The following is a 107,280-nucleotide window of genomic DNA, read 5'->3' on the forward strand; positions in this document are numbered from 1 at the left end:
CCACACACCCCACACACACCACACACACCACACACCCCACACACACCACAGTACACATCCCACACACCACACACACACCACACACACCACACACCACACACACACCACACACACCACACACCACACACACCGCACACACCACACACCCCACACACACCACACACACTACACACACCACACACACCACACACACCACACACACCACAGTACACACCCCACACACACCGCACCAGAGCGAGAGGCTCGCGATTGGAAGGGTGTGAGTTCAGCTCCTCTCTGTCGGTCGAGAATGGGATGGACTCAGCCCATCATCCCCTCTCCCCGCCCAGACGCAATCACATAAGTGCCACGTTTGTGGTGTTAGTCAACCGTGGTTGTCCTGTGTACAGACTCGGCCCCGCCATAGGAACGTGAAATTCCCACCACTTGTCTCAGCGGGCCTGTAAACGGCACGGCCCGGCGCACTCCGAGCCGCGTCCGCTGTGCCCACTATCCCCCCCCGCCCCCCCTCAATCTCTCTGTGTGCTTCTTCCCAGGAAACCGCTCGACTTCGGAATAATTCACTTCCATCATCCGTGTCTCCCACCCCCCAACGCCCCCAACACAATCGCGTATCGTGTCAATAACAACCACCTCGTGCACTACAGGGGACGCGTTACACGCCTTGCCTCCTACAACTGTGCGTGCACGCTGAACTTTATTTCGCACCGTACGTAGCCAGCCGTGCTCATCGGAGGTGCCGTGGGGAGGACAACAACGTTGATGACAGTGCTGATTGTTGCCGGCCTCTGGGCCTGCGCTCAGCAACTATGAAATGAACCCCGATATTGTTTGTTCAACTTCCTCGGCGAGTGACGATCTCGCCCGAGGCGAGCGCTCTCGTGGACACGCACGAGCGCGGGCGGTGCGCACGCACGCCCGCGGCTCCCTGTGTGTCCTGCCGAGATTCACCGTCGCTATCATCATCATCGTCATGTGGAGTTGACGATGCTGGTCACGTAGAAGGATCTGAGGTCACTCCCCGGGGTCCCCGCCTCGTAGGGAGGTCTTGTCCCACCTCTGGGACCACCGCCACCCCTCGCGAGGGTTCGATCTCTCACTGGAACCAACTCCACTCGGGTCCCCTCCCGCCGGTGGGGGGGGGGCTGCGGGGGGGGGGGCTGCTCTCACCGCGGCGATGTTCAGCAGCTCGTCCATGTCCACGCACGAGTTGTTGCGCAAGAACACGGCCAAATGCTGCTGCACCAAGTCTCGGGACCGCACCTCCTCGGGCGCCTCGACGGCCGCGAACACCGCGACCCCCACGAGCAGGAAGCCCACGTAGCCCAGGACGAGCAGCCCCGTGCACACGAGGCCCCGGGGCCGACGGCGCGCCGCCTCCACTCTGTCGCGGACACCCTCTCGGGCCCTGGAGCGCACCCGGCGGGCTCCTTCTCGCAGCTGCTTTGTGCGTTCAGAGGTCATCTCGCTGTGTGTGTGTGTGTTTGTGTCCCGCCGTGTGGCTCCGTCGCGACCCTGAGCCCGAATTAATGCGGCGGGTGCGGCTCCATCTCGTGAGCCCTCCCCACGCGAGCGTCACGCAGCGAGGTGGGGCCCCCACAGAGTCCGCCCCGAGCCCCGGAGACCACGGCGGTCTGAACGAGACTCCCAATCACGGGGCCAAGATGCCAGGTCGTGCCAAATCCCTCCCATGACTCTGGCAATAATTTCTGGGAGATCTCTCCGTTTGGCTTCTACCATCGCCGTCTTCCAGGATCTTTTCCCAGGTCCCCTCTTTCTCTCCACAACAAACCCATCTGTGGACCCACCCTGGGGGTCCGGGTCTCTGGGGGGTCCGGTCCCTGTAATATGTCGCCGTGAGAAGCCACGATCGCCACGTGCCCGCAACCTCGGCTGCAAGCGCCGCGTCGTCAGCGATGCTGCCATTTATCTGTGCATTAAAGGTGCAATGAGGATCTCAAGGCTCGTTTTAAAGAGGGTGCTGCTTCATTGGGATGGTTAGTCATGAACTCTGGAGAGAGCCCGGATAGAACCCAGCGCCGCGGGCAAACGAGGTGACGCTCAAAGATCGGCACGCGTGGATTCAACAATTCAGTGCTCTCCTGCCATATCCCGGCAGCCACCTGTCCGCTCAGGCCCACATCACGTGGCATTCCCAGACAACGTCCCATCCAAGTGCTAACCAGGTGAAACATCTGCTTAGCTTGCGGCAAAGAAGATTTGACCAGTGCTAGAACCCAGAGCTAAACTCGGTTTACGAACCAGCGACGCAGCGAGAGACTGCTGACGTGGCAATCTGTGCCCGCTCGAGAATGCCCCTCCCCCCCACACTTATGGAACTGATGCCCCCCCCCCCCCCAAGGTACATGTGAAACCTCAACCCCGACCCCCCGTACAGGCAGTTGTTGCGCCACCGCACGGGCGTTAATTGGCTGTCTATAGCGCGGCGTGGCCGTGAAATGCTCAGCTGCAGACAGCAGAGGGAGACAGAGCTGTAGAAAGCAGAGGGGGACAGAGCTGTAGACAGCAGAGGGAGACAGAGCTACAGACAGCAGAGGGAGACAGAGCTGTAGACAGCAGAGAGAGACAGAGCTGTAGACAGCAGAGGGAGACAGAGCTGTAGACAGCAGAGAGAGACAGAGCTGTAGACAGCAGAGGGAGACAGAGCTGTAGACAGCAGAGAGAGACAGAGCTGTAGACAGCAGAGGGAGGCAGAGCTGCACAGAGCTGTAGACAACAGAGGGAGACAGAGCTGTAGACAGCAGAGGGAGACAGAGCTGTAGACAGCAGAGGGAGACAGAGCTACAGACAGCAGAGGGAGACAGAGCTGTAGACAGCAGAGGGAGACAGAGCTACAGACAGCAGAGGGAGACAGAGCTGCAGACAGCAGAGGGATACAGAGCTGTAGACAGCAGAGGGAGACAGAGCTACAGACAGCAGAGGGAGACAGAGCTGTAGACAGCAGAGGGAGACAGAGCTACAGACAGCAGAGGGAGACAGAGCTGTAGACAGCAGAGGGAGACAGAGCTACAGACAGCAAAGGGAGACAGAGCTGTAGACAGCAGAGAGAGACAGAGCTGTAGACAGCAGAGGGAGACAGAGCTAAAGACAGCAGAGGGAGACAGAGCTGTAGACAGCAGAGGGAGACAGAGCTACAGACAGCAGAGGGAGACAGAGCTGTAGACAGCAGAGAGAGACAGAGCTACAGACAGCAGAGGGAGACAGAGCTACAGACAGCAGAGGGAGACAGAGCTACAGACAGCAGAGGGAGACAGAGCTGTAGACAGCAGAGGGAGACAGAGCTGCAGACAGCAGAGGGAGACAGAGCTGTAGACAGCAGAGAGAGACAGAGCTACAGACAGCAGAGGGAGACAGAGCTACAGACAGCAGAGGGAGACAGAGCTGTAGACAGCAGAGGGAGACAGAGCTGTAGACAGCAGAGGGAGACAGAGCTAAAGACAGCAGAGGGAGACAGAGCTGTAGACAGCAGAGGGAGACAGAGCTGTAGACAGCAGAGGGAGACAGAGCTACAGACAGCGGAGGGAGACAGAGCTGTAGACAGCAGAGGGAGACAGAGCTGTAGACAGCAGAGGGAGACAGAGCTACAGACAGCAGAGGGAGACAGAGCTGTAGACAGCAGAGAGAGACAGAGCTGTAGACAGCAGAGGGAGACAGAGCTGTAGACAGCAGAGGGAGACAGAGCTACAGACAGCAGAGGGAGACAGAGCTACAGACAGCAGAGGGAGACAGAGCTGTAGACAGCAGATGGAGACAGAGCTACAGACAGCAGAGGGAGACAGAGCTACAGACAGCAGAGGGAGACAGAGCTACAGACAGCAGATGGAGACAGAGCTACAGACAGCAGAGGGAGACAGAGCTACAGACAGCAGAGGGAGACAGAGCTACAGACAGCAGAGGGAGACAGAGCTACAGACAGCAGAGGGAGACAGAGCTACAGACAGCAGAGGGAGACAGAGCTACAGACAGCAGAGGGAGACAGAGCTACAGACAGCAGAGGGAGACAGAGCTACAGACAGCAGATGGAGACAGAGCTACAGACAGCAGAGGGAGACAGAGCTGTAGACAGCAGATGGAGACAGAGCTACAGACAGCAGATGGAGACAGAGCTGTAGACAGCAGATGGAGACAGAGCTACAGACAGCAGATGGAGACAGAGCTGTAGACAGCAGATGGAGACAGAGCTACAGACAGCAGATGGAGACAGAGCTGTAGACAGCAGAGGGAGACAGAGCTACAGACAGCAGAGGGAGACAGAGCTGTAGACAGCAGAGGGAGACAGAGCTGTAGACAGCAGAGGGAGACAGAGCTACAGCCAGCAGAGGGAGACAGAGCTGTAGACAGCAGAGGGAGACAGAGCTACAGACAGCAGATGGAGACAGAGCTGTAGACAGCAGATGGAGACAGAGCTACAGACAGCAGATGGAGACAGAGCTGTAGACAGCAGAGGGAGACAGAGCTACAGACAGCAGAGGGAGACAGAGCTGTAGACAGCAGATGGAGACAGAGCTACAGACAGCAGATGGAGACAGAGCTACAGACAGCAGAGAGAGACAGAGCTACAGACAGCAGAGGGAGACAGAGCTGTAGACAGCAGAGGGAGACAGAGCTACAGACAGCAGATGGAGACAGAGCTACAGACAGCAGATGGAGACAGAGCTGTAGACAGCAGAGGGAGACAGAGCTACAGACAGCAGAGGGAGACAGAGCTACAGACAGCAGAGGGAGACAGAGCTACAGACAGCAGATGGAGACAGAGCTACAGACAGCAGAGGGAGACAGAGCTACAGACAGCAGAGAGAGACAGAGCTACAGACAGCAGATGGAGACAAAGCTACAGACAGCAGATGGAGACAGAGCTGTAGACAGCAGAGGGAGACAGAGCTACAGACAGCAGATGGAGACAGAGCTACAGACAGCAGATGGAGACAGAGCTGTAGACAGCAGAGGGAGACAGAGCTGTAGACAGCAGAGGGAGACAGAGCTGTAGACAGCAGAGGGAGACAGAGCTACAGACAGCAGATGGAGACAAAGCTACAGACAGCAGATGGAGACAGAGCTGTAGACAGCAGAGGGAGACAGAGCTACAGACAGCAGATGGAGACAGAGCTACAGACAGCAGATGGAGACAGAGCTGTAGACAGCAGAGGAAGACAGAGCTGTAGACAGCAGAGGGAGACAGAGCTGTAGACAGCAGATGGAGACAGAGCTACAGACAGCAGATGGAGACAGAGCTACAGACAGCAGATGGAGACAGAGCTGTAGACAGCAGAGGGAGACAGAGCTGTAGACAGCAGAGGGAGACAGAGCTGCAGACAGCAGAGGGAGACAGAGCTACAGACAGCAGATGGAGACAGAGCTACAGACAGCAGATGGAGACAGAGCTACAGACAGCAGAGGGAGACAGAGCTGTAGACAGCAGAGGGAGACAGAGCTGCAGACAGCAGAGGGAGACAGAGCTACAGACAGCAGATGGAGACAGAGCTACAGACAGCAGATGGAGACAGAGCTACAGACAGCAGAGAGAGACAGAGCTACAGACAGCAGATGGAGACAGAGCTACAGACAGCAGAGGGAGACTGAGCTGTAGACAGCAGAGGGAGACAGAGCTACAGACAGCAGATGGAGACAGAGCTACAGACAGCAGAGGAAGACAGAGCTGCAGACAGCAGAGGGAGACAGAGCTACAGACAGCAGATGGAGACAGAGCTACAGACAGCAGATGGAGACAGAGCTACAGACAGCAGAGGGAGACAGAGCTACAGACAGCAGAGAGAGACAGAGCTACAGACAGCAGATGGAGACAGAGCTACAGACAGCAGAGGGAGACTGAGCTGTAGACAGCAGAGGGAGACAGAGCTACAGACAGCAGATGGAGACAGAGCTACAGACAGCAGATGGAGACAGAGCTACAGACAGCAGAGGGAGACTAAGCTGTAGACAGCAGAGGGAGACAGAGCTACAGACAGCAGAGGGAGACAGAGCTGTAGACAGCAGATGGAGACAGAGCTACAGACAGCAGATGGAGACAGAGCTACAGACAGCAGAGGGAGACTGAGCTGTAGACAGCAGAGGGAGACAGAGCTACAGACAGCAGATGGAGACAGAGCTACAGACAGCAGATGGAGACAGAGCTACAGACAGCAGAGGGAGACAGAGCTGCAGACAGCAGAGGGAGACAGAGCTACAGACAGCAGATGGAGACAGAGCTACAGACAGCAGATGGAGACAGAGCTACAGACAGCAGAGGGAGACAGAGCTACAGACAGCAGAGAGAGACAGAGCTACAGACAGCAGATGGAGACAGAGCTACAGACAGCAGAGGGAGACAGAGCTACAGACAGCAGAGAGAGACAGAGCTACAGACAGCAGATGGAGACAGAGCTACAGACAGCAGAGGGAGACAGAGCTACAGACAGCAGAGAGAGACAGAGCTACAGACAGCAGAGGGAGACAGAGCTACAGACAGCAGAGGGAGACAGAGCTACATACAGCATATGGAGACAGAGCTACAGACAGCAGAGAGAGAGACAGAGCTACAGACAGCAGATGGAGACAGAGCTACAGACAGCAGAGGGAGACAGAGCTACAGACAGCAGATGGAGACAGAGCTACAGACAGCAGAGGGAGACAGAGCTACAGACAGCAGAGAGAGACAGAGCTACAGACAGCAGAGAGAGACAGAGCTGTAGACAGCAGAGGGAGACAGAGCTACAGACAGCAGATGGAGACAGAGCTACAGACAGCAGAGGGAGACAGATCTGTAGACAGCAGAGGGAGACAGAGCTACAGACAGCAGATGGAGACAGAGCTACAGACAGCAGAGAGAGACAGAGCTGTAGACAGCAGAGGGAGACAGAGCTGTAGACAACAGAGAGAGACAGAGCTACAGACAGCAGAGGGAGACAGAGCTACAGACAGCAGGGAGAGACAGAGCTACAGACAGCAGAGAGAGACAGAGCTGTAGACAGCAGAGGGAGACAGAGCTGTAGACAACAGAGAGAGACAGAGCTACAGACAGCAGAGGGAGACAGAGCTACAGACAGCAGAGGGAGACAGAGCTACAGACAGCAGAGGGAGACAGAGCTGTAGACAGCAGAGGGAGACAGAGCTGTAGACAGCAGAGGGAGACAGAGCTGTAGACAGCAGAGGGAGACAGAGCTGTAGACAGCAGAGGGAGACAGAGCTACAGATAGCAGAGGGAGACAGAGCTGTAGACAGCAGAGAGAGAGACAGAGCTACAGACAGCAGAGGGAGACAGAGCTGTAGACAGCAGAGAGAGACAGAGCTGTAGACAGCAGAGGGAGACAGAGCTGTAGACAGCAGAGGGAGACAGAGCTGTAGACAGCAGAGGGAGACAGAGCTTCAGACAGCAGAGGGAGACAGAGCTACAGACAGCAGAGGGAGACAGAGCTGTAGACAGCAGAGGGAGACAGAGCTGTAGCAGCAGAGGGAGACAGAGCTACAGACAGCAGAGGGAGACAGAGCTGTAGACAGCAGAGAGAGAGACAGAGCTACAGACAGCAGAGGGAGACAGAGCTACAGACAGCAGAGGGAGACAGAGCTGTAGACAGCAGAGGGAGACAGAGCTGTAGACAGCAGAGGGAGACAGAGCTGTAGACAGCAGAGGGAGACAGAGCTGTAGCAGCAGAGGGAGACAGAGCTACAGACAGCAGAGGGAGACAGAGCTGTAGACAGCAGAGAGAGACAGAGCTGTAGACAGCAGAGAGAGACAGAGCTACAGACATCAGAGGGAGACAGAGCTGTAGCAGCAGAGGGAGACAGAGCTGTAGACAGCAGAGAGAGACAGCTGTAGACAGCAGAGGGAGACAGAGCTGTAGACAGCAGAGGGAGACAGAGCTGTAGACAGCAGAGGGAGACAGAGCTACAGACAGCAGAGGGAGACAGAGCTGTAGACAGCAGAGGGAGACAGAGCTGTAGACAGCAGAGGGAGACAGAGCTGTAGACAGCAGAGGGAGACAGAGCTACAGACAGCAGAGGGAGACAGAGCTGAAGACAGCAGAGGGAGACAGAGCTGTAGACAGCAGAGAGAGACAGAGCTACAGACAGCAGAGGGAGACAGAGCTGTAGCAGCAGAGGGAGACAGAGCTGTAGACAGCAGAGGGAGACAGAGCTGTAGACAGCAGAGAGAGACAGAGCTACAGACAGAAGAGGGAGACAGAGCTACAGACAGCAGAGGGAGACAGAGCTGTAGACAGCAGAGGGAGACAGAGCTACAGACAGAAGAGGGAGACAGAGCTACAGACAGCAGAGAGAGACAGAGCTGTACACAGCAAAGGGAGACAGAGCTACAGACAGAAGAGGGAGACAGAGCTACAGACAGCAGAGGGAGACAGAGCTGTAGACAGCAGAGGGAGACAGAGCTGTAGACAGCAGAGGGAGACAGAGCTACAGACAGCAGAGGGAGACAGAGCTACAGACAGAAGAGGGAGACAGAGCTACAGACAGAAGAGGGAGACAGAGCTACAGACAGCAGAGGGAGACAGAGCTGTAGACAGCAGATGGAGACAGAGCTGTAGACAGCAGAGGGAGACAGAGATACAGACAGCGGAGGGAGACAGAGCTGTAGACAGCAGAGAGAGACAGAGCTACAGACAGCAGAGGGAGACAGAGCTGTAGACAGCAGAGGGAGACAGAGCTACAGACAGCAGAGAGAGACAGAGCTACAGACAGCAGAGGGAGACAGAGCTGTAGACAGCAGAGGGAGACAGAGCTACAGACAGCAGAGGGAGACAGAGCTACAGACAGCAGAGGGAGACAGAGCTGTAGACAGCAGAGGGAGACAGAGCTACAGACAGCAGAGGGAGACAGAGCTACAGACAGCAGAGGGAGACAGAGCTGTAGACAGCAGAGGGAGACAGAGCTGTAGACAGCAGAGGGAGACAGAGCTACAGACAGCAGAGGGAGACAGAGCTGTAGACAGCAGAGGGAGACAGAGCAACAGACAGCAGAGAGAGACAGAGCTGTAGACAGCAGAGGGAGACAGAGCTGTAGACAGCAGAGGGAGACAGAGATACAGACAGCAGAGAGAGACAGAGCTGTAGACAGCAGAGGGAGACAGAGCTGTAGACAGCAGAGGGAGACAGAGCTACGGACAGCAGAGGGAGACAGAGCTGTAGACAGCAGAGGGAGACAGAGCTGTAGACAGCAGAGGGAGACAGAGCTGTAGACAGCAGAGGGAGACAGAGCTACAGACAGCAGAGAGAGACAGAGCTGTAGACAGCAGAGGGAGACAGAGCTGTAGACAGCAGAGGGAGACAGAGCTGTAGACAGCAGAGGGAGACAGAGCTGTAGACAGCAGAGAGAGACAGAGCTGTAGACAGCAGAGGGAGACAGAGCTACAGACAGCAGAGGGAGACAGAGCTGTAGACAGCAGAGGGAGACAGAGCTGTAGACAGCAGAGGGAGACAGAGCTGTAGACAGCAGAGAGAGAGAGACAGAGCTACAGACAGCAGAGGGAGACAGAGCTGTAGACAGCAGAGGGAGACAGAGCTGTAGACAGCAGAGGGAGACAAAGCTGTAGACAGCAGAGAGAGACAGAGCTGTAGACAACAGAGAGAGACAGAGCTGTAGACAGCCGAGGGAGACAGAGCTGTAGACAGCAGAGGGAGACAGAGCTGTAGACAGCAGAGGGAGACAGAGCTGTAGACAGCAGAGGGAGACAGAGCTGTAGACAGCAGAGGGAGACAGAGCTGTAGACAGCAGAGAGAGACAGAGCTGTAGACAGCAGAGAGAGACAGAGCTACAGACAGCAGAGGGAGACAGAGCTGTAGACAGCAGAGGGAGACAGAGCTGTAGACAGCAGAGGGAGACAGAGCTACAGACAGCAGAGGGAGACAGAGCTGTAGACAGCAGGGGGAGACAGAGCTACAGACAGCAGTGGGAGACAGAGCTACAGACAGCAGAGGGAGACAGAGCTACAGACAGCAGAGGGAGACAAAGCTGTAGACAGCAGAGGGAGACAGAGCTGTAGACAGCAGAGGGAGACAGAGCTGTAGACAGCAGAGGGAGACAGAGCTGTAGACAGCAGAGAGAGACAGAGCTGTAGACAGCAGAGGGAGACAGAGCTGTAGACAGCAGAGGGAGACAGAGCTGTAGACAGCAGAGGGAGACAGAGCTGTAGACAGCAGAGGGAGACAGAGCTGTAGACAGCAGAGGGAGACAGAGCTGTAGACAGCAGAGAGACAGAGCTGTAGACAGCAGAGAGAGACAGAGCTGTAGACAGCAGAGGGAGACAGAGCTGTAGACAGCAGAGGGAGACAGAGCTGTAGACAGCAGAGGGAGACAGAGCTGTAGACAGCAGAGGGAGACAGAGCTACAGACAGCAGAGGGAGACAGAGCTGTAGACAGCAGAGAGAGACAGAGCTGTAGACAGCAGAGAGAGACAGAGCTGTAGACAGCAGAGGGAGACAGAGCTGTAGACAGCAGAGGGAGACAGAGCTGTAGACAGCAGAGGGAGACAGAGCTGTAGACAGCAGAGAGAGACAGAGCTGTAGACAGCAGAGAGAGACAGAGCTACAGACAGCAGAGGGAGACAGAGCTGTAGACAGCAGAGGGAGACATAGCTACAGACAGCAGAGGGAGACAGAGCTGTAGACAGCAGAGAGAGACAGAGCTGTAGACAGCAGAGAGAGACAGAGCTACAGACAGAAGAGGGAGACAGAGCTACAGACAGCAGAGGGAGACAGAGCTGTAGACAGCAGAGAGAGACAGAGCTGTAGACAGCAGAGAGAGACAGAGCTACAGACAGCAGAGGGAGACAGAGCTGTAGACAGCAGAGGGAGACAGAGCTGTAGACAGCAGAGAGAGACAGAGCTACAGACAGCAAAGGGAGACAGAGCTACAGACAGCAGAGGGAGACAGAGCTGTAGACAGCAGAGAGAGACAGAGCTACAGACAGCAAAGGGAGACAGAGCTGTAGACAGCAGAGGGAGACAGAGCTGCAGACAGCAGAGGGAGACAGAGCTGTAGACAGCAGAGAGAGACAGAGCTACAGACAGCAGAGGGAGACAGAGCTACAGACAGCAGAGGGAGACAGAGCTGTAGACAGCAGAGGGAGACAGAGCTGTAGACAGCAGAGGGAGACAGAGCTGTAGACAGCAGAGGGAGACAGAGCTACAGACAGCGGAGGGAGACAGAGCTGTAGACAGCAGAGGGAGACAGAGCTGTAGACAGCAGAGGGAGACAGAGCTACAGACAGCAGAGGGAGACAGAGCTGTAGACAGCAGAGAGAGACAGAGCTGTAGACAACAGAGGGAGACAGAGCTGTAGACAGCAGAGAGAGACAGAGCTGTAGACAACAGAGAGAGACAGAGCTGTAGACAGCAGAGGGAGACAGAGCTGTAGACAGCCGAGGGAGACAGAGCTGTAGACAGCAGAGGGAGACAGAGCTGTAGACAGCAGGGGGAGACAGAGCTACAGACAGCAGAGGGAGACAGAGCTGTAGACAGCAGAGGGAGACAGAGCTGTAGACAGCAGAGGGAGACAGAGCTGTAGACAGCAGAGGGAGACAGAGCTGTAGACAGCAGAGAGAGACAGAGCTGTAGACAGCAGAGGGAGACAGAGCTGTAGACAGCAGAGGGAGACAGAGCTGTAGACAGCAGAGGGAGACAGAGCTGTAGACAGCAGAGAGACAGAGCTGTAGACAGCAGAGAGAGACAGAGCTGTAGACAGCAGAGGGAGACAGAGCTGTAGACAGCAGAGGGAGACAGAGCTGTAGACAGCAGAGGGAGACAGAGCTACAGACAGCAGAGGGAGACAGAGCTGTAGACAGCAGAGAGAGACAGAGCTGTAGACTGCAGAGAGAGACAGAGCTGTAGACAGCAGAGGGAGACAGAGCTGTAGACAGCAGAGGGAGACAGAGCTGTAGACAGCAGAGGGAGACAGAGCTGTAGACATCAGAGAGAGACAGAGCTGTAGACAGCAGAGAGAGACAGAGCTACAGACAGCAGAGGGAGACAGAGCTGTAGACAGCAGAGGGAGACAGAGCTACAGACAGCAGAGGGAGACAGAGCTGTAGACAGCAGAGAGAGACAGAGCTGTAGACAGCAGAGAGAGACAGAGCTACAGACAGAAGAGGGAGACAGAGCTACAGACAGCAGAGGGAGACAGAGCTGTAGACAGCAGAGAGAGACAGAGCTGTAGACAGCAGAGAGAGACAGAGCTACAGACAGCAGAGGGAGACAGAGCTGTAGACAGCAGAGGGAGACAGAGCTGTAGACAGCAGAGAGAGACAGAGCTACAGACAGCAAAGGGAGACAGAGCTACAGACAGCAGAGGGAGACAGAGCTGTAGACAGCAGAGGGAGACAGAGCTGTAGACAGCAGACAGAGACAGAGCTACAGACAGCAGAGGGAGACAGAGCTGTAGATAGCAGAAGGAGACAGAGCTGTAGACAGCAGACAGAGACAGAGCTGTAGACAGCAGAGGGAGACAGAGCTGTAGACAGCAGACAGAGACAGAGCTGTAGATAGCAGAGGGAGACAGAGCTGTAGACAGCAGACAGAGACAGAGCTGTAGACAGCAGAGGGAGATAGAGCTGTAGACAGCAGACAGAGACAGAGCTGTAGATAGCAGAAGGAGACAGAGCTGTAGACAGCAGACAGAGACAGAGCTGTAGACAGCAGAGGGAGACAGAGCTACAGACAGCAGAGGGAGACAGAGCTACAGACAGCAGAGGGAGACAGAGCTGTAGACAGCAGAGGGAGACAGAGCTACAGACAGCAGAGGGAGACAGAGCTGCAGACAGCAGAGGGAGACAGAGCTGTAGACAGCAGAGGGAGACAGATCTGTAGACAGCAGAGAGAGGCAGAGCTGTAGACAGCAGAGGGAGACAGAGCTGTAGACAGCAGAGGGAGACAGAGCTGTAGACAGCAGGGGGAGACAGATCTGTAGACAGCAGAGGGACACAGAGCTGTAGACAGCAGAGGGAGACAGAGCTACAGACAGCAGAGGGAGACAGAGCTGTAGACAGCAGAGGGAGACAGAGCTGTAGACAGCAGAGGGAGACAGAGCTACAGACAGCAGAGGGAGACAGAGCTACAGACAGCAGAGGGAGACAGAGCTGTAGACAGCAGAGGGAGACAGAGCTACAGACAGCAGAGGGAGACAGAGCTACAGACAGCAGAGGGAGACAGAGCTACAGACAGCAGAGGGAGACAGAGCTACAGACAGCAGAGAGAGACAGAGCTGTAGACAGCAGAGAGAGACAGAGCTGTAGACAGCAGAGGGAGACAGAGCTGTAGACAACCGAGGGAGACAAAGCTGTAGACAGCAGAGGGAGACAGAGCTACAGACAGCAGAGGGAGACAGATCTGTAGACAGCAGAGGGAGACAGAGCTGTAGACAGCAGAGGGAGACAGAGCTACAGACAGCAGAGGGAGACAGAGCTACAGACAGCAGAGGGAGACAGAGCTGTAGACAGCAGAGGGAGACAGAGCTGTAGACAGCAGAGAGAGACAGAGCTGTAGACAGCAGAGAGAGACAGAGCTGTAGACAGCAGAGGGAGACAGAGCTGTAGACAGCAGAGGGATACAGAGCTGTAGACAGCAGAGGAAGACAGAGCTACAGACAGCAGAGGGAGACAGAGCTGTAGACAGCAGAGGGAGACAGAGCTACAGACAGCAGAGGGAGACAGAGCTACAGACAGCAGAGGGAGACAGAGCTACAGACAGCAGAGGGAGACAGAGCTACAGACAGCAGAGGGAGACAGAGCTACAGACAGCAGAGGGAGACAGAGCTACAGACAGCAGAGAAAGACAGAGCTGTAGACAGCAGAGGGAGACAGAGCTGTAGACAGCAGAGGGAGACAGAGCTACAGACAGCAGAGGGAGACAGAGCTACAGACAGCAGAGGGAGACAGAGCTGTAGACAGCAGAGGGAGACAGAGCTGTAGACAGCAGAGGGAGACAGAGCTACAGACAGCAGAAGGAGACAGAGCTACAGACAGCAGAGGGAGACAGAGCTACAGACAGCAGAGAGAGACAGAGCTGTAGACAGCAGAGGGAGACAGAGCTGTAGACAGCAGAGGGAGACAGAGCTGTAGACAGCAGAGAGACAGAGCTGTAGACAGCAGAGAGAGACAGAGCTGTAGACAGCAGAGGGAGACAGAGCTACAGACAGCAGAGAGAGACAGAGCTGTAGACAGCAGAGGGAGACAGAGCTGTAGACAGCAGAGGGAGACAGAGCTGTAGACAGCAGAGACAGACAGAGCTGTAGACAGCAGAGAGAGACAGAGCTGTAGACAGCAGAGGGAGACAGAGCTGTAGACAGCCGAGGGAGACAGAGCTGTAGACAGCAGAGGGAGACAGAGCTGTAGACAGCAGAGGGAGACAGAGCTGTAGACAGCAGAGAGAGACAGAGCTGTAGACAGCAGAGAGAGACAGAGCTGTAGACAGCAGAGGGAGACAGAGCTACAGACAGCAGAGGGAGACAGAGCTACAGACAGCAGAGGGAGACAGAGCTGTAGACAGCAGAGGGAGACAGAGCTGTAGACAGCAGAGGGAGACAGAGCTACAGACAGCAGAGAGAGACAGAGCTGTAGACAGCAGAGGGAGACAGAGCTACAGACAGCAGAGGGAGACAGAGCTACAGACAGCAGAGGGAGACAGAGCTACAGACAGCAGAGGGAGACAGAGCTGTAGACAGCAGAGGGAGACAGAGCTGTAGACAGCAAAGGGAGACAGAGCTGCAGACAGCAGAGGGAGACAGCTGTAGACAGCAGAGGGAGACAGAGCTGTAGACAGCAGAGAGAGACAGAGCTGTAGACAGCAGAGAGAGACAGAGCTGTAGACAGCAGAGGGAGACAGAGCTGTAGACAGCAGAGGGATACAGAGCTGTAGACAGCAGAGGGAGACAGAGCTACAGACAGAAGAGGGAGACAGAGCTGTAGACAGCAGAGGGAGACAGAGCTGTAGACAGCAGAGGGAGACAGAGCTACAGACAGCAGAGGGAGACAGAGCTGTAGACAGCAGAGGGAGACAGAGCTACAGACAGAAGAGGGAGACAGAGCTACAGACAGAAGAGGGAGACAGAGCTACAGACAGAAGAGGGAGACAGAGCTACAGACAGCAGAGGGAGACAGAGCTACAGACAGCAGAGGGAGACAGAGCTGTAGACAGCAGAGGGAGACAGAGCTACAGACAGAAGAGGGAGACAGAGCTACAGACAGAAGAGGGAGACAGAGCTACAGACAGAAGAGGGAGACAGAGCTACAGACAGAAGAGGGAGACAGAGCTGTAGACAGCAGAGGGAGACAGAGCTGTAGACAGCAGAGGGAGACAGAGCTACAGACAGCAGAGGGAGACAGAGCTGTAGACAGCAGAGGGAGACAGAGCTGCAGACAGCAGAGGGAGACAGAGCTACAGACAGCAGAGGGAGACAGAGCTACAGACAGCAGAGGGAGACAGAGCTACAGACAGCAGAGAGAGACAGAGCTGTAGACAGCAGAGGGAGACAGAGCTACAGACAGCAGAGAGAGGCAGAGCTGTAGACAGCAGAGGGAGACAGAGCTACAGACAGCAGAGGGAGACAGAGCTACAGACAGCAGATGGAGACAGAGCTACAGACAGCAGAGGGAGACAGAGCTGTAGACAGCAGAGGGAGACAGAGCTGTAGACAGCAGAGGGAGACAGAGCTGTAGACAGCAGAGGGAGACAGAGCTACAGACAGCAGAGAGAGACAGAGCTGTAGACAGCAGAGGGAGACAGAGCTACAGACAGCAGAGAGAGACAGAGCTGTAGACAGCAGAGGGAGACAGAGCTGTAGACAGCAGAGGGAGACAGAGCTACAGACAGCAGAGAGAGACAGAGCTGTAGACAGCAGAGGGAGACAGAGCTGTAGACATCAGAGGGAGACAGAGCTACAGACAGCAGAGAGAGACAGAGCTGTAGACAGCAGAGGGAGACAGAGCTGTAGACAGCAGAGGGAGACAGAGCTACAGACAGCAGAGAGAGACAGAGCTGTAGACAGCAGATGGAGCCATAGCTGTAGACAGCAGAGGGAGACAGAGCTACAGACAGCAGAGGGAGACAGAGCTGTAGACAGCAGAGGGAGACAGAGCTACAGACAGCAGAGAGAGACAGAGCTGTAGACAGCAGAGGGAGACAGAGCTGTAGACAGCAGAGGGAGACAGAGCTACAGACAACAGAGGGAGACAGAGCTGTAGACAGCAGAGGGAGACAGAGCTGTAGACAGCAGAGGGAGACAGAGCTACAGACAGCAGAGAGAGACAGAGCTGTAGACAGCAGAGGGAGACAGAGCTACAGACAGCAGAGAGAGACAGAGCTACAGACAGCAGAGAGAGACAGAGCTGTAGTCAGCAGATGGAGACAGAGCTGTAGTCAGCAGATGGAGACAGAGCTACAGACAGCAGAGGGAGACAGAGCTGTAGACAGCAGAGGGAGACAGAGCTACAGACAGCAGAGGGAGACAGAGCTGCAGACAGCAGAGGGAGACAGAGCTGTAGACAGCAGAGAGAGACAGAGCTGCAGACAGCAGAGGGAGACAGAGTTGTAGACAGCAGAGGGAGACAGAGCTACAGACAGCAGAGGGAGACAGAGCTACAGACAGCAGAGGGAGACAGAGCTACAGACAGCAGAGAGAGACAGAGCTGTAGACAGCAGAGGGAGACAGAGCTACAGACAGCAGAGGGAGACAAAGCTACAGACAGCAGAGGGAGACAGAGCTGTAGACAGCAGAGGGAGACAGAGCTACAGACAGCAGAGAGAGACAGAGCTGTAGACAGCAGAGGGAGACAGAGCTGTAGACAGCAGAGGGAGACAGAGCTACAGACAGCAAAGAGAGACAGAGCTGTAGACAGCAGAGGGAGACAGAGCTGTAGACAGCAGAGGGAGACAGAGCTACAGACAGCAGAGAGAGACAGAGCTGTAGACAGCAGAGGGAGACAGAGCTGTAGACAGCAGAGGGAGACAGAGCTACAGACAGCAGAGAGAGACAGAGCTGTAGACAGCAGAGGGAGACAGAGCTGTAGACAGCAGAGGGAGACAGAGCTACAGACAGCAGATAGAGACAGAGCTGTAGACAGCAGATGGAGACAGAGCTGTAGACAGCGGAGGGAGACAGAGCTACAGACAGCAGAGAGAGACAGAGCTGTAGACAGCAGAGGGAGACAGAGCTACAGACAGCAGAGGGAGACAGAGCTACAGACAGCAGAGGGAGACAGAGCTGTAGACAGCAGAGGGAGACAGAGCTGTAGACAGCAGAGGGAGACAGAGCTGTAGACAGCAGAGAGAGACAGAGCTGTAGACAGCAGAGGGAGACAGAGCTGTAGACAGCAGATGGAGACAGAGCTGTAGACAGCAGAGGGAGACAGAGCTGTAGACAGCAGAGGGAGACAAAGCTGTAGACAGCAGAGGGAGACAGAGCTGTAGACAGCAGAGAGAGACAGAGCTGTAGACAGCAGAGGGAGACAGAGCTACAGACAGCAGAGCGAGACAGAGCTGTAGACAGCAGAGAGAGACAGAGCTACAGACAGCAGAGGGAGACAGAGCTGTAGACAGCAGAGGGAGACAGAGCTACAGACATGAGAGGGAGACAGAGCTGTAGACAGCAGAGAGAGACAGAGCTGTAGACAGCAGAGGGAGACAGAGCTGTAGACAGCAGATGGAGACAGAGCTGTAGACAGCAGAGGGAGACAGAGCTGTAGACAGCAGAGGGAGACAAAGCTGTAGACAGCAGAGGGAGACAGAGCTGTAGACAGCAGAGAGAGACAGAGCTGTAGACAGCAGAGGGAGACAGAGCTACAGACAGCAGAGCGAGACAGAGCTGTAGACAGCAGAGAGAGACAGAGCTACAGACAGCAGAGGGAGACAGAGCTGTAGACAGCAGAGGGAGACAGAGCTGTAGACAGCAGAGGGAGACAAAGCTGTAGACAGCAGAGGGAGACAGAGCTGTAGACAGCAGAGAGAGACAGAGCTGTAGACAGCAGAGGGAGACAGAGCTACAGACAGCAGAGCGAGACAGAGCTGTAGACAGCAGAGAGAGACAGAGCTACAGACAGCAGAGGGAGACAGAGCTGTAGACAGCAGAGGGAGACAGAGCTACAGACATGAGAGGGAGACAGAGCTGTAGACAGCAGAGAGAGACAGAGCTGTAGACAGCAGAGGGAGACAGAGCTGTAGACAGCAGATGGAGACAGAGCTGTAGACAGCAGAGGGAGACAGAGCTGTAGACAGCAGAGGGAGACAAAGCTGTAGACAGCAGAGGGAGACAGAGCTGTAGACAGCAGAGAGAGACAGAGCTGTAGACAGCAGAGGGAGACAGAGCTACAGACAGCAGAGCGAGACAGAGCTGTAGACAGCAGAGAGAGACAGAGCTGTAGACAGCAGAGGGAGACAGAGCTACAGACAGCAGAGCGAGACAGAGCTACAGACAGCAGAGGGAGACAGAGCTGTAGACAGCAGAGGGAGACAGAGCTGTAGACAGCAGAGGGAGACAGAGCTACAGACAACAGAGGGAGACAGAGCTGTAGACAGCAGAGGGAGACAGAGCTGTAGACAGCAGAGGGAGACAGAGCTACAGACAGCAGAGAGAGACATAGCTGTAGACAGCAGAGGGAGACAGAGCTACAGACAGCAGAGAGAGACAGAGCTACAGACAGCAGAGAGAGACAGAGCTGTAGTCAGCAGATGGAGACAGAGCTACAGACAGCAGAGGGAGACAGAGCTGTAGACAGCAGAGGGAGACAGAGCTACAGACAGCAGAGGGAGACAGAGCTGCAGACAGCAGAGGGAGACAGAGCTGTAGACAGCAGAGAGAGACAGAGCTGCAGACAGCAGAGGGAGACAGAGTTGTAGACAGCAGAGGGAGACAGAGCTACAGACAGCAGAGGGAGACAGAGCTACAGACAGCAGAGGGAGACAGAGCTACAGACAGCAGAGAGAGACAGAGCTGTAGACAGCAGAGGGAGACAGAGCTACAGACAGCAGAGGGAGACAGAGCTACAGACAGCAGAGGGAGACAGAGCTGTAGACAGCAGAGGGAGACAGAGCTACAGACAGCAGAGAGAGACAGAGCTGTAGACAGCAGAGGGAGACAGAGCTGTAGACAGCAGAGGGAGACAGAGCTACAGACAGCAAAGAGAGACAGAGCTGTAGACAGCAGAGGGAGACAGAGCTGTAGACAGCAGAGGGAGACAGAGCTACAGACAGCAGAGAGAGACAGAGCTGTAGACAGCAGAGGGAGACAGAGCTGTAGACAGCAGAGGGAGACAGAGCTACAGACAGCAGAGAGAGACAGAGCTGTAGACAGCAGAGGGAGACAGAGCTGTAGACAGCAGAGGGAGACAGAGCTACAGACAGCAGATAGAGACAGAGCTGTAGACAGCAGATGGAGACAGAGCTGTAGACAGCGGAGGGAGACAGAGCTACAGACAGCAGAGAGAGACAGAGCTGTAGACAGCAGAGGGAGACAGAGCTACAGACAGCAGAGGGAGACAGAGCTACAGACAGCAGAGGGAGACAGAGCTGTAGACAGCAGAGGGAGACAGAGCTGTAGACAGCAGAGGGAGACAGAGCTGTAGACAGCAGAGAGAGACAGAGCTGTAGACAGCAGAGGGAGACAGAGCTGTAGACAGCAGATGGAGACAGAGCTGTAGACAGCAGAGGGAGACAGAGCTGTAGACAGCAGAGGGAGACAAAGCTGTAGACAGCAGAGGGAGACAGAGCTGTAGACAGCAGAGAGAGACAGAGCTGTAGACAGCAGAGGGAGACAGAGCTACAGACAGCAGAGCGAGACAGAGCTGTAGACAGCAGAGAGAGACAGAGCTACAGACAGCAGAGGGAGACAGAGCTGTAGACAGCAGAGGGAGACAGAGCTACAGACATGAGAGGGAGACAGAGCTGTAGACAGCAGAGAGAGACAGAGCTGTAGACAGCAGAGGGAGACAGAGCTGTAGACAGCAGATGGAGACAGAGCTGTAGACAGCAGAGGGAGACAGAGCTGTAGACAGCAGAGGGAGACAAAGCTGTAGACAGCAGAGGGAGACAGAGCTGTAGACAGCAGAGAGAGACAGAGCTGTAGACAGCAGAGGGAGACAGAGCTACAGACAGCAGAGCGAGACAGAGCTGTAGACAGCAGAGAGAGACAGAGCTACAGACAGCAGAGGGAGACAGAGCTACAGACATGAGAGGGAGACAGAGCTGTAGACAGCAGAGGGAGACAGAGCTGTAGACAGCAGAGGGAGACAGAGCTACAGACAGCAGATGGAGACAGAGCTACAGACAGCAGAGGGAGACAGAGCTGTAGACAGCAGAGGGATACAGAGCTACAGACAGCAGAGGGAGACAGAGCTGTAGACAGCAGAGAGAGACAGAGCTGTAGACAGCAGAGAGAGACAAAGCTACAGACAGCAGAGGGAGACAGAGCTGTAGACAGCAGAGGGAGACAGAGCTACAGACAGAAGAGGGAGACAGAGCTGAAGACAGCAGAGGGAGACAGAGCTGTAGACAACAGAGGGAGACAGAGCTGTAGACAGCAAAGGGAGACAGAGCTACAGACAGAAGAGGGAGACAGAGCTGAAGACAGCAGAGGGAGACAGAGCTGTAGACAGCAGAGGGAGACAGAGCTGTAGACAGCAGAGAGAGACAGAGCTGTAGCAGCAGAGTGAGACAGAGCTACAGACAGAAGAGGGAGACAGAGCTGAAGACAGCAGAGGGAGACAGAGCTACAGACAGAAGAGGGAGACAGAGCTACAGACAGCAGAGGGAGACAGAGCTACATACAGCAGAGAGAGACAGAGCTGTAGACAGCAGAGAGAGACAGAGCTACAGACAGCAGAGGGAGACAGAGCTACAGACAGCAGAGGGAGACAGAGCTGTAGACAGCAGAGAGAGACAGAGCTACAGACAGCAGATGGAGACAGAGCTACAGACAGCAGAGAGAGACAGAGCTGTAGACAGCAGAGGGAGACAGAGCTGTAGACAGCAGAGGGAGACAGAGCTACAGACAGCAGAGGGAGACAGAGCTGTAGACAGCAGAGGGAGACAGAGCTGTAGACAGCAGAGGGAGACAGAGCTACAGACAGCAGAGGGAGACAGAGCTACAGACAGCAGAGGGAGACAGAGCTGTAGACAGCAGAGGGAGACAGAGCTACAGACAGCAGAGGGAGACAGAGCTACAGACAGCAGAGGGAGACAGAGCTGTAGACAGCAGAGGGAGACAGAGCTGTAGACAGCAGAGGGAGACAGAGCTACAGACAGCAGAGGGAGACAGAGCTACAGACTGCAGAGGGAGACAGAGCTGTAGACAGCAGAGGGAGACAGAGCTACAGACAGCAGAGGGAGACAGAGCTTCAGACAGCAGAGGGAGACAGAGCTGTAGACAGCAGAGGGAGACAGAGCTACAGACAGCAGAGGGAGACAGAGCTACAGACAGCAGAGGGAGACAGAGCTGTAGACAGCAGAGGGAGACAGCTGTAGACAGCAGAGGGAGACAGAGCTACAGACAGCAGAGGGAGACAGAGCTACAGACAGCAGAGGGAGACAGAGCTGTAGACAGCAGAGGGAGACAGAGCTGTAGACAGCAGAGGGAGACAGAGCTGTAGACAGCAGAGAGAGACAGAGCTGTAGACAGCAGAGGGAGACAGAGCTACAGACAGCAGAGGGAGACAGAGCTACAGACAGCAGAGGGAGACAGAGCTGTAGACAGCAGAGGGAGACAAAGCTGTAGACAGCAGAGGGAGACAGAGCTGTAGACAGCAGAGAGAGACAGAGCTGTAGACAGCAGGGGGAGACAGAGCTACAGACAGCAGAGCGAGACAGAGCTGTAGACAGCAGAGAGAGACAGAGCTACAGACAGCAGAGGGAGACAGAGCTGTAGACAGCAGAGGGAGACAGAGCTACAGACATCAGAGGGAGACAGAGCTGTAGACAGCAGAGGGAGACAGAGCTGTAGACAGCAGAGGGAGACAGAGCTACAGACAGCAGATGGAGACAGAGCTACAGACAGCAGAGGGAGACAGAGCTGTAGACAGCAGAGGGATACAGAGCTACAGACAGCAGAGGGAGACAGAGCTGTAGACAGCAGAGAGAGACAGAGCTGTAGACAGCAGAGAGAGACAAAGCTACAGACAGCAGAGGGAGACAGAGCTGTAGACAGCAGAGGGAGACAGAGCTACAGACAGAAGAGGGAGACAGAGCTGAAGACAGCAGAGGGAGACAGAGCTGTAGACAACAGAGGGAGACAGAGCTGTAGACAGCAAAGGGAGACAGAGCTACAGACAGAAGAGGGAGACAGAGCTGAAGACAACAGAGGGAGACAGAGCTGTAGACAGCAGAGGGAGACAGAGCTGTAGACAGCAGAGTGAGACAGAACTACAGACAGAAGAGGGAGACAGAGCTGAAGACAGCAGAGGGAGACAGAGCTACAGACAGAAGAGGGAGACAGAGCTGAAGACAGCAGAGGGAGACAGAGCTACAGACAGAAGAGGGAGACAGAGCTACAGACAGCAGAGGGAGACAGAGCTACATACAGCAGAGAGAGACAGAGCTGTAGACAGCAGAGAGAGACAGAGCTGTAGACAGCAGAGGGAGACAGAGCTACAGACAGCAGAGGGAGACAGAGCTGTAGACAGCAGAGGGAGACAGAGCTACAGACAGCAGAGAGAGACAGAGCTGTAGACAGCAGAGAGAGACAGAGCTGTAGACAGCAGAGGGAGACAGAGCTACAGACAGCAGAGGGAGACAGAGCTGTAGACAGCAGAGAGAGACAGAGCTACAGACAGCAGATGGAGACAGAGCTACAGACAGCAGAGGGAGACAGAGCCGCGGCGGCGACGAGGCAGGCGGAGCCCGACTTGAGCGGACGACAGTCTGCGAGTCTGTGTGTGTGTACACGCGTGTGTGTGTACACGCGTGTGTGTGTACACGCGTGTGTGTGTACACGCGCGTGTGTGTACACGCCCGTGTGTGTGTACGCGCGTGTGAGTGTGTACACGCGTGTGTGTGTACACGCGTGTGTGTGTGTATACGCGTGTGTGTGTGTACACGCGTGTGTGTGTACACGCGCGAGCGTGTGTGTACGCGCGTGTGAGTGTGTGTACACGCGTGTGTGTACACGCGTGTGTGTGTACACGCGCGAGCGTGTGTGTACGCGCGTGTGAGTGTGTGTACACGCGTGTGTGTACACGCGTGTGTGTGTACACGCGCGTGTGTGTACACGCCCGTGTGTGTGTACGCGCGTGTGAGTGTGTGTACACGCGCGTGTGTGTACACGCGCGTGCGTGTGTAGACGCGTGTGTGTGTGTGTACACACGCACGCGCGTGTGAGTGTGGTGTACACGCGTGAGTGTGTGTGTGTACACGCGCGCGCGTGTGTACCATGTACGTGGGGAGCGGTGGTGCAGTGGTTAGCCCACTGCGTGAACGATTATTTGAACCAGTCCATTGGTCTCCCCCTAGGTCGACTTAGCCTCAAGTTAGTACCTGGTGCGGTGTGTAAACATCGCCACTAGGGAAAACGAAGGCAGCCGCCCGTGGTGCTGGCCACCCACCCCTCGTGTGCAGGTCGTCGCTAACAGCACGTGTGTGTGTGTGTACCATGTCCATGGGGAGCGGTGGTGCAGTGGTTAGCGCACTGCGCGACGAACGCAGCAATCCGAATTCGATGCTCGCTCACCGCCAACATCAATGAAGAATATTTGCACCGGTCCTGAACCTCACCTAGGTAGACTCAGCCTTAAAGTAACACTTGGAACAGTGTGAAAACATGAACACTGGGAAGACAAAGGCGGCCGGGCGTGGTTCTGGCCACACTGCCCCCTCGTGTGCCATTCCAGCCTTAATAGGTTCCCGCTAACAGCAGTCTATATAGGTTAGATATGGGGAATATTTGTTTTTGTAAGTTAGTCCCTGTCTCAGTGTGTGTGTGGCTGGCTGTCTGTATCCGTCAATCTCTGGGTGTCCTTATCTGCCAGGCCTATGCGCCTCTGTGAGTCGGTGCATGACTATCTTTGTGTGTGCAGTGTGGGGTCTGTCTGTGGGAATCTGTGCATCCGTGTGTTTGTGTGAGCCTGTGTGGTGTCTGCATCTGTGAATGTCTGTGTGTTTATCTCTGTCCGCGTCCCATTGTCTGTCCAATCGGTGAGCTCCTCCGGCAGGCAAGGCTGCGTTGGCTGGGTCACGTAGCCCGCATGCCCAGCCACCGCATGCCCAGGTAGCTTCTGTTTTGCCGGATCGAGGGGGCTAAACGGGAGCGGCACGGGTTGGAGAAGAAATTGAGTGATGTGGTACAGGAGGACGTGGAGCTGAGTGGACTTGCCGATGACTGGTACCAGCGGTGTCAAGATCGGCCTCTGTGGAGGAGGCTCGTGAAGGACGCTACTGGGCAGTTGGAGGCAGTCGCCCTCCAACAACAACGGAGGGCGGAGGAGCGACGCTCACAACAACGAGCGGAGCGCCGGGTGGCTAAAGCACAGCAAGTTGGCACAGTAGGGGGCACAGGTGGTGCATCAGCCAGTCATCTCAGTCATCTCGGTCATCTCGGTCAGTCGACCTGTGGCACCTGGGTCTGCCCCGTGACCTCCTGCCAGCGGGCGTTCGACACTTCACGTGGCCTCAGGGTGCACATGGCCTGGCACAAGCGTCGTGGTGACGTCACCGCCACTTAGTGGCGAATGGCGGTTGTTGTTGTGTGGCTGTGTGTGTGTGTGGCTGTGTGTGTGTGTGGCTGTGTGTGTGTGTGGCTGTGTGTGTGTGTGGCTGTCTGTGTGTGTGGCTGTGTGTGTGGCTGTGTGTGTGGCTGTGTGTGTGGCTGTGTGTGTGTGTGGCTGTGTGTGGGTAGCGGTAGTGTAGCGGTTAGCGCGCTGCGCTACAAACCTGGCGACCAGGGTTCGATTCCCGCTCACGGCCAACATCATGTGCCGGCCTTTATTTATAGGTGCTCGCTAACAGCACTTGACCCTACAGCCTGTTAAGGCTATACGGGGGATCTTTGTCTGTGTCTGTATCTTTCAGTCTCAGGACTGCAGCTCGGAATGCTGTTCCGCCTTCCTGTTCCCCTTCCACAGCCCCCCCCCACCCCCTCCCCCATGTCCCTGCCCCCTCCCTGCCGCCTGCGCGTCGCCAACTCCACTTCGCTCCGAGGCGGCGACGCAGCCTCCGCTCCTCTCTCTGCAGGTGAGGCCTAAAACTCGCTCACCTGTCCCCCTCGCTCACCTGTCCCCCTCGCTCACCTGTCCCCCTCGCTCACCTGTCCCCCTCGCTCACCTGTGCTCCTTGCTCACCTGTCCCCCTCTCTCACCTGTCCCCCTCTCTCACCTGTCCCCCTCGCTCACCTGTCCCCCCTCCCTCCAGTACAGGTGAGGCCTAAACCCTATTACCTGTCCATCTTGCTCACCTGCCTCCTGTCTTACCAATACAGGTGAGGCCTCACCTACCTTACCTGCCTCCTCGCTCACCAGTACAGGTGAGACCTCTACACCCTCACCCGTGCTGGTGTGTGTGACCCGTGCTGGTGTGTGTGACCCGTGCTGGTGTGTGTGACCCGTGCTGGTGTGTATCACCCGTGCTGGGGAGTGTGACCCGTGCTGGTGTGTGTCACCCGTGCTGGTGTGTGGCCCGTGCTGGTGTGTGTGACCCGTGCTGGTGTGTGTGACCCGTGCTGGTGTATCACCCGTGCTGGTGTGTGTCACCCGTACTGGTGTGTATCACCCGTGCTGGTGTGTATCACCCGTGCTGGGGAGTGTGACCCGTGCTGGTGTGTGTGGCCCGTGCTGGTGTGTGTGACCCGTGCTGGTGTGTGTGACCCGTGCTGGTGTGTGTGACCCGTGCTGGTGTGTGTGACCCGTGCTGGTGTGTGACCCGTGCTGGTGTGTATCACCCGTGCTGGTGTGTATCACCCGTGCTGGTGTATCACCCGTGCTGGTGTGTGTCACCCGTGCTGGTGTGTGTGGCCCGTGCTGGTGTGTATCACCCGTGCTGGTGTGTGTGACCCGTGCTGGTGTGTGTGACCCGTGCTGGTGTGTGTGACCCGTGCTGGTGTGTGTGACCCGTGCTGGTGTGTGTGACCCGTGCTGGTGTGTGTGACCCGTGCTGGTGTATCACCCGTGCTGGTGTGTGTCACCCGTGCTGGTGTGTGTGGCCCGTGCTGGTGTGTATCACCCGTGCTGGTGTGTGTGACCCGTGCTGGTGTGTGTCACCCGTGCTGGTGTGTGTGGCCCGTGCTGGTGTGTGTGACCCGTGCTGGTGTGTGTGACCCGTGCTGGTGTGTGTGACCCGTGCTGGTGTGTGTGACCCGTGCTGGTGTATCACCCGTGCTGGTGTGTGTCACCCGTGCTGGTGTGTGTGGCCCGTGCTGGTGTGTATCACCCGTGCTGGTGTGTGTGACCCGTGCTGGTGTGTGTGACCCGTGCTGGTGTGTGTGACCCGTGCTGGTGTGTGTGACCCGTGCTGGTGTGTGTGACCCGTGCTGGTGTGTGTGACCCGTGCTGGTGTGTGTGACCCGTGCTGGTGTGTGTGACCCGTGCTGGTGTGTGTGACCCGTGCTGGTGTGTGTGACCCGTGCTGGTGTGTGTGACCCGTGCTGGTGTGTGTGACCCGTGCTGGTGTGTGTGACCCGTGCTGGTGTGTGTGACCCGTGCTGGTGTGTCACCCTGAACGGTCTCTGGACGTGCGTCGCATGGGATGGATTATAGGTGTGGTCACTGCTTTGGTCAAACGTGTTGGTCACGGGTGTGGCGATAGGTGTGGTTAATGATGTGATCACTGTCACCACGGTTTATCCAACTTTCCACTCGCACCACGCTCTCACACGCAACAAGTGGCAGTGACGTCACCACAGCGTTTGTGTCAATCTCGGTGCACCTTGAGGCTCGCTCAAAGGTCACGGGACGGGTGCAGGCGTTACAGGTCGACTGACTGAGATGACGGGCAGATGCACCTTCTGCGCTCCCTACTGTGCCACCTTGTTGCGTTTTAGTCGCCCGGAGCTCCGCTCGTTGTTGTGAGCGTTGCTCCTCTGCCCTCCGTTGTTGTTGTGAGGGCGACTGCCTCCAACTGCCCAGCAGCGCCCTTTAGGAACCTCCTCTTCCACAGAGGCCGATCTTGACACCGCTGGTACCAGTCATCGGCAAGTTCACTCAGCTCCACATCCTCCTGTACCACATCACTCCATCTCTTCTCTAGCCCGTGCCGCGTCCGTTTAGCCCCCTCGATCCGGCCAAACAGAAGCTGCTTGGGTAAGCGGTGGCTGGGCATGCGAGCTACATGACCCAGCCAACGCAGCCTCGCCTACCGGAGGAGCTCTCCGCTGTGACTGTGTCCAGGTCTTTCAAGGATGTTTGAGCTCCCCACGCAACCAGTCTGGTTACAGACAGGATGGATAGTAGGCAAGCCCGTCTGAATGTTTACCCCGGCGCAGATATTCCTTCAAATGGGTCCACGTTTCGCAAGCATCGAGAAGGGAGGGCTTAGTAGTGACCGAGAAAACCCGAAGCTTCGTGTAGAGTGATATAAACCCAGGTAGCTTCCACACAGCGTCACGCAGCTGATGACAATATAATGCCGCTCGACTAATCCGACGTAAAACCTCTGCTGCCAAACCTGGTTATGACACTGCACAGGAATTCGTACCTTATTCATTCAGAGACTAAAATCCACCGTATAGCCTTCATAGACTCTTGGGACAAGTGCTGTTTGCGATAACCTGTTAAGGGCGTCACGGAACCTTTGTTTACACTCCTTGAAGGACTACGCGACCGCTGAGGATTCCCCGAAGTTTGCGCGGGTCGCTGTTGGCTCGAGTTGAGGGTGTGCGAGTTAACACGTGTGTGTGTGGGACGTGTGTGTGACACGGGGAGACACGTGTGTGTGTGTGGGACACGGGGAGACACGTGTGTGTGTGGAAGGGGACACGGGGAGACACGTGTGTGTGTGTGTGGGACACGGGGAGACACGTGTGTGTGTGTGTGGGACACGGGGAGACACGTGTGTGTGTGTGGAAGAGGACACGGGGAGACACGTGTGTGTGTGTGTGGGACACGTGTGTGTGTGTGGGACGTGTGTGTGGGACGTGTGTGTGACACGGGGAGACACGTGTGTGTGTGTGTGACACGGGGAGACACGTGTGTGTGTGTGCGACACGGGGAGACACGTGTGTGTGTGGAAGGGGACACGGGGAGACACGTGTGTGTGTGTGTGTGGGACGTGTGTGTGACACGGGGAGACACGTGTGTGTGTGGGACACGGGGAGACACGTGTGTGTGTAGAAGGGGACACGGGGAGACACGTGTTTGTGTGTGTGGAGGGGGACACGGAGAGACACGTGTGTTTTTGTGTGGAGCGGGACACGGGGAGACACGTGTGTGTGTGTGTGTGGAGGGGGACACGGGGAGACACGTGTGCGTGTGGAGGGGGACACGGGGAGACACGTGTGTTTGTGTGGAGGGAGACACGGGGAGACACGTGTGTGTGTGTGTTTGTGTGGAGGGAGACACGTGTGTTTTTGTGGAGGGGGACACGGGGAGACACGTGTGTTTGTGTGTGGAGGGGGACACGGGGAGACACGTGTGTGTGTGTGTGTGGAGGGGGACACGGGGAGACACGTGTGTTTTTGTGGAGGGAGACACGGGGAGACACGTGTGTTTGTGTGTGGAGGGGGACACGGGGAGACACGTGTGTGTGTGTGTGTGTGTGGAGGGGGACACGGGGAGACACGTGTGTGTGGAGGGGGACACGGGGAGACACGTGTGTGTGTGTGGAGGGGGACACGGGGAGACACGTGTGTTTTTGTGGAGGGAGACACGGGACCGGATTTTCTCGTTCCTCAGCTACGACTGTACACGACCAGGCGCCCTGAGGCCCGACAGAAGGCGCACACACTCACCTACACACACACTCACCTACACACACTCACCTACACACACTCACCTACACACACTCACCTACACACACTCACCTACACACACACACCTACACACACACACCTACACACACACACACTCACCTACACACACTCACCTACACACACACACCTACACACACTCACCTACACACACTCACCTACACACACACTCACCTACACACACTCACCTACACACACTCACCTACACACACACTCACCTACACACACACTCACCTACACACACACTCACCTACACACACTCACCTACACACACTCACCTACACACACACTCACCTACACACACTCACCTACACACACTCACCTACACACACTCACCTACACACACTCACCTACACACACACACCTACACACACACACATTCACCTACACACACACACACACTCACCTACACACACTCACCTACACACACTCACCTACACACACTCACCTACACACACTCACCTACACACACACTCACATACACACACACTCACCTACACACACACTCACCTACACACACTCACCTACACACACACTCACCTACACACATTCACCTACACACACACTCACCTACACACACTCACCTACAAACACTCACCTACACACACTCACCTACACACACACTCACCTACACACACTCACCTACACACTCACCTACACACACTGACCTACACACACACTCACCTACACACACTCACCTACACACACACTCACCTACACACACACTCACCTACACACACATTCACCTACACACACACTCACCTACACACACACTCACCTACACACACTCACCTACACACACTCACCTACACACACACTCACCTACATACACACACTCACCTACACACACACTCACCTACACACACTCACCTACACACACACTCACACTCACCTACACACACACTCACCTACACACACACTCACACTCACCTACACACACTCACCTACACACACACTCACCTACACACACACACTCACCTACACACACACACTCACCTACACACACACTCACCTACACACACACTCACCTACACACACACTCACCTACACACACACACTCACCTACACACACACTCACCTACACTCACACTCGCCTACACTCACGCTCAACTACACCCAAACTCACCTACACCCACACTCACCTACACTCACACTCAGCTACACTCACACTCACCTACACTCACACTCGCCTACACACACCTACACACAAAGATCCCCCGTATAGCCTTAACAGACTGTAGGGGCAAGTGCTGTTAGCGAGCACCTACGTAGGCTGGAACGGCACACGAGGGGGTGGGTGGCCAACACCACGCCCGGCCGCCTTTGTCTCCTCAGTGGCGATGTTTACACACCGCACCAGGTACTCATTTGAGGCTGAGTCGACCTAGGGGAGGCCCGTGACCGGTTCAGATGATCGTGACTGGTGTTGGCCATGAGCGGGAATCAAACTCGGGTCTCTGCCGGGTTCGTAGTGCAGCGTCGCGTGAACCGCTGCAAACCCCTCTTCACTCACTCGTGTAAACGCACAGGCACAGGTGTCTCAATCCACTGCTGGATGAGGGCCTCCCCACGCCTTGCAGGTCGTGGGTGTTACATGATCATACTTCACCACGCTGGTCAATGCTAGTTGGTGAAGGCGCGGGGTTGGAGTGATAGTGCAATGTTGCAAGCGTGGATGTTCCGCGAGCAACGCAATCTCGCAGCGCCATGGCGAGCGGCGTGTTCGTGGTGGTTGCCGATCCAGGCAAGATTCTTGCGCGAGACGATGTCGAGGTCGCCTCCTGGCCGCGACGAGAGGACTCCAGCGCAGGGGGAGGAGAGGTTTCGTGTCAGGTTTTTTTTGCTGTTCCTCCTCCGTTGAATGAGCGCGAGGACTCCAGCGGTCCGCTGTTGCATCCACGCTCCGTGCTTTGGGTCGCATGGCCACAAGCCAGGGCACTGTGCAGGCGCGACCCGCTTGGCTGCCGGGATGTGAGGGGGACCTGGGCACGACTTGCCCAGCCGCGTGCAATATCTGACGTTCAAAATGCGAATGACGGCAGGCGGCGGGGGGGGGGGGCGAGATCCGCAGTGCCGCGGGGAAGAACGCACACCCACTCGGGAGAGAGCATCACGTCCGCCCGAGAATCATCATCACACGTGGTCTCTCCACTGCTGGATGAAGGCCCTCCCCAAGCCGGCCGCCGTAATCTTCCGCTTGGCAGTGGCTTGCGATTAGACTCACGCCAGCGCACTCCGTCGCGCTGAGTGGCGAGTGTTGTTAGCGAGCGCCTCTCAAGGTCGGAACTGCACACGAAATGGGTGGTTGTGACCAGGATCACGCCCGGCCGCTTTTGTCTCCCCAGCGACGCGGCCGAGCGGTAGAGCCGTTGGCCACTTCTTGTTGCAGAGGTTCGCAGCTGGAATCCAACGGCCGCCGCGTGTATTGCTGCTGCGGCGGCGTGGGATAACCAAAAGGGAGTTGGCCGCGCCGTCTGCTTCCACTCGCGGAGGAGGTTAGGAGATCCCGTGGCGTAATTCGCAAGAGGAGGCCGTCGTGTGCCGGAGTCAGGGTCCCAACATTTCAGAATGACATCGCGAATGGCTCAATTGAGATCACACGCACAGCAGCGACCATTAGTGGAAGGGGCCTTACAAATTTGGGAGCGGTGGCGCAGTGGTTCGAGCACAGCGTTATGAACCCCGGCAACCTGGGTTCGAGTCCCGGTCATGGTGAGAGATATCACAATCGGTGCTGGACCTCTTCTACGTCCACTCAGCCTTGAATGAATACCCGGGTGGGGAGATAAAGACAGCCGGGCGTGGCGCTTGCCACAACGTCCCCCCTCGTGCGCCATTCTGACCTTCACAGGTACCCGGTGGCAGCAGTTGGCCCAGCAGCGTGTTAAAGGCTACACGGGGGCACCTGTGTCTATGTATAGATCACAGCAGGTATGCGTGTATGGTATTTCTGTCTGGGGACGTGCGGTGTCGGTGTAGATTATCTGCAAGGGCGTGCGCCTAGAGACGGGACGCTCAGGGTGGTGATGTTGGTTGTTGGTTGTTGGTGGTGATGGTGGTAACAGTTTTGAGAGTTCTCCATACCTGGGCAGTGTGCTCATGACTGGCTCCGGTTTAACAGCAGAGGTCTCACTCCGAATCGGTCGAGTGGCATTATCTTTACTTCGGTTGCGTAACGCTGTGTGGAAGCTACCTGGTCTGTCGCTCCGCACGAAGATTCAGGTCTTCTCGGCCACGGTCATTCCCTCCCTTCTCTACGCTTGCCAAACGTGGACCCCCTGAATGGAACATCTTCGCCGGTTAGAAACATTTATGGCTGCCTGCCTACGATCCTTCCTGGGTTTAACCTGCAGGCTGGAATGTGTGAGGAGCTTGCAAATCCTTGAAAGATCTGGAGACGGTCCCATCGGTGAACTTCTCCGGCAGGCAAGGCTGCGTTGGCTGGGTCATGTCGCCCGCATGCCCAGCCACCGCTTGCATAAACAGCTTTTGTTCGGCCAGATAGAGGGGACTTAACAGGCGCGGCCGCGGGCTAGAGAAGACTGATGTGGTACAGGAGGATGTGGAGCTGAGTGGACTTGCCGATGATTGGTATCAGCGGTGTCAAGATCGGCTTCTGTGAATGAGCCTCGTGAAGGACGCTGCCACTGGGCAGTTGGAGGCAGTCGCACTCCAACAACAACGGAATGCAGAGGAGCAACGCTCACAACAACGAGCGGAGCACCGGATAGCTAAAACACAGCAAAGTGGCACAGTAGGGGGCACAGGTGGTTCATCGGTCAGTCATCTCAGTCAGTCGATCCATGCCACCACCTGATTCTGTCCCGTGACTTACCAGCGGGTGTTCGACGCTTTACGTGGCCTTAACGTGCACATAGCCGGACACAAGCACCGTGGTGACGAGTGATGGTTTTTGATGATGGTGGTAGTGATGATGGTGGTGCTGATGGTGGTGGTGGGGTTGGTGGTGGGGTTGGTGGTGGGGTTGGTGGTGATGGTGGTGCTGATGATGGTGGTGGTGTTGGTGGTGGGGTTGGTGGTGATGATGGTGATGATGGTGATGGTGGTGATGCGCGTAGAGGGATGGAGATGCCCCCCACAAACACAGCTTGGCGATAGCAAGAGACGACATTCTAATTCTCGCTTTCTCCCCCGTCTCCCCCGTCTCCCTCACCCGCCATCAGTCTACATCGAGGCACCAGCAACGTGCAACGTGGACATGCAGTTGTGCCCAGGTTGGCAAGTTTACAGGTCATTGAGTAGGCGGCCAGTGGTTCTCAACCTTGTTTGGCTGCTACTCTACCCCTCCTTGTTGTATTTTGTTTCAACCGAGTACCCCCCCCCCACCCCTCTCCGGCCTGGTTCTGATAAATACATGCATGAATAATGGACGTGCTAAATCGATATTTGAACCAATTGTCCATTTTGTGAGGTATCCTCACGAGCTCGTAACTCGAAGCGGATACAAAATCAACGGGCGCTCCGCGTGCGTGACGCCATCTGTGCGCACTCGCCCGCTCCTCTTGGAAGCCGCGTTGCTTGCCATCAGCGAGTGAAACATTGACTTGATGTGGCTCTAGGCTACCACATGGATTTAAACGTTATCGTAGTCATTTTATGTTGACAGATTCATACGTGACTATTCACGTATGAGAACATTTCACACATTTAAAAAGCACCTCGCGTTACCCCCTGGGGGACATTGCCACGTTACCCCCCCCCCCCCACTACCCCCCAGGGGTCCGCGTGCCCCCGGTTGAGAACCACTGACGGAGGCCACCCCGCTCGGCTCCTGATGCGCGCTAACGGGCGGTGGGAGGACGTTGACGATGCGCGAGCTGAGACCGTGGGGGGGGGGAGGGGGGGTCGCACGGCAGGAAGTGGAGCCGCTGCAAACTGCAGTGGCTCTGCTGCGGCAAGCGCCAGGGGGTTGACGTTTGGCACAAGAGTCGAGTCGCCTGTACCAAGCGGCGAGTGGCAATGGAGCAAGGCGGTAACACAGTGCGCATTGAGGAGTGACACCACAGTGATTCACACAGTGAGTGATGACACGGTAATTGTCACAGTGAGCGGTGACGCGGTGGTTGACACAGTGAGTGTTGACACGGTGGTTGACACGCTGAGTAGTAACACGGTAGCTGACACGGCGAGGAGTGACACGGTAGTTGACACGGTAGTGACACAGTGTGTAGTGACACAGTCAGTAGTGACACAGTGTGTAGTGACACAGTCAGTAGTGACACAGTGTGTAGTGACACAGTCAGTAGTGACACAGTGTGTAGTGACACAGTCAGTAGTGACACAGTGTGTAGTGACACAGTGTGTAGTGACACAGTCAGTAGTGACACAGTGTGTAGTGACACAGTGTGTAGTGACACAGTCAGTAGTGACACAGTGTGTAGTGACACAGTCAGTAGTGACACAGTCAGTAGTGACACAATGTGTAGTGACACAGTCAGTAGTGACACAGTCAGTAGTGACGCAGTGTGTAGTGACACAGTCAGTAGTGACACAGTCAGTAGTGACACAGTGTGTAGTGACACAGTGTGTAGTGACACAGTCAGTAGTGACACAGTGTGTAGTGACACAGTGTGTAGTGACACAGTGTGTAGTGACACAGTCAGTAGTGACACAGTGTGTAGTGACACAGTGTGTAGTGACACAGTGTGTAGTGACACAGTCAGTAGTGACACAGTCAGTAGTGACACAGTGTGTAGTTACACAGTCAGTAGTGACACAGTCAGTAGTGACACAGTGTGTAGTGACACAGTCAGTAGTGACACAGTGTGTAGTGACACAGTGTGTAGTGACACAGTCAGTAGTGACACAGTCAGTAGTGACACAGTCAGTAGTGACACAGTGTGTAGTGACACAGTGCATGACACCGTGAGCAGGAAGAGCCGAAGCCATTTCCCGTCGCCTCCATCCCCCGCGGAAATTGCGGGGGGAGGGCCCCCCACCCCTCGGGCCCCCCCCCCCTCTGCCCCCGCCCCCCACGTCCCCGAGTCCCCGTGCAGAAGACAGAGAGCGGGGTTCGCGTTTCCCGTCACGAACCCCTCCAGGGTCCTCGCTCCCTCCCTCTCCACTGCCCCCTGAGCCCCCCCCCCCCTTCCTCTCCGTTTCTCCACTCCGCCAGGGGGGCCATGAGCGGCGGGCGCGGCTCGTGAGGAGGAGAGAGCGGCGGCAGCAGCAGCAGCAGCAGCAGAGCGCGGAGGAGGAGGAGGAGAGCGAGGAGGAGGAGGAGAGCGAGAAGGAGGAGGAGGATGGCGGGCAAGAAGAAGAGGCAGAGCCGGCTGCTGCGCACGCTGGGTCTGGGCCACCACGGCTCGCAGCAGATCACGCACGCCGTGCAGGGCCCGGGGGGGGCCGCCGCCCCCCCGCAGTGGCCCCAGGCGCCCATGCCGCCCCACGAGGAGCTGCAGGCCCTCTTCGCGGAGCTCGTGGTGCGTGCCCCCCACCCCGCCCCCCAAGTCGGTGTGTGTGTGGTCCTTGACTCAACCGTGTGCGTGCCTGCGTGTCTACGTGTAGGTGCGTGTCTGTGTTCGTGCATCTTTGTGTGTGTGTTGCTGCGTGTTCCCGTGCAGGTGTGGAGCGGTCGTGTAGCGGTTAGCGCTATGCTGCGCTGTGAACCCGGTGACCCGAGTTCGATTCCCGCTCATGGCCAACACCGGTGACGATTATCAGAACCGGTCCACGGACTCCTCTCAGTTGATTCAGCCTCAAATGAGTACCCGGTGCATTCTGTAAACATCGCCACTAGGGAGACAAAGGCGGCCGGGCGTGGTGTTGCCCATCCGCCACCTCGTGTGCCGTTCCGGCCTTTATACGTGTTTGCTAATAGCACTTGCCCCAAAAATCGGTTAAGACTATACGGGGGATCTTTGTCTTTGTTTGTTTTGTCTATATACGTGTGTTATGCATGAGTGTGTCTCTGTGCATGTCTGTGTGTGCGTGTGTCTCTGTGCATGTCTGTGTGTGCGGGTGCCTATGCACGTGCGCGTGTCTGCGTGCGCGTGCCTGCGAGTGCGTCTGCGTGAGTCTCACGCGAGCTCTGCCCCGCCTCTGCAGGACGAGTTGGATCTCCCCGAGAAGAACCGCGCGGACATGTTCGCTCTGCCCGACGAGAAGAAGTGGCAGCTCTACTGCAGCAAGAAGGTGGGTGGGGGGGGGAACATCCACATAGTGGGCAGCCTCACTGGGATGGCAGTCACACGTAGAGAGGTGGGGGGCAACCACATTGTGGGGGAGGGGGGGGCAGCGGGGGGCAGCCACACGCAGGAGTAGACACACACACGGGGCAGTCGCAGTTGTCAGGGTCTCCCTCGCAGGTGCGTTGCGGTGACTGGCGGCGCACAGCCGGGAGGCTGCTACTCTACGAGGGCGCCAGCTCCTCGCGAGTGCCGCTTCTCTCCGGGCACTCCACGGGGTCCTGGCGGGGAGCGCTCGGGGAGCTCGTGCCCAACGTCGCGGCGCAGAACCCTCCCGCGAGGAGCCTTGAGGCTCGCCGGGGCCTTTCCGGGACGCTGCGGAGCTAACCAGTTGTTAATTATGGCTATTAGGGTGATTAGCGACGTCCGGCCCAACTTCATAATTGTTTTGAGTTGGTGTCCGCTGGGGGAGGAGGGTGGGGGTGCGGTGGGGGGCGAGGGGGGATAGACGGGTGTGGTCGAAGATCCATTGGGATTAATCTGGGATTAAACCCAGGAATGTGGAGCGGTGGTGCGGTGGTTAGCGCATTGCTCCGTGAACCCGGTTTTCTCAAATTCCGTTCCCGGCCACGGCTAACGTCGGCGAGTGGCCCCACCCGCGTCACGAAGCTTGCGCCGACCGGAACGGTGAAGTATGGTCAAACGAGCTCCCCGTGACCCACGCGGTGCGATTGGGGCCTGCGTGCTGCAGCAGCACCTGGTGGGTAGGGGGTGGGGGCTACTTAGGTATCGACTGGCTGGCGGGACGAGCACACAGGTGGACGTGGGGTTCCTGCCTGGAATTGGTGCGTGACGTGGCATGCGGATGGGGGGGGGGCAGTGACGTGGCATGCGGATGGGGGGGGGCAGTGACGTGGCATGCGGATGGGGGGGGGGGGCAGTGACGTGGCATGCGGATGGGGGGGGGGCAGTGACGTGGCATGCGGATGGGGGGGGGGGGCAGTGAGGTGGTATGCGGATGGGGGGGGGGCAGTGAGGTGGTATGCGGATGGGGGGGGGGCAGTGAGGTGGCATGCGGATGGGGGGGGGGCAGTGACGTGGCATGCGGATGGGGGGGGGGCAGTGACGTGGCATGCGGATGGGGGGGGGGCAGTGACGTGGCATGCGGATGGGGGGGGAGGCAGTGACGTGGCATGCGGATGGGGGGGGGGGCAGTGAGGTGGTATGCGGATGGGGGGGGGCAGTGACGTGGCATGCGGATGGGGGGGGGGCAGTGAGGTGGTATGCGGATGGGGGGGGGGGCAGTGACGTGGCATGCGGATGGGGGGGGGGCAGTGACGTGGCATGCGGATGGGGGGGGGGCAGTGACGTGGCATGCGGATGGGGGGGGGGCAGTGAGGTGGTATGCGGATGGGGGGGGGGCAGTGACGTGGTATGCGGATGGGGGGGGGGCAGTGACGTGGTATGCGGATGGGGGGGGGCAGTGAGGTGGTATGCGGATGGGGGGGGGGCAGTGAGGTGGCATGCGGATGGGGGGGGGGCAGTGACGTGGTATGCGGATGGGGGGGGGGCAGTGACGTGGTATGCGGATGGGGGGGGGCAGTGACGTGGCATGCGGATGGGGGGGGGGCAGTGAGGTGGTATGCGGATGGGGGGGGGGCAGTGACGTGGTATGCGGATGGGGGGGGGGCAGTGACGTGGTATGCGGATGGGAGGGGGCAGTGAGGTGGTATGCGGATGGGGGGGGGGGCAGTGACGTGGTATGCGGTAGGTTCTGACGTGCGACGTGTTAGCAAATTACATTTTTGTTTAAATCGCGGCCCCGGCGCATCAGAGCAGCCAGCAACAATCAGCACTGTTAGCAACGTTGGAATAGACACGGAGAGTGTGACGTGTTTCTTGAATTGAGCGAGGTTAACTGTTGTTGTGAGAGCTTGGGAAGAAGAGATGACGACGACGACGATGATGATGGGAGAGGGGTTTCCAGAGTGGAGCAGTGGAGGAAGTGGGGTGCCTTGCAGTGTAGTGAGGTGTAGGTGACTGAGCGAGTGGGTGTGTGTGAGTGTTGTTGTTTTGTGGGGAGTGTATTGGTTTACGCTACGAACCTGGCGAACCCGAGTTCGATTCCCGCTCACGGCCAACATCAGTGACGATTATTTTCAGCCTGCGCCTCCCCGAGGTCGCCTCAATTGAGTACCCGGTGCGGTGTATAAACATCGCCACTGGGGAGACAAAGGCGGCCGGGCGTGGTGTTGGCCACCCAGCCCCGCATGTGCCGTGCCAGCCTTCATAGTTGCTCGCCAACAGCACTTGCCCCAACAGTCTGTTAAGGCTACACGGGGGCGTCTTTGTCTTTATATCTGTTGTTGTTGTTGTGACCTGCAGTGTGGTTGTTGAACCCAGCGGGGGAGAGACGACAACGTGCGTACGTATGTACGGTGAACTTCTTTTGCACCGTACGTTGCCGACCGTGCTAATCGCAGGTACACCTACCACACCCGGCGCGGGTTGGGTGTGGTAGGTGTAGGACGGTGACGTTGTGTGCGTGCCTGCGCTTTGGTGTCTGGGACGTGTGACGCGGTGTAGATATGTGGTGGTAGGCGTGTGTGAGAAGTTAGATAAGAGATGGAGGATGAGCACATTGTTGCCGGACGCCACCCTGCGAGTTAAAGGAGGTAAATCACAGAACAATAACAACGAGTTGCGTGTCCGGTCAATCCACATTGTCACACGAGCAGCCACACCAGCTGGACAGGTGCAACAACAACAACCGCCATTCGCCACTAAGTGGCGGTGACGTCACCACGACGCTTGTGCCAGGCCAAGTGCACCTTGAGGCTGTCACGTGAAGTGTCGAACGCCCGCTGGCAGGAGGTCACGGGGCAGACCCAGCAGGTGCCACGGGTCGACTGACCGAGATGACCGAGATGACTGGCTGATGCACCACCTGTGCCCCCTACTGTACCAACTTGCGCTCCGCTCGTTGTTGTGAGCGTCGCTCCTCCGCCCTCCGTTGTTGTTGGAGGGCGACTGCCTCCAACTGCCCAGTAGCGTCCTTCACGAGCCTCCTCCACTGAGGCCGATCTTGACACCGCTGGTACCAGTCATCGGCAAGTCCACTCAGCTCCACGTCCTTCTGTACCACATCACTCCATCTCTTCTCCAGCCCGTGCCGCGCCCGTTTAGCCCCCTCGATCCGACCAAACAAAAGCTGTTTAGGCATGCGGTAGCTGGGCATGCGGGCTACATGACCCAGCCAACGCAGCCTTGCCTGCCAGAGGAGCTCACCGATGGGACTTTGCCCAGATCTTTCAAGGATTTGTGAGCTCCTCACACAATCCAGCCTGGTTAAACCCAGGATGGATCGTAGGCAGGCCAGCCTAAATGTTTCCAACCGACGAAGTAGCTCCATTAGGGGGGTCCACGTTTCGCAAGCGTAGAGAATGGAGGGAATGACCGTGGCCGAGAAGACCTGAAGCTTCGTGCGGAGCGACAGACCAGGTAGCTTCCAGACAGCGTTACGCAACCGATGAAAAGATAGGTGCACACACACAAACACACACACACACAGACACAAACACAGACACACACACACACAAACACACACACATACACACACAAACACACACACAAACACACACATACACAAACACACACAAACACACACATACACACACACAAACAACAACAACAACCGCCATTCGCCACGAAGTGGCGGTGACGTCACCACGATGCTTGTGCCAGGCCATGTGCACCTTGAGGCCACGTGAAGTGTCGAACGCCCGCTGGCAGGAGGTCACGGGGCAGACCCAGCAGGTGCCACGGGTCGACTGACCGAGATGACCGAGATGACTGGCTGATGCACCACCTGTGCCCCCTACTGTGCCAACTCGCTGAGCTTTAGCCACCCGGCGCTCCGCTCGTTGTTGTGAGCGTCGCTCCTCCGCCCTCCGTTGTTGTTGGAGGGCGACTGCCTCCAACTGCCCAGTAGCGTCCTTCACGAGCCTCCTCCACTGAGGCCGATCTTGACACCGCTGGTACCAGTCGTCGGCAAGTCCACTCAGCTCCACGTCCTCCTGTACCACATCACTCCATCTCTTATCTAGCCCGTGCCGCGCCCGTTTAGCCCCCTCGATCCGGCCGAACAAAAGCTGTTTAGGCATGCGGTAGCTGGGCATGCGGGCTACATGACCCAGCCAACGCAGCCTTGCCTGCCGGAGGAGCTCACCGATGGGACTTTGCCCAGATCTTTCAAGGATTTGTGAGCTCCTCACACAATCCAGCCTGGTTAAACCCAGGATGGATCGTAGGCAGGCCAGCCTAAATGTTTCCAATCGACGAAGATGCTCCATTAGGGGGGTCCACGTTTCGCAAGCGTAGAGAAGGGAGGGAATGACCGTGGCCGAGAAGACCTGAAGCTTCGTGCGGAGCGACAGACAAACAAACACACACACAAACAAACACACACAAACACACACACACAAACACACACACAGACACACACAGACACACACAAACACACACAAACACAGACATACACACACACAAAACACACACACACAAACACAGACATACAAACACACACGCACACAAACGCACACACGCACACACGCACACAAACGCACACACGCACACACGCACACGCACACAAACACACACACACACAAACACACACAGACACACAAACACACAGACACACAAACACACACGCAAACACAAACACACACGCACACACAAACACACACGCACACACAAACACACACGCACACACAAACACACACGCACACACAAACACACACACATACGCACAGATCCCCCGTGTAGATTTAACAGACTGCAGAGGCAAGTGGCTGTTAGCGAGTAGCGCCTATGATGAGGCTGCTTATAATTACCGGCGAAACGTCGTACACAAATTGTACGGTGTTTTGAAATACGGTGTTTTTTCTGGAAGACTCTGCTGTTTTTTCCTGGATTTCCTGTTGCGTGTAGTCACCTTTAAGATGTTTCTTGTTCATGTTTTTGTTTGTTGCGGTTGCACCCGAGTCAAGAGCCGCATGGCTCACAGGGTTATAGCTAATAAATGCAACTGAAACTGAAAAATGTCGTGGGTTTAGTCTACAACATACTAGTGTCCTGAACTAGTGACTAATTGGCATGTTTGTGTTTACGTGAGAACCCTGGCTCGCTATGCTGGGTGGTGGGTGTAATGACACGTTTGTATCTAACCAACAAAAATGTTGATGGATAACATTGGTCGCAGAAAGTCCACGTGTGAGAAAGCACCCTCTGAAGGCCGCCGCCGCGGCCCAGCCGCCTTTGTCTCCCCAGTGATGATGTTTACGACACACCGCACCAGGTAACCATTTGAGTACCTGGGGCGGTGTGTAGTCGGCATCCGAGGGGAGACGCACAAACGGCTCGGATAATCGTCACTGGTGTTAGCCGTAAGCGGGAATCGAACTCTGGTCGCCGAGTTCGTAGCGCAGCGCGATAACCATTTCGCTGCTGCTCCCCACGCATACACACAGATACACACACGATACAAATTTTGATGCTGACGATGTTGCTGGTGCTGATGATGTTGCTGATATGACGCTAATGACGGTGCTGCCGATGATGACGGTGATGCTGACGATGTTGCTGGTGCTGATGATGATGCTGATATGACGCTAATGACGGTGCTGCCGATGATGACGGTGATGTTGACGATGTTGCTGGTGCTGATGATGATGCTGGTGGTGCTGTTGTTTCAGGAGGAGGATCCGAACCGCTCGGCCACGAGTTGGCCCGACTACTACATCGATAGCATCAACCAGATGTCTTCGGTGAGTGGCGGCGAGGTGACGCAGCGACCTGTGATGGGTGTGTCGGTGGGGTGAGTGAATGGGTGGGTCAGTGGGTGAGTGAATGGGTGAGCTAGCAAGCAGGTGCATGGGTGGGTCAGTGGGTGAGTGAATGGGTGAGCGAGCGAGCAGGTGCATGGGTGGGTCAGTGGGTGAGTGAATGGGTGCGTGGGTGAGTGACATGGTGATGGTGAGTTGAGTGGTGACAGGGTAAGTGAGTGACAGGGTAAGTTGAGTGCTGAGTTGGGTGGTGATTTTAGTGGTGAGTTGAGTGGTGAGTGACGTGATGAGTGAGCTGAGTGGTGAGTGTCTGGCCCGGTGCTGCAGATGACCTCGGTGAGTGGCTACAGCCCCGAGGAGCAGGCGGAGCGCGCGCAGGTGGTGGAGGGACTCAAGACGGCGCTGCGCACCCAGCCCATCCGGTGCATCCCTACACCCCGACACCCTGCACCCCGACACCCTGCACCCCGACACCCTGCGCAATGACACCCTGCACAATGACACCCTGCAGCCCGACACCCTGCACAATGACACCCTGCACAATGACACCCTGCACAATGACACCCTGCACAATAACACCCGGCACCCTGCACAATGACACGCTGCACAATGACACCCTGCACCCCGGCACCCTGCACAATGACACCCTGCACAATGACACCCCGACACCCCGACACCCTGCACAATGACACCCCGACACCCTGCACAATGACACCCTGCACAATGACACCCCGACACCCCGACACCCTGCACAATGACACCCTGCACAATGACACCCTGCACAATAACACCCTGCAGCCTGACACCCCGACACCCTGCACAATGACACCCCGACACCCCGACACCCTGCACAATGACACCCTGACACCCCGACACCCTGCACAATGACACCCTGCACAATGACACCCTGACACCCTGCACAATGACACCCCGACACCCCGACACCCTGCACAATGACACCCTGCAGCCCGACACCCCGACACCCTGCACAATGACACCCCGACACCCTGCACAATGACACCCTGCACAATGACACCCCGACACCCTGCACAATGACACCCCGACACCCTGCACAATGACACCCTGCATAATGACGCCCTGCACAATAACACCCTGCAGCCCGACACCCCGACACCCTGCACAATGACACCCCGGCACCCTGCACAATGACACCCTGCGCAATGACACCCTGCACCCCGACACCCCGGCACCCTGCACAGTGACACCCTGCACCCATGTTCTGAATGCTCCTCACCGTGTCTCTGCTCACCTGATATCTCCTACTCTCTCACTCTTCACGCCTGGTCTTACTTTCTCTCCCTGAACCCTCACCTCACCCTCAGCTCACCCTCATCTCACCCTCACCTCGCCCTCACCCTCCCCTCACCCTCACCTCACCCTCACCCTCTCTTCACCTCATCCTCACCTCACCCTCACCTCACCCTCACCTCATCCTCACCTCACCCTCACCTCAACCTCACCTCACCCTCACCTCACCCTCACCTCACCCTCACCTCATCCTCACCTCACCCTCACCTCAACCTCACCACACCCTCACCTCACCCTCACCTCACCCTCACCTCACCCTGACCTCGCCCTCACCTCAACCTCACCACACCCTCACCTCACCCTCACCTCACCCTCACCTCACCCTGACCTCGCCCTCACCTCACCTCACCCTCAGCTCACCCTCACCTCGCCTCACATCTCCTGCTTGGGTCTCACACACACAAGCTCCCCCGTGCGGCCTACACAGGCTGTTGGGTGGGACGAGTGCCGTAAGTGAACGCCTGTTAAGGCCGGCACGACACACGAGGGGGTGGGTCGCCAGCACCACACCCTGCCGCCTTTGTCTCGCATCACATCTTTGCTTACACATCACACGCTGGCACCTTACACCCTGCCAGGTGCTAATTTAAGGCCCAGTCGACCTAGGGGAGGTTCAAGACCAGTTCAAATATATTCGCCACCATTATCGGTCGAACTTGCGTCACCAGGGGGCTAACCACTGCTCTTCTGCACCCCCGCACTGCTCCGTACGCACCCGTGCACACACATACACACACGTACACACACGCATGGGCTCACACGCACATACACGCACGCGCACACACGCGCAGCTTCGTGACGCGCTTCATGGAGCTGGACGGCCTCTCGGCGCTGCTGCACTTCCTGGAGCGCATGGACGAGGACACGGCGTCGGGGCCCGCGCACGCCGCCGCCATCGGCTGCGTCAAGGCGCTGATGAACAACGCGCAGGGCCGCGCGCACGTCCTGGCCCACCCCACGGCCGTAGACGCCATCGCGCGCAGCCTCGCCGTGGACGCGCCGCGCACCAAGGTGGCCGCGCTCGAGATCCTGGGCGCGCTCTGCCTCGTGCCGGGAGGCCACCGCAAGGTGCTGCAGGCCATGGTCAACTTCCAGCAGTTCGCCAGCGAGCGCACGCGCTTCCAGGTGACGCCACGCTCGACGCCGCACTCCGCGTCGCCACGGTCCTCGCCGGCATTGTCACCGTCGTCATGACTGCCACCGCCGTCACCGGCACTCTCGGTGCTTCCACCTTCGTCACCATTCTTCTTCCCGCGTGCCTCTCCTCCCATCTCGCGACGTGTCCCCCGGCTCTCTTAAGTCGACTCGCGGCTCCTCTGTGATGGGCACCACTCACCGTCATTCTCATCGTCGTCATCGTCATCATCGTATTACTTACAGAAGGCGTTTTGTGTTTCGTATAATTCTGCTGCAACTCGATGACCAAAGGCTTCGCAAAATCAGCGAGGCTCTTGTGGTGCACGACTCTCCTCACTCTCCCGCAGACGCTGATGAGTGACCTCGCACGCAACACGGGACGTTACCGCCAGGAGCTCGGCCTCAAGACGGCCATCATGTCCTTCTTCAACGCCGTGCTCAACGCGGGGCCCGGGAAGGTGAGCCCCCCCCCCCCCATCCCTCTCTCACTCCAACCCTCGCACCAACCAGAACGTCAACTCTAAACCCACTACCCTGACCCTGTGACACATGAACTTGACCCCATAACTCCGTGACCCCACCGTGACCCCACCGCGACCCCCGCTGTGCGAGCCAGGAGAAGCTGGAGTTCCGGCTGCACCTGCGCTATGAGCTCCTCATGCTGGGCCTGCAGCCGCTCATCGACGCGCTGCGCGAGCTCGAGAACACCACTCTCGACAGGTGACCCCCCCTCCCCCACCCGCCTCCAGCCCCAGGCCCACCGTACACACGGCACACCGCATCCAGTATGATTCTCGCTGTGGCTGCTGGTCGCCTGCCGCCTCCCGGCTCTCTCCAGTTCCAACTGGAATCCCAGAGAGAAACGGCGGCCGGGTGCCGGGTGTCTCTGGCCGGGTGAGCGATGTGTGCACATCGACGTTCAGCCCCCTTTGCGTGTGTCTGTGTCTGTCTGTGTCCATGCGTGTGTATGGGGAGCGGTAGTGGTTAGCGCTACGCTGCGCTACGAACCCGGCGACCCGAGTTCAATAACAGTTCACGGCCAACACCAGTGACGATTATCTGAATTGGTCATGGTCCTCTCCTAGGTCGACTCAACCTTAAATGAGTACGTGGTGCAGTGTGTAAACTTCGCCTCTCGAGAGAGAAAGGTGGCTGGGCGTGGTGCTGGCCACCCACCCCCTCGCGTGTCGTGCCGGCCTTCATAGGTGCTCGCGAACAGCACTTGACCTAACAGTCTATTAAAGAGGCTATACGGGGGATCTTTGTCTTTGACTTGGGGAGCGATAGTCAGTGGTTAACGCACTGAGCTATGAACCCGGCTATCCGAGTTCGATTCCCGCTCACGGCCAACACCAGTGACAATTATCTGAATCAGTCACGGGCCTCCCCTAGGTCGAGTCAGCCTCAAATGAGTACTGTGCGGTGTGTAAACATTGCCTCTAGGGAGAGAAAGGTGGCCGAGCATGGTGCTGGCCACCCACCCCGTCATGCGCCGTGCCGGCCTTCATAGGTGCTCGCGAACAGCACTTGCCCCAACAGTCTGTGCAGGCTACACAGGGGATCTTTGTAAGCGTGTGTGTCCGTGCGTCTGCGTGCGCCCACGCAGGCACTTGGACTTCTTTGAGATGTCGCGGAACGAGGACGAGGCGGAGATCGCGCGGAGGTTCGAGACGGTGAGGACCGGCGCTCACTGGCCCCTCCCCCCACCGGCCTCGAGCAGCGTGCCCCAGCGTGGAGCCCGGGCTTCAATCTAACACCCCCCCCCCCCCCACTGCCCCCCGCCCCCCCGTGTCTCAGATGCACATCGACACGCGGAGTGCGGGGCAGATGTTCGAGGCGATCCGGAAGAAGCTGAGCTTCACGGACGCGTACCCCCACCTCATGTCCATCCTCTTCCACTGCCTGCAGATGCCCTGTGAGTGGGGCAGGCATCGTGCGAGGCTGACGAACGATGGCTCGTGATGTCGATGATGTTGCCGGTGATGGTGATGTTGATGCTAGTGGTGGTGATGTTATTGATGATCATGACGACGACGACGACGACGGTGGTGGTGGTGATGATGGTACCGGTGATGTTGATGATGATGGTGGTGGTGGTGCAGACAAGAAGGTGGGCACTACGGTGCAGCACTGGCAGCTGCTCGACCGCCTGGTGCAGCAGATGGTGCTGCAGGGCCCACGTGGGGAGGACCCGGACATCGCGCCCCTCGACAACTTCAACGTCAAGAACATCGTGCGCATGTGGGGACTGCCTCGCAACGCAGAACATCGCACAGCACACCACGTGGTGCACAGCACACCACGTGGTGCACAGCACGCAGCATACTGTACAGTGCACAGCACTGCACAGCACACCACGCAGTACACCACGCAACACAGCATACACCACCACACAGCACATTGCGCAGCACAGCACACGTTCACTGATTTCACGAATCACAGAAATTCCCATTGCTTCCCCTCATATATTTTATTAACCTCATCTCCACCATTACATTAATATGTACTATTATTAATTCTGTGTAATGTGCCTTCGATAAGGCATTATATAAATTATTATAAGATAAACACATGGCACACTGCGCAGCATACAGCACAACAGACAACACAATGCAGAGCAAACCGTGCCACGCACACCACACCCAGAACAGCATTATACATCGCATGCAAACCTCCGCTCTCCTCACCAATCTCCTCTCCGATCTCACCGCACTCCTCACCCGCACGTCCGCTGTTCTCCCAGGTTGGTGAATGAAGGTGAAGTGAAGCAGTGGAAAGAGCAAGCGGAGAAGATGAGGAAAGGTGAGGAGGGGGGACGTGGGTAGCGGAGGGGCCCGTGACCTCCGGGTGTTGTGACCCTATCCAACCCCTGTGAGTTCTGATCGTATTTGACCCCACGTGACCCCATATTTACTAAGGCCCGTTTGATCCCTCCCACACGTTGTAACCCCCACGCGACCCCCACGCGACCCCCACGCGACCCCCACGCGACCCCCACGCGACCCCCACGCGACCCCCACGCGTCATGACGCTGTCTTGTGACCCGTGATCGACGTGACCCCGCGACCCCGCGACCCCGCGACCCCACCACGGGTAGAGCACGGGGAGGTGCAGGGCCGCCTGGAGCGCAAGGAGCGTGAGTGCGACGCCAAGACGCAGGAGAAGGAGGAGCTGGAGGGGCTGCTGGGCCGCATGAAGGAGCGCCTCGAGCGCGAGAGCCTGGAGCTGGGCCGCGCCCGTGAGCAGGCCGCCGCGCTCGCCGCACAGCTGGCCCGCACGGTGACCTCCTGACCCCCCGGCAACCCTGAACCCTGACCCCCCAAACAATCATAACCTTGACCCCGAGTAAGGCCGACCCTGAGAAACCCTGACCCCCAGAAACCCTAACCTTGACCCTTAACAACCCTGACCCCTAGTAACCCTAACCTTGACCCTTAACAACCCTGACCCCTAGTAACCATAACCTTGACCCTTAACAACCCTGACCCCTAGTAACCCTAACCTTGACCCTTAACAACCCTGACCCCTAGTAACCCTAACCTTGACCCTTAACAACCCTGACCCCTAGTAACCCTAACCTTGACCCTTAACAACCCTGACCCCTAGTAACCCTAACCTTGACCCTTAACAACCCTGACCCCTAGTAACCCTAACCTTGACCCTTAACAACCCTGACCCCTAGTAACCCTAACCTTGACCATAAGCAATCCTGACTGGGACGCGAGCCTCAGAAATCCTGCAATGACATCAAGGACAGTAACACAACACAATACCCTGAACCTGGACTAGGGAATCTGGCCAGGCGCAGTGACCCCGATCTGATCCCTGGGACCCTGACCTCGTTAACCTTTAGGGATGCATGGGGGTGGGGGGGGAGGGGGGCGGAGGTGGGGCGTGGGGTGGGCGGGGTGATTGAAGGTATTGTGACCCCCCCCCCCCCCCCCCCCGTGGAGGCCGTGATGATAAACCCGTGCGTGCGGCCCGTGTGCCCGCAGGGAGCGGTGCCCGGTGGCCTGGCCCCCGGCAGCCCCGGGCAGGACGGCTCCCTCGCCTCTTCCGCCCTGGGGGGCCCCGCGGGGCCACCACCGCCCCCCGGCGGGGGGCCACCCCCTCCCCCCCCCGCCTCCCCCTCCCCCGGGGGGCCCACCCGGGGCTCCTCCCCTGCCGGGGATGAGCGCCCAGGGCACCGCCAAGAGGAAGAACCTCCCACAGCCGTCGCAACCCCTCAAGTCCTTCAACTGGACCAAGCTGCCCGAGGTGAGGGGGTTGCGGGGTTACGCGGGGTTGCGGGGTGGGGGGGTCGCAGGGGTCATCAGAGGTCAGCTGCAGGTGCAGGGAAACGATGTCGATTCGTGATTGGTTGATTGGTGACGAGTTCGTGAATGAACGCCTCCGAGTTGTGAATCCCTCCGGGCCGCAGAATAAGCTCGGCGACACGGTGTGGAACGAGATCGACGACCTCAAAGTCTTCAAGGTCCTGGATCTGGAGGACCTGGAAAAGACCTTCTCGGCCTACCAGAAGCCTCAGGTGCACACTCGCCAATGTCATCACAATCATCATCGCCACCATCATTTCACCACCATCACCGCCGTTTTCATCAATATGAATATACAAGTTGATCATCGATTATCCGGCTTCCAACATTACACAGAGGTCCCGGGCCGATCTGGCGAAGCCGGCAAAACCACTCCAAAGGCTATAATCAGTCCGGCGATCAGCACAGTGTACGTGACAAAAAAAGTAGCAATGCTTTATTTCAGTGTTACATATTATACATGGTACATTATACACTACATTCAACTTAAACAATCAAAATACTGGATGGAAATACATCGCCCCATGGAGAGCCATCGAGATTGGAGTGGTAAGGTATGGTACAGTAAATAAAGTAACTTTTTAAAGTAGGATTTTTAGTTTTGTCAGTTTGTATGTTTATGCCAATTTCAGTGTAAACTAATTTAAAACACTAGAAAAACATGTACACAACACCTACAAACATAATGTTGCGCAACAATGTGCAAAAATAAGCTATTTTAAATCATGATGATGATTGATTATCCGGCGTTTTTGAAAATCCAGCGACCCCTCCTCCCCGAATCCCCCGGATAATATAATCGATGATCGACTGTACTCGATAACGCAGAGTTCTGCGTCACTCCGCTGCTGGATTAAAGCCTCCCTGCACCCGTGACGCTCACGCACGTTGTTTGACCACGATCGGCATCTCGAGCACGAGCACCACCATCATCGTTTTCATTGTTGTCTTCGTCACCAACCAGGACCATCATCATCATCGTGACCATCCTATCAGCTGCCGGGATCATCATCAGCAACCGTCAACATGAACGCCACTGTCATCATCAGCGTCATCATCGACATTACCATCCCCACTATCGTCTGAACCACAAGCAACGTCATCATCACCACCATCGCCTCCGTCACCGCAGAGGTTGAGCAGTGACCCCCCCTCCCCCCACCAGAGGGATAACGTGGGCTCGACAGAGGACATCTTGAACGCAAGCCGGAAGGCCAAGGAGCTGAGCGTCATTGACGGGCGCAGGGCCCAGAACTGCGTCATCCTCCTTTCCAAGTGCGTGGGGGGGGGGGGGAGGTCGCCTGGGGCCTTGCTACCGATGGCGGTGGTGTTGATGCTACTGGTGGTGTTGGTGATGGTGGTGATGGTGGTGTTGGTGGTGTTGGTGGTGATGGGGTGTTGATGTTACTGGTGGTGATGGTGGTGTTGATGTCACCGGTGGTGTTGGTGGTGTTGGTGGTGTTGATGTTACTGGTGGTGATGGTGGTGTTGATGTCACCGGTGGTGTTGGTGGTGTTGGTGGTGTTAATGTTCAAGTCAAAGTCAAAAGTCAAAAGTCACTTTATTGTCAAGTGTGTTACATGCATGACATACAACACAGATGAAATTACAGTCCTCTCTCTTGGTCCCACGGTGCAACCAAGCAATTAAAAAATGAATCACAATTAACAGACATAAATAAACAATAAACAATCGGCGATCAACACAAGATAAATAATCCAAAATGTAATAGACTTAAAATAAACAACAGTCAAGAATTATAAAATGTAAAATATTATTTAAATAAAATATTTAAAGAAATAAGATATTTAAACCGGTGTGGTAGTGCGATGTAGTGCAATGTGCAGTCCAGAGATCAGGATGTACGAGTGAATGTGTGTGTGGGGGTGGGGGTCAGGGGGCAAAGGGGGGAGGGTGGGCAGAGGGGGGGAGTGATGGTAGAGCAGGGAGGGAGTTGAGTCTCCTGACAGCCTGGTGAAAGAAATTGTCTTTGAGCCTGCTGGTCTTGGCCCGAAGACTCCGCAATCTCCTCCCTGACGGCAGCAGGCTGAAGAGGCTGAGATGGGTGGGTGGGATCACCTGCAATCTTGATTGCTTTGCTGGTGATGCGGGTGTTATAAATGTCCAGAAGAGGAGGGAGAGAGACACCAATGATCCTCTCAGCTGCTCTCACTATGCGCTGCAGAGTCTTGCGGCAGGACACGGTGCAGGTGCCGTACCACACGGTGATGCAGCTCGTCAAGATGCTCTCAACGGTGCCTCTGTAGAAGGTGTGCATGATGGGGGGCGGGGCTCCTGCTCTTCTCAGTTTGCGGAGAAAGTACAGGCGCTGTTGGGCTTTTTTGGCCAGTGATGCAGTGTTGTGACTCCACGACAGGTCTTCAGAGATGTGCACACCCAGGAACTTGGTGCATCTCACCCTCTCCACTGCAGCACCGTTGATGGTTAGCGGTGGTGTTGGTGGTGTTGGTGGTGTTGGTGGTGTTGGTGGTGTTGATGTGATTGTTGGTGGTAGTGGTGATATTGTTGACGTTGCTGATGTCGTTGATGTTGTTGATGCCACGTTCACCTCAGGTTGAAGTTGACCAACGAGGAGATCAAGCGCGCGGTCATGCAGATGGACGAGCACGAAGACCTCCCCAAAGACATGCTGGAGCAGGTGGGGCTCTCACTCACACTCACTCACTCTCTCACTCTCACACCAATACCAATACAACCGCCATTCGCCACGAGGTGACGGTGACGTCGCCACGGCGTCTGTGTCAAGTGCACTTTGAGGTCACGTGAAGTGTCGAAGGCTCGCTCACAGGAGGTCTCTGCACAGACCCAGGTGCCACGGGTTGGCTGACTGAGATGACCGGTAGATGCACCACCAGCTGTAACACCCTACTGTGCCAACTTGCTGCTTTTAGCCACCCAGCGCTCCGCTCGTTATTGTGAGCGTCACTCCTCTGCCCTCCGTTGTTGCTGGAGGGCGACTGCCTCCAAATGGCCACAGAGGCCGATCTTGACACCGCTGGTACCAGTCATCGGCAATTCCACGCAGCTCCACGTCCTCCTGTACCACATCGATCCATCTCTTCTCTAGCCCGTGCTTCACCCATTTAGCCCCCTCTATCTGGTCAAACAAACACTGTTTAGGAATGCATGGGCTGGGTATGCAGGCTACATGACCCAGCCAACGCAGCCTTGCCTGCCGGAGGAGCTCACCGATGGGACTTTGTCCAGAACTTTCAAGGATTTGTGAGCTCCTCACACAATCCAGCCTGGTTAAACCCAGGATGGATCATAGGCAGGCCAGCCTAAATGTTTCTAACCGGAGAAGATGTTCCATTCAGGGAGTCCACGTTTTGCTAGCATAGAAAAGGGAGGGGATTACCATAGCCCAGAAGACCCAAAGCTTCATGTGGAGCAACAGACCAGGTAGCTTCTACATAGCATTACACAGCCGGTGAACAGATGCCACTGGACTGATTCGGAGTGAGACCTCTGCTGTCAAACCGGAGCCGGTCATGAGCACACTGCCCAAGTATGGAAAACTCTCCACTTTCTCCACAATTGCCCCACAATTGCCCCATCACCAATTGTGAGTTGTGGGGGTGGAGTGTCCAATGGTACAAAATGCCCAGGCAGGTGTTTCGTTCTGGTGGGGATGATGGTAAGTCCCCACCTCTTCGTGGCACACTCCTGGTTCGGTAGCAGTGCCTCCAATTCCTCCTCTAAGTGAGCAGCAATCACCAGATCATCAGCATACATAACATGGTTGACCAATAAGGAGCCATTCCTAGACCGCACCCCTGCATTGATTAGCCACCCATTATATCTGTACCAGATGGAAATTCCTCTGGTACAGCCATCGAAAGCTTCACAAACTACACGGTCAAAATGGATGTTAAACGTACACGCACACACACATGTGCACCCCTTTACCTCGTGGTCAGGTGTGGAAGTCTGACTCACTTGGGGTAGTGGGATCATGAGGTTGTGGGGTCACGGGGTCACCGGGTCACCCATATCTGCCCCCAGCTGCTGAAATTCGTGCCGGAGAAGAGCGACGTGGACCTGCTGGAGGAGCACAAGAACGAGACGGAGCGCATGGCGCGCGCAGACCGCTTCCTGTTCGACATGAGCCGGTGCGGGTCCCACCACACCACGCAGACCAAGTACACCACGGAAACCACACCACACACCCCACTCACGCCACTCACACCACGTCAACTACACCAAGCACACCATACCACTCGCTCTACACCACTCGCACCACGCACAACACGCAAAGCACCCCACGCACACCACAACGCACAAACCATGCACACCACACACACCATGCCACACCACTCACACCATGCCACACAACGCCACACAACGGACATCACACCGCTCCACTGGCACGGTGAGAGTTGACACCACCCCCCCCCCCCCCCCCCCAGAATCCCCCACTACCAGCAGCGGCTGCAGGCGCTCTACTTCAAGAAGAAGTTTGCGGAGCGCGTGGAGGAGTGCAAGCCCAAGGTGGAAGGTAGTCGCCCACCTTCCTCACCACCCTCCTCACCCACCCTCTGACCCACTCTCCTCACCCTCACCTCCCTCACCCACCCTCTTCACCCACCTTCCTCACCACCCTCCTCACCCTCCTCACCCACCCTCTGACCCACTCTCCTCACCCTCACCTCCCTCACCCACCCTCTTCACCTCCCTCACCCACCCTCTTCACCTTCCTCACCCACCTTCCTCACCACCCTCCTCACCCACCCTCTGACCCACTCTCCTCACCCTCACCTCCCTCACCCACCCTCTTCACCTCCCTCACCCACCCTCTTCACCTTCCTCACCCACCTTCCTCACCACCCTCCTCACCCTCCTCACCCACCCTCTGACCCACTCTCCTCACCCTCACCCACGCTCTTCACCCTCCTCACCCACCTTTCTCGCCTTCCTCACTCACCTCCCTCACCCACCTCCCTCACCTACCTCCCTCACCTACCTCCCTCACCCACCCTCTTCACCCAACTCACCCACCCTTCTCACCTTCCTCACCCACCTCCTCGCCCACCCTGCTCACCTTCCTCGCCCACCGTTCTCCTCACCCTCCTCCAAACCTCCTTGCTCTCCTCACCCTGAGTGAGTGAAGACGTGGGTGGGTGAGTGAACGAGTGAGTGAGTCTGTGAGTGAGTGAAGATGTGAGTAGGTGGGTGGGTGGGTGAACAAGTGAGTGAGTGAACGTGCTTGGCTGTGCGGGGCGTGAGCTGCCTGCAATTCACCCCCTCGCGTGCCGTGCCGGACTTCGATGGCGCCCGGCGCTAAGAGCAGCGCTTGCCCCTGGAGCGTGTAAAAGCTACACTGAGGGGGGGGGTCTCTTTGTCGTCGTCTCTGTGTGTCTGGGTAGCGGTGTTGGAGGCGTCGCGCGAGGCGCTGAGCTGCGAGAGTCTGCGCCAGCTCCTGGAGGTCGTCCTCGCGTTCGGCAACTTCATGAACAAAGGGCAGCGGGGGAACGCGTTCGGCTTCCGCATCGGCAGCCTCAACAAGATCGCCGACACCAAGTCCAGCACAGACAGGTGCCGCCACCACCACCACCACTACAGTAACCACCACCACCACAGTAACCACCACCACCACAGTAACCACCACCACCACAGCAAACACCACCACAGCAACCACCACCACAGTAACCACCACCACAGTAACCACCACCACTACAGTAACCACCACCACAGTATCCACCACTACAGTAACCACCACCACAACCACCACCACAGTAACCACCACCACTACAGTAACCACCACCACAGTAACCACCACCACTACAGTAACCACCACCACAGTAACCACCACCACAGTAACCACCACCACAGTAACCACCACTACAGTAACCACCACCACAGTAACCACCACCACAGTAACCACCACCACTACAGTAACCACCACCACAGTAACCACCACCACCACAGTAACCACCACCACAGTAACCACCACCACCACAGTAACCACCATCACTACAGTAACCACCACCACAGTAACCACCACCACCACCACCACAGTAACCACCACCACAGTAACCACCACCACAGTAACCACCACCACAGCAACCACCACCACAGTAACCACCACCACAGTAACCACCACCACAGTAACCACCACCACAGTAACTACCACCACAACCACCACCACAGTAACCACCACCACAGTCACCACAGTCACCACCACCACAGTAACCACCACCACCACAGTAACCACCACCACAGTAACCACCACCACAGTCACCACCACCACAGTCACCACCACCACAGTCACCACCACCACAGTAACCACCACCACAGTAACCACCACCACAACCACCACCACAGTAACCACCACCACCACAGTCACCACCACTACAGTCACCACCACCACAGTCACCACCACCACAGTAACCACCACCACCACAGTAACCACCACCACAGCAACCACCACCACAGCAACCACCACCACAGCAACCACCACCACAGTAACCACCACCACCACAGTAACCACCACCACAGTAACCACCACCACAGCAACCACCACCACAGCAACCACCACCACAGTAACCACCACCACAGTAACCACCACCACAGTAACCACCACCACAACCACCACCACAGTAACCACCACCACAGTCACCACAGTCACCACCACCACAGTAACCACCACCACCACAGTAACCACCACCACAGTAACCACCACCACCACAGTCACCACCACCACAGTCACCACCACCACAGTCACCACCACCACAGTAACCACCACCACCACAGTAACCACAACCGCCAACAACAACAACCACCGCCAATCGCCACTAAGTGACGGTGACGTCACCAAAGGGCTTGTGCCAGTCTATATGCACATCAAGGCCACGTGAAGTGTCGAACGCCCGCTGGCAGGTCACGGCACAGACCCAGGTGCCATGGGTCGACTGAGATGACTGGCCGATGCACCACCTGTTCCCCCTACTGTGCCAACTTGCTGTGTTTTAGCCACCCGACGCTCTGCTCATTGTTGTGAGCATCGCTCCTCTGCCCTCCGTTATTGCTGGAGGGCGACTGCCTCCAACTGCCCAGTAGCGTCCTTCATCAGCCTCCTCCAGAGGCCGATCTTGACACCGCTGGTACCAGTCATCGGCAAGTCCACTCAGCTCCACGTCCTCCTGTACCACATCACTCCATCTCTTCTCTAGCCCGTGCCGCGCCCGTTTAGCCCCCTCGATCCGGCCGAACAAAAGCTGTTTAGGCATGCGGTGCCTGGGCATGCAGGCTACATGACCCAGCCAACGCAGCCTTGCCTGGCAGAGGAGCTCACTGATGGGACAGATCATAGGCAGACCAGCCTAAATGTTTCTAACCGGCAAAGATGTTCCATTAGAGGGGCCCACGCTTCGCAAGCATAGAGAAGGGAAGGGATGACCGTGGCTGAGAAAACCCAAAGCTTTATGTGGAGCGAGAGACCCCAGGTAGCTTTCACACAGCGTTACGCAGCTGATACAAATATATGCCGCTCGACTGATTCAGAGTGATGCCTCTGCTGTCAAATCGGAGCTGGTCATGAGCACACTGTCCAAGTATGGAAAACTTTCAACTCTCTTCACAACTGCCCCATTACCACATGGGAGTTTTGGGGGTAGAATGTCCTATAGCACAAAATACCCAGGCAGGTTGCTGAGCTTTGGTGGGGCTGATGACCCCACCTCTTCGTGGCACGCTCCAGGTTCAGCAGCAGCGCCTCTAACTCCTCCTCTGAGTGAGCAGCAATCACCACCACCACAGTAACCACCACCACTGGCAGCAATATAAACCTCCATGCCATCCTCATCACTCCCGGCGTGCCGCGTTGCCTCTATCTACACACACACGGATCTCGCAGTCGGTGGGGTCGTGGGCACCCCCCCTCCCTCCCCCTCACCGTGCACCCCCCACCCCCCTCACCATGTCTCGTGCAGGAACATCACCCTGCTGCACTACCTCATCACAGTGCTGGAGCGACACTTCCGCGGAGTGCTGGCCCTGCGTTCTGACCTCCAGCACATACCGGATGCCGCCAGGGTCAAGTACGTCCTGCACACTCCACCAGAGACCGACACATGGAGGGTCAAGCGGACAGACACCCGGACGGACACACAGATAGCCACACGGACGGTCACGTGGATGGTCACGTGGTCGGACACATGCAGACTCCTCGAGACGGATATCTGCTTTGCCTATTATCTTCAGTCGCATTCGTAATCCCCCCCCCACTCCTCCCCACTCACCCCCCCCTCCCCCCACAGTTTTCTGGAGCTGGAAAAGGAAATAAACAACATCAAGAAGGAGCTCAAGAGCGTCGAGGACGTGAGTCGTGACACCAGTGCACAGCAGTGATAACACCAGTGATGACACCAGTGGTGACAGCAGTAAAAACACCAGTGGTGACACCAGTGCACAGCAGCGATAACACCAGTGGTGACACCAGTGGTGACACCAGTGGTGACACCAGTGGTGACACCAGTGGTGACACCAGTGCACAGCAGTGATGACACCAGTCGTGACACCAGTCGTGACACCAGTGGTGACACCAGTCGTGACACCAGTCGTGACACCAGTGGTGACACCAGTGCACAGCAGTGATGACACCAGTGGTGACACCAGTGGTGACACCAGTGGTGACACCAGTGGTGACACCAGTGGTAACACCAGTGGTGACACCAGTGATGACACCAGTGATGACACCAGTGATGACACCAGTGGTGACACCAGTGGTGACACCAGTGATGACACCAGTGGTAACACCAGTGATGACACCAGTGGTGACACCAGTGATGACACCAGTGGTGACACCAGTGATGACACCAGTGGTGACACCAGTGGTGACACCAGTGGTAACACCAGTGATGACACCAGTGGTGACACCAGTGATGACACCAGTGGTGACACCAGTGATGACACCAGTGGTGACACCAGTGGTGACACCAGTGGTAACACCAGTGATAACACCAGTGGTGACACCAGTGGTGACACCAGTGGTGACACCAGTGGTGACACCAGTGGTAACACCAGTGGTGACACCAGTGGTGACACCAGTGATGACACCAGTGATGACACCAGTGGTGACACCAGTGGTGACACCAGTGATGACACCAGTGGTAACACCAGTGATGACACCAGTGGTGACACCAGTGATGACACCAGTGGTGACACCAGTGGTGACACCAGTGGTGACACCAGTGGTGACACCAGTGATGACACCAGTGGTGACACCAGTGGTAACACCAGTGGTGACACCAGTGGTGACACCAGTGATGACACCAGTGGTGACACCAGTGGTAACACCAGTGGTGACACCAGTGGTGACACCAGTGATGACACCAGTGATGACACCAGTGGTGACACCAGTGGTGACACCAGTGATGACACCAGTGATGACACCAGTGGTAACACCAGTGGTGACACCAGTGGTGACACCAGTGATGACACCAGTGGTGACACCAGTGGTGACACCAGTGGTGACACCAGTGGTGACACCAGTGCAAAGCAGTGATGACACCAGTGGTGACACCAGTGGTGACACCAGTGATGACACCAGTGGTGACACCAGTGGTGACACCAGTGATGACACCAGTGGTGACACCAGTGGTGACACCAGTGCAAAGCAGTGATGACACCAGTGGTGACACCAGTGGTGACACCAGTGGTGACACCAGTGGTGACACCAGTGGTGACACCAGTGATGACACCAGTGGTGACACCAGTGGTGACACCAGTGATGACACCAGTGGTGACACCAGTGGTGACACCAGTGGTAACACCAGTGGTGACACCAGTGGTGACACCAGTGATGACACCAGTGGTGACACCAGTGGTGACACCAGTGATGACACCAGTGGTGACACCAGTGGTGACACCAGTGCAAAGCAGTGATGACACCAGTGGTGACACCAGTGGTGACACCAGTGGTGACACCAGTGGTGACACCAGTGCAAAGCAGTGATGACACCAGTGATGACACCAGTGGTGACACCAGTGGTGACACCAGTGGTGACACCAGTGCAAAGCAGTGATGACACCAGTGGTGACACCAGTGGTGACACCAGTGGTGACACCAGTGGTGACACCAGTGGTGACACCAGTGCAAAGCAGTGATGACACCAGTGGTGACACCAGTGGTGACACCAGTGCAAAGCAGTGATGACACCAGTGGTGACACCAGTGGTGACACCAGTGCACAGCAGTGGTGACACCAGTGGTGACACCAGTGGTGACACCAGTGGTGACACCAGTGCACAGCAGTGATGACACCAGTGGTGACACCAGTGGTGACACCAGTGGTGACACCAGTGCAAAGCAGTGATGACACCAGTGGTGACACCAGTGGTGACACCAGTGCAAAGCAGTGATGACACCAGTGGTGACACCAGTGGTGACACCAGTGCACAGCAGTGGTGACACCAGTGGTGACACCAGTGGTGACACCAGTGGTGACACCAGTGGTGACACCAGTGCACAGCAGTGGTGACACCAGTGGTGACACCAGTGGTGACACCAGTGGTGACACCAGTGGTGACACCAGTGCACAGCAGTGGTGACACCAGTGGTGACACCAGTGGTGACACCAGTGGTGACACCAGTGCACAGCAGTGGTGACACCAGTGGTGACACCAGTGGTGACACCAGTGGTGACACCAGTGGTGACACCAGTGGTGACACCAGTGGTGACACCAGTGGTGTCACCAGTGGTGACACCAGTGGTGACACCAGTGGTGACACCAGTGATGCCACCAGTGGTGACACCAGTGGTGACACCAGTGGTGACACCAGTGCACAGCAGTGGTGACACCAGTGGTGACACCAGTGCACAGCAGTGGTGACACCAGTGGTGACACCAGTGGTGACACCAGTGCACAGCAGTGGTGACACCAGTGGTGACACCAGTGCACAGCAGGGGTGATACCAGTGGTGACACCAGTGGTGACACCAGTGGTGACACCAGTGGTGACACCAGTGATGCCACCAGTGATGCCACCAGTGGTGACACCAGTGGTGACACCACTGGTGACACCAGTGGTGTCACCAGTGGTGACACCAGTGGTAACACCAGTGGTGACACCAGTGCACAGCAGTGGTGACACCAGTGGTGACACCAGTGGTGACACCACTGGTGACACCAGTGGTGACACCAGTGGTGACACCAGTGGTAACACCAGTGGTGACACCAGTGCACAGCAGTGGTGACACCAGTGGTGACACCAGTGGTGACACCAGTGCACAGCAGTGGTGACACCAGTGGTGACACCAGTGGTGACACCAGTGGTGACACCAGTGGTGACACCAGTGGTGACACCAGTGCACAGCAGTGGTGACACCAGTGGTGACACCAGTGGTGACACCAGTGCACAGCAGTGGTGACACCAGTGGTGACACCAGTGGTGACACCAGTGCATAGCAGTGGTGACACCAGTGGTGACACCAGTGGTGACACCAGTGCACAGCAGTGGTGACACCAGTGGTGACACCAGTGGTGACACCAGTGCACAGCAGGGGTGACACCAGTGGTGACACCAGTGGTGACACCAGTGGTGACACCAGTGGTGACACAAGTGGTGACAGTAGTGGTGACACCAGTGGTGACAGTAGTGGTGACAGTAGTGGTGACAGTAGTGGTGACACCAGTGGTGACACCAGTGGTTACACCAGTGGTGACACCAGTGGTGACAGTAGTGGTGACAGTAGTGGTGACAGTAGTGGTGACAGTAGTGGTGACACCAGTGGTGACACCACTGGTGTCACCAGTGCACAGCACCCAGGACCTAGTTGACAGCTGCCCACACCCAGCCCAGGTGGTGCCGTGAGCACTGGTCCTGCCCAGCACGACCCCTGAGACCCCTTGACCCCATACCGTGGGGGACCCCCCCCCCCCACTCCGGCACCACCAGGAACAGCCCTTATTGATGTGGCAAGGGCCCCCCAGCGATGAGCCCCCCCCGCCCCCCCATCCTGACTCGGTGCCCCTCGCCCCACGCCAGGAGCTGGTGTACCAGCGCGCCAACCCGTCGGGCCAGGGGGATAGGTTCGTCCCTGTGATGACGAGCTTCATCAACGTGGGCAGCTACCGCTTCTCCGAGCTCGAGGAGGCACTGTGCGACGCCAAGCAGAAGGTGCTACAGCTACTGCAGCTACCACAGCTGATACAGCTACTGCAGCTACCACAGCTACCACAGCTGCTACAGCGACTGCAGCTACCATAGATACAGCTTTCGCAAATACAGCTAACGCTATCACAGCTACAGCTACACTTCCGCAGGGCTACTAAAGCTACACGACCACAACTACATTACTGCAGCTATCAGAGCTACCACTGTCACACAACTACCGCAGCAACAGGTGTATGCAGGAACCTGTACAGTGTCTTTCCTCAAGTAACCGCCACCCCTCTCTCGTCCCCCTTTGTCTCCCCCCTTCCCGTTTGTCACTTGCTCTCCCCCTCGCACTCCCACCTCCCTCCCCCACCATTCCCCCTCCCTTCCCCCCCCCCCCCCTGCTCCCTTCCCCTGCCCACTTCCTTTTCCCCTCTCTCCCCATCTCCCTCTTGCTTTCGTCCCCTATATCCCCCCTGCCGCCTCTCTCGCTCTCCCTTCTCTCTCCCCCTGTCGCTCTGCTGTTCGTATCCCTCCCTGTTACTCCCCCCCTCTCTCCTCCCCCCTACCCCCACGGGCTCAGTTCAGCTGGGCCGTGGGCCACTTTGGGGAGGATGCGAGCCGCTCGCAGCCCGAGGAGTTTTTCGGGATCCTGGACACGTTCCTGCAGGCCTTCGCCGAGGCCCAGCACGAGCTGGAGGACTCGAGGAAGAAGAGGGAGGAGGAGGAGAAGAGGGCACGCCTCGACGCACAGGTGGGTCGCACACGCGTAAAGGGGTCGGGTCGGAGGTCAACTCAGGGCTCGGATCAAGAGTGAGAGGCCGCGGATGGCTTGGTGTTTGTGAACGTTGAGGACCTGAAAGGTGGAATCGAGGCAGTTTGAGTCAAAACCTGAATCTAGCGTGTTAAATATTTAATTTTATCCATAATAGAGGTTTTTGGGTTAGATCGCGTAAATATATAAATGTGTCGTTAAAACCCGCCACCACTGACACAGCCAACTAGTAAGGGTTGTCACGTAAACAGAACGTGCCAATTCGTCACTAGTGCAGCACACCGGTGTGTTGGAGGTACAAGCCACTGAGTTATATAACTATTCTTCAGAAGCGACCTGGCCACAAATCATAGCTCAACGAAGTGGTTCATCACGTGTAAATTTATAGCAGCCAAGTAATCTAAACTCATGTTTATAAATGTGCAGGGGAAAACTGGAGGACTTGGAGAATAACCCACGCAACTGCGGGAAGAACATGCAAACTCTGCATATACAGCAGGCGTCAGGGTCAGGATAGAACCAACGACCTCCTGCATACCGGGCGAGGGAGATAACATCTCGCCACCGTGGCGAATGATGTTTACAGGCCGAGGCCGTAAACTGGCCACCCCGGGGGGGCACCCCGGTTTAACCGCGGGCGGACGAAATCCAGATTTTAGTAGCGCTGGTTCAGCCAGGCGTTGTCCTCCGCAGCCACACGGCAATGGCATCACCTCCATCTCGTGGCACATCGGCCACAATGTGGCCAGAATGAAGGTACAAAGAAATCTGACAGCTTCACTGCAAAGAGCGACAACGAGGGCCGAAGCTCCTGGTTCTCGGAGAGAGATAGAGACCATCAGGGGAGCCGGTTTTCGGAGGGAGTGGACGAGTCTCTGCGTCTCTGGGCGAGATTCTCGGGTGGTGACGGTGCCATCCCAGGAGGAGGATCGGGAGTTGAGTCGGTGACGTGGTACATTGTTGAGGCTTTGGTTGATGGGTAGGTTGCCAATCCATTATATTTGACAGATGCAATAACTGGTCTGGGACTGTTCTTGCTGTTGTTTTACTGCCTTGGGAATTGGTATACTTATACAACTAGAACTTATATACTCTATTTTACGTATTTATCTTTAGTGATTTTCTCTCCTTTGTTGTAACTTTCTGACCCTGTGCCCCCTAACTGCGACATCTGCGAGATAACAAAAATAAGCTTCGTAGCTCATCGGATTTTCCGCCAGTCTAAATAAAAATTCTGATTCTGCCTCCCCCGCCGGCTACCGCAGATGAAGGAGCAACGCGAGCGGGAGCGGAGCGCGCGCCGGGCGGCCGCGGGCCCCGACGGGGACCAGGGCGAGTTCGACGAGCTCGTGTCGGCGCTGCGCTCCGGCGACGTCTTCGACAAGGACCTCCTCAAGGTCAAGAGGCAGCGCAAGCGCGTGTCCAGCGCCGTGCCCGAGGCGGGCCGTGAGCGCAACACCATGGGCCTCTACTGAGCGCCTATGGCGCCGCCCCGTCCGGGGCGACCCCGGGGGGTGGTGGTGAAGCGCGTCCGGGTGCCAGGAGTTGATGTGTGCCGCCGACATCTGGATACCGGCGTTACACGGAACTTTGAGAGGTGTGCGCGGGTTTGTTCTTCGGTGGAAAAGTGACGACTCGACCCTTCGGGGCCACGCTCAACAATGGCTTGTTGGATAGGAGGAGGGGTCCTTAAAGGACTTGGGGGGGGGGGGGGGGGAGTCAGCTCACGCTGAAGTTACCACTGCTCACACTCGTGTTACCACAGTTCACGGTTGTGTTGACACTGTTAAACCTCATGTTAACTATACTCTTAGTTTTTTCGGTAAAGTCACGTAGGTAGGGATTCCAAGATGCATCTTCGAATCCCTGCCTCACTTGATACAGCAAATCTGGCTGTGACGGTCCCACCTGATGACGGAGACTTGTGTTGCCTCCGAAACGCCGTGATTTTTTATTATTTTATTTCTATTATTACTTTTATTAATTTTAATTTCATTTTTTTCTCCTACGTGACTTCACCGAAAAAACTAAGAGTATGAATCCTTGCAGTCACGAAAGCTTCAAATCTAGAACTCATGTTAACTCTTTGCCACTGCTAACGATTATGTTAACCATTTATCGTGCAACCACTGCTGCTCGCGATGACGCAGAAGGGTCTGCGAAGGACCACGATGTCAGACAGGTCAGGTGGTGACCCTGACCCCATCGAGTCTGACCCCGGGTCTCCGTTTGTCCACGCACTGCGTTTATCTCGGCGCGTCTCACAGAGAACCCAGCCCTGGCCAGGACCACAACAAGGCGCTCACTTTCTCAGTATTTTACACAACGCTGCAAGTCTGGCTTGGCATAGGGAATATTGGCATAAGGCACTACCACTAGAGTATGGCTATCCAAGGTGTCAAAATGTAAATGTGTACAAGTCCCGGTGTGCACTCGACTCTTGTACAAAGCGGTGTTGACGTATGGCACACCGTGGAATACAGGGCCACCTTCACCACTGTCTGAATGTCCACAATCTACGCGAGTCTACTCTAGATGCACATACTCCTGTGCACCGGTTTATGACGAACTCTGTACGTGGGTTGGGCGAGGTGGAGGATGTGGCCCCCGGAGCCGCGTGCCCCGGACTCCTCCGCCCGACACGGAGGCCCGACCCTGGCGTCGTAGCGGCTACCACAGCGGCGTGGCGGTCGAGTGTGCAGGCGGTGCAACTGCTCCGTGCACTGGACAGCTGGGGGGGGGGGGGGAGCCCTTTTAATCCCTTTTAATCCCTTCACCCTGACCCGTTCCAAGCACTAACTCTGACACTGACCCTGTCACATTCCAATCACTAACCCTACCCCAGACCTTGACATATCCCAAACACTACCCCTGACCTTGAACTTGACCCCTGACTTCGTGACTTCCAACGAGACGGGCACAATCGTGGTGCGGCATGACAGCCTCTCTCGTCACTCATTCCCCGCGGTGTATTCTTTCCCTCTCTCTCCCTCTCTCTTCATCTCCCACTCGGGGCGGGATGAATTCGTGCATCGTATACGGATGGACAGACATCGCCTCTGCATGTATCGTGGAGATCAAGAATGTACGTGAATCGGAGTCGTCGTTCTTGCCCTTTTTTCGCGCGGGTGGAAACTGTGCGGCCGGTTACGCGATTCACGGTCACGTCCAAAAGTCGCGCGTGAACTTAATTCCCAACCCCGCTCCCTCCATCCGCTCGCCCGCCCACGTCTTCCCGTCCCCACCACCCCCTTACCCACTTCTCCTCCTCCCGCCTCCCACCCACCCACGCCCCTCAGTCCGGTGGGCACAAGTGCAGTGGAAAATTTGGAAAATTAAAGATGACCTCCCCCCCCGCCTCTCCCCACACAGTGCAGGGACTGCGGCCGCCCGAACCCCACAGCGCAGCGCGTTGCGGTGTCCCACGCGGTCTGCTCTCGGCCGGCCAGCCCCCTCGTAAATTCAACCCTGCACATGCAGTTTACAGTACACGTGCAGTACCACCTGCTCCTTGCACTAGAAGACAAAATCGCAGTTGCACCGCCTGCACACTCGATAGCTACTGCACACCGCTTGGTGTGATGCAAGTGGTGAATGGAGCGATGAGTGGAACAGATTTATATCGATATGGAGAGGGGGTCCCGGAGGGGGCTCAGCTCGGCCCCAGCCCGGAACGGTTGGGTTGGACCTGGGACGCGGGGTTACTCCGAGTTAGATCTGCAGTGAGGGAGTGAACGGGCCCAGGTCTCCCCTTGCCCACGGCGAGGAGACGGAGCGAAGATTAAAACGGGGTACCAGCCCCGGTCCTCGCCCCGCTGTCTCTCTCTCTCTTCCTCTACTCTCAGCAATCCTCCCTCACGGTGGCGAGATGTTAACCGACTAGCATGGTATACAGAAGATCGTGGGTTCGATACCGACCCTAACGATGTCTGTAATTTGGAGTTTCTCCCCGTGGTCGCGTGGATTTTCCGATTTACCCCTCCACATTTAGAGTATTTGGCTGTTATGCATTGCCGCTTAAGCCACTTCGTTGAGCTATCACTTGTGGCCAGGTCGCGTCTGAAAGAATAGCTGTCTAGCTGAGTGGCGCTTTACCTGGTAAGTTAAACATAGTTTAGTTTATAGTTCACCCCGCTCGTCGGATGTCGAATGCTCCGCAGGCTTCAGGGTCGTGCTTGTGCTCGGAGACACTTGGGAAGAGCATTGCAGACAGATGTACGCACAGCAATGTATGCCAGGAGATGTACGCACGGCAATGTATTATTGTAGAATCTATCCGAGGACAAACTCTCACTTCTAGCAGAATTCATGACCAAGCATCCCGACCCAGCAGCACCCTCCTGACAAGAGTCCTGGTACTCGGCGAGGCGTTCGTGTGTATGGGACCCGCTCACCTTTCTACTCTACCCCCTTCCGACCCTCGCGCTCAAGCAGGGGGCGGGGGTCCGGGATGGCATCCCTGGCCGTAGAGCCTCTTGCCTCCTCATTGTACGTAGCATTGCCGGTCTGTGTGGGGTAGTAGCCAAGGGGACCCGTGCCCTCCACTGCCCCATGCTCCCTGGGCTTCGTCATGAGCGACGGGGGGGGGCGGGGCCTGCGGGAGGCGAGCGACGAGGTGGCCGGTGTGCGCGCCTCTGTCCGTAATCATCACACCCGCGAGCTTCGTGTCCTTGACGCGGCGTTTAATGGCACGCGACTGTTTCTCGCCGAGTCACGCGGCCTGCGGGAGGCCCTCTGAAAGGAGGAGCACGCGCCGCGTGGAGCCGACACGAGGCCCTTGCCGGACACCGCCTCCACCCATGTTAACAATGTGCGTGTGCGTCTGTCTGGGTGTGTGCGTGTGCGTCTGTCTGGGTGTGTGCGTGTGCGTCTGTCTGGGTGTGTGCGTGTGCGTCTGTCTGGGTGTGTGCGTGTGCGTCTGTCTGGGTGTGTGCGTGTGCGTCTGTCTGGGTGTGTGCGTGCGTGCAGCGGCAGTGTAACGGTTAGTGTGCCGCGCTACGAACCCGGCGACCGGAGTTCGATTCCCGCTTGCGACCATTAACAGTGGCGAACCGGTCCAGGGCTTCTTCGAGGTCGACTTGGCCTCAAACGAGTACCTGGTGCAGTGTGTACACATTGCCACTAAGGGAGACAAAGGCGGCGGGGCGTGGTGCTGGCCACCCACTCTCTCGTGTGCCGCTTGTAGCACTTGCCCCAATAGTCTGGAAAGACTATACAGGGGATCTTTGTCTTTGGGTGGAGTGGCGGCACAGTGCTTGGCGCCCCGCGTAACGAACCTGGCTGCCAGAGTTTGATTTATGCTCGCAGCCACCATCTGTGATGAATAGCTGCCTGTAAGCGTCTGCGAGCGTTTGCCTGTGTCATTGCGTGCGTCTGTACATGCCTGTACGTGTCTGCCTGTGTGTGTGCGCGCGCGACGTCCGTGCGTGCGTCTGGCTGCGTGTGCGTGGCGCACGACGCAGTTCCAGCCGCGCCGCTGGTGCTCCAGTTGTGGGGAGGGAGGGTCCTTGAGACCGGTCCCCAGAAGCGCGACGCCGCTCACTCCCAGCGAACGCCCAGCAGCCGGCAGCTCTCGGCCCAGAGTCTCCGCGCCGTGGGGTCGCGGCGCGCCTGCCACGCCACCGCCGCCTCGGCGCAGTCGCTGTAACGAGACGAGACCGGCCCGGTCAGGTCCCGCAGCGCCTCCATCATCATCATCATCAGCCTCCCCCTCCCGCCCTGCAGGAGCCTCTCTCTGCTCGACGACAACAGTCAGGATTAGCCGCACTCGTGCTGCCGGCAGGCTGCGCGAGTGCCGATTGAGGCGTCGGCGACGCACGAGACGGTGAAAATGGGTGGCACCTCGCCCGGCCGCCCTCTTCTCCGATGAACTGATGTTGACACGCCACACAGCCACTCGTTTAAGGCAGAGTTTTAGACCGGTTCGGATATCGCTCGTCACCACTGTTATTCGTGGACGGGTATTGCACCACAGCTCCCCACGTTCTCTACATTCACACCTTAAAGACAAGACAAAGATCCCACTGTGTCTGTCGCCTCCACAGACTGTTGGGGCAAGTGCCGTTAGCGAGTAGCACCTATGACGGACGAGGGGGTGGTGTGGCCCGGACCACGTGAACACCGCCATGGCAGGCCGTCGCACACGCAGCTCTGCCGACCTCCAGTGGCTCAATGTGGCACTGATTCTGACTTCACGCTCAAGTTCAGCACGGTTCTGAGCCAGCTCGCTCGAGCCTGCGCCGGTGCCGACTCCAGCGTCGCGGTCGAAACCCCGAGCCCCCCGCTCCGGACGGACGGACGCACCTGAAGTATCCCCCGGACAGCGCCGATATCTCAGGGGCCACGGCGCAGAACACCGAGGTCTGCGCTCCCTGCTCGGCCGTGCGGATGAACGGGGAGAAGAGCCACCAGGCCAGCGTCATGAGCTTCGAGTGACGCGGGAGCTCCGAGTGCACCGTGCCGGGGTGCACCGCGAACGCCGACACGCCGGTGCCTACGCGCGAGGGAAAAAGTCATAAAAAAAAAATGTACACGCTTTTATGAAATGTACTCGTAATGGCAGAACTCCACGACTCCAGGAAGTGGCCCCGAAGCTTGCCATAACGTAAGGGACCGTGGACAATTAGACCCAAGCCGAAACATAACATATAAATAATATTGTTAAAAAATATACTTTTTTTATGATAGAATACAGTATTGTTATCAGTATGGCATAAGTATACCAAGTTTGCAGTCGATACCACATTGGGAAGTGGGTTAAAATTGAGTTACAAGATTTGAGGATACAACAACGACAACAACAGAGTGAGTTAAAAGAAAGCGTGGAATAAAAAAAAAACGGCACCCACTGTGAGACACTGGGAGGGGGGGGGGTGTGCGCGTGCCATGCTCCAGTCGCGTTATGTACATGTGTTGAACTTCTTTCGCACCGTACATGGCCAACAGCGCTAATCAGAGGTGCGGGAGAAGGACAACTAAACACAAAAATCTGTTGTGAAGAAATGAGTTTCCAAATGAGATTTAAAAGGGCACGGCTCCAGTGGCTTCCTAATACCGGAAGAGCGTTCCAGACGGCCGCAGAAGCGCATCTGAAAGCTCGCGATGCGGTGGCCGCCGTCTTTACTCGATGGTTCACCAAAACTCCACTGCGAGGATGACCACAGTTCGCGTGACGGTTTATGCTCCTTGAGATCAGCAAGGGATTGTGGTTCATCCGTGACAAACACTTTGTGTACAATGAGTGCGACCTTTACGCTTGCTGCTAAAGGACAGACGCATATGCCCAGTGGTAGGATGGGGGGAATGGGGGGGATGGGGGGGGGGGGGAATGGGGGGGATGGGGGGGGGCAATCACCCCCCCCCCCCGCAATCATCCCCCGCCACCGCCCCCCCCCGCAACTTGGGGGGTTTCTGTATCCACGTCTGCAGGTACTGCACTTACCAGCCCCCCACCTCCCCCCCCCATGTCAGCGCTAGGCTACAAATGTATAAACCACTTTTACCGCACGCCACTATTCAAAGGCGATGCGTGGCCGCTGTGTACAACGTAGCAGCTTTGTGAGTGTGCGCGGTGGTTTGAATCGGTGGTTCTCAACCATCGTTTTACCCCTTGCCAGACCCAACATGGTTCTGAGAAATAAGCGGATGAATAATGAACATCAATATTTTAACTAATTGTCCATTTTGTGAGGTACAGTATCCCAACTAGCTCGTAACTGCAAGCGAATAAAAACATTTCAACGGACGATTTGCACGAATGACGTAATGTGTTCGCACTCGCTGGTTACTGTTGGAAACCACATTGTTTACTATGAACGAGTTTAGAAAGGTCTTTATATGGTTCTAGGTTACGATATGGATTTCAATTTTATCGTAGTTATTTATATTGGCAGATTCTTACGTGATTATTCACCAATGACTCCTGTGTGATATAATTTCGCGCATTTATGAATCGCCTCACGTACCCCCAGGGGTCCGCATACCCCCGTTTCAGAACTAATGAACTCGGTGATGTATCCACTACTGTGGCGATACATTCTATTTGTTGAGAACCACTGCTTCACACAGCAGCAGCCGCCCTGCCGCTTACATCCAACCACCGGCCGCATGGCTCGGCGGGAGAGCGAGTGGCTCGCAATCGTCAAGCTGCGAGTTCAAATCTTGGTCGGGGGAGGTTGACTCGGCCTATCATCCCTACCTCCCTCCAGGGGTCGGTAAAATGAGCACCAATTTGCGTGGAAGTCAACAGTGGTTGTACGGATAGACCCGGCCCCCGTTATAGGAGTGTGGAATTTCCACCACTGGCTCTGCAGGGCGGTGAAGAGATGGGCACCAATGCCTCGATGGTCATGTGAACAGCAGCAGCAGCGGGAGATCGATCGCTCTGATTTCTGAGGGAACTCGCTGGCCCTGCAATACCGGACATCTGTGGGAAAAGGGCTTCACAGCTCATCGAATTCCTTCACGATAAAGATTCCGACTCCGAACCGCACTGCTTGGCGGGTACGAGATGCACCCTGGAGGCCATGGGGGGGATAGGCGGCAGGTGAGCGATTGACGCACTCCCAAGCTTCATCGCTGTTGTTATTGTCGCGATGGAGCCTCCTCCCGCGTGTTTACCCAGGAAAGGCTCGCGTGACTATTTTCAGGAGGGCCCTGAAGACCGCTGGCGAACGCCGCGGTGTTGCGCCGAGGTTCCGCATCGGAAGCCTCACCGCGGGGCCCCCACCACCACTCCGCACGGCCCTGATCTGCCAAGAACAACTGCGGTGGCCCCATCATCAATCGCCGCAGAGCGACGACCGCTCTCAACTACGCACGCCTCATCTACAAGCTTTAAACCTGCACGCATAACATGCACATCCTTTGCCATACGCTAGTCGGGGGCGATGCTGCTGTGTTTAAACCCGACTGAGTGATTTGCAAGGTAATTTTTCAGCATTGGGATGTTTTGGCCAATATCAGTTACATTGTGCATGTGCGAGCTGTTTTTATCTGTGGGTGGAAACCAGAGAAGCGGGAGGAAACCCAATGCAGAAGAGGGGTGGAACGTGCAAACTCCACACAGCAGACGCCCGAATCAGGAATCAAACCCAGGCCCCTGTTGCTCTGAGGCACGAGTGTTGCCACTGAGCTACCACCCCCGTTGGGAGCGGTGCGTGCCGAGCGGTGCGTGCCGCGCGGTGCCTCGCCTTGCAGCCTGCTCGCCAGGCTCCGCACGAACATCACCAGGGCCAGCTTGCTCTGGCAGTAGGCGAGCCCTGGCGAGTACCAGCGCGCCGACATGAGGTCCGAGAAGGAGATGCGGCCGAAGATGTGCCCGAGCGACGCCACGCACACCACGCGCCCGCCGGCGCGCCGCAGCGCGTCCAGCAGGAGGTGGGTGAGCAGGAAGTGGCCTGAGGGGGGGGGGGAGCGTGGCGAGGGGGGAGCGTGCGGGAGAGGCTGTTAGGCAACGATCGCCCCGCTCGATTCTCCTCTGTCGCGGGATGACGCGACGCACGCGCAACGGTTGCGAGATGTTAACTCCCTCACCTGGTATGCAGGAGGTACGTGGGTTCGATCCCGACCCTGATGCCTGCATATTTGGAGGTTGCACGTCTCTCTCCCCGTGGTCATGTGGATTTTTCTCCGGGACCTCTGGGTTTTCCCACCACATTTAGAATCGACGTGCATTTGGAGTATTTGACTGCTCTAAATTTCCACGTGATAAGCCACTTCGTTGAGCTAGCATTTGTGATAGCCAGTGGGCCTTACCTGGAAAAATTAACATAGCTCTTGAAATAGTTTAGTTTATTTTCAGCAGGTCAGTGGAGGCGCAGCAATTGGCGTGGTTGACATCGGTGGTGAGCAGTTAAATCTGAACTGGCACTGCCCCACACACCCCCCTTTGCCCGATCTGCCCTGACGAGCGAAGAAGCCAAGTACCGTATGGTCAAAACAACTCCAAAGGCTGACATAGCACGGGGCGGCCTTTATCCAGCTGTGGATTGACCAAGAGTTGAATAGAAAAAGACTTGGCTCAAGTTGTATTTGAAAGCTGCCGCTGCTAATTTGTTTAGTGTTCCTGCTGCCACGCTGAGGGAGTGCGCGATTGAATGGTGTGTCTGTGTCTCCGTTTGTGCATGGGGGGGGGGGGGAGTTGTAGTGCAGCGGTTAGCGCGCTGCACTACGAGCCCAGCGAACCGGGATCGATCCCCGTTAATGGCCAACAGTGACGATTATCTGAACTGGTCCCAGGCCTCGCCTAAGTTGAATTCGCCTCAAATGAGTACTTGGTGCGGTGTGTAAACATCGTCACAAGAGAAACAAAGGCGGCCGGGCGTGGTGTCGGCCTTCATAGGTGCTCGCTAATAACACTTGCTCCTACAGTCTGTTGAGGCTATAAGGGGGATCTTTGTCTTTGCATGCGGGGAGCAGTGGCGTATACCCGAGTTTGATTCCTGCTCATGGCCAACTCCGGTGGCGAATATCTGAAGCAGTCCTAGGCCTCAGGTCGGTCGACTCGGCATTGGGGAGACAAAGGTGGCTGGGCTTGGTGCAGACCACAGCACCCACTCTTGCGTTGCGATGGCCTTCACAGGTTGTGCTCGCTCACTGCACTTGCCCCAACAGCCCGTGTGGGCTACACGGGGGCGATCTTTGTGTTTTTGGTGTGACGGGCACTGCCTAGGCGCTCCTCACCCAGGTAGTTCACTCCCAGCTGCATCTCAAAGCCGTCGGCCGTCTTCTGGTAGGGGCACATCATTACGCCGGCGTTGTTGATGAGGACGTCCACCCGAGGCTCCTCTGCAAAGATTCCACGGACACACACGGACAGCCCCTCGTCACTCCCCTGCTGGGCGAGTGCCTCCCACACGTTGTTTTGGTTGGTGGAGACACGGAGGCAGTCTTGTGGGAGCATATAGATACCGTACAACAATGATTGTGTGGCACGGGTATTCCCACTCTGGCAGGGGGAGGGGGTTTGACTTGAGTAATCGTGTAGTGGCAGAGGTGGCCGTAGAGATGGTTGCGGAGCGGTACTGTAGCGGTTAGCGCACTGCGCTGCGAACCCGGCGACCCGAGTTCAATTCCCGCTCAGTGAGGATTATCTGAACCGGTCCTGGGCCTCCCCTAAGTCGACTCAGCCTCAAATGAGTACCTGGTGCGGTGTGTAAACATCCCCACTACGGAGACTAAGGCGGCCAGGGGCGTGGTGCTGGTCACCCACCCCCTCTTGTGCTATGCCGGTCTTCATAGTGCTCACTTACGGCTCTTGTCCCAACAGTCTGTTAAGGCTATACAGGGGATATTTGTATCTTTGTGGAGGTAGTAGTGGTGGTAGAGGATGTTGTGGTGGAGGTGACAGCAGAGGAGGCGGTGGAGTTCAAAGAAAGTGGTCGTTGCTGCGTGGTGACTGTGGCAGAGATGTAGCAGCTGGTGACGGTGGCGGAGGTGCAGCAGCTGGTGACAGGGGGGTGCCGCTCTCTCCCCCACTGCCCCCCCCCAGCCCCCCTTCCCCGTGCGCACCCTGCAGGAGTTTCTGTGCGAAGTCACGGATGGAGGCCGAGCTGGCGAGGTCGAGGTGCCGCACGTGCACCTCGTGGCTCCCCGAGTGCGCGCGCAACTCGCTTGCCACCGCCTCGGCCTTGCGCGTGTCCCGGCACGCCATGATGACTCGTGCACCTGCGGGCCCGGCAACATCGTGCCATCACGGCGGGGCCGTCACAGGGAGTGCAAGGACGGGGGGGGGGGTCCACTACGAGGCTCGTAGAGTGGCCCCGAGAAAAATATCCCACTGGGAGATGAGGATACAGATTGGTGAGGTTCCGGAGATGAGAAAAACAGATTAATGACAGCAAATGCGAGATAAACGCGCGACATCGGCGAGAGCCCTCTGGAGACGTGTACAGACGCCCCATCATCTCATCGGTGCATGCGACATGTGACTGCACGTGTACTGTCGGCACCACGCCACCTCGTCATGAGCCCCACTGGGCACCACAGTTGAACCTTGCCCTATACGGTTGGGGGCTCCAGGTCAGGGCCACCGAGATGAGTGCCTCGGGGTCTCGGCCTGTTGGTGATGAGGGACCGGGGTCCCGCGGCGCCCACGCTCACCTCTCCTCGCCAGCTCCAGCGCCGTCTCCTTGCCGATGCCGCTGCTCGCCCCGGTCACCACCACCGTCTTCCCGTCCACGCGCGCCGCCGAGGGGCACCGCCTGCCCGCCACGTACCGCCTGCCGCACGGGGACAGGACAACAACCACAGCGGCTTGTGCCAGGCTAGGTGCACTTCGAGGCCATCACGTGCGGTGTTGAAGGCTTGTCGGCAGGAGGTTACGGAACAGTCCCAGGTGCTTTTGGTTAAACTCAACATTTAAAAAAATATATTTGACCAGGTAAGGCCCACTGAGCTATGTAGCTCTTTATCAGAAGCGACCTACCCACAGATGATAGCTCAACAAAGTGGCTTCTCTTGCAGAAATGCACAGCAGGCAAATACTCCAAACACACGTTTCTAAATGTTGAGGGAAAAACCGGTGGACCCGGAGAAAATTCCACTGGACCACGGAGAGAACACGCAAACCCAAAATACACAAGCGTCAGGGACGGGATCAAACCCACGATCTCCTGGTGGTGGTGGCTGTGCACGTGGCTGCCTGCAATCCTGCGCTATGGAGGCGGTTTCACAAACAGAGTTTGTGAAACTGCCTTCCTGTGGGCATCGAGGAGCAGCCAGGGCTAATATAATCTGTCCTATCTGTCCGCGACCAAGTGTCGCCCCCTCTCATGCGTAGGGTTTCCCCGGGTGCTCCCATTTCCTCCCGGGTGCTCCCATTTCCTCCCGCGTGCATAATAAACACTGGCTCATAGGCTGGAGGCATCTTCACCTCCGCGTGAACGACGCTGCGGTGTACAGCGACATGGCTGGCAGATGCACCGCCTGTGCCCTCCCACTGTGACCCCCTGTGCAGAGGGGACAGCTGCTGGGCTGCTTGACGATTTTGGACGACTGGGCCCGTGCTGCGCTGCTGCCAAATGACAAGGACGCCGGCTCGCCTCCATCGCGGAGCCGCGCTCCCCGTGACCCCGCGAGCTCCGTGACCCCACGCTCCCCGTGACCCCGCGCTCCCCGTGACCCCGCGCTCCCCGTGACCCCGCGCTCCCCGTGACCCCGCGCTCCCCGTGACCCCGCGCTCTCCGTGACCCCGCGCTCCCCGTGACCCCGCGCTTCCCGTGACCCCACGCTCCCCGTGACCCCACGAGCTCCGTGACCCCACGCTCCCCGTGACCCCACGCGCTCCGTGACCCCACGCGCTCCGTGACCTCACGGCGTGTGACCTCCTGGTGGGGGGGGGGGGCTCTGGATCCCCCTGGTAGACATCCAGGGTCCACCCTGCCACGTGGCTATACTGTCAGCAGAGGGCAGTACAGCAAAAGCCATTGTTGTACGGTACTGTTCTCCGGCGTCTATGCTCCACTGCCCTGTCCATTCAAACTCGATTAGCCAGGCGACGGGCGCAGTGTGGCGTGTTACTGGGGTAACCATCATGGTACCGCGTTACCAGGCGCGGTACCCTGGTAACGCTCATTTAACGCGTGCAAGGTGACGTATATCTAGTGACGCCTCCGAGATAACGTATCCTTGTTAACTCGCGCTAGGTACGGTATGCATGGTAACGCGTGCAAGGTCACGTACCCATGGTAACGTGTGCAAGGTCACGTACCCATGGTAACGTGTGCAAGTGAAGGTATGCATGGTAACGCATGCAAGTGAACGTGTCCATGGTAACGCGTGCAAGTGAAGGTATGCATGGTAACGCGTGCAAGGTCACGTACCCATGGTAACGTGTGCAAGTGAAGGTATGCATGGTAACGCGTGCAAGGTCACGTACCCATGGTAACGCGTGCAAGGGAACGTACCCATGGTAACGCGTGCAAGAGAACGTGTCCATGGTAACGCGTGCAAGTGAAGGTATACATGGCAACGCAAGCAAGGTAACGTGTCCTTGGTAACGCGTGCAGGTCGATGTACGCGTGGCAACGCTCATGACAACGCGTGCAGAGTCAGCTCCCCACGGTAGCGCGTGCAACGTAACGTGCCCATGGCAACGCGAGTCGCCCGTCGCCCCGCGTTACCGGAGCCGCGGCCTCATCCAGGCGAAGGCGATGAGCCCCGCGAGTCCGAGCACGAAGAGGAGGAGCAGGAGGGAGCTCGGAGCGGCGAGCGGCGCCATGGCGAGAGCGAGCGGAGGGAGACGGAGCGGGGTGAGAGGCGAGCCCGGAGTGACCCGCGCCACGTGGTCAGTGACGCGCGCAGGGGGAGGGGGAGGAGCACGTGGCGTGAGGGGCGGTGACGGGCTGCGGCGTGTGCGGTGCCGGTGATGTGAGTGGGGTGATGGGAGGGAGGGAGTGAGTGGGGCGATGGGAGGGAGGAAGGGGGGTGATGGGAGGGAGTGGGTGGGCGTGGTGATGGGAGGGAGGGAGTGGGTGTGGTGATGGGAGTGGGTGTGGTGATGGGAGGGAGTGGGCGTGGTGATGGGAGGGAGGGAGTGGGGTGATGGGAGGGAGGGAGTGAGTGGGGCGATGGGAGGGAGGGAGTGGGGAGATGGGAGGGAGTGAGGGTGGTGATGGGAGGGAGGGAGTGGGGCGATGGGAGGACGTGAGTGTGGTGATGGGAGGGAGGGAGTGGGGTGATGGGAGGGAGTGAGTGGGGCGATGGGAGGGAGGGAGTTTGGTGATGGGAGGGAGTGAGTGGGGAGACAGGAGAGAGGGAGTGGGGTGATGGGGCAGTGATGGTGGTGATGGGGGAGAGAATGTGGTGATGGGATAGTGAGTATGGTGATGGGGGAATGAGTGTGATGGGAGAGAGTGAGTGGGGTAATGGGGGAGTGAATGTGATGATGGGAGAGTGAGTGTGGTGATCGGAGAGTGAATGTGATGATGGTGGAGTGGGGTGTTGGGAGAGTGGTGATGGGAGATACAGCCATATTTCCCAACGTGATTTGTAAATTCGCGGTTGCATCCGACTCAAGAGCCGCATGGCTCACAGGGCTATACCTAATAAATGAAGCTTGAAAACTTGAACTTGAGAGTGAAATTTTTACGTACAATTTCATTGAGGGACTGTGTGTTGCGTTGGTGTGGCCTGGGACTGGTTTTACTGTTGGTTTACTGCCTTTCCCAACCTTGGGAATTGATTATGCAGTTCGAACTTACACACTTTATTTATGTAAGTGGCACCGCGGTGGCTAGGAGATGTTATCTTCCTCGCCTGGTATGCAGGAGGTCGGCGGTTCGATCCCGACCCTGATGCCTGTCGATTTGGAGTTTGCATCTTCTCCCCCTGTTCGCGTGGATATTTTCTCCGTGTCCTTCGGTTTTTCCGGTTTTCCCCTCCACATTTACCAACACGCTTTGAAATTATTTCTTAGATTATTTTTGCTGCTGTAAATTTCCACACGATAAGCCACTTTGTTGAGCTATCATTCGTGGCCAGGTCGATTTTGAAGAATAGCTACATAGCTCAGTGGGCCTTACTTGGAAAATTTAAAATAGTTCAAGTTATGTGTTTACCTTTCCTACACTTTGCATTCCTATCGTGTTTGTGTCCTGTTTGTTGTTGTGACGTTCTCACCCCCTGCCCGTGTTGGACATCTGTGAACAAGATTTGTTGCAGCTCATCGGGTTCCTCCAGTCTAAATAAATACAGTCCTCGGATTCTGCGCTGATGGGTGAGTGCCTCGCCTCGTGAGATCTCGCAAGCCAAGCATGCTGGAGCCTGGAGCTGTCACTCGCCACTCACGCCAGTGGAACTCGGTGCAGAAAAAAAAATACATTGTTGTACCATACTTCTATGCTTCTACGTCCATGCTCTCTCACCTTCACCATCCTGCGCTCACCAGCGCGGTGAAGTATGATCGAACAACTCACGACCCGCAAGGCGTTGGGAGGCGCCCTCATCAAGCAGTGGATTGTCACGAACATGTTAGGGGCCGTCACGCGATTTTGGACGATTTTTGACCCCTCCCCCATCGTCACACGGCGTCACAAAACGTTAGACCCCCCCCTCAAATATGACGTCACAAAGCTCTGCCCCCCCCCAAAAAAAACATGCTTCAATTCGCTTTAAACTATTGACATTGTAGTGCATATTTAATGTGACGCTGTACTCTGATGTTGTAAGAGAAAACATTTATTTAAAAGTCTATTTAATTAAGTAGAACGTGTTGTCTATATTTATTTAAAATTGCGAATTTTGATGTGACGTCACATTTATCCCCCCCCCCCTCGTCACAAATGTCTGACCCCCCCCCCCCTAGGTGCGTGACGTAATTTATGGATGGCCCCTTAACGATGCTACAGCATCCTCCCAGCCGTGGTGTTCCCTGTAGCTACACGCGAAGTTCGTGACCGCGGCGTGTGGAGGACACGGAGCGGGGGTGGGGTAGGGGGGCTAGTGTGGGTGCAGAACCCTGCTCAGGGGGTACCAGGGTTAGGGTCCTGGGACCCCGGCCCCCTCCCCGGCGGGATCGGGATCTGCCCCCCCCCTACCCTGGGGGTCCATACGCGCGAGGGGGCGTCGTGGAGACCGCACAGCTTGAGGGGAACGCAGTGCGCGCTGCAGGTGCGCCCCGAGTGGCTCCCCGTGTCCCCGTGGGCCAGAGACGGTCTCGGGGAATGTTTTCTCGAGCTCACGCCCCGCTTGAAATGAAGTCGGATTGAGGGGAACAGCATCGCTGTAAATCGCCGTTACGCGCTGCGCGCACCAGATGATTGCTAAACAAGAGCCAGGCAGCGTGACGTGGATGCTGAAAGCGCGCATTCAGTTTAACCAGCGTTGGACGCGATACCCATACATACAAATATAAAGGTCCCCCGTATAGCTTTAACAGACTGTTGGGACAAGTGCCGGCACGGCACATGTTTGAGTGGGTGGCCAGCACCACACGCGGCTGCCTTCGTCTATCCCTGTCGCGATGTTTTTACCCATCGCACCGGGCACTCATTCGAGACTGAGTCAACCCAAGTTAGAGCGCGGACTGGCGCCACCCGCGTGCTCACTACTACTGCGCCAACTGATTGTTGGCAAAACAAGAAAACACGGCGCCCGGCGGTTGCCGCTCGGTGCGGTGGCCGGGGGGCGATGCCGCCGATACCCATCGGCTGCCTCCCACACGGCGCCACTCGCAGCGGCCGCCGGGAGCTCTGGACGGGTGCGAGGGGCTGGGGACCCCCTCCGCCTTCAATTACCACGACCACGACACCGCACGTCCACACACGTACACGACAACACATAGATTCCCCCGTGTAGCCTTAACAGGCGTTTTCAGGCTAGTGGTGTTTGTTATTGAGCACCTGTGAAGGCCGGCACGGCACACGAGGGGATAGGGTGGCCAGAACCACGCCCGACCGCCTTTGTCTCCCCATTGGCGAAGTTTACACACCGCACCAGGTACTCGTTTGAAACTTAATCAAATGAGTACCTGGTGCGGCGGGGAGGCCCAGGACCGGTTCAGATAATCGTCACTGGTGTTGGCCGTGAGCGGGAATCGAACTCGGGTCGCCGGGTTCGTAGCGCAGTGCAAAAACCGCTCCACAACCGCTCCACACTCCACACGCACAACATCCCGAACTCTACTTGACTGGCTGCTCTGTCCGCTTTGGCCAGGGGTCGGCAACCTTTCGAAGAAGGAGGAGGAGAGGGAGAGCCATTTACCTTGTTCGTGTCTTTGAACAAAACATTTCGAGAGCCACATCACACGCAGAGAGAGCCACTTGTACACAGCCGCAGGCACGCAGAAGATGACAACAGACATTCTGACTAAAATGAACTAAATAGGTGATGGAGTCAATTGCGTCTAGGTACCCCCCCCCCCCCCCCCCCCCGAGTTACTCTTTAACAATGCAGTTTGACTTTTGTTGTCACAAAGACGCTAACACTGCATCTGTGGGAAAATAGGTTCCTATTCACGACGGGGTTTCCAAGAAGACATTGTGTCGTAAAAGCGGGGACCGCCTGTGCTACATTCCAGAGTGCGAAGAACCGAATAAAGTAAATTTTGTTTTCATAAAACGGCTGCCCACAAAGCGGCAGCCAAAGAGCCGCAGGTTGCCGGGCCTGGTGCGGGCGGTACGGACCAGGCTCCCACGCCTGGGCCACGTGCAGCTTGGGTCGCAGGGATTTCTAGCGGTGGGGGGGGGTCATGCGTGCGCCTGGTGCCCACGCTTCTCTTCCTCCGAGTGGGGGGGCCCCGCCGGGACCGGCAGGGAGTACGAGGGGGCGTGGGACCCCCCACCCGCGCGCGCGGCCCAGGCAGGAGAGCACCACCTCGACTCCCAGGTCCACCGTGGCCACCACCGCGTCGCCCCCCTCGCCGCCTGTCACGCGCGGGTTCACCTCCACCAGGTCGAGGGCACTCAGCGAGCCTGGGGTGGGACACGCGGGGAGACCATGGCAAGGTGGAGGTGACGGATGGGGAGGGGAGAGCGATGAAGTGGCGGCGGCGGCGGCGGAGTGGGGATAGCGGAGGGATGGAGAAGTGAGAAGGTGGTGCGGAGAGTGGCGGTGGAGGAAGAGGAGGGAGGGGGATGCAGGAGCGGAGGTCGTGGGAGGGGTGGAGGGTGGAGATTGAGGAGCACGAGGGTGGAGGGAGGACTTTGTCGAGGGAGGAGTGGAAGTTTTGCAGGAGGAGGTGATGGAGGATAGTCGAGGTGGTCGAAGTGATGGAGGTGGTCGAGGTAATGGAGGTGGTGGAGGTGATGGAGGAAGTGGTGGAGGTGGTGAGGTGGTCGAGGTGGTGGAGGTGGAGGTGGTCGAGGTGGTGGAGGTGATGGAGGGTGGTCGAGATGGTCGAGTTGATGGAGGTGGTGGAGGTGGTGGAGGTGATGGAGGTGGTGGAGGTGATGGAGGTGGTGGAGGTGGTGGAGGTGGTAGAGGTGGTGAAGGAGGTGGTGGAGGTGGTGAAGAGTGGTGGAGGTAATGGAAGGTGGTCGAGGTGGTGGAGGTGGTCGAGGTGGTGGAGGTGGTTGAGGTGGTTGAGGTGGTGGAGGTGGTGGAGGAGGTGGAGGTGGTGGAGGTGGTGGAGAGTGGTGGAGGTGGTGGAGAGTGGTGGAGGTGGTAGAGAGTGGTCGAGGTGGTGGAGGTGGTCGAGGTGGTGGAGGTGGTGGAGGTGGTCGAGGTGGTGGAGGTGGTGGAGGTGGTCGAGGTGGTCGAGGTGGTGGAGGTGATGGAGGTGATGGAGGTGGTGGAGGTGATGGAGGAGGTGGTGAAGGTGGTGGTGGAGGGGGTCGAGGTGGTGGAGGTGGTGGAGGTGGTCGAGGTGATGGAGGTGATGGAGGTGGTGGAGGTGATGGAGGAGGTGGTGAAGGTGGTGGTGGAGGTGGTGGAGGTGGTCGAGGTCGTGGAGGTGGTGGAGGAGGTGGTGGAGGTGGTGGAGGAGGTGGTGGAGGTGGTCGAGGTGGTCGAGGTGGTCGAGGTGGTGGAGGTGGTCGAGGTGATGCAGGTGGTGGAGGTGATGGAGATGGTAGAGGGTGGTGGAGGTGGTGGAGGTAGTGGAGGTGATGGAGGTGATGGAGGTGGTCGAGGTGGTGAAGGTGGTCGAGATGGTGGAGATGGTCGAGGTGGTCGAGGTGGTCGAGGTGGTCGAGATGGTGGAGGTGGTGGAGGTGGTCGAGGTGGTGGAGGTGGTGGAGGTGATGGAGGGTGGTGGAGGTGGTCGAGGTGGTGGAGATGGTGGAGGTGGTGGAGGAGGGTGGTCGAGGTGGTCGAGGTGGTGGAGGTGATGGAGGTGATGGAGGGTGGTCGAGATGGTGGAGGTGGTAGAGGTGGTGGAGGTGGTGGAGGTGGTCAAGGTGGTGGAGGTGATGGAAGTGGTGGAGGTGGTCGAGGTGGTGGAGGAGGGTGGTCGAGGTGGTGGAGGTGGTCGAGGTGGTGGAGGTGGTGGAGGTGATGGAGGTGGTAGAGGTGGTCGAAATGGTCGAGGTGGTGGAGGTGGTGGAGGTGATGGAGGGTGGTCGAAATGGTCGAGGTGGTGGAGGTGGTAGAGGGTGGTCGAGGTGGTGGAGGTGGTGGAGGTGGTGGAGGTGATGGAGGTGGTGGAGGTAGTCGAGATGGTGGAGATGGTGGAGGTGGTCGAGGTGGTGGAGGTGGTGGAGGTGGTCGAGGTGGTGGAGGTGGTGGAGGTGTTGGAGGGTGGTGGAGGTGGTCGAGGTGGTGGAGGTGGTGGAGGTGGTGGAGGAGGGTGGTCGAGGTGGTGGAGGAGGGTGGTCGAGGTGGTGGAGGTGGTCAAGGTGGTGGTGGTGGTAGAGGGTGGTGGAGGTGGTGGAGGTGATGCAGGTGGTGGAGGTGGTGGAGGTGGTGGAGGTGGTCGAGGTGGTGGAGGTGGTAGAGGTGGTGGAGGTGATGGAGGTGGTCGAGGTGGTGGAGGTGATGGAGGGTGGTCGAGATGGTCGAGGTGGTGGAGGTGGTAGAGGGTGGTGGAGGTGGTGGAGGTGGTCGAGGTGGTGGAGGTGGTGGAGGTGGTCGAGGTGGTGGAGGTGGTGGAGGTGGTCGAGGTGGTGGAGGTGGTCGAGATGGTGCAGGTGGTGGAGGTGATGGAGGTGGTGGAGGTGGTGGAGGTGATGGAGGTGGTGGAGGTGGTTGAGGTGGTGCAGGTGGTAGAGGGTGGTGGAGGTGGTGGTGGAGGTGATGGAGGTGGTGGAGGTGATGGAGGTGGTCGAGGTGGTGGAGGTGGTCGAGATGGTGAAGATGGTCGAGGTGGTCGAGGTGGTCGAGATGGTGGATGTGGTGGATGTGGTGGAGGTGGTCGAGGTGGTGGAGGTGGTGGAGGTGATGGATGTGGTCGAGGTGGTAGAGGTGGTGGAGGTGGTGGAGGAGGGTGGTCGAGGTGGTCGAGGTGGTCGAGGTGGTGGAGGTGATGGAGGTGATGGAGGGTGGTCGAGATGGTCGAGGTGGTGGAGGTGGTCAAGGTGGTGGAGGTGATGGAGGTGGTGGAGGTGGTCGAGGTGGTGGAGGTGGTCGAGGTGGTGGAGGTGGTGGAGGTGGTGGAGGTGGTCTAAATGGTCGAGGTGGTGGAGGTGGTGGAGGTGATGGAGGGTGGTCGAAATGGTCGAGGTGGTGGAGGTGGTGGAGGTGGTAGAGGGTGGTCGAGGTGGTGGAGGTGGTGGAGGTGATGGAGGTGGTGGAGGTGGTCGAGATGGTGGAGATGGTGGAGGTGGTCGAGGTGGTGGAGGTGGTGGAGGTGGTCGAGGTGGTGGAGGTGGTGGAGGTGATGGAGGGTGGTGGAGGTGGTCGAGGTGGTGGAGGTGATGGAGGTGATGGAGGGTGGTCGAGATGGTGGAGGTAGTAGAGGTGGTGGAGGCGATAGAGGGTGATCGATATGGTCGAGGTGGTGGGGGTGGTGGAGGTGGTAGAGGGTGGTCGAGGTGGTGGAGGTGATGGAGGTGGTGGAGGTGATGGAGGTGGTGAAGGTGGTCGAGATGGTGGAGGTCGTCGAGATGGTGGAGGTGGTGGAGGTGATGGAGGGTGATCGAGGTGGTGGAGGTGGTGGAGGTGATGGAGGTGATGGAGGGTGGTCGAGGTGGACGCTCTCCCCGCTCACCCGTGGCGTGCACCTCCTCGGCGATGAACACCCCTCCCTGTGCGTGAGCCCCCTCCCCTCACCGGGGTCCCCGTGGCGGCGGGGGCCACGCTAGGGTCGAGTGCGTCCATGTCAAAGCTGAGGTGGAGCGGCCTGCGGCATCTGGGGTCACGCGGGGTCACGCGGGGTCACGCGGGGTCCCATCCACAGGGTCAGGGAAAAGGTAAAAAATCGGGGTCATGTTACAGTTATGGATAGGGTAACAGTTGAGGACTTAATTGCTCCCGATTGTGTTCGGGTTAGGCTCGGGTTAATGCATTGGCTAAATGTATCTTTTGATATTTAATTAGGGGTTAGCAGTTGGGTTTAAAGTTAGGTCGTGGGTTATGTTGAAGGCAGTTTTTAGGGCTATGTGGCTAGTTATAGCTAGGGTTAAGATTGGTGCTATTATTATGATTAGAGTTAAAACTGGGTCAGGGTTAGAACTGAGTTAGGGTTAGAAGTAGGTCAGGCTTAGAACTGGGTTAAGGTTAGGACTGGGATTGGGTTAGAGATGGAAGCGCCTGGGCATGAGATGATCCAGCGCCATCTCCACCACCTTCTGGATGCCCAGCAGGTCCACGTCGCGCATGGAGAAGTGTCTCATCCCGCCCGACTTGAGGATGAAGCTGCGCGACACGCGACCTCGGCTCGACGCGGACACGGAGCAGGTGCAAGGCGAGGCCGCTACCCCCCGTGGGACTCCCTGATCTCCGCTGAGCTCCCTTTAACCTCATGGACGCCCCTGAACCCCTCATGAACCTTGCTCACACGTGCGTGGTCCGGGGTCAGCTGGAGCGGGGGTGCTGCCCTTTCCGCACAACTGGTCCCCCCGTCTCCCCCTCTCCTCCCCATCCCCCACCGTCCTCCCGCCCCTGCGGGGTGCACGTAGCGGACAGGGGGTCACCTCTCAGCAGGGTCCACGTCCCTGAGCCCAAGGGCGACAGCCACGAGAACCCGGGCAGCGCCGGCACCTGCGGGGGGCAGCACAGAGAGGGCAGCGGTGGTGTTGGGGAGGGTGGTGGGGCGCGGGTGGGGGGATGCGGGCACCTCGCCCACACCGTGGGCCGCGGGGACGTGGGGGGGGTGGGCACCGGCACTTCGCTTGTCATGCAGCTCGCGCAGCAGGAAGGCCACGGGCTGCCCGTGCAGGTTCCCCGTGGGGGTGGTGAGCGGCACGTTGACGTCCGCGTGAGCGTCCACCCACAGCACGCACGAGTCGGGCCGCTCCCGCACGTGGCCCGACACCGAGCCGTTAAGCCAGGCTGGGGGCGGGGGGGGTGGGGGGGGCACTGGGTCGCAGGGGTCACGGGGGTGAGAGACGGGAGGTCAGAAGAAGAGAGACGGAGATCAGGAGGGGAAAGACGGCGGGTGAAGAGGATATAGGGGTGAGTAGGGGAGAGTAGTGATGGTGGTGGTAGTGATGGTAGTGATGGTGGTAGTAATGGTGGTAGTGATGGTAGTGATGGTAGTGATGGTGGTAGTGATGGTAGTGATGGTGGTGGTAGTGATGATGGTGGTAGTGATGGTGGTAGCGATGGTGGTAGTGATGGTGGTGATGGTGGTAGTGATGGTGGTAGTGATGGTGGTAGTGATGGTGGTAGCGATGGTGGTGGTAGTGATGGTAGCGATGGTGGTAGTGATGGTGGTAGTGATGGTGGTGATGGTGGTAGTAATGGTGGTAGTGATGGTAGTGATGGTGGTAGTGATGGCACGGGGAAGTGGAGGGGGGGCACAGGGAAGTGGAGGGGGGGCACGGGGAAGTGGAGGGGGGCACGGGGAAGTGGAGGGGGGGCACAGGGAAGTGGAGGGGGGCACGGGGAAGTGGAGGGGGGCACGGGGAAGTGGGGGGGGGCACGGGGAAGTGGAGGGGGGCAGGGTGAAGTGGAGGGGGGGCACGGGGAAGTGGAGGGGGGCACAGGGAAGTGGAGGGGGGGCACGGGGAAGTGGAGGGGGGGCACGGGGAAGTGGAGGGGGGGCACAGGGAAGTGGAGGGGGGGCACGGGGAAGTGGAGGGGGGCACGGGGAAGTGGAGGGGGGCACGGGGAAGTGGGGGGGGGGGCACGGGGAAGTGGAGGGGGGGCACAGGGAAGTGGAGGGGGGGCACAGGGAAGTGGAGGGGGGCACGGGGAAGTGGAGGGGGGCACGGGGAAGTGGAGGGGGGCACGGGGAAGTGGAGGGGGGGCACAGGGAAGTGGAGGGGGGCACGGGGAAGTGGAGGGGGGGCACGGGGAAGTGGAGGGGGGGCACGGGGAAGTGGAGGGGGGGCACAGGGAAGTGGAGGGGGGGCACAGGGAAGTGGAGGGGGGCACGGGGAAGTGGAGGGGGGCACGGGGAAGTGGAGGGGGGCACGGGGAAGTGGAGGGGGGGGCACAGGGAAGTGGAGGGGGGCACGGGGAAGTGGAGGGGGGCACGGGGAAGTGGGGGGGGGCACGGGGAAGTGGAGGGGGGCACGGGGAAGTGGAGGGAGGGCACGGGGAAGTGGAGGGGGGCACGGGAAGTGGAGGGGGGGCACGGGAAGTGGAGGGGGGGAACAGGGAAGTGGAGGGGGAGCACGAGGAAGTGGAGGGGGGGCACGGGAAGTGGGGGGGGCACGGGAAGTGGGGGGGGCACGGGGAAGTGGAGGGGGAGCACGAGGAAGTGGAGGGGGGGCACGGGGAAGTGGAGGGGGGCACGGGGAAGTGGAGGGGGGGCACAGGGAAGTGGGGGGGGGGGCACGGGAAAGTGGAGGGGGGCACGGGAAAGTGGAGGGGGGGCACAGGGAAGTGGAGGGGGGCACGGGAAGTGGGGGGCGGAGTGCGATATTCGAGGGCCTTCTTTGTGGCCTCGTCTCATCAGTGTCAGACCATAGAATGCCAAAAGGCGACCAGTACAAATGAAGTATTGGAAATGACGGCAGGAAACTCCTTGACGGGTAACACACTTCTTTTATTAAATCTTCACTTATCTCGATACAACGTGTGGTCTCTATTCTTCCGAGTACGGTCACCATACACCGGTACAACTCGTAACCTCTATTCTTCTTATAGCACACTGTACTTGACTCGTGTAGACCCTCTGCCTCCGTCTACACTCTTCACTCGTCTCGTGTAGACTCTAGGCCTCTGGCTACACACACATCACTCGTCTCGTGTAGACTCGTCTCGTGTAGACCCTATGCCTCTGGCTACACACACATCACTCGTCTCGTGTAGACTTGTCTCGTGTAGACCCTATGCCTCTGGCTACACACACATCACTCGTCTCGTGTAGACTTGTCTCGTGTAGACCCTATGCCTCTGGCTACACACACATCACTCGTCTCGTGTAGACTCGTCTCGTGTAGACCCTATGCCTCTGGCTACACACACATCACTCGTCTCGTGTAGACTCGTCTCGTGTACACAATCTGCATGCTGACACTGCATGCTCACCCTACACTCCGCCTCTGGGTTACACAGAGTCCCGGTCCTCACAGGACTGCGGGACTAGGTACCGCAGGGCCCTATCTCTTCCTCTCCGTCTTCAGTCTTCGCTGGTTACACCCTCCTCGTGCGCCTGTGCGCATCACCTTATATAGTCCCTCCTCCCGGGAGACAGAGCGGATGCGGACCTCGATGTGAGCATCGCTCCTTAGTGAACCAATCACAACGCGCTATCTCTACGATCCTCTTTCCCCCAGCGCGTGTTTCCACTCACCAACCAATCACGCCGCGCTGCCACCCGATCACTCCCACACCAGCGCGTCACCGGCACCCAGCCAATCAGCACCACACAACCCACGATCCCGCGCTGACCCCTGATCCCTCACCGTCAGCGCGCGTCACCACACACACATCCAATCACGACGCGCTGGCACCTGATCGCTACCCCAGCGCGTATCACCACTACATCACCCCCCCCCACATAGCTCGCAGCCGTCCCGGCTGCTAACCAACAACCTCCCACAACGTTAACACAACAAAACCCCCACCCCCCAGTGTGCCCCGTAACACAACAACAACACAACCTATGTACAATTTGACAATTAACACAAGAAAAGTTAACAATACCACACACAACACCTTATAAGAAGCTATATACAGCCCGACGAACAACATAATAAAAGCTATTTCCAGAAAATGAACGCGCCCAGCGTCTCTGCAACTACACGCAGTGACGAGGCGCTCCAACTGCCTCGACTCCTCACGTGGCAGGTCAAACAAAGTAGCGCGACCTGGCGCGAGTCCGTCTGGCCGGTCCGTCATATGGGACAGGACACTGACGACCGTCCGGCGGCTCCGGCTGCTCTAGACGGCGTGGAACGGGCCTGAAAGGGCCGGCCCCGCCGCGAAGATCCGGCCGCCGGTGGTCGGCAGCTGTCAGTTCCGAGACACCTGGGAGCAGATCAGGCGGAGACATGTGAGGATCAGGCAGAGACATTTCCCCCTTTGGGTCGTCGGTCACGTCACATGCTCGGCCCTCACGACACAATGGGAGGCCATATGGAGGCGAGAACGGTTTCAGTCGGGAGGGGTGGACGTACCACCGTCGTTTTCCCCATTTTATCTGAACGCACTGGGGCCGTGCAACGCGCACGACCTCCACGGGCCCCCGCCATGGCCTCAACAATTTAGGCGACTTAGCCAAGGGTGCTTGAGGGCAATGCAGCCAGGCCCTGTCACCAGGTTTCCATTCGTGCACGGACACCTTCCGTGCCCGCAACCGTTCATTAGCAATTTGGCGAGCCCGCGAATTAAGCCGTGCAGCCTCCCTTGCCTCTGTCAGCTTGTGAATATTGAATTTAATGTGTTCTGCCAATTTCGAATTAGTTCGTGGAGCGGACAGGCCAAGCTGCGTTTCCATGGGCGGGTCGGCTTCCCGACCGTACATCAAATAGAATGGGGAAAAACCCGTCGCTGCATGGGGGGCCATCCTATACGCGGCAAGGACCCCCGGGACCTGCAGGTCCCAATCTACATGTGCCTCACACACCTGGTGGCACAGCATAGAAGTCAAAGTCTTGTGAAGTCTCTCCACCATCCCGTCCGTCTGCGGGTGGTACGGGGAGGTACGCACCTTCTTGGTACCCAACAGATCGCACACCTCTTGCAACAATTTACTCGAAAAAATTTTCCCTTGGTCGGTCAGCAAGCGTTCGGGAGCCCCCTTGTCCAGGCCCTGGACAAAGGCGTCCGTCACAGCCGCTGCCGACTGGTTGGCGAGAGGCCACGCCATAGGCCACCAGGTGAATTATTCGACCCCCACCAACAGGTATTTATTCCCTCTAGGCGTGACTGGAAAAGGCCCCAAAATATCGAGTGCAACGAGCTCGTTAGTGCGCGAGACCTGAATAGATTGCAGCGGTGGATTAGCTGGCACGGGCGGTGGTTTCCGTCTGGCGCACTCAACGCACCCCTTCAGAATATTTACCACGTCACTCCCCATTCCCGGCCAATAATAGTCACGCTGAAGCAGGGCAAGCGTTTTGTTTACTCCCAAATGCAAGAGGCGTTCGTGTGCGGCCAAAACAACTTTCCCCCTTACAGCAGAAGGCACCACCAGTGCATGCCGCCGGGACAAACTGTCCCATCTCATCAACATGCCCTGTTTAAGTACATAGGAGCCAGTTCGCTCCTGGTCCTCTTTAGGACCTCCCACCCTGCGGCGCAATGCTAGCAGGGAGCTGTCCGCCATTTGGAGACGGCCCCACTCACTCAGCGACAGTGAGAGCAGCGAGTCCCGATCCTGACAGGTAGCGGGGACATCCCCGATTGGCGCGCACGCGGTCGCAGCCAATGCCCCTTTATCTTCCACAACCGGCGGTTTACAGCGCGCCGATCCCGATAGACACGCACATTTCTGACAAGGCAACAATCGCGACAGGGCATCGGCATTTGTGTGTCGCAACCCCTTACGGTATGTGGTCGTGAACTGATAGTCTTGGAGGACTTCCAACCACCGTGACAATTGGCCCGAGGGTTGGGCGACCCTCAATGAATACTGTAGCGCCGCATGGTCCGTCCGGACCGTAAAGTGACGACCATAGAGATACGGTCTGAACTGTTGTACAAAAAAAACAATGGCGAGCAGTTCACGACGGGTGACGCAGTAGCGCTGCTCCGCCGGAGACAACACCCTGCTACCATAAGCGACCACCCTTTTGACTCCCCCAACGACCTGGGACAGTACCCCCCCAATGCCCGTGTTGCTAGCATCCGTATCTAGCAAGAAGGGACTCGCAAAATCCGGATAACGCAAGGGTGGGGCACCCACCAAGGCGTCCCGGAGGGCGCAGAACGCGGCCTCCTCTTCCGGTCCCCATTGGAACTTCACACCCTTCGCCGTCAGAGCGTGCAAGGGTTTTGCAATAGTGGCGAAGTGCTCAACGAATCGGCGGTAATACGAAGCAAAACCGATGAAACTGCGCACGTCTGCAACTGACGTGGGTGTCGGCCATGAACTGACACAGTCCGTCTTCGCGGGATCGGTAGAGATCCCCGAAGAGTCGACAATGTGACCCAAGTATCTAACGGACTTACAAAAAAGGTGGCATTTGGCCGGTTTAAATTTCAATTTAGCCGATCGCATTCGCAAGAACACCCCTCTCAATCGCTGGAGGTGTTCCTCAAATGTTTTACTGAAAACAATGACATCGTCAAGGTAAATCAAGCACGTCTCCCATTGCAAGCCCGACAAAACCAACTCCATAAGGCGCTGAAACGTCGCTGGAGAGGAGTGAAGTCCCATGGGTAACCGGTTAAACTGGAACAGGCCCCCTGGAGTCCGAAATGCTGTCTTAGGTTTAGACTCTTCGTCGAGTGGCAACTGCCAGAACCCCGATAACAAATCAAGAGTCGAAAAATATCGCGCACCAGACAATGCATCGAGCGACTCGTCCATCCTGGGGAGCGGATACGCGTCAGCCACAGAGATCTTATTCAGGCGACGGAAATCTACGCAAAATCGCAAGGACCCGTCTTGCTTCTTAACCAGCACAATAGGTGCTCCCCAAGGACTGGAGGAAGGCGAAATAATGTCGGCTTCAAGCCGACTGAACATGTTCCTTTTCAGCAGGACTCAGTCGGAAGGGATTTAGCCTGACCGGTGCCGCATCGCCCGTGTCAATGTGGTGGCGTAACAAATCCGTACACCCAATGTCATATTTATGTTTACTGAACACATCAGAAAATTCCATTAGTAACTCGCGCAGCGCATCCAACTGCACCCCTGACAAATCGTCCGAGCCCGCGCACAGCGAATGGACCCATTCAAGGTCGTCCCTCGGTTCAATGTTCTGCGTGGGGCTCGGATCAACGTGCGCAACCAGCCGCTCCTCCGCAGGAACCCGCGCCGCGTGAGCCAGCACGGTACCCTGCTGAATGACGGCTGGCCGCGACCCAGCGTTTAAAACCATCACAAACGGATCCTTGTCCGCCCGAACCAAAGTGTGAGCCACCGACAAATCGACCCCCCCGACAGCCCTGTTAGAAGGACCCAAAAGCATGCCTTGTTCCGAAGTCCCCTCCACCCATGGTTTCCGCAACCGGAGGGGAATTAACATCTGTGAACCCGGGGGCACGTGCACGGTCTGCGTCGCCAATGCTTGTATCGTGGCGCACGCCGTCCGAATCTCAGTAGGGCTCGTCAAAAATGAAATACGGCGACCCGAAGGTAGTTCAATGCAACGCTGATCGATTAGAAATTTAATGGGCATCTTAGCCAAAAAATCAGTGCCCAATAGACAAGGAACCGCCAAAGAAGACGAAACGAAAACGGGTCCCGACAATTTGATATCCCCAATGCAAATGGACGCCCTAATCTGACCGATAATGCCTAACGATCCCCCATTTGCGGCGAAAAATGGCACATCCACTGGGAGCAGCGGACGGCATTGGACGGGGAGAATGTTATAAATGAGGTCCGATATAAAATAGTCGCCGACGCCCCCGTGTCCACAAATACCCTGACCTCGACCCCATCAATAGAACCCGCAACGACGGATGAACCCGCTGAAGCAGCCACAATTCTATGCCCCAACTCCGACCATTCAATGTCTCTCCGGTCCCGGCCGAAACCCCCTCGCCGAACCGAATCCCCGAACCCTAACCGGCCCTCTTCCGTCGCCCCGCGACGGCCCATGCGTGTCGAGTGTGTGGGCCGAGCATGTGAGGTGCCGCGACTTGCCGGGGTTTGTAGGGATGCCTTGGGGCCTTGGTCGTCGTCCAGCCGAGATCCCATGGCGCGCTGACGGGGAGCGCGGCAACCGGACGCCACGTGGCCCCGGAGGCCGCAGTTATAGCACGTGATGAGGGTCGTCGGTGATCTCGGTTGCTCCAGCTTGCGAGCCGATCGCAGAGGCGACCGACCCCCCGACCTCCAGTCCCCTGGTCGTCCCGCGGTGAACGCCTCCTCTCGCGGACTGACGACTTGGGGTTCGGTGATCACCGGACCCGGAGCTGAGGCCACGGCAGCGTTGCAGACGATCCCCTGTTTGCGTTGAAGGGCCTCGTGCGCTTGTATACTCGTAGCGACCCGTAAGGAAGAAATGTCGATCTCGTCGGCCGTGTTGATGGGGACCCCCAGGTCCTGCGCCAACTTAAGCAGCTGCTCCAAAACCATCGCATCCTGGCCCTCCTCGTCCATCCGAGGGAATGCAGCATCGGCGAGAGCCAGCAACGCCGTGCGATAGGCGAGCGCGGTCTCCGTGTCCGCCTTCCGCCTTGCATAAAAATGATGGCGGCACGCCGAGGGAGGTCCGTAGACCTTGGCCATGAGACCCAGCGCTGCCTTAAGCGTGGAGCGGTCCGACCTCCGAGCTGACATGAAGGCCGCGAGCGCGTTGTCGTCCAACATGGCAGGCAGTGCCCGCAGCGCCGTAGCATCGGACCAGGCAGACATCTCCTGATGCGCCAAAAACCTGCGCTGAAATTGGCCCCAGTCCCCGCCTTCCGCCTTGAAGGCTGACAATGCGGGGAGGCGCTGTTGAAAAATGAAGTCGTCCTCTGCATCGTGGTTCCTTCCCGCCGCCCCGTCGGTGTGTAAGATGGCGGCCCCAATGGCGGATGACTGATGGCGGTCCGCAGCGCGCGTTGATGACGTAAGAGGGCGCGCTTGGAGAACCGCCGCCACGTGGCGGTCGCCGTTCCCGCCAAAAGTCGACGCCGATGAAATGGCGGGAATCGCCAAGTCATTTTGGCGGGAATCTGCGGGGCGACCCTGCAGAATGTCCGCCGCCGTCTCCGCTCCAGCCGACGAGCTGATTTCCGCCAGGATGGACGCGGCGGCGAGCAGCAGCTCCGCCAGACGAGAGTGCGCCTCACGGAGCAAGGCCTCGGTACCCCGTCGCTCCTCCGGCGCCGCCGGCGGATCCTGCAGCGTGGGCCATTCTTCGTCCTCACCCCCCGACGGCAGCTGGCCCGGGTCGTCAAGGTTGTCCTCGCGGTCAATCCCGTGGGTCCGATTGGTCTTCCTTGTATCCATGCTTGGAAGACAGTTTCACTTCTGACGCCAGTTGAAGTATTGGAAATGACGGCAGGAAACTCCTTGACGGGTAACACACTTCTTTTATTAAATCTTCACTTATCTCGATACAACGTGTGGTCTCTATTCTTCCGAGTATGGTCACCATACACCGGTACAACTCGTAACCTCTATTCTTCTTATAGCACACTGTACTTGACTCGTGTAGACCCTCTGCCTCCGTCTACACTCTTCACTCGTCTCGTGTAGACTCTAGGCCTCTGGCTACACACACATCACTCGTCTCGTGTAGACTCGTCTCGTGTAGACCCTATGCCTCTGGCTACACACACATCACTCGTCTCGTGTAGACTCGTCTCGTGTACACAATCTGCATGCTGACACTGCATGCTCACCCTACACTCCGCCTCTGGGTTACACAGAGTCCCGGTCCTCACAGGACTGCGGGACTAGGTACCGCAGGGCCCTATCTCTTCCTCTCCGTCTTCAGTCTTCGCTGGTTACACCCTCCTCGTGCGCCTGTGCGCATCACCTTATATAGTCCCTCCTCCCGGGAGACAGAGCGGATGCGGACCTCGATGTGAGCATCGCTCCTTAGTGAACCAATCACAACGCGCTATCTCTACGATCCTCTTTCCCCCAGCGCGTGTTTCCACTCACCAACCAATCACGCCGCGCTGCCACCCGATCACTCCCACACCAGCGCGTCACCGGCACCCAGCCAATCAGCACCACACAACCCACGATCCCGCGCTGACCCCTGATCCCTCACCGTCAGCTCGCGTCAAAACACACACATCCAATCACGACGCGCTGGCACCTGATCGCTACCCCAGCGCGTATCACCACTACACAAAGACAATGCACCTGGAGCCAGGTTCTGTGTCGTGGCTCCTGGAGCCAGATTCAGTGTCGTGGCTCCTGGAGCCAGGTTCTGTGTCGTGGCTCCTGGAGCCGGGTTCTGTGTCGTGGCTCCTGGAGCCAGGTTATGTGTCGTGGCTCCTGGAGCCGGGTTCTGTGTCGTGGCTCCTGGAGCCAGGTTCTGTGTCGTGGCTCCTGGAGCCAGGTTCTGTGTCGTGGCTCCTGGAGCCAGGTTCTGTGTCGTGGCTCCTGGAGCCGGGTTCAGTGTCGTGGCTCCTGGAGCCAGGTTTTGTGTCATGGCTCCTGGAGCCGGGTTCAGTGTCATGGCTCCTGGAGCCAGGTTCTGTGTTGTGGCTCCTGGAGCCAGGTTCTGTGTCGTGGCTCCTGGAGCCAGGTTCTGTGTCGTGGCTCCTGGAGCCAGGTTCTGTGTCGTGGCTCCTGGAGCCAGGTTCTGTGTCGTGGCTCCTGGAGCCAGGTTCTGTGTCGTGGCTCCTGGAGCCAGGTTCTGAGTCGTGGCTCCTGGCGCCAGGTTCTGTGTCGTGGCTCCTGGAGCCAGGTTCTGTGTCGTGGCTCCTGGAGCCAGGTTCTGTGTCGTGGCTCCTGGAGCCAGGTTCTGAGTCGTGGCTCCTGGAGCCAGGTTCTGTGTCGTGGCTCCTGGAGCCAGGTTCTGTGTCGTGGCTCCTGGAGCCAGGTTCTGTGTCGTGGCTCCTGGAGCCAGGTTCTGAGTCGTGGCTTCTGGAGCCGGGTTCTGTGTCATGGCTCCTGGAGCCAGGATCTGTGTCGTGGCTCCTGGAGCCAGGTTCTGTGTCGTGGCTCCTGGAGCCGGGTTCTGTGTCATGGCTCCTGGAGCCAGGTTCAGTGTCGTGGCTCCTGGAGCCAGGTTCTGTGTCGTGGCTCCGGGAGCCAGGTTCTGTGTCGTGGCTCCTGGAGCCAGGTTCTGTGGCGTGGCTCCTGGAGCCAGGTTCTGTGTCGTGGCTCCTGGAGCCGGGTTCTGTGTCGTGGCTCCTGGAGCGAGGTTCTGTGTCATGGCTCCTGGAGCCGGGTTCAGTGTCATGGCTCCTGGAGCCAGGTTCTGTGTCGTGGCTCCTGGAGCCAGGTTCTGTGTCGTGGCTCCTGGAGCCAGGTTCTGTGTTGTGGCTCCTGGAGCCAGGTTCTGTGTCGTGGCTCCTGGAGCCGGGTTCTGTGTCGTGGCTCCTGGAGCCGGGTTCTGTGTCTTGGCTCCTGGAGCCAGGTTCTGAGTCATGGCTCCTGGAGCCGGGTTCTGTGTCGTGGCTCCTGGAGCCGGGTTCTGTGTCGTGGCTCCTGGAGCCAGGTTCTGTGTCGTGGCTCGTGGAGCCAGGTTCTGTGTCGTAGCTCTTGGAGCCAGGTTCTGTGTCGTGGCTCCTGGAGCCAGGTTCTGTGTCGTGGCTCCTGGAGCCAGGTTCTGTGTCGTGGCTCCTGGAGCCGGGTTCTGAGTCGTGGCTCCTGGAGCCGGGTTCTGTGTCGTGGCTCCTGGAGCCAGGTTCTGTGTCGTGGCTCCTGGAGCCGGGTTCTGTGTCGTGGCTCCTGGAGCCAGGTTCTGTGTCGTGGCTCCTGGAGCCAGGTTCTGTGTTGTGGCTCCTGGAGCCAGGTTCTGTGTCGTGGCTCCTGGAGCCGGGTTCTGTGTCGTGGCTCCTGGAGCCGGGTTCTGTGTCTTGGCTCCTGGAGCCAGGTTCTGAGTCATGGCTCTTGGAGCCGGGTTCTGTGTCGTGGCTCCTGGAGCCGGGTTCTGTGTCGTGGCTCCTGGAGCCAGGTTCTGTGTCGTGGCTCGTGGAGCCAGGTTCTGTGTCGTAGCTCTTGAAGCCAGGTTCTGTGTCGTGGCTCCTGGATCCGGGTTCTGTGTCGTGGCTCCTGGAGCCGGGTTCAGTGTCGTGGCTCCTGGAGCCCGGTTCTGTGTCGTGGCTCCTGGAGCCAGGTTCTGTGTCGTGGCTCCTGGAGCCAGGTTCTGTGTCGTGGCTCCTGGAGCCGGGTTCAGTGTCGTGGCTCCTGGAGCCAGGTTCTGTGTCATGGCTCCTGGAGCCGGGTTGTGTGTCGTGGCTCCTGGAGCCAGGTTCTGTGTCGTGGCTCCTGGAGCCAGGTTCTGTGTCGTGGCTCCTGGAGCCAGGTTCTGAGTCGTGGCTCCTGGAGCTGGGTTCTGTGTCGTGGCTCCTGGAGCCAGGATCTGTGTCGTGGCTCCTGGAGCCAGGTTCTGTGTCGTGGCTCCTGGAGCCAGGTTCTGTGTCGTGGCTCCTGGAGCCAGGTTCTGTGTCGTGGCTCCTGGAGCCGGGTTCTGTGTTGTGGCTCCTGGAGCGAGGTTCTGTGTCATGGCTCCTGGAGCCGGGTTCAGTGTCATGGCTCCTGGAGCCAGGTTCTGTGTCGTGGCTCCTGGAGCCGGGTTCTGAGTCGTGGCTCCTGGAGCCGGGTTCTGTGTCGTGGCTCCTGGAGCCAGGTTCTGTGTCGTGGCTCCTGGAGCCGGGTTCTGTGTCGTGGCTCCTGGAGCCAGGTTCTGTGTCGTGGCTCCTGGAGCCAGGTTCTGTGTTGTGGCTCCTGGAGCCAGGTTCTGTGTCGTGGCTCCTGGAGCCGGGTTCTGTGTCGTGGCTCCTGGAGCCGGGTTCTGTGTCTTGGCTCCTGGAGCCAGGTTCTGAGTCATGGCTCTTGGAGCCGGGTTCTGTGTCGTGGCTCCTGGAGCCGGGTTCTGTGTCGTGGCTCCTGGAGCCAGGTTCTGTGTCGTGGCTCGTGGAGCCAGGTTCTGTGTCGTAGCTCTTGAAGCCAGGTTCTGTGTCGTGGCTCCTGGATCCGGGTTCTGTGTCGTGGCTCCTGGAGCCGGGTTCAGTGTCGTGGCTCCTGGAGCCCGGTTCTGTGTCGTGGCTCCTGGAGCCAGGTTCTGTGTCGTGGCTCCTGGAGCCAGGTTCTGTGTCGTGGCTCCTGGAGCCGGGTTCAGTGTCGTGGCTCCTGGAGCCAGGTTCTGTGTCATGGCTCCTGGAGCCGGGTTGTGTGTCGTGGCTCCTGGAGCCAGGTTCTGTGTCGTGGCTCCTGGAGCCAGGTTCTGTGTCGTGGCTCCTGGAGCCAGGTTCTGAGTCGTGGCTCCTGGAGCTGGGTTCTGTGTCGTGGCTCCTGGAGCCAGGATCTGTGTCGTGGCTCCTGGAGCCAGGTTCTGTGTCGTGGCTCCTGGAGCCAGGTTCTGTGTCGTGGCTCCTGGAGCCAGGTTCTGTGTCGTGGCTCCTGGAGCCGGGTTCTGTGTTGTGGCTCCTGGAGCGAGGTTCTGTGTCATGGCTCCTGGAGCCGGGTTCAGTGTCATGGCTCCTGGAGCCAGGTTCTGTGTCGTGGCTCCTGGAGCCGGGTTCTGAGTCGTGGCTCCTGGAGCTGGGTTCTGTGTCGTGGCTCCTGGAGCCAGGATCTGTGTCGTGGCTCCTGGAGCCAGGTTCTGTGTCGTGGCTCCTGAAGCCAGGTTCTGTGTCGTGGCTCCTGGAGCCAGGTTCTGTGTCGTGGCTCCTGGAGCCAGGTTCTGAGTCGTGGCTCCTGGAGCCAGGTTCAGTGTCGTGGCTCCTGGAGCCAGGTTCTGTGTCGTGGCTCCTGGAGCCAGGTTCTGTGTCGTGGCTCCTGGAGCCAGGTTCTGTGTCGTGGCTCCTGGAGCCAGGTTCTGAGTCGTGGCTCCTGGAGCCGGGTTCTGTGTCGTGGCTCCTGGAGCCAGGTTCTGTGTCGTGGCTCCTGGAGCCGGGTTCTGTGTCGTGGCTCCTGGAGCGAGGTTCTGTGTCATGGCTCCTGGAGCCGGGTTCAGTGTCGTGGCTCCTGGAGCCAGGTTCTGTGTCGTGGCTCCTGGAGCCAGGTTCTGTGTCGTGGCTCCTGGAGCCAGGTTCTGTGTTGTGGCTCCTGGAGCCAGGTTCTGTGTCGTGGCTCCTGGAGCCGGGTTCTGTGTCGTGGCTCCTTGAGCGAGGTTCTGTGTCATGGCTCCTGGAGCCGGGTTCAGTGTCGTGGCTCCTGGAGCCAGGTTCTGTGTCGTGGCTCCTGGAGCCGGGTTCTGAGTCGTGGCTCCTGGAGCTGGGTTCTGTGTCGTGGCTCCTGGAGCCAGGATCTGTGTCGTGGCTCCTGGAGCCAGGTTCTGTGTCGTGGCTCCTGAAGCCAGGTTCTGTGTCGTGGCTCCTGGAGCCAGGTTCTGTGTCGTGGCTCCTGGAGCCAGGTTCTGAGTCGTGGCTCCTGGAGCCAGGTTCAGTGTCGTGGCTCCTGGAGCCAGGTTCTGTGTCGTGGCTTCTGGAGCCAGGTTCTGTGTCGTGGCTCCTGGAGCCAGGTTCTGTGTCGTGGCTCCTGGAGCCAGGTTCTGAGTCGTGGATCCTGGAGCCGGGTTCTGTGTCGTGGCTCCTGGAGCCAGGTTCTGTGTCGTGGCTCCTGGAGCCGGGTTCTGTGTCGTGGCTCCTGGAGCGAGGTTCTGTGTCATGGCTCCTGGAGCCGGGTTCAGTGTCGTGGCTCCTGGAGCCAGGTTCTGTGTCGTGGCTCCTGGAGCCAGGTTCTGTGTCGTGGCTCCTGGAGGCAGGTTCTGAGTCGTGGCTCCTGGAGCTGGGTTCTGTGTCGTGGCTCCTGGAGCCAGGATCTGTGTCGTGGCTCCTGGAGCCAGGTTCTGTGTCGTGGCTCCTGGAGCCAGGTTCTGTGTCGTGGCTCCTGGAGCCAGGTTCTGTGTCGTGGCTCCTGGAGCCGGGTTCTGTGTCGTGGCTCCTGGAGCGAGGTTCTGTGTCATGGCTCCTGGAGCCGGGTTCAGTGTCGTGGCTCCTGGAGCCAGGTTCTGTGTCGTGGCTCCTGGAGCCAGGTTCTGAGTCGTGGCTCCTGGAGCTGGGTTCTGTGTCGTGGCTCCTGGAGCCAGGATCTGTGTCATGGCTCCTGGAGCAAGGTTCTGTGTCGTGGCTCCTGGAGCCAGGTTCTGTGTCGTGGCTCCTGGAGCCAGGTTCTGTGTCGTGGCTCCTGGAGCCAGGTTCTGAGTCGTGGCTCCTGGAGCCAGGTTCAGTGTCGTGGCTCCTGGAGCCAGGTTCTGTGTCGTGGCTCCTGGAGCCAGGTTCTGTGTCGTGGCTCCTGGAGCCAGGTTCTGTGTCGTGGCTCCTGGAGCCAGGTTCTGTGTCGTGGCTCCTGGAGCCAGGTTCTGTGTCGTGGCTCCTGGAGCCAGGTTCTGAGTCGTGGCTCCTGGAGCCGGGTTCTGTGTCGTGGCTCCTGGAGCGAGGTTCTGTGTCATGGCTCCTGGAGCCGGGTTCAGTGTCGTGGCTCCTGGAGCCAGGTTCTGTGTCGTGGCTCCTGGAGCCAGGTTCTGTGTCGTGGCTCCTGGAGCCAGGTTCTGTGTTGTGGCTCCTGGAGCCGGGTTCTGTGTCGTGGCTCCTGGAGCCGGGTTCTGTGTCGTGCCTCCTGGAGCCGGGTTCTATGTCTTGGCTCCTGGAGCCAGGTTCTGAGTCATGGCTCCTGGAGCCGGGTTCTGTGTCGTGGCTCCTGGAGCCGGGTTCTGTGTCGTGGCTCCTGGAGCCAGGTTCTGTGTCGTGGCTCGTGGAGCCAGGTTCTGTGTCGTAGCTCTTGGAGCCAGGTTCTGTGTCGTGGCTCCTGGAGCCAGGTTCTGAGTCGTGGCTCCTGGAGCCAGGTTCTGTGTCGTGGCTCCTGGAGCCAGGTTCTGTGTCGTGGCTCCTGGAGCCAGTTTCTGAGTCGTGGCTCCTGGAGCCAGATTCTGTGTCGTGGCTCCTGGAGCTAGGTTCTGTGTCGTGGCTCCTGGAGCCAGGTTCTGTCTCGTGGCTCATGGAGCCAGGTTCTGTGTCGTTGCTCCTGGAGCCAGGTTCTGAGTCGTGGCTCCTGGAGCCGGGTTCTGTGTCGTGGCTCCTGGAGCCAGGTTCTGTGTCGTGGCTCCTGGAGCCGGGTTCTGTGTCGTGGCTCCTGGAGCCAGGTTCTGTGTTGTGGCTCCTGGAGCCAGGTTCTGTGTTGTGGCTCCTGGAGCCAGGTTCTGTGTCGTGGCTCCTGGAGCCGGGTTCTGTGTCGTGGCTCCTGGAGCCAGGTTCTGTGTCGTGGCTCCTGGAGCAAGGTTCTGTGTCGTGGCTCCTGGAGCCAGGTTCTGAGTCGTGGCTCCTGGAGCTGGGTTCTGTGTCGTGGCTCCTGGAGCCAGGATCTGTGTCGTGGCTCCTGGAGCCAGGTTCTGTGTCGTGGCTCCTGGAGCCAGGTTCTGTGTCGTGGCTCCTGGAGCCAGGTTCTGTGTCGTGGCTCCTGGAGCCGGGTTCTGTGTCGTGGCTCCTGGAGCGAGGTTCTGTGTCATGGCTCCTGGAGCCGGGTTCAGTGTCGTGGCTCCTGGAGCCAGGTTCTGTGTCGTGGCTCCTGGAGCCAGGTTCTGAGTCGTGGCTCCTGGAGCTGGGTTCTGTGTCGTGGCTCCTGGAGCCAGGATCTGTGTCGTGGCTCCTGGAGCAAGGTTCTGTGTCGTGGCTCCTGGAGCCAGGTTCTGTGTCGTGGCTCCTGGAGCCAGGTTCTGTGTCGTGGCTCCTGGAGCCAGGTTCTGAGTCGTGGCTCCTGGAGCCAGGTTCAGTGTCGTGGCTCCTGGAGCCAGGTTCTGTGTCGTGGCTCCTGGAGCCAGGTTCTGTGTCGTGGCTCCTGGAGCCAGGTTCTGTGTCGTGGCTCCTGGAGCCAGGTTCTGAGTCATGGCTCCTGGAGCCGGGTTCTGTGTCGTGGCTCCTGGAGCCGGGTTCTGTGTCGTGGCTCCTGGAGCCGGGTTCTGTGTCGTGGCTCGTGGAGCCAGGTTCTGTGTCATGGCTCCTGGAGCCGGGTTCAGTGTCGTGGCTCCTGGAGCCAGGTTCTGTGTCGTGGCTCCTGGAGCCGGGTTCAGTGTCGTGGCTCCTGGAGCCAGGTTCTGTGTCGTGGCTCCTGGAGCCAGGTTCTGTGTCGTGGCTCCTGGAGCCAGGTTCTGTGTTGTGGCTCCTGGAGCCGGGTTCTGTGTCGTGGCTCCTGGAGCCGGGTTCTGTGTCGTGCCTCCTGGAGCCGGGTTCTATGTCTTGGCTCCTGGAGCCAGGTTCTGAGTCATGGCTCCTGGAGCCGGGTTCTGTGTCGTGGCTCCTGGAGCCGGGTTCTGTGTCGTGGCTCCTGGAGCCGGGTTCTGTGTCGTGGCTCCTGGAGCCAGGTTCTGTGTTGTGGCTCCTGGAGCCAGGTTCTGTGTTGTGGCTCCTGGAGCCAGGTTCTGTGTCGTGGCTCCTGGAGCCGGGTTCTGTGTCGTGGCTCCTGGAGCCGGGTTCTGTGTCTTGGCTCCTGGAGCCAGGTTTTGTGTCGTGGCTCCTGGAGCCGGGTTCTGTGTCATGGCTCCTGGAGCCGGGTTCTGTGTCTTGGCTCCTGGAGCCAGGTTCTGAGTCATGGCTCCTGGAGCCGGGTTCTGTGTCGTGGCTCCTGGAGCCGGGTTCTGTGTCGTGGCTCCTGGAGCCAGGTTCTGTGTCGTGGCTCGTGGAGCCAGGTTCTGTGTCGTAGCTCTTGAAGCCAGGTTCTGTGTCGTGGCTCCTGGAGCCAGGTTCTGAGTCGTGGCTCCTGGAGCCAGATTCTGTGTCGTGGCTCCTGGAGCCAGGTTCTGTGTCGTGGCTCCTGGAGCCAGGTTCTGTGTCGTGGCTCCTGGAGCCAGGTTCTGAGTCGAGGCTCCTGGAGCCGGGTTCTGTGTCGTGGCTCCTGGAGCCAGGTTCTGTGTCGTGGCTCCTGGAGCCAGGTTCTGTGTCGTGGCTCCTGGAGCCAGGTTCTGAGTCGTGGCTCCTGGAGCCAGGTTCTGAGTCGTGGCTCCTGAAGCCGGGTTCTGTGTCGTGGCTCCTGGATCCGGGTTCTGTGTCGTGGCTCCTGGAGCCGGGTTCAGTGTCGTGGCTCCTGGAGCCGGGTTCAGTGTCGTGACTCCTGGAGCCCGGTTCTGTGTCGTGGCTCCTGGAGCCAGGTTCTGTGTCGTGGCTCCTGGAGCCAGGTTCTGTGTCGTGGCTCCTGGAGCCGGGTTCAGTGTCGTGGCTCCTGGAGCCAGGTTCTGTGTCGTGGCTCCTGGAGCCGGGTTCTGTGTCGTGGCTCCTGGAGCCAGGTTCTGTGTCGTGGCTCCTGGAGCCAGGTTCTGTGTCGTGGCTCCTGGAGCCAGGTTCTGAGTCGTGGCTCCTGGAGCTGGGTTCTGTGTCATGGCTCCTGGAGCCAGGATCTGTGCTCTGGCTCCTGGAGCCAGGTTCTGTGTCGTGGCTCCTGGAGCCAGGTTCTGTGTCGTGGCTCCTGGAGCCAGGTTCTGAGTCGTGGCTCCTGGAGCCAGGTTCAGTGTCGTGGCTCCTGGAGCCAGGTTCTGTGTCGTGGCTCCTGGAGCCAGGTTCTGTGTCGTGGCTCCTGGAGCCAGGTTCTGTGTCGTGGCTCCTGGAGCCAGGTTCTGAGTCATGGCTCCTGGAGCCGGGTTCTGTGTCGTGGCTCCTGGAGCCAGGTTCTGTGTCGTGGCTCCTGGAGCCGGGTTCTGTGTCGTGGCTCCTGGAGCGAGGTTCTGTGTCATGGCTCCTGGAGCCGGGTTCAGTGTCGTGGCTCCTGGAGCCAGGTTCTGTGTCGTGGCTCCTGGAGCCAGGTTCTGTGTCGTGGCTCCTGGAGCCAGGTTCTGTGTTGTGGCTCCTGGAGCCAGGTTCTGTGTCGTGGCTCCTGGAGCCGGGTTCTGTGTCGTGGCTCCTGGAGCCGGGTTCTATGTCTTGGCTCCTGGAGCCAGGTTCTGAGTCATGGCTCCTGGAGCCGGGTTCTGTGTCGTGGCTCCTGGAGCCGGGTTCTGTGTCGTGGCTCCTGGAGCCAGGTTCTGTGTCGTGGCTCGTGGAGCCAGGTTCTGTGTCGTAGCTCTTGGAGCCAGGTTCTGTGTCGTGGCTCCTGGAGCCAGGTTCTGAGTCGTGGCTCCTGGAGCCAGGTTCTGTGTCGTGGCTCCTGGAGCCAGGTTCTGTGTCGTTGCTCCTGGAGCCAGGTTCTGAGTCGTGGCTCCTGGAGCCAGATTCTGTGTCGTGGCTCCTGGAGCCAGGTTCTGTGTCGTGGCTCCTGGAGCCAGGTTCTGTGTCGTGGCTCCTGGAGCCAGGTTCTGTGTTGTGGCTCCTGGAGCCAGGTTCTGTGTCGTGGCTCCTGGAGCCGGGTTCTGTGTCGTGGCTCCTGGAGCCGGGTTCTATGTCTTGGCTCCTGGAGCCAGGTTCTGAGTCATGGCTCCTGGAGCCGGGTTCTGTGTCGTGGCTCCTGGAGCCGGGTTCTGTGTCGTGGCTCCTGGAGCCAGGTTCTGTGTCGTGGCTCGTGGAGCCAGGTTCTGTGTCGTAGCTCTTGGAGCCAGGTTCTGTGTCGTGGCTCCTGGAGCCAGGTTCTGAGTCGTGGCTCCTGGAGCCAGGTTCTGTATCGTGGCTCCTGGAGCCAGGTTCTGTGTCGTTGCTCCTGGAGCCAGGTTCTGAGTCGTGGCTCCTGGAGCCAGATTCTGTGTCGTGGCTCCTGGAGCCAGGTTCTGTGTCGTGGCTCCTGGAGCCAGGTTCTGTGTCGTGGCTCCTGGAGCCAGGTTCTGTGTCGTGGCTCCTGGAGCCAGGTTCTGAGTCGTGGCTCCTGGAGCCAGGTTCTGTGTCGTGGCTCCTGGAGCCAGGTTCTGTGTCGTGGCTCCTGGAGCCAGGTTCTGTGTCGTGGCTCCTGGAGCCAGGTTCTGTGTCGTGGCTCCTGGAGCCAGGTTCTGAGTCGTGGCTATTGGAGCCGGGTTCTGTGTCGTGGCTCCTGGATCCGGGTTCTGTGTCGTGGCTCCTGGAGCCAGGTTCTGTGTCGTGGCTCCTGGAGCCGGGTTCAGTGTCGTGGCTCCTGGAGCCCGGTTCTGTGTCGTGGCTCCTGGAGCCGGGTTCTGTGTCGTGGCTCCTGGAGCCAGGTTCTGTGTCGTGGCTCCTGGAGCCGGGTTCTGTGTCGTGGCTCCTGGAGCGAGGTTCTGTGTCATGGCTCCTGGAGCCGGGTTCAGTGTCGTGGCTCCTGGAGCCAGGTTCTGTGTCGTGGCTCCTGGAGCCAGGTTCTGTGTCGTGGCTCCTGGAGCCAGGTTCTGTGTTGTGGCTCCTGGAGCCAGGTTCTGTGTCGTGGCTCCTGGAGCCGGGTTCTGTGTCGTGGCTCCTGGAGCCGGGTTCTATGTCTTGGCTCCTGGAGCCAGGTTCTGAGTCATGGCTCCTGGAGCCGGGTTCTGTGTCGTGGCTCCTGGAGCCGGGTTCTGTGTCGTGGCTCCTGGAGCCAGGTTCTGTGTCGTGGCTCGTGGAGCCAGGTTCTGTGTCGTAGCTCTTGGAGCCAGGTTCTGTGTCGTGGCTCCTGGAGCCAGGTTCTGAGTCGTGGCTCCTGGAGCCAGGTTCTGTGTCGTGGCTCCTGGAGCCAGGTTCTGTGTCGTTGCTCCTGGAGCCAGGTTCTGAGTCGTGGCTCCTGGAGCCAGATTCTGTGTCGTGGCTCCTGGAGCCAGGTTCTGTGTCGTGGCTCCTGGAGCCAGGTTCTGTGTCGTGGCTCCTGGAGCCAGGTTCTGTGTTGTGGCTCCTGGAGCCAGGTTCTGTGTCGTGGCTCCTGGAGCCGGGTTCTGTGTCGTGGCTCCTGGAGCCGGGTTCTATGTCTTGGCTCCTGGAGCCAGGTTCTGAGTCATGGCTCCTGGAGCCGGGTTCTGTGTCGTGGCTCCTGGAGCCGGGTTCTGTGTCGTGGCTCCTGGAGCCAGGTTCTGTGTCGTGGCTCGTGGAGCCAGGTTCTGTGTCGTAGCTCTTGGAGCCAGGTTCTGTGTCGTGGCTCCTGGAGCCAGGTTCTGAGTCGTGGCTCCTGGAGCCAGGTTCTGTATCGTGGCTCCTGGAGCCAGGTTCTGTGTCGTTGCTCCTGGAGCCAGGTTCTGAGTCGTGGCTCCTGGAGCCAGATTCTGTGTCGTGGCTCCTGGAGCCAGGTTCTGTGTCGTGGCTCCTGGAGCCAGGTTCTGTGTCGTGGCTCCTGGAACCAGGTTCTGTGTCGTGGCTCCTGGAGCCAGGTTCTGAGTCGTGGCTCCTGGAGCCAGGTTCTGTGTCGTGGCTCCTGGAGCCAGGTTCTGTGTCGTGGCTCCTGGAGCCAGGTTCTGTGTCGTGGCTCCTGGAGCCAGGTTCTGTGTCGTGGCTCCTGGAGCCAGGTTCTGAGTCGTGGCTATTGGAGCCGGGTTCTGTGTCGTGGCTCCTGGATCCGGGTTCTGTGTCGTGGCTCCTGGAGCCGGGTTCAGTGTCGTGGCTCCTGGAGCCCGGTTCTGTGTCGTGGCTCCTGGAGCCAGGTTCTGTGTCGTGGCTCCTGGAGCCAGGTTCTGTGTCGTGGCTCCTGGAGCCGGGTTTAGTGTCGTGGCTCCTGGAGCCAGGTTCTGTGTCATGGCTCCTGGAGCCGGGTAGTGTGTCGTGGCTCCTGGAGCCAGGTTCTGTGTCGTGGCTCCTGGAGCCAGGTTCTGTGTCGTGGCTCCTGGAGCCAGGTTCTGAGTCGTGGCTCCTGGAGCCAGGTTCTGAGTCGTGGCTCCTGGAGCCAGATTCTGTGTCGTGGCTCCTGGAGCTAGGTTCTGTGTTGTGGCTCCTGGAGCCAGGTTCTGTGTCGTGGCTCCTGGAGCCAGGTTCTGTGTCGTGGCTCCTGGAGCCAGGTTCTGAGTCGTGGCTCCTGGAGCCGGGTTCTGTGTCGTGGCTCCTGGAGCCAGGTTCTGTGTCGTGGCTCCTGGAGCCAGGTTCTGTGTCGTGGCTCCTGGAGCCAGGTTCTGTGTCGTGGCTCCTGGAGCCAGGTTCTGAGTCGTGGCTACTGGAGCCGGGTTCTGTGTCGTGGCTCCTGGATCCGGGTTCTGTGTCGTGGCTCCTGGAGCCAGGTTCTGAGTCGTGGCTTCTGGAGCCCGGTTCTGTGTCGTGGCTCCTGGAGCCAGGTTCTGTGTCGTGGCTCCTGGAGCCAGGTTCTGTGTCGTGGCTCCTGGAGCCGGGTTTAGTGTTGTGGCTCCTGGAGCCAGGTTCTGTGTCATGGCTCCTGGAGCCGGGTAGTGTGTCGTGGCTCCTGGATCCAGGTTCTGTGTCGTGGCTCCTGGAGCCAGGTTCTGTGTCGTGGCTCCTGGAGCCAGGTTCTGAGTCGTGGCTCCTGGAGCTGGGTTCTGTGTCGTGGCTCCTGGAGCCAGGATCTGTGTCGTGGCTCCTGGAGCCAGGTTCTGTGTCGTGGCTCCTGGAGCCAGGTTCTGTGTCGTGGCTCCTGGAGCCAGGTTCTGAGTCGTGGCTCCTGGAGCCGGGTTCTGTGTCGTGGCTCCTGGAGCCGGGTTCTGTGACGTGGCTCCTGGAGCCAGGTTCAGTGTTGTGGCTCCTGGAGCCAGGTTCTGTGTCGTGGCTCCTGGAGCCAGGTTCAGTGTCGTGGCTCCTGGAGCCAGGTTCTGTGTCGTGGCTCCTGGAGCCAGGTTCTGTGTCGTGGCTCCTGGAGCCAGGTTCTGTGTCGTGGCTCCTGGAGCCAGGTTCTGAGTCGTGGCTTCTGGAGCTGGGTTCTGTGTCGTGGCTCCTGGAGCCAGGTTCTGTGTCGTGGCTCCTGGAGCCGGGTTCTGTGTCGTGGCTCCTGGAGCCGGGTTCTGTGTCGTGGCTCCTGGAGCGAGGTTCTGTGTCGTGGCTCCTGGAGCCGGGTTCAGTGTCGTGGCTCCTGGAGCCAGGTTCTGTGTCGTGGCTCCTGGAGCCAGGTTCTGTGTCGTGGCTCCTGGAGCCAGGTTCTGTGTTGTGGCTCCTGGAGCCAGGTTCTGTGTCGTGGCTCCTGGAGCCGGGTTCTGTGTCGTGGCTCCTGGAGCCGGGTTCTGTGTCTTGGCTCCTGGAGCCAGGTTCTGAGTCGTGGCTCCTGGAGCCAGGTTCTGTGTCGTGGCTCCTGGAGCCGGGTTCTGTGTCGTGGCTCCTGGAGCCAGGTTCTGTGTCGTGGCTCGTGGAGCCAGGTTCTGTTTCGTAGCTCTTGGAGCCAGGTTCTGTGTCGTGGCTCCTGGAGCCAGGTTCTGAGTCGTGGCTCCTGGAGCCAGGTTCTGTGTCGTGGCTCCTGGAGCCAGGTTCTGTGTCGTGGCTCCTGGAGCCAGGTTCTGAGTCGTGGCTTCTGGAGCCGGGTTCTGTGTCGTGGCTCCTGGAGCCAGGTTCTGTGTCGTGGCTCCTGGAGCCGGGTTCTGTGTCGTGGCTCCTAGAGCCGGGTTCTGTGTCGTGGCTCCTGGAGCGAGGTTCTGTGTCATGGCTCCTGGAGCCGGGTTCAGTGTCGTGGCTCCTGGAGCCAGGTTCTGTGTCGTAGCTCTTGGAGCCAGGTTCTGTGTCGTGGCTCCTGGAGCCAGGTTCTGAGTCGTGGCTCCTGGAGCCAGGTTCTGTGTCGTGGCTCCTGGAGCCAGGTTCTGTGTCGTGGCTCCTGGAGCCAGGTTTTGAGTCGTGGCTTCTGGAGCCGGGTTCTGTGTCGTGGCTCCTGGAGCCAGGTTCTGTGTCGTGGCTCCTGGAGCCGGGTTCTGTGTCGTGGCTCCTGGAGCCGGGTTCTGTGTCGTGGCTCCTGGAGCGAGGTTCTGTGTCATGGCTCCTGGAGCCGGGTTCAGTGTCGTGGTTCCTGGAGCCAGGTTCTGTGTCGTGGCTCCTGGAGCCAGGTTCTGTGTCGTGGCTCCTGGAGCCAGGTTCTGTGTTGTGGCTCCTGGAGCCAGGTTCTGTGTCGTGGCTCCTGGAGCCGGGTTCTGTGTCGTGGCTCCTGGAGCCGGGTTCTGTGTCTTGGCTCCTGGAGCCAGGTTCTGAGTCGTGGCTCCTGGAGCCGGGTTCTGTGTCGTGGCTCCTGGAGCCGGGTTCTGTGTCGTGGCTCCTGGAGCCAGGTTCTGTGTCGTGGCTCGTGGAGCCAGGTTCTGTGTCGTAGCTCTTGGAGCC

The 107,280-nt window shown here is 58.1% G+C and overlaps 2 protein-coding genes and 1 long non-coding RNA gene across 3 annotated transcripts; 1 reads left to right on the forward strand and 2 right to left on the reverse strand.

Annotated features, from left to right (window-relative positions):
* Positions 1-25,244: 25,244 nt before the first annotated feature.
* On the forward strand, positions 25,245-63,266 carry LOC144729793 (disheveled-associated activator of morphogenesis 1-like). The gene is given in 27 exon segments (XM_078610295.1): positions 25,245-25,461; positions 33,081-33,131; positions 35,033-35,339; positions 35,965-36,051; positions 41,798-41,869; positions 42,215-42,309; positions 44,008-44,341; positions 44,701-44,811; positions 44,970-45,073; positions 45,960-46,026; positions 46,151-46,268; positions 46,456-46,594; positions 47,097-47,155; positions 47,451-47,632; positions 48,349-48,465; positions 48,467-48,610; positions 48,774-48,881; positions 49,835-49,944; positions 51,244-51,328; positions 52,696-52,802; positions 53,100-53,188; positions 54,057-54,225; positions 56,622-56,729; positions 56,949-57,009; positions 60,678-60,809; positions 61,372-61,542; positions 62,829-63,266. Coding segments are annotated over 25 exon segments (3,159 nt in total). The 5' UTR covers positions 25,245-25,461; positions 33,081-33,131; positions 35,033-35,159; the 3' UTR covers positions 63,039-63,266.
* Positions 63,267-66,228: 2,962 nt separating this feature from the next.
* LOC144729794 (retinol dehydrogenase 12-like) lies at positions 66,229-76,099 on the reverse strand. Its single transcript, XM_078610297.1, has 7 exons — positions 75,687-76,099; positions 73,666-73,784; positions 73,075-73,230; positions 72,247-72,351; positions 70,755-70,961; positions 67,867-68,056; positions 66,229-67,204 (listed from the first exon to the last, which is right to left on the reverse strand). The coding sequence occupies exons 1-7, from the start codon at positions 75,782-75,784 to the stop codon at positions 67,102-67,104; spliced, it is 978 nt and encodes a 325-aa protein (XP_078466423.1). The 5' UTR covers positions 75,785-76,099; the 3' UTR covers positions 66,229-67,101.
* Positions 76,100-79,426: 3,327 nt separating this feature from the next.
* LOC144729801 (uncharacterized) lies at positions 79,427-84,008 on the reverse strand. Its single transcript, XR_013587766.1, has 3 exons — positions 83,939-84,008; positions 83,150-83,290; positions 79,427-79,976 (listed from the first exon to the last, which is right to left on the reverse strand). It is a non-coding gene; the product is annotated as an uncharacterized LOC144729801 (long non-coding RNA).
* Positions 84,009-107,280: the final 23,272 nt, after the last annotated feature.

The sequence above is a fragment of the Lampetra planeri genome, chromosome 33 (genome assembly GCF_965212315.1).
Source record: "Lampetra planeri chromosome 33, kcLamPlan1.2.h2, whole genome shotgun sequence".
Taxonomy (NCBI): Eukaryota; Metazoa; Chordata; class Hyperoartia; order Petromyzontiformes; family Petromyzontidae; genus Lampetra; species Lampetra planeri.

Coding starts and splice junctions, on each gene's coding strand:
- LOC144729794 (XM_078610297.1), bottom strand. CDS start 75,784: ATGGCGCCGCTCGCCGCTCCGAGCTCCCTCCTGCTCCTCCTCTTCGTG. Junction 73,785..75,686: donor TGGATGAGGCCGCGGCTCCG/GTAACGCGGGGC, acceptor CCCGTGCGGCAG/GCGGTACGTGGCGGGCAGGC. Junction 73,231..73,665: donor GCTGGAGCTGGCGAGGAGAG/GTGAGCGTGGGC, acceptor CCGGGCCCGCAG/GTGCACGAGTCATCATGGCG.